The 127,683-nt window shown below is 39.2% G+C and overlaps 2 protein-coding genes, 1 long non-coding RNA gene and 1 pseudogene across 6 annotated transcripts; 3 read left to right on the forward strand and 1 right to left on the reverse strand.

The window, feature by feature from the left end:
• The first annotated feature begins 249 nt into the window (after positions 1-249).
• ADH1C (alcohol dehydrogenase 1C (class I), gamma polypeptide) lies at positions 250-23,921 on the forward strand. 2 transcript variants are annotated; one of them, XM_027544000.1, is made up of 9 exons: positions 250-354; positions 4,871-4,972; positions 5,747-5,885; positions 8,483-8,570; positions 8,667-8,886; positions 11,469-11,729; positions 17,420-17,555; positions 18,272-18,410; positions 23,337-23,921. In XM_027544000.1, exons 1-9 carry the CDS (start codon positions 337-339, stop codon positions 23,356-23,358), a joined length of 1,125 nt encoding a protein of 374 aa, XP_027399801.1. In that variant the 5' UTR covers positions 250-336; the 3' UTR covers positions 23,359-23,921. The 2 variants fall into 2 exon arrangements, with proteins under 2 accessions (XP_027399801.1, XP_027399800.1); XM_027543999.1 differs by lacking the exon at positions 23,337-23,921 and adding an exon at positions 20,640-20,912.
• Positions 23,922-35,303: 11,382 nt separating this feature from the next.
• Positions 35,304-40,596, forward strand: LOC113894798 (annotated as a pseudogene).
• Positions 40,597-43,774: 3,178 nt separating this feature from the next.
• LOC113894103 (alcohol dehydrogenase 1-like) lies at positions 43,775-60,754 on the forward strand. Of its 2 annotated transcripts, XM_027544001.1 has the most exons (9): positions 43,796-44,256; positions 48,648-48,749; positions 49,772-49,910; positions 55,448-55,535; positions 55,693-55,912; positions 56,105-56,365; positions 58,276-58,411; positions 59,218-59,356; positions 60,549-60,754. In XM_027544001.1, the coding sequence occupies exons 1-9, from the start codon at positions 44,239-44,241 to the stop codon at positions 60,571-60,573; spliced, it is 1,128 nt and encodes a 375-aa protein (XP_027399802.1). In that variant the 5' UTR covers positions 43,796-44,238; the 3' UTR covers positions 60,574-60,754. The 2 variants fall into 2 exon arrangements, with proteins under 2 accessions (XP_027399803.1, XP_027399802.1); XM_027544002.1 differs by lacking the exons at positions 59,218-59,356; positions 60,549-60,754 and adding an exon at positions 59,028-59,201 and having other exon boundaries at positions 43,775-44,256.
• A 23,604-nt stretch (positions 60,755-84,358) lies between these two features.
• LOC113894104 lies at positions 84,359-123,681 on the reverse strand. 2 transcript variants are annotated; one of them, XR_003511471.1, is made up of 3 exons: positions 123,355-123,681; positions 110,652-110,703; positions 84,359-84,735 (listed from the first exon to the last, which is right to left on the reverse strand). It is a non-coding gene; the product is annotated as an uncharacterized LOC113894104 (long non-coding RNA). The 2 variants fall into 2 exon arrangements; XR_003511470.1 differs by lacking the exon at positions 110,652-110,703 and having other exon boundaries at positions 123,355-123,676.
• Between the last annotated feature and the right edge of the window lie 4,002 nt (positions 123,682-127,683).

A 127,683-nucleotide genomic window follows, 5' to 3' on the forward strand; every position in this document is an offset into this window, starting at 1 on the left:
TGGGAATGAGAGAGGAGAAATATGTAATCCAGAAAAAAAAAAAAAGGTACATGTAAGAAAATATTTAACTAATGAAGTCAAGATGTTATTTGAAATTAGCATATTGCAAACAAAGTTAATATTTGAGTGCTGGTTCAGTGCCCTGTTACTGTTGGTTTTACTAGGTCTAAGAATAAGCTGATGGGCAGGGCTTAAAGATCCCAGATCACATGTGGGTAACAGGATGGTGTTCAAGCATATAAGAATCTGTGCAATCTATCTCTTGTATGTACTTGAACAGGGAAGAGCCTGTAAGTCTGTAATTCACATCTCCTGCCAGCAGAGAAAAGAAGAAACATGAGCACGGCAGGAAAAGTAAGGCAATTTTTTTTTTTAGAATTATTCTAATTAATGTAATACTCATGTTTGACTGCTCGAGAGACAAGCATTGGCTAGAAAGGAAAGTTTCCTTTATTCAGGAGGCCAGCTGCCGGGAGCCAGCATATTGCATTTTGAGTGCATATTGCATATTGAGTGCAGCACTTTCCACAGCATCATCTTTCAGGATCTGGAATAGCTCAACTGGAATTCTATCACTGCCTATAGCCAGTGTGAGGAACTCTGCCCATGACAAAGGTCATGAGGAAGGAGGCTCGGCATACGCAAAGGCGGGATCAAGCCTCAGGAGTCCCCCATCTACCCCCAAAACCAGAGTCTGCCTACTTTCTGCTTTGTGCTTTCACCTACACCTCTGACTTTATGGGGGGCTGTCCCCCACTACCTCTCTCTGAAAAAAAGAGTTAGCTTACAGCTCCAGTTAATAATTCCTGGGTGTGACAGTGTTTAACCTACAAACTCCTTTGAAAGTCCTCTAGCCTGCCTGAATAGGTTTTTCCGGCCACACGTGATTGTTCAGAGCCTCCCAACTGTGAGAGGCATGAGATGTTCTAAACTGTCTAAATACAGATTCCTTTGAGCAGTTAAAAGATGGATTAGAAATTGTATTGGTGAAGGGATTTTCACTTGTTGGGCCAATATTTGCTGCTAAGTTTCCATATCCCTTATCTGCTGTGTCCCTGGCAGTGTATTGATTAATATAATTGGTGTAAGTAGTAGCTTTAATGTTTGTAACCTGGGACCCTTGAGTTAATTCTTTTTCTTGTTATAGCCCACCACACCTTTGCTCTGTAGGAATGCAACTTTATCTAATGCTTTTTGGAGGCTGGCGCCTGACTTTAGAATAATCACCTTTAGAGAAACAGGCCTCTGGGCCAGAAGATGATGCAAATCACCTAAGCTTTTGCATATGATAAGTTTGCAGGAAGAAAGCCTGGCTTGCTGCATGACTCTACCCCTTCCCCCATTATCCTCTATGCATAACTTAAGGTATAAAAACTACTTTGGAAAATAAAGTGCGGGCCTTGTTCACCAAAACTTGGTCTCACCATGTCGTTCTTTCTCTTACCTTCTGGCTGAATTATTCAGCCTCTTTTCTCCACTGAATTTCCTCACTGAGCTATCCTTATTTCAGCCGCTTTTCTCCACTAAATTTCCTCACTGAGCTATCCTCATTCTATTACTCTTTATATCCTTAATTAACGTTTAATTAAGCAATTGTTTCCTGATCCTCGCCGACGCCGTCCCCGCTTCGAATTCCCTGGATCCACCGGGGCTGGACCCCAGCAGCCAGCAACCTGTGTGTTAGTCGGTCAGTCGTGTCTGACTCTTTTGCAACCCCATGGACTATAGCTTGCCAGGCTCCTCTGTCCATGGAAATTCCCAGGCAAGAATATTGGCGTGGTTTGCCATTTCCTTCTCCAGGGGATCTTCCCGACCCAGAAATTGAACCCATGTCTCCTGCATCTCCTGAATTGGTGGGCAGATCCTTTACCACTGAGCCACCTGGGAATCAACCATGCAATATATAGAGATACACTATTTAATGAATAACAGAATTCATATATAAATTAGAAATAATTTATAGTGAAATACAACTTAAGATATATGCTTCAATATACAAAGTATACTAAACTACAATTGAGAAGGGCAATACCTAAATATCTTTAAGAAGTATGTAGAGCATCTATATATATTAAAATCTATATTTCCTATATTAAGTAAATGTGAAATAGTTATAGCCAGTCATGAGTAATTTTCAAGTCTAATGTTAGAAATGAAATGTTTTTATCAAGAAGTTATGTCTATATTAAGATATCATAATATAAATGTGTTATTCTTTATAATATAACTTAATATTATTCTTTATAATATAAATGTTATTCTCTTTGATCATAATCATTCTTTTTATGAACATAGGAAAGTTAAATGTGACAAAACTTTTATTGACCTCAAAGCATTAGAATCATCAAGGCTAAGCAAACCGACTGAGATGCAGACGTTGAGAATGGACTTGTGGACACAGCAGGGGAGGGAGAGGGTGGGGTGACTTGAGAGAGGAGCACTGACGCATATACACTATCGTGTGTGAAACAGACAGCTGGTGCGACACCACACAGACAGCTGGTGCGACGCTGCCCTAAAGCGCAGGAAGCCGAGCTCAGTGCTCCGTGGTGACCTAAATGGGTGGGATGGGGGGGGAAATGCGTAGTAAGAGGGAGATTCAAGAGGGATAGGATATATGTATACGTGTAGCTGATTCACAGTTGTACAGCAGAAACTAATACAACACTGTAAAGCAATTATACTCCAATCAAAAAACAAAAAAAAATTTAAAGATAAAGCAAACCAGAATCAACATGCAAATTGTGATTTTAAAGTGTCCTATTATGGCACAATTTAGGGAATTCCCGTAGAAATGTTATCTTCATGCAAAAGCCAACGTGATTTTACAAAACAAAAAAAATAATAATAATACTGATACTGTTGGAACCACTATTTACACTGAGAACAGATATATTTGGTTCTAAGCCTTCCACAGACTCATGTTTATTTGTTCAATGTGCTTACAGGTACAGAGAAATACACGTGGTTGTTCAACACAATCAATTCATGTTGTTTAACTGCTTAATAGCAAAAGCCTGTGCAATTGTTTCTAGTAGGCTTGCTGTGTAAGGAGTGAATTGTGCAATATAATATCTTGCTATAATGGCAGGCCTGTATAGTGTGGCCTATATCAGGCCTATATATATATCAGGCCTATATCAATAAGACTGGTTGGAAACCATACAGATGATCAGTTGGCAGTTTACTTATTTTAACTTTATTTTCATGCGTTGCTGATTGGCATTTACAGTAGCATATTACATTTCAAATGAAGAATACTTAAGAAAAAGAAAATTTTAATTTTTCAAAACTCAGAGTTCAGAGATCAAAAGGGTAGGCCAAATGCATTAATTAAATTTATGAATTACAGGCAATCAATCCCCCCTCCTCAGGTACAATGTCAATAACTGCTAGCTATATGATAACACTTCACTTATGTTTAACCTTCTGGCATTATATTTTCTTCAAATGCTAAATGACAATAGTAATAATACCTACTTTTGTAAGGTGGTTGTGAGAATTTAATAAACTAATACTGGAAAGCATTTAAAATAGTGCCTGGTACATAGAAATAACTCACTAAATATTAATCACTGCTATTATTGTTATCTAACTTCTAATCTTTTGTTAATCTTTTACTATCATCAAGTAGTGAAAGATAAAATGGTATTCATTCTTCAGACACCCAGGTTTGTAACTTTGGGAAAAGTACTCTCAACTATTGAGTCAGTTGAGCCTCAAGCTTTTCATCTGAAAAATAAGACTAATGATTCAGTAATACTACCCTGTGAAGTTTAAAAGTCAAACTCGTATTTCACCCAACACAGCCACTTGTGCCTGCTACATCATTGGCACCCCAAAATTCAATACCTCTCTACCATTAGTGTATTATATCCAAGCACTCTTATATTTCTTGTGGCATTGGCCATGATGAACACTTTGCAAAGTGGAAGGATTTGGTGTATATATAGTAAAAATAAATTATCAGATAAATTTCAATTGAATTTTTATCATGTTTGTAGTATGTTGTTAATTCTCTTTAGAAAAAACTCTCAATTACACCAGCTTTGCAAAAGTGAGGACAACCCTTATGTTACATTCCCAAGCACTAAACATATATGCTTAACTGTTATTTGTAAGAACATCTGTAGGTAAGCTATGCTAGCTAGAAAGTCAAACACAGTTCTCCCATTTTTAAGTGTGTGTGTGTGTGTGTGTTTATGTGTGTGTGTAGTTTTAATCTCTACAATTTTAGGCTCAAATCCAATCTGAAAGAAATCTCTATTCATAAATTATATAACAAAACAGAGCTGCCAAATCTAACTTCCAAATGAGTGATGCAAACAAGGAGCCCATAGAAGAAATAGAGAGAGAAATCAAAAGAGCAGGCAAATAGAGAAAGAAATTCTAGGCTGGGAGGCTTAGGAATTCTAAAGTCAAATCATTTTGGCTTAAGTGGAGAATTGAGCAAGAGGGAAATGAATTTCATGTCAACAGACACTGAATCTGGTAGTAATATGATAGTGATTTAGAACTTCATGGACAAGACAACAGCTTTGGATAAACAACCAATTGCAGAACCACATTAGGAAATAGAACCTTCAGAGGGAAAAACAATGATGATCTTTCTTCATAGAAGAATATATTACATTTTTATCTCAATGTCTCCCTACAGTTAATTCTGTTTCTCTTTCCTTGTGTTACTGCCTTACACATTTTTATAAAAAGTCACTATTATTCTTTTTGCAAATCAGAGGTTGTTCATGTTCATGGAACAATATTAAGTTTCAGACATGGGGCTAGATGGTACATGTAAAAAGATTAAAGGCACATTCCCTGAATTCGAGGCTGGGGGGACAATGGTGTCATCTCTCTGCTCAATTTTCAGGTAATAAAATGCAAAGCAGCTGTGCTGTGGGAGCTCAATAAACCATTTTCCATTGAGGAGGTGGAGGTTGCACCCCCTAAGGCCCATGAAGTTCGTATTAAGGTAAAATTTTTTTCCATTTCTATTTAATCTTAGGTTTAAATTTTTCAGAATGTAACAATGAAAGTAACCAAAGCACTTGTAATACAGTCATCCAGATAGTGGAATTACATTTGTTGTCAAGGGAAGCTGTAAATCAAAATTGTTAAATTTTTTAAAAAGAGACCAAAGAGTATGTACAGTATAATCCTAGTGAAACGAAGAAGAATTTATGTGGTGGCTCAGCAGTAAAGAATCTGCCTGCCAACACAGGAAACGTGGGTTCGATCCTTGCATTGGGAATATCTCCTGCAGAAGAAAATGGCAACCCACTCCAGTATTCTTGCCTGGAAAATCCCACGGACACAGGAGCCTGGTGGACTACAGTCCGTGGAATCGCCAAGAGTCAGATACGACTTAGCAACTAAATAACAACAACAACAACAAAAAAAAGTGCAAACGAATATATATCATTTAAAATCAATTAGCATTATGTGGTGGCACTTAGGTAACTTTATTTTCTTATCTGCATTTTCTATTTCTATCAAAAAGGCTGCATATTATATGACTTCAATAGTTCAGAAACAATTATTTCACAGATTACTCTGCATAAAAGGAAAGTGGAGCATTATCAGGCTGAATAACTTCAGGTATAATTTGAAACTGTATTTGGAAGAGTAGGAATTATTAGCAAAACGCTTTAAAATTCTTCAATGCAATTTCAGAAAATGAGTATGTTAAGTCAATCTGAGGGTCATAGTCTTATCTGAATCTAATCAACCCCCCTTTACCCTATAGATGGTGGCCACAGGAATCTGTCGCTCAGATGACCATGTGGTTAATGGATCTCTGGTCACACGTCTTCCTGTGGTCTTAGGTCATGAGGGAGCCGGCATTGTGGAGAGCGTTGGAGAAGGGGTGACTACAGTAAGACCAGGTACAGAATTCACACTTAGGAAATGTGCCTTGGCTCAGGGCCCCAAGATGATGTAGCCTGGATAATGACACTGAAGCAATGAGAGATGACGTATTTAAGGCTGAGCTGGGACAGAGGTCTCTTTCTTTACCCGCTTCCTGCCTGACTCAGGCATATATGCATCCATGCACTACTGTATTCTCTACATCAGCAAGTATTTCTTGAGGACCTACTAGATGTCAGGCACCACGTTAGATCCTGGGAATACATGAGGATTGAAAGAGACCCAGTGTCTGCCAGGGTAGAGTTCATTATCAGTTAATTCCCATGTTAGTGTTGCCAAGCACTGTCTTCTACCAGGTCCAAAGAAAACTACTGATGAGACAGAAAAAACATGTCTAGACATAGTGGGGACAAACATAATCAGTGTTTTGAACCTGTTCAGGGCTGACTTCACACAGTGGGGATTGTGAGCTCTGGACTGAATCAACATAATCTCTTCTCAGGTGGGACGTGGAGCCCATTCACAGGTTTCCCCTTTGAATATATGGCCACTTTTCCTTCAGTTCAGTTAAGTCGCTCAGTCGTGTCCGACTCTGCGACCCCATGAATCACAGCACACCAGGCCTCCCTATTCATCACCAACTCCCGGAGTTCACTCAGACTCACATCCATCGAGTCAGTGATGCCATCCAGCCATCTCATCCTCTGGCATCCCCTTCTCCTCTTGCTCCCAATCCCCCCCAGCATCAGAGTCTTTTCCAATGAGTCAACTCTTCACAGGAGGTGGCCAAAGTACTGGAGTTTCAGCTTCAGCATCATTCCCTCCAAAGAAATCCCAGGGTTCAGAATGGACTGGTTGGATCTCCTTGCAGTCCAAGGGACTCTCAAGAGTCTTCTCCAACACCACAGTTCAAAAGCATCAATTCTTCAGCACTCAGCCTTCTTCACAGTCCAACTCTCACATCCATACATGACCACTGGAAAAACCAAAGCCTCTACTAGACAGACCTTTGTTGGCAAAGTAATGTCTCTGCTTCTGAATATGCTATCTAGGTTGGTCATAACTTTTCTTCCAAAGAGTAAGCGTCTTTTAATTTCACGGCCGCAGTCACCATCTGCAGTGATTTTGGAGCCCAAAAAATAGTCTGACATTGTTTCCACTGTTTCCCCACTTTTCCTTAAACGATGATTAAACGTGACTGGTTACCAATTTTCTTGAATATTTACTGTATCCTATTATTATATATTAATACAAATATTTTTAGAGGTAAACAGTGAATAAACAGAAAATTTCCATGCCATCATTGCATATAATCTCTTAAATGTTATTTTTCTGAGTCTTTTGGATAAGTAGCATAGATGATTAAAAATAAAAATTATGTTTAATTCTAAAAAATCACTTTAGCTAGTAGATTTGACCTCCCGACTTACAAAACATTTAATTGACCTGTAAACCAAAAACAATAAAATAAGTTGTCTGGTTTGAGTTTCAGCTCTTAATATTTCCTTTAGTTAGAAATCTATTAATAACAAATGACACCCCTACTTTTCACCCCTGCTCCCTCCACCAGTAAAAATAAATTATCTACAAATCATCAGCTACAAACATTTGAAAGTCAGTTCCTATCCTAAAAGAAAGTATCTAACTCATTATTGACGGTTGAGGTTTTCAGAAGACTGTCTTAAATTCTTACTTGTCCTTTTTTTGTTTGTTTTCCTTAAAAAAGAATTAATTTTTTAAAAGAAGGATTCATTTCATAATAGAGATAAGGATAATCACTTTGAAAAGCCAGGAAATGGATGTTGAGGTTCTTATTTTTACTGTATTATTACTATTACTATTACTGTACTATTACTATAAACTATTAACAGATTATCTAGTGGAACTATGGCAGACTGCTCACAACTGAAATATATATTTATACTTATATTAGTAGTAAGACTATTTAAGGTTTAATTACTAAATATTAAATGAGATCATATCTATAAAATCCCTAAGAGAAAGGGCACACAATAAAAGAGAACTATCAACACAGTGGAACTACTTTTAAAAATCATGTTTTCCACATTTGCAATTTCTTTGGGCGTCTTCAGCACATATAAACTCAAACCGATAACAATACTGACAGCCAATGACCAAGACATAATGCTGACAGGACCCTATTCTTGGAGACTTCTCAAAGTCAAGTGCCTCTAATACATATGTATAAGCTTTAAGTTAACCAGTCCATTCTGTAGGAGATCAGCCCTGGGATTTCTTTGGAAGGAATGATGCTAAAGTTGAAACTCCAGTACTTTGGCCACCTCATGCGAAGAGTTGACTCATTGGAAAAGACTCTGATGCTGGGAGGGATTGGGAGCAGGAGGAGAAGGGGACGACAGGATATGAGATGGCTGGATGGCATCACTGACTCGATGGACATGGACGTGAGTCTGAGTGAACTCCGGGAGTTGGTGATGGACAGGGAGGCCTGGCGTGCTGCGATTCATGGGGTCGCAAAGAGTTGGACACAACTGAGCAACTGAACTGACCGAACTGAAGCTTTAAGTTCTTACTTAATTTCTTAATTCCTGTGTAGAAATTTAAGAAGAATCTGTTTTATCCTCATCCCCAGGTGATAAAGTCATCCCACTCTTTATTCCCCAGTGTGGAAAGTGCAATGTTTGTAAACACCCAGAAGCCAACCTTTGCCTGAAATACCAGTGAGTATCTGTTACTCTCCTTGGCAGTGAAGGAAGCTGCACGCTAGTTTTGCTCCTGTCTTATACCCGCTTGTGTTTGTGTGTTGCACTGACCAGGCTGAAGGAGCCTCGGGGGACCCTTAATGATGGTACCTGCAGGTTCACCTGCAGGGGGAAGCCCATCTACCACTTCCTCGGCACCAGCACCTTCACCCAGTACACAGTGGTGGATGAGATGTCAGTGGCCAAGATCCATGCAGACTCACCACTGGAGAAAGTCTGTCTCATTGGCTGCGGATTTTCTACTGGTTATGGGTCTGCAGTCAAAATTGCCAAGGTAGGAATAACAATGAGTGATAAAACCAGCTACACTCAGACTGTCACGAGCTAAAAGCAAAGCAATTTCTCACAGGAATCTGAGATCATTCTTCACATTTATTGGAAGCTTTCCCCTCTTCTACCATAATAGCATTGCTATGCTCCACAGAATTGAGGATGTTGATTAAAAGTAGAAGATACCCTCAGAAGGAATTCAGGGCATGTCCTAGAAAATGTATCTGTTACCACAAATGAAAAGCTATTGATAATTAGTTAAGAACAAGTAAAGGTGTTTTCCATAATTATTCTTCTGTATGTGTTCTTTGTGGTATTACTAAGTTTTAGACCTAGGAGTTCATTTTATCATTCATTTAGTGCCTACATGAGCCATGAACAATAGGTTCTGCTAAGTTTTGAGGAAGCAAAAGTAAACAAAATGAAGGGGCTGACTATGAGTTTAGTTCATGGATCCTCTACTCCCAGAATTAGGATCAACAGGAGATTCCAGAGCCTGACCTGATATCCTGATATACCTCCAAACTGAGGGTCACCAACATGCCCACTCTCTGTATCTCTACGAGGAAAGCAATAAGGCTTCGATGATGCATGAAGCATTTATTCCACTGCTATACTTCCTCCCCAGCCATGAACACACACACACACCCAAACTTCAATGTGGCAGGTTTTAAGGAGAAATTCTTTAAAGTCTTCTCTTCCTAAAAGGTTGGAAATCTAGTAGTATCCTTTTGTTTTATGGACTGACACCCAGAGACATAAAGCCATTTGCCCTACATCTTACAGGTAGTTAACATGACAACTGCGACTAGCCTCCTCAAAACTCCTGCTGAATGACAAACCACAGTAGATATTTACCAACACTTTTAAATCACAATCACAAGCCTCATCTTTTTCTAAGGTAAAAAAGTGGTGTTGTACCCCCACAGAATGTTTTCTTGGTACAGGAGGAACATTTTATCCACATTGAAGTCTGACTATAACAGACTAGGTTTATTAAACAGTCCCTTAGGTAAGTTAAGCTATTGTGAGTGCGTGTTTTCCAAATTTCTGTGACCTTAGCACTAAGTCCCTTGTGCAATTGCATCATCTGAACAGATTGTCTAATTGAACCTGCGCACAGAGTGGAAGCCAAGGGTACTTGTGATAATGGATTTCATCCATTATTAAAATATAAACCAGCTTTTCATTGCATTATTTTTCATTTGTGTATTTTTTAAAGCAGAGATAAAGACCCATTAAGAACACATTGATCTCAAGCTGTATTATCTTAAAATTACCTGTTAAATTTCCCCTGTTGTTAAGTTTGCTTAAGCTGGGGATAACTCTTCTCTACTTCACAGCTTCTTTCTGCTCTCATTATACATCATGACTACTGAAAGTTTTTGAACCAAGGTGTTAATTATTGAGGGTTCAGTTGGATTATTTTCTCAGTCTCCTCTCTTCCATTTATTAATTTCCCTAGAATTGTGTTTGTGTATGTGTGATGGACTGAAGCTGGCATCAACAGATTTGAGGCACTAGATTTTCTTCAAGAGGGGAGTCACTAGCATCTAGAGCTCAATGGTCATCCAGTCCGCTGGCTCCCAGCCTGGGTTTCCCACTGGAGTCACTTGGAGACTTGGTCTTGCCTGCAGAGTTGTTGTCGTTGTTTAGTTGCTAAGTCGTGTCCTACCCTCTGTGATCCTATGGACTGAAGCTTACCAGGCTCCTCTGTCCATGGGAATTCCCAGGCAAGAATACTGGAGTGGGTTGCATATCTTTTTCCACTTACCGGCACAGAGTCTGATTTAATTGCTTATGGGCTGTGACCTGGGTATTGAGATTTTTTTTAAAGCTTCCTAGGTGAGTCTAACGGAGAAGGCAATGGCACCCCACTCCAGAACTCTCGCCTGGAAAATCCCATGGGCGGAGGAGCCTGGTAGGCTGAAGTGCATGAGGTCGCTAAGAGTCAGACACGACTGAGTGACTTCACTTTCACTTTTCACTTTCATGCATTGGAGAAGGAAATGGCAACCCACTCCAGTGTTCTTGCCTGGAGAATCCCAGGGATGGGGGAGCCTGATGGCCACCCGTCTATGGGGTTGCACAGGGTCGGACACTACTGAAGCGCCTTAGCAGCAGCAGCAGCAGCAGCAGCAGGTGAGTCTAATGTCCAGGAACATTAGAGAAACACTAATCTAATTCAAACCCATCATTTCAAGTGTGAGGCAGCTAAAGTCAAAAGAGGTTTTTACAAAAGGTTGGACATAATTTGAGTAACTTCTGAAAAAAACAAAGCATGGCGCTTTATACAATTTAGGCCCTTTCTAACAATTGTTGGTGGTGGTGGTGGTTGTTGAGTTGCTAAGTCATGTCCAATTCTTTGTTAGCCCATGGACTGTAGCCCACCAGGCTCCTCTGTCCATGGGATTTCCCAGGCAAGAATACTGGAGTGGGTTGCCATTTCCTTCTCCAGGAGATCTTCTGACCCAGGGATTGCACCCGCATCTCTTGCATTGGCAGGCAGATTCTTTACCACTGAGGCACCTGGAAAGCCCTTAACAATCATTACTTAATCCATTTTCACATTTTCTGAAAACACAGGTCACCCAGGGCTCCACCTGTGCCGTGTTTGGCCTTGGAGGAGTTGGCCTGTCTGTTATTATGGGCTGCAAAGCAGCTGGAGCAGCCAGGATCATTGCAGTGGACATCAACAAAGACAAATTTGCAAGGGCCAAACAGGTGGGTGCCACGGAGTGCATCAACCCTCAGGACTACGAGAAACCCATCGAGGAGGTGCTGAAAGAAGTGAGTGGTGGAGGTGTAGATTTTTCATTTGAAGTCATCGGTCGGCTTGACACCATGGTATGTATTTTGAAATGTGTCAAGACATAAGCTTCTGCATTCTAGAGTTTTCTTTAATGTGGCAGAATATAAGCATTATATAGAAAGAATATTTTTAAAACTATGATGATTTTCCATTTCCTATTTGTTACCTGGGTTGCTTAATTTATTATGATGAGGAATCTCATTCCATCAGTCAAAAACAAACAAACAAACAAAAAAAAAAAACCTGTCACGAGTACGAGTATCATGTCCTGTTTAGAGAGGGAGGGGGGGTTTACTGAGCCATCATAAATTTAATTTTTAGTTTTAAAAATTCAAACTCAAGTACATATAAAGAATATAAATTCTGTTCTCAAGTTGGCAAGTTTGATTTTTCAACACATTCTTAACAAAAAATGATTTAACAATATTTGTATGTTTTAATGAATTCTCTTTTTTCAAGACCATACTTGGACCAAAAAAAAAAAACCAATGAGAAACTTTAGGCTCCTTATCATTTTATTAACAGAAAATATGCCCCGTTTATCACAGCAGACAGCACAGTGCCTGGTACATAAAAAGCATCCAAATCTGTGTGCTGAACTGAATAATTAAAAAGGTCAACAGGTTTTCCCACCAAAAAATTTTAAGTGATATGTATCTTGTAGTGTTGTTTGCAGATTACATGAGATGACACATGTAATATATTTAGCAACTGCCACCTGTCAGGGGTAAGCTCTTAATAAATGTTATCTGGTGTTGTCAAAAGGAAGTACCATTTCCAACTGTGCAAAACTTACATCATCTTTAAAATATACATGATATTTCCCTCCTCCAGGGGATCTTCCCAACCCAAGGATTGAACCCAGGTCTCCTGCACTGCAGGCTTTCTTTACTGTGTGACCATCAGGGAAACCCCATACATGATACTACTTTCAAATAATTACAGATATCATCAATTGCAACAGAGAACACATCTCTAGCTACATTCGCCCTAAGCAGAATTCTCTAGAATCCTAGTGAATAAACCCCCAGAGACCAACACAATCACTCTCTTTAGGTTCTCCAGTAAGTCCCAGCAGTGCTGCTAACAGGAAGCAGCACCTTAAGAGTAAAGCTCTTTGCAGCCTTGACCAGGAACAGTTATTCCATAGACGACTGATGTTCTAAGGCTGTCGCTTTCCAAGGCTGTCACTTGCTCCTTATGCCATTTTTAATATGGTTTTTCCTCCATTTTCTCTTGTGGAATTGGATTATTTTAAGTATCTGATAGCCACATGTCCTGAGGTTCTCTGATCGTCCAAGTGTCATACTCCAAAATCAAAGGGTCAACTACTATATATTTCTGGGGTGGGGGGTGTTTTCCTAAACAACTTTCTTACTACACACATGTCTAAAAACCTGACTGGAGGGAAAAGGCTTTCTTTTTAAGTTACAGAGTAAAAATAAATAAAAGCTCACAGAAGGTCAAAGCACATTTAAAATATGCCCATTTTCACCAACAGCTATATGGCTTTTTTGGCCAACAGCTTGCTCCTTGGAAGAAAAGCTATGACCAACCTAGACAGCTTCTTAAAAAGCAGAGACATTACTTTGCCAACAAAGGTCCATCTAGTCAAAGCTATGGTTTTTCCAGTAGTCATGTATGGATGTGAGAGTGGGACTATAAAGAAAGCTGAGCGACGAAGAATAGATGCTTTTGAACTGTGACGTTGGAGAAGACTCTTGAGAGTCTCTTGTAGTACAAGGAGATCCAACCACTCCATCCTAAAGGAAATCAGTCCTGAATATTCATTGGAAGGACTGATGCTGAAGCTGATGTGAAGAACCGACTCATTAGAAAAGACCCTGATGCTGGGAAAGATTGAAGGCAGGAGGAGAAGGGGACGACAGAGGATGAGATGGTTGGATGGCATCACCGACTCAATAGACATGAGTTTGAGTAGGCTCCAGGAGTTGGTGATGGATTGGCATGCTGCAGTCCATGGGGTCACAAAGAGTCAGAAACAACTGAGCAACTGAACTGAATTAAACATCATTAATTAGAAGGCAAAGCAGATCAAAATCACAAAGGGATTATTACCTCATACCTCTTCGAATGAATATTATAAAAAAAAAAAAAAGCAATAGCAAGTGTTGAAGAGGGTGTGGAAAAAAGGGAATTTTGTGCACGATTGGTGGGAATATAAAACAGCCATTATGAAAAGCAGTGTAAATGCTCCTCAAAAGATTTAAGATAGATCTTTTATCATGTGATCCAGCAATCCCACTTCTGGAAATATATACAAAGAAAATAAACTCACTATCTTAGACATGTGCATCCCCATGCTTATTGCAGCATTATTCATAATAGCCAAGATATGGAAACAACCTAAATGTCCATATGGATGAATAGATAGAGAAATTGTGAGGGGTGTGTGTGTGTATAATATACATTTGTGAACGGTATATATGTATATATATGAATGAATATTATTCAGCCATAGAAAAGAAGTACTGACATTTGCAAAAACTTGGAAAAATCTGGAGGACATTATGCAAAGTGAAATAAGCCAGACACAGAAAGACAATTATTGTATGATCTTTCCTATATGTGAAGTCTAAAAAAATTCAAATTCTTAGAACCATTGAGTAGAACAGTGGTGGCCAGGGGCTGGAGGAAGTAGGGGAGGAATAATGGGTAGATGTCAGACAGTACAAACTCTCAGTTATGAGCAAGTTCTGGAGACATCCATGTACAGCATGGTTACTATAGTATTATTAACTATAGTTAATAATACTGTTAATAATACTGTTTTATATAACTCCAATTTGCTGAGAAGGAAGATCTTAAATGGTCTCACTGCAAAAAAAAACTAGTAACTGTGTGAGATTATAAATGTGTTCACTTAATTGTGGTAATTATTTCACATGGCATATGTATATTAAATCATCACACTATACATCCTAAAAACTCATGGCGTACAACCTAAAAATAAACGATTTTTGTCAATCATACTTCAAAAAAACGGGAGTTCAGTTCAGTGCTCAGTCATGTCCAACTCTTGGCAACCCCATGACTGCAGCACACCAGGCCTCCCTGTCCATCACCAACTCCTGGTGTTCACCCAAACTCATATCCACTGAGATAGTGATGCCATCCAGCCATCTCATCCTCTGCCATGCCCTTCTCCTCCTGCCTTCAATCTTTCCCAGATTCAGGGTCTTTTCAAATGAGTCAGCTCTTCGTATCGGGTGTCCCTAAAGTATTGGAGTTTCAGCTTCAACATCAGTCCTTCCAAGTGAACACCCAGGACTGATCTCCTTTAGGATGGACTGGTTGGATCTCCTTTCAGTCTAAGGGACTCTCAAGAGTCTTCTCCAACACCACAGTTCAAAAGCGTCAATTCTTCTGCACTCAGCTTTCTTCACAGTCCAACTCTCACATCCATACATGACTACTGGAAAAACCATAGCCTTGACGAGATGGACCTTTGTTGACAAAGTAATGTCTCTGCTTTTTAATATGCTGTCTACGTTGGTCATAACTTTCCTTTCAAGGAGTAAGCGTCTTTTAATTTCATGACTGCAATCACCATCTGCAGTGATTTTGGAGCCCAAAAAAATAAAGTCTGACACTGTTTTCACTGTTTCCTCATCTATTTGCCATGAAGTGACAGGACCAAATGCCATGATCTTAGTTTTCTGAATGTTGAGCTTTAAGCCAACTTTTTCACTCTCCTCTTTCACTTTCATCAAGGGGCTCTTTAGTTCCTCTTCACTTTCTGCCATAAGGGTGGTGTCATCTGCATATCTGAGGTTATTGATATTTCTCCTGGCAATCTTGATACCTTATGCTTCTTCCAGCCCAGCGTTTCTCTAATGTACTCTGCTGCTGCTGCTGCTGCTGCTAAGGCGCTTCAGTCATGTCCGACTCTGTGCAAACCCAGAGACGGCAGCCCACCAGGCTACGCCATCCCTGGGATTCTCCAGGCAAGAACACTGGAGTGGGTTGCCATTTCCTTCTCCAATGCATGAAAAGTGAATAGTGAAAGTGAAGTCACTCAGTTGTGTCCGACTCTATGCGACCCCATAGACAGCAGCCTACCAGGCTCCTCTGTCCATGGGATTTTCCAGGCAAGAGTACTGGAATGGGTTGCCATTGCCTTCTCCAATGTACTCTGCATATAAGTTAAATAAGCAGGGTGACAATATACAGCCTTGATGTACTCCCTTTCCTATCTGGAGCCAGTCTGTTGTTCCATGTCCAGTTGTAACTGTTGCTTCCTGACATGCATACAGGTTTCTCAAGAGTCAGGTCAGGTGGTCTGGTATTCCCATCTCTTTCAGAATTTTCCACAGTTTGTTGTGATCTACACAGTCAAAGGCTTTGCCATAGTCAATAAAGCAGAAACAGATGTTTTTCTGGAACTCTCTTGCTTTTTCCGTGATCCAGCAAATGCTAGCAATTTGATCTCTGGTTCCTCTGCCTTTTCTAAAAGCAGCTTGAACATCTGGAAGTTCACAGTTCACGTATTGCTGAAGCCTGGCTTGGAGAATTTTGAGCATTACTTTACTAGCGAGTGAGATGAGTGCAATTGTGCGGTAGTTTGAGCATTCTTTGGCATTGCCTTTCTTTGGGATTGGAATGAAAACGGACCTTTTCCAGTCCTGTGGCCACTGCTGAGTTTTCCAAATTTGCTGATATCTTGAGTGCAGCACTTTCACAGCATCATCTTTTAGGATTTGAAATAGCTCAACCAGATTCCATCACTTCCACTAGCTTTGTTCATAGGGATGCTTCTTAAGTCCCACTTGACTTCACATTCCAGGATGTCTGGCTCTAGGTGAGTGATTACACCACCGTGATTATCTGGGTCATGAAGATTTTTTTGTACAGTTCTTCTGTGTATTCTTGCCACCTCTTCTTAATATCTTCTACTTCTGTTAGGTCCATATCATTTCTGTTCTTTATTGAGCCCATCTTTGCATGAAATATTCCTTTGGTATCTCTAAAATTCTTGAAGAGAACTCTAGTCTTTCCCATTCTATTGTTTTCCTCTATGTCTTTGCATTGATCAGATGTTTATATCTTTCCTTTTCTCCTTTGCTTTTCATTTCTCTTCTTTACACAGCTATTTGTAAGGCCTCCTCAGACAGCCATTTTGCCTTTTTGCATTTCTTTTTCTTGGAGATGGTCTTTAGGGTAAATGTATATAAATTAGGAAAATGGTGCCCATTTAAATGGGCAGTAGAAATATGGATCCATTAAAAAGGAAGACCATCAAGAGGAGAAGAGAGAAATATTGATGATATAACTGACCATATATCTGGTTCACCATCAAAATACCTGGTTCAAAGTACTTAGTGCAAGATATCTACTTAATAATTAAATAAACTAACCATTTCAGATTGCTCTGGGGTCACATGATGATAAACGTTACCTTTATTTGAAGAATCAGATTATATATGTGTAATGGTATTTTCATCTTTATTATTTTCTAAAGAAGATTTATGTACATAAAACATACAATTTCATTCATCTACCGTTTCATTCAAAATATTTTCTGGGCATCTTCTAAAGCCACATGTAGTGGCTTTAGGAAATAATGGGAAGTGAAGAAAAAGCCAATCTCTTCCAGCCACACACTCACAATTTAACTAGATCCATAGCACATGATACTGTGTTTCACAAATGGGGACTACCAGAGAATCCACTTTAATGATGCTACATATTAATTTTATTCCAGATGTCTGCCTTGCTGTGCTGTCAAGAAGCATATGGTGTAAGCGTCATTGTAGGAGTACCTCCTCATGCCCAAAATATCTCTATGAACCCCATGTTGCTGTTGACTGGACGTACCTGGAAAGGAGCTATTTTTGGTGGTACGTGGCAACCTACTCCAGTATTCTTGCCTGGAGAATCCCAGGGACAGAGGAGCCTAGTGGGCTGCTGTCTATGGGGTCGCACAGAGTCCGACACGACTGAAGCGACTTAGCAGCAGCAGCAGTTAGGCTTGAGCGCTAAATTCTTACTAAGGTCAGGAATTCTTCCCTTTTGCAAGTGACAAGGCAAGGGTTTAAAATGCAATGTAGTTAAAAATACACTAAGATTCCTTTGTATCTAGAGGCTCCAAATCAACTAGATGTGGAACTAATGTACCCAAAAAGTCCCAAGGTAGACTTTAGTGGTGTCCCCATAAACTGACTAGGATCTTTCAGCATCATCTCTTTTGGTGACTGCATAATGCACTGAGATGCCTAGGAGGATCCAGGAAACCCATAGCAACAATTTATGTCTGCACTCACTGCCCAGATGTCGACAACTACTGAATCTCTTCTTGACTCTGAGAACAACCATCTACACTATAACTTCTCTATGAGGGAACTAATAACCAAAGGCTCTGGTTTGTTGGGCGGGGAGATTTTTTAAAAGTCAAATCACTTCAAAAAGATATTGAAACATACACTCTTATTAACCTCAGCAACAGTAGTCTGTGGACACTTTATAAACTTTCATTTAAATTTTATGTAGAAAGTCTTGTCTCTAAACCTCTGCTTATATCTGGATGAATCTAACATTGATGTCACTTTCTTTTCAGGCTTCAAAAGTAAAGAATCTGTCCCCAAACTTGTGACTGATTTCATGGCTAAGAAGTTTTCACTGGATCAGTTAATTACCCATGTTTTACCACTTGAAAAAATAAATGAAGGATTTGACCTGCTTCGCTCTGGAATGAGGTAGATTTTAAGTTTTGGTGGGGTTTGACTAACAGAGAAAAAGAGGTTGAAGGATGAGAGAAAGGCAAGGATGGATTGCCTTGGTTTTCCATTCCCAGTTCAGTCTCTGCATGTAGAACACATAAGATTATATTGCAAGAAACTAAAATGCTTTGTATTTCTTGTTCTGCTGAAGCTAAATTATGTTGGTCACAGCAAATCTGAATGATCAGACCCTCTGCCATCTTCACAAGAATATTCTCTGCTTTGCAAGGAAAAAGAATCAGAGACATATAGTCATATAACATGGAGTTATCCCAGTCCCTGCCTGGCCACTTAAAATGGTTGACTATTAATAGCTACAAATTTAAATTACATTCCAGACATCCAAAAAACTCATTATGGAAGTCAGTGGAGCTATACAGGCATCATTTTCTATGCATATATTACTTTTTTCAAAAAATGCTGACTATTATTTTTACTCTTATTTCTCCATCTACAATGGATTTTTCACAAATAAAAATTATTGCAAAGAGGAAGGGTACAAAATGCTATTTTAAATGTTTAAATCTACATTTTCTTCAAAACTTACAAAACAAAGTCAGTTTCATTTTCTACCTTTAATATTAATCTTTTACAAACACCTAAAAAGAAGAATTTCATCACTTGCATTTATAAATGAGACACAGTTAGTTATAGGTAGTTTTACCTAACTCCCACCTTCTTGTTCCACAGTCTCTGCTTTCTCTGTGACTTCACACTTCTGCTCATCAGGTTTTTTGGTTTTAAACACTATTTCTTAAGCAGCTATACACATAATATATACTAGACACTTAGTCTGATAAATATAATTGAAGAAGGAAAGAAACTAGCATCCAAACAGTACCAGATCACATACTTTCTAAAAAGCAGTTTGGTCATATGTATAAGAAACCTCAAAAAAAGAAACGTAGATCCTATGTCCCAACAGTTACATTTCTCAGAATCTATTCTACAGAAATTATGAGATATGCAAATGAACATATCTTTAAGCATGTTTATTATCTATAACAGCAAAAATTGGAAACATCCTAAAAGTTGAACATTAAAAGAATATTAAATAAATTCCAAACATTACTAGAAATTAATTAAGCCATTTAAAAGGAAATGATTTCATTAAATTGGGAAATTCTCCTGATGTAATTTTAGGTTATAGAGTAGAGAATACAGAACTTATATATATAATACTGTTCCAAGTTTTCAATCAGAGCAATAAAAACTTAACATATGTTTAGAAAAAAGATAATCAAAATTCAAGAAAATATTAACATTGATTATTTCTAAGTTGTGGGATTACAGGTTATTTTTACTTTCTTCTTTATATTGTTTTTTAGTTCCTAAATTATCTATATACATTTTTTCATATATATGTATATATATACACACACATATATACATATATACTAATAATTTTTTAAGATACATAGATCATCTTTTTCTAAACCATTTGTCCATCAGAAGATGGTTTTTAGAAAGGACATTAGTTCCAGTAAAATGTTACATTTCTGATCTTCCAAAGAATAAAGTCTCTCCAAACACAAATCAACTTTTTTTCTACTTTTAAGTTTTCTTAAGCATTTCTTTATCTAAGCTTTGTTAAAATTTTAACATGGTCTTAACTTTATTACATTATCAGCACTTTTAGGCACATTATCTATCATCTTATAATTTGTGCAACTTTCTATTTGGATTTAAATCCCAGGAGCCCACACGAGATGTATGTTTTAAAGTAAGGTACAAGTCTCTCTAAATCCTGCATCTATCATCTCTACAATGGAAATAATATTAGAACCTGCCACATAGTGTTGTTTAAATAGAGGTTTAAATGATTAAATACATGATGAGGCTCTACAGAGTGACAGATAGCATGAACTTATTACATGTAATTATCAATTGTTATTTTGTATTTGTTATTGTATAAGGAATGTAGACTCTCAAAAATGATATTTTGAAAATCTAATACACAATGAAGCCTAAATGATAGTCACACTCAGAACGTTATAATTGAGATTCAGGTTGGAGAAAGACAACAGAAAGAAAAGATGAGCTGACCTTTTACTTGACTTGAGTGCATTAGGAATGGGAATGGAATAGCAGGAAACAAACACAGCTTTTCAAAGAGACAAACTGAATGCTCTTTGTACTCTCCCATGGAAGAGTGTATATTATCTAAACACTAAAACAATTTCTATCTTTTATTTTCGGTTTCAGTGTCCGTACCATCCTGACATTTTGAGACCATACACACACCTTCACTTCTGGCAGTCTTCTGCCTCCTCTATCATCTGAAACATCAGCCAAACATCATCAATAATTCTGTCCTTCAGAGGTACTACCAATAAATTGCACATGGGAGCTTTCCAAAAGAAATATAAATCAATGTGAAATCATTTTTCAAGCAAATTTTAAAAATTTAAGTGAGAGCTAGATAAACCATCATATGTGTAATTGAGTCTAATAAAGTCTTCTTAATCATTCTGCTCATGTTGAATCATGTCACCTTTCAGACTAAGGAATGGTATTTCTTTTGACTTCTTGTACTTTTTGTGTCTTTGCCACCCTTAGTCTTTTAGCCGTAGTCATTGAGAAGGACCTTATTATACTTCCCCTCAACATACATGTGATGGTGTATTGTACTCAAAATTGTCTACCTGTATGTCCACTGTCTGTATTTTCCTCTTTAGGAAATGTAGCAAAACCCTACAGTAAAAACTATAGTTTGAAAAAGAATACACTCTGATTTATAAGTGGAGAAGGTCCAGAAATTCTAAATGAAGGAAATTTTTTAAGGTAAATATCACACATGTTTAAGGTGAAGGGAAGTGTTTTTATACTACATTTCACACTACATGTGATAAATGTGAAGTTTGAATACTAAATCTGAAAACTGAACTATTCTTAGAATCATATTCCAAAAAGCCTAATTTTTACTCAAGAAAGAAGTTTATTGGTTAAAAGATCTTAATTATTATCATTGCAACTGTAGTTAACTGAAAATGAGCCATAAGGTAGCTAAAAAGTAATATGGCAACTTGAAGTCTAGGGATGGGAATAAAGCAGCTGTGGACACAGCATGTAAAATGGGTAACTAAGAAATGGCACAAACATCCAAAGCAATGGATTTTCTATGCACATACACATATAGATGTATGTTTTTGCAAAAGTATTTTTGAACGAGAACTTTTCTATTAACTACCATGGCTTAAGTCTGCAACCCCGAAATATTTAATTGTTTTGAACTTGTGAAAGCCTATGGTACCCACTTGTTAATCCTTTCTCTAAGGAAGATTTACATTTTGAGCTTCATCTCTAAATGTGTAATGAAAGCTTATTCATGTAAAGAGTTTTAGCTTAGTTTAGTTTAGTTTACATGTGACTTGCTTCGATATTGTAGAAAGGACTCTAGACTCAGAGCAAGTAATCTACCACTTCTTTGTGACCTTCAGTAAATTACTCAACCTCTCTAAGCCCATTTTATCCTTTGTTTTAAGAAGTCATGAACTGATTACAGGTTCATAGAAAATTAGATGGAATGATGCCAGTGAAAAGGCTTTGTCAACTATGAACTGCCATGTAAATGTAGGTAACAGTGTCATGGTCTTCTCAAAGACACTGAAGCAGATATTTAGGGTTGGGGGAGCTTTCAGAATATCCCTAGGTTTTCAGAATGTCCTAACATCATGGAACACTACGTTCTCATTTTGATGGGTGCTCCAGCGCTTTTATCTTGGTGCTGATAATGTGAGATACTGAGGACAAAGAGATGGTTCTAAAGGCCCATGTCACATAGTGGGCATAAAATCCTACTGGATGCACAGAGGTCTGCATCCAGTTCCTTCCCCCCAGGCGTGGAGAGCAGGTGGAGAGCGGGGTTGGTGAGCATATTAGTGTTCTCACAGAGGGGCACAATGCTCCATGAGGTGTATGAGAGGGAGGTGGGGGTGCCTTCTGCACCCAAAACTTCCTCTCTATTCACATTGACATTGGCAGGGAAGGGGACGTTGAAATCAAAGTAGAAAAATGGAACCACAGAGTGGCTGGTATGCTGTAATGGTGCACACGGTCAGTGTGTCCTGCTGGCCTTCAGCGATAATTTTGACTCTAGAATCAAGAATTTCCAAATTTGCTGCTGCTGCTAAGTTGCTTCAGTCGTGTCCGACTCTGTGTGTCCCCATAGACGGCAGCCCACCAGGCTCCCACATCCCTGGGATTCTCCAGGCAAGAACACTGGAGTGGGTTCCATATTTGCTGGTTTCCTTTAAAAAGTGTTAACTATGAATATATATAGCTTGCACTCACTTTCAGCCAACCACAAAAAGCTTAGTCAAAATGAAGAAAATTTTCAAAATTTGTAGAGGAGTAATTGCATGTTGATGGTTTAATAGCATTGATACAGTGACTTAGCTCCTCCAAAAATAGTAAATAAAAAGAAGTAATATAATTAAATTATATTATATAATAATATAATTAAATTAATCCTTTGCTACTTTACAAATCATACAAGCTACTCTAGAATTAGAAAGTCATTTTGACAGAAGCATTCAAAAATTACTCAAAAGTTAGAGTAGAGTAAGAGCAAGTATGTATTTAATAATTATATTCTTAGACACCCTAATACTTAATTCCATTAGCAAATGATTATTGAACAAATAACCTCTACCAAGTAGTCCCCCAAAAATGTTAAATGGACAATTTTATTGAAATAAATTAAATTACATTTATCTGAAAAAATACGCAGCAATGTTCAGGAAACGGGACATTGCATAGGAAGAGAAACCAAACTCAGTGTGGCAAGAATAAAACTAGAATGAGAGCACTATACGCACTCAAGGCCAAGCACCATTTTGATGAAATTAATGATCATGCATGTGTCCTTGTTCTGCTCATTTCATCCACTTTGGATCCAAGGTCCAGAAGATCATCTGTATAATCTTATCTCAGTCATCAAAAGAACCTGGAGGTTGCTGAATAACTCACAAGGTAATAAATAACTCACAACAAAGAAATTACAGAGGTTTCCTTGTCCAGTCTTGCTCTTTGAAGTATTTGCCATGTCAGCAAATAATTTAGTAGGTTTATTATGAACAAGTCAGAAGTCATCAGACAATTCTTACCTAAAAATGATATTTAAAGACTACCATTCACCAACAAACCAATAATTTCCAGTGTTTGGGAGATGCCTAATCGCCTTAAAGGGTTATAACTACAACTTTGAAGTGAAGAGAAATTTAGTACTTTCTAAGTTTAAATAATGAGTGTTTCCTAGCTAATTCCAAATTTTAGAATGGGTGAGAGAGAGATTGAGAAATAACTTGAGGACTGAATATTTCTTTTGTTATTGGTTTTTTACTTGTGATGAGTACCTTTATGGCTTATTCTCCTAGCAACTTTCAAAAATGCATTACAATATTATCAGCTATATTCTCTATGCTATATACTACATCCTTGGGATATTTAGATGGTAACAATAACCTGGTGTACGAGACAGCAAAAGAGACACTGATGTATAGAACAGTCTTATGGACTCTGTGGGAGAGGGAGAGGGTGGGAAGATTTGGGAGAATGGCATTGAAACATGTAAAATATCATGTAAGAAACGAGTTGCCAGTCCAGGTTCGATGCACGATACTGGATGCTTGGGGCTAGTGCACTGGGACGACCCAGAGGGATGGTATGGGGAGGGAGGAGGGAGGAGGGTTCAGGATGGGGAACACATGTATACCTGTGGCAGATTCATTTTGATATTTGGCAAAACTAATACAATTATGTAAAGTTTAAAAATAAAATAAAATAAAAAAAAATCAAAAAAAAAAAAATAAACTGAAAGCTTGTACTTTTTACCCTTATAACTATTTCACTCACCCCCAACCTCCACCTATGGTAAACATTCTGTTCTTTATATCTTTGCGTTTAGTTTTTTGAATTTCCATATGCAAATGAGACTATTTCAGTCAATTCAGTTGCTCAGTTGTGTTCAACTCTCTATGACCTCATGGACTGCAGCACACCCAGGCTTCCCTGTCCTTCACTGTCTCCCGGAGCTTGCTCAAACTCATGTCCATCAAGTTGGTGATACCATCCAATCATCTCATCCTACATTGTCCCCTAATCCTCCTGCCTTCAATCTTTTCCAGCATCAGGATCTTTTCCAATGAGTCAACTTTTCTCATCAGGTGACCAAAGTACTGAGTTTCAGCTTTAGCATCAGTCCTTCCAATGAATATTTAGGACTGAATCCTTTAGGATTAACTGGTTTGATCTCCTTGCAGTCCAAGGGACTCTCCAGAGTTTTCTCCAATACCCACAGTTCAAAAACATCAACTTCTTCAGGGATCAGCTTTCTTTATTGCCCAACTATCACATGCATACATGACTACTGGAAAAACCATAGCTTTGACTAGATGGACCTTTAGAGGCAAAGTAATATCTCTGCTTTTTAATATGCTGTTGAGATTGGTCATAGCTTTTCTTCCAAGGAGCAAACATCTTTTAATTTCATGGCTGCAGTCACCATCTGCAGTGATTTTGGAGCCCCCCAAAACAAAGTCTGTCACTGTTTCCATTGTTTCCCCATCTATTTGCCATGAAGTGATATGACTGGATGCCATGATCTTCATTTTTTGAATGTTGAATTTTAAGTCAACTTTTTCACTCTCCTCTTTTACTTTCATCAGGAGGCTCTTGAGGTCCTCTTCACTTTCTGCCATAAGGGTGGTGTCATCTGCATATCTGAGGTTATTGATATTTCTCCCGGCAATCTTGATTCCAGCTTGTGTTTCCTCCAGCCCACCATTTTGTGTAATGTACTCTGCATATAAGTTAAACAAGCAGGATGACAATATACAGCCTTGACATACTCCTTTCCCAATTTGGCACCAGTCTGTTGTTACATGTCCAGTTCTAACTATTGCTTCTTGACTTGCATACAGATTTCTCAAGAGGCAGGTAAGGTGGTCTGGTATTCCCATCTCTTTCAGAATTTTCCAGTTTGTTGTGATCTACACAGACCAAGGCTTTAGTGTGATCAATAAAGCAGAAATAGATGTTTCTCTGGAAATCTCTTGCTTTTTCAATGATCCAGCAGATGTTAGCAATTTGATCTCTGGTCCTTCTGCCTTTTCTAAATCCAGCTTGAACATCTGGAAGTTTATGAGGTTCATCTGGAGGTTCACGAACTGTTGAAGCCTGACTCGGAGAATTTTGAGCATTACTTTGCTAACATGTGAGATGAGTGCAAATTGTGTGGTAGTTTGAACATTCTTTGGTGTTGCCCTTCTTTGGGATTGAAATGGAAACTGACCTTTTCCAGGTCTGTGGCCACTGCTGAGTTTTCCATTTGCTGGTATACTGAGTGCAGCACTTTCACAGCATCATCTCTTAGGATTTGAAATAGCTCAACTGGATTCCATAACCTCCACTAGCCTTGCTCTTAGTGATGCTTCCTAAGGTCCACTTGAGTTCACATTCCAGGATGTCTGGCTCTAGGTGAATTATCACACCATTGTGGTTATCTGGGTCATGAAGATATTTTTGTGTGCAGTTCTTCTGTGTGTTCTTGCCACCTCTTCTTAATATCTCCTGCTTCTGTTAGGTCCATACCATCTCTGTCCTTTATCGAGCCCGTCTTTGCATGAAATGTTCCCTTGGTATCTCTAATTTTCTTGAAGAGATCTCTAGTCTTTCCATTCTATTTTTTTCCCTCTATTTCTTTGCATTGGTCACTGAGGAAGGCTTTCTTATCTCTTCTTGCTCTTCTTTGGAACTCTGCGTCAAATGGGTATATCTTTCCTCTTCTCCTTTGCCTTAAGCTTCTCTTCTTTTCTCAGCTATTTGTAAGGCTTCCTCAGACAACCATTTTTCCTTTTTGCATTTCTTTTTCTTGTGGATGGTCTTGATCACTCCTATACAATGTCACGAACCTCCATCCATAGTTCTCAGGCACTTTGTCAGATCTAATCCCTTGAATCTATTTGTCACTTCCACTGTAGAATCATAAGGGATTTGATTTAGGTCATACCTGAATGCTCTAGTGGTTTCCCTACTTTCTTCAATTTAAGTCTAAACTTGCCAATTAGGAGACTTTTAGTATCTGCCTTTCTCTGTCTGACTTATTTCACCTAGGTTAACGTCCTTGTTGTCCATCCATGTTGTCACAAGTGGCAAGTATTCATTCTTCTTTATAGTTTCTTTATAGCTGAATAAAATTCCACAATATATACATAGTAGAGTATATATTATCGATTCATCTGGACACTTAGGTTTTTTCCTATGCTTGGCTATTATAAATAGTACTGCAATGAACATGTAGGTGGATGTATCTTTTCCAGTTAGTGCTTTTGTTTTCTTTGCCTAAATACCTAGAAGTAGAATCACTGGATCATGTGATAGCTCTATTTTAAATTTCTGAGGAACCTCCATACTATTTTCATAGTGGCTGCATCAATTTCTACATTCCCATCAACATTGTGCAAGCATTCCTTTTTCTCCATATCCTTGCCAATACTTGTTTTTGCTGTTGTTGTTCAGTCACTCAGTTTTGTCTGACTCTTTCCAATCCCAAGGACTGCAGCATGCAGACTTCCTTGTCCTTGACCATCTCCCTGAGCGTGCTTAAACTCATGTCCATTGAGTTGGTGATGCCATCCTCTGTTTTCCCCTTCTCCTCCTGCCCTCAGTCTTTCCCAGCATCAGGGTCTTTTCTGATGAGTTGGCTCTTTGCATCAGGTGTCCAAAGTATTAGAGCTTCGGCTTCAGCATCGGTCCTTCCAATGACTCTTCAGGGTTGATTTCCTTTAGGATTGACTGGTTTGATCTCCTTGCTGTCCAAGGGACTCTCTAGAATCTTCTCCAGTACCACAGTTCAAAAGCATCAATTCTTTGGTGCTCAGCCTTCTTTATGGTCCAACTCTCATATCTGTACATGACTACTGGAAAAACCATAGCTTGGACTATATGGAACTTTATCAGCAAAGTGATGTCACTGCTTTTTAATACACTGTCTAGCTTTGTCATAGCTTTTCTTCCAATGAGCAAGAGTCTTTTAATTTTATGACTGCAGTCACTGTCCACCATGATTTTGAAGCCCAGGAAAATAAAGCCTGTCACTGTTTCCATTTTTTTCCCCATCTATTTGCCATGAAGTGAAAGGACTAGATGTGATGATCTTAGTTTTTTGAAAGCTGGATCTTAAACCTGCTCTTTTATTTCTTGTCTTTTTGATAATAGTCATTCTAACAAGTGTGAGGTGATATCTTACTGTGGTTTTGATTTGCATTTACCTGATGATTAGTAATATCAAGCTCCTTTTCATGTGTCTGTTGGGCATTTGAATGTCTTCTTTGGAAAAATATTTCTTTAGGTTCTCTGAACATTTTTAATCCAGTTGTTTGGTTTTTTGCTATTGAATTGTATGTGTTCTTTATATATTAACTTGGATAGTAAAGCCTCATTAGATAGATTTGCAAATATTTCCTTCCATACAGCAAGTTGTTTTTTTTTTTCATTTTATTATTAGTCTCTTTGTTGTGGAGGGTTTATAGTTTGATGTAGTCCTACTTGTTTATTTTTAATTTTATTACTTTTTCTTTTGGTGTCAAACACACACATACAAATCATCACCAAGTTCAATGTCAAGGAGATTACTGCCTATGTTTTCTTCTATTTTTATGGTTTCAGGTAAAGGATACTGTTTTCTTTTTCTTTCTGTTAGTTCATTATAACTGTATGTAAATGTAACAGATTTAGGTATATTGATTTTATATCCTACAAATTTACTGTATTTATTCTAACAGTTTTATGATGGAGTCATTAGGGTTTTCTCCATAGACTATCATCTCATTTGCAAATAGTGACAGTTTTACTTCTCCCTTTATAATTTAGATGACTTTTCTTTTTCTTGCCTAATTGCTCTGGCTAGGTCTTCCAATACTATGTTGAATAAAAGTGGCAGGAGTGGGCATCCTTGTCCTGTTTCTCATCTCCAAGGAAATGTTTTCAGAGTTTCACTGCTGAGTATTGTGTCACTGGGTTTGTCATTTGTGGCCTTTATTGAGGTACATTCCCTCTATACCCACTCTGTTGAAAGTTTTTTTTTTTTTTATCATAATTAGATGTTGAATTTTATTAATGTTTTTTCTGCATCTGTTAAGATGTTTATATAATTTTTATCTTGCATTTTGTTAATGTAGTATGTCACATTGATTGATTTTTGAGTGTTGAACCATCCTTGCACCTCTGGAATAAATTTGATTTGATTGTGGTATATGATCCTTTTATATATTGTTGAATTCAGTTTATGAATATTTTGCTGAGGATTTTTGCATCTATGTTTACCAGGGATATTGGCCTGTAATTTCCTTTTCTTGTGGTATCCTTGCCTGATTTTGGTATCAGAGTAATGCTGGCCTCCTAGAATGAGCTTGGAAGTGTTCCCTGCTATTTTTAGGGGGAGTTTGAGAAGGATTGGTATTAATGCTTGAATGTTTGGTAGAATTCATCAATGTAGTTGTCTGGTCCTGGACTTTTCTCATAGGGAGATTTGTGATTATTTCTTTTTTCTCGGTATATGATTCCTTTAATGTACAGTTCAATTCGGTTTGCTAATATTCTGTTGAGAATTTTTGTATTCTTTTTCATCAGGTATATTGGCCTGTTTTCTTTCTTTTTTTTTTTTTTTTCCTTGTAGTGTCTTTATCTGGTTTTGGTATCAGGGTAATGTTGGTCTCAGAAAATGAGTTTGAAAGTGTTCCCTCCTCATCAGTTTTTTTAACTTTTCATTTTATATTGGAGTATAGCCAATCAACAGTGCTGTGATAGTTTCAGGTAGACAGCAAAGTGCTCAACATACATATACATGTATCCATTCTCCCCAGATTCCAGGAGGCTTGTGATTATTGATTCAACCTCTTTACTATAATCAGTCTGTTCAGATTTTCTATTTCTTCCTGATTTAGTCCTGGGAGATAGTATGTTTCCCAAAATTTACCCATTTCTTCTAGGTTGATAATTTGGTTGGTATATGAGTATTCTTAGTAGTCTCTCATTATCCTTTGTATTTCTATGTTATTGGTTCTAACTTCTCCTCTTTTATTTATTTGAGCCCTTTCTTGTTTTTTGTAAAGTCTAGCTAAAGGTTTGTCAATTTTGCTTATCTTCTCAAAGTACCAGCTCTTGCCAGATACAGATTCTTTTCAAGTGCATATGGAACATTCTCTAGTATTAACCACATACTAGGGCACAAAACAGGCCTTGACAAATTTAAGAGTATAGAAATTATTTCAAGCATCTTTTCTGACCACAATGGCATGAAATTACATGCCACAGAAAATCAAACACAGAAAAAGAAATGAGAAAAACAAGTACATGGAGACTAAAAAAAATCAATGGGTCAAACATGAACTCAAAGAAGAAATTAAAGAATACCTTGAAGCAAATGCCAGTGAAAACACAATCAAACAAAATCTACAGAATGCAACAAAACAGTTCTTATAAAGACATTCATATTGATTCAGTGTCTTTAAAACAAACAAGAAGAGTCTCAAATAAACAACCTAACCCAGTACATAAAGGAATTAGAAAAAAGAACAAACAAAACCTAAAGTCAACAGAAAGAAGGAGGTACAAAAGGTCAGAGAGGTAATAAGTAAATAAAATAGTGATTTTTTTTTTAATAGAAATAATCAATAAAACCAAGAACTGGTTCTTTGAAAGGGTAAAAAAATTGACAAACCTCTGGCCAGGTTCACCAAGATTAAGAAAGAGAAGATCCAATTGAACAAAATAAAAAACAAAGAGGAGAAATAATAATAGATACTGTAGAAATAACAAAAAATCATGAGAGAATTCTATGAACAGTTATAACAATTATATGCTAACAAATTTGGCAACCTCAAAGAAATGGACAACCTCCTAGAAACATATAGCCCACCAAAACTAAATAAAGAACAAATAGGTAATTTGAACAGCCTAATCAGTAGAAGTGAAAAAAGATTGTAATTTTAAAACTCCCTACAAACTAAATTCCAGGACCTGATAGCTTCACTGGGAAATTCTACCAAATGTCAAAGAGGAACTTATACCAATCCTTCTCAAACTCTTCCAAAAGATTGAAGAGGAAGGAATATTCCCAAAGACGTTCTACAAAGCCACCGTCACTCTGATACTAAAACTAGACAAAGACACTACCAAAAAGAAAACTGCAGGCCAATATCTTTGATAAATATAGGTGCAAAAATTCTCAACAAAATATTAGCAACCAAATCCAATGACGGATAAGTAAGGTCTTACACCATGACCAAGCTGAATTAATCCTAGGGTCTCAAAAATGGCTCAACATATGCAAATCCATCAATGTGATACACTACCTAAATTAAAAAAGGACAAAAACCACATGGTCATCTCAATAGATACAGAAAAAAGCATTTGACCAAACTAAACATCCATTCATGATAAAAACCATTATGAAAGTGGGTAGATGGAACATATCTCAACATAACAAAATTTATTTATGACAAACCCACAGCCAATACAATACTCAACAGTGAAAAGCTGAAAGCCTTCCTGCTAAAATCTGGAACAAGACAAGGATGCCTACTTTCACCACTTCTCTTCAACATAGTATTGGAAGTCCTAGCCACAGCAATCAGACAAGAAAAAGGTCTAAAAGGCATTCAAATTAGTAGAGAAGAGGTAAAATTTTATCATCAGCAGATGACATGATAATATATACAGAAAACCCTAAAGACTCCACACAAAAGCTACTAGAACTGATAAACTCAGAAAGGTAGCAGGATACACAATTAACATACAGAAATCAGTTGTATTTCTTTACGCTAATGATGAAATATCAGAAAGGAATATAAGCAGTCTTTTAAAATTGCACCCCCAAAAATAAAATATTTAGGAATAAACCTCACAAGGGAGATGAAAGAATTATATGCTGAGAACTACAAAACATCAATAAAGGAAATTAAAGATGGTTCAAAGAAATGGAAAACTATCCTATGCTCTTGGATTGGAAGAATTAATGTTTTTCAAATGGCCATACTTCCCAAAGCAATCTACAAATTAAATGTGATCTCTATTAAATTACCCAAGACATTTTTCACAGAAATAGAACAAATAATACTAAAATTTATTTAGACCCATAAAAAGAGCCAGATTTACCAAAGCAACCTTGAGGAAAAAGAGCAAAGCATGAGGTATAACCCTTCCAGACTTCAGACAATACCACAAGGCTACAGTAGTCAAAAGAGCATGGTATTGGTACAAAAATAGACATACAGATCAATGGAACAGAACAGAGAGCCCAGAAATAAACCCACACACCTATGGACAATTAATTTTTGACAAAGGAGGCAAGAATATACAATGGGGAAAGACAGTCTCTTCAGCAAGTGGTGTTGGCAAAGCTGGACAGCTGCATGCACATCTTCACACTATACACAAAAATAAACTCAAAATGGTTTAAAGGATATCTAAATATAAGACAAGATCCCACAAACTCCTAAAATAGAATGTAGGTGAAACAATCTCCGACACAAATCATACCAATGTTTTCTTTCTTCAGCCTCCCGAGACAAAAACCAAAAATAAACAAATGGGACCTAATCAAACTTACTGTCTTTTGGACAGCAAAGGAAACCATAACAAAACAAAAAGATAGCCCACTGACTGGGAGAAAATATGTGCAAATGATACAGCCAAGAAGGGCTTACTCTAAAATATACAAAGAGCTCATACAACTAAAAAAAAAAAAAAAAAAAATTACCCAATCCAAAAATGGGCAGAGAGTTTGATAGACAGAAAACTGGACTTCCCAGACAGAGGGTTCAGCATTAAAGAGCAGAATGTAAGCATTTTCAGTCATGTGAGCATTTAATAGTGTTGCTAACCTACAGACTTCACACTGGGAGATGTCTAAGGCCAGGTAGTAGTGACTTCCTTGGATATCGCATGGTTAGCACAAGCTTGCTCTAAGGTAACTAAGCACAAGAACCCAATAATTATTTATTAAACACCTATTGCATACATGCTACTAAATGTCATTGAGAACATAAATGAAATTTAAGAAGGCCCCAGACCAGAAATTTCCAGTAGAGTAAGTAATTGATCTCTATGTCAAATATAGAAAACAACAGGAAAAAAAAAAAAAAATAGGCCCCCTGTATAGCACAAGAGCTCTGCTCTTATGTGGCATCCTGGATAGGAGAAGGGTTTGGGGGAGAATGGATACATGCATATGCATGGCTGAGTCCCTTAGATGTTCACCTAAAATTATCACAACATTGTTAATTGGCTATGCATGCTAAGTCACTTCAATCTCTTTGACCGACTCTTTGTGACCTGTGGATTGTAGCCTGCCCAGCTCCACTGTCCATGGGATTCTCCAGGCAAGAATATAGGCATGAGTTGCTATTTCCTTCTCTAGGGGATCTTCCTGAACCAAGGATCAAACCTGTGTTAATCGGCTATACCCCAACACAAAATTAAAAGTTCAAAGCAAAAAATGTGTCCCATATGACACAAAAGTATTGCTGGTGCTGACAAGATGACTATGAAACAGAGCTAACAAATCTTCATAGAAGGCCCCTTTGACCTCAGTCTCAAGATCTGGGTAGGATTTGAATGGTTTCCATGGTGGCTCAGTTGGTAAAGAATCCGCCTGCAATGCAGGAGACCTGGATTCGATTCCTGAATTGGGAGATCCTCTAGAGGAGGGCATGGCAACCCATTCCAGTATCCCTGCCTGGAGAATCCCCATGGACAGAGAAGCCTGGGGGGCTATAGTCCATGTGGTTACAAAGAATTGGACACGACTGAGTGACTTTCACTTTGAATAGACTAAGAGGACAGAAAAGAGAATAAGGAAAATGATGGGTAATGGTTAAATGAGGGATGGGTTTCTGTTTGGGGTACAATAATAAAAGCTTTATAAAGAACATAGGTGCTGTATTGGAGAGTAGGAAGGGGTCAGGTGGATGAGAAGGTTAGCATCAGATTGTGAAGGACCTTGTACAGCGAACACAAGATCTGGACTTTCTTCTTTCCTTCAGACCCTTCCAAACTAGAAGCAACTTGAAATTGTATGACCACCCTTGCCTCTCTAGTGGATGAATGTTCCTCAGTCCTTTCTCAGCAACTACATAATTAAAGCTTATTTATATGGCAAAGAACTAGTCATGAAATAATTCCCTCAGTGATTCTAGGGAAATGTGTTCTTTTCATTGATTTATCCACATTGACAGAATGTGCTGTGCTGTGCTTAGTCGCTCAGTCATGTCCGAATCTTTGCGACCCCATGGACTGTAGCCCACCAGGCTCCTCTGTCCATGTGGATTCTCCAGGCAAGAATACTGGAGTGGGTTGCCATGCCCTCCTCTAGAGTCTTCCCAACCCAGGGATTGAACCCAGGTCTCCTGTATTGCAGGCGATTCTTTACTGTCTGAGCCAGCGTGGAAGTTTCCTCAACAATTCTAGGGAAATATGTCTTTTTTGTTGATTTATCCACATTGACAGACAACCTCGATTAAATAGCTGACTGTATGATGGATTGTATGAGGCCTCCAAACGTGGACAGAAGAAAAATCAAAGTCCTATTCTCTGGAAACCATACACATACTGCTTACACTGAACAAAGGGCAATAGAAATGACCCAGTGAGTATTCTCTGTTCTCCAAGATTATTTAAAGTCTACCTCAAACATTGGCTCCTCTACCAAGCTTCCTGAGCCCTCCACTCAGAATGCCATCTCCTTCTCTGCTTCCAAAGCACTAGTTTATACCCATGATACAGCACTTCCCAGACAGGCTGATACATACAAGACTTGTTGGTCTGCCTGTCTTCCTTCCCATAGATTATAAGCTTCTTTTTATGGATAATCACTGTAGTGAATGTTTATTGAGGGTTGTCCTATCTGTCAGCCTCCCTGAGAAGTGCTTTAAAAGGATTACCTCATTTGTTCAACCCTCTTTTTGTAGATTAAAAACGGACAAAGACAGTTAATACTTCCAAGTTCACATAGATAGTAAGGATAGGATCTTCCCAAATCTATATCCGTGTTATAACCACTGGCCCATACTGCCTCCTGGCATAGGTAGAGGCCAACTCTTACCCATCTTTGTCACTCTGCTGAACCCACCTGAGTGCCTGGAATGAGGAGGTGTTCAGTCAGTGCTGATTGGTATTGAGTGGAGGAGAAATGCCAGGGACGATGGGACCTCCCTGGTGGTTCAGTGGTTAAGAATACAACTTGCAATGCAGGGGACATGGGTTCAGTCCCTGGTCTAAGATCCCACATGCTCCAGAGCAACTATGAAGCCCAGGTACCACAACTAGAGAGAGCACGCTGCAACGAAAGATCTGGCATGACACAGTGAAGACCCCCGGTGCCACATCTGAGACCCGATGCAGCCTAATTAATTAATTAATATTTTTAAAAGTGAAAGAAATACTGGGGGAGGTGAGCATCTTTGCTGACTGATTGGTGTCTGACTGCTGTGCTATGAAGAGGAGGAGAGTGCTGGAACAAACGCCAGTCTCTCTACAGATATGTTTTGACAGATAGCAGCTCTACAAGGTGAAATAGAGATTGATATAAAAGAAAGATTGATAATGATTGAATTGAATAGAAATCAACTTAATACTGATGTTCAAGATTAAAAATATCTAAGCAAATTTAATCCCTAAAAATAACCATCATTAAACTGTCCTGGATAAAGATTCAAACCCAGTTCTCCTAAAAGAAGAGGAAGAGGAGGAAGAAAAAGAGAAGAAGAAGAAAAGTTTTACTCTACAGTTTTGACTTCTGAATTTCTTGACTCAAATCTAATCCAGAGAGTAGTCTCCACCCATAAAACAGACCACAAAAAAGAGAGTATGTGGTAAGTTCCAAATGAATTACACAAACAAAAACCCTTGTTAGTGAAAGGTTGTTGCTGAACCACAGAAGACTCCAGGATTCTTGACACCGGAGGAGGAGAATTCAATCTGGGGCCAGAGGTGAGGCTTGATCGCTCAGAGCTTTGTGTAATAAAGTTTTATTAAAGTATAAAAGAGATAAAGCTTCTGACATAGACATCAGAAGGGGGCAGAAAGAATACCCACCTGCTAGTTTTTAGCTGGATGCTCTATAGTTACTGCGCTGCTGCTGCTGCTAAGTCGCTTCAGGCGTGTCCAACTCTGTGTGACCCCATAGATGGCAGCCCACCAGGCTCCGCCGTCCCTGGGATTCTCCAGGCAAGAACACTGGAGTGGGTTGCCATTTCCTTCTCCAAGGCATGAAAGTGAAAAGTGAAAGTGAACTCGCTCAGTCGTGGCCCCATGGACTGCAGCCCACCAGGCTCCTCCATCCATGGGATTTTCCAGGCAAGAGTACTGGAGTGGGTTGCCATTGCCTTCTCCTATATAGTTACTAGCAGTCTGTTAATGAAAGAAAGGAATGTCTTAAAACTCAAAGAATGGCACGAGGCCCCTCACCCATAAGATGTATTTTGGGATAATCTTGGCACCAGACGAGTCATCCCTGGCCATAAAACAATTGACCTGAATCTTGTAGAAAGGCAGATTACCAAATAGTAATTACAGATTAAAAATAGTTTCATTTACATAGATTAGGGGAACAATGTCTGAGTATAACATACTAGTATCTCAAGTTGGTTCTGAGCCATTAGGCAGAACCGACTTGAAGACAGAGCCTGGGGTAAATGCATAGCACATTAACATAGCTTAAGATAAACATTTCTATAAGAAAAATGCATTGGTTAGCTCAAGGTTTGAGCTCAAGGTTTGAGACTAGTTAAGTTCAGGAGGAACCAGGTGTCACAGCAACACAGTATTTTAAGAGAAACCTCTTTTTAAATTTGTTAGATTATGATCCAGCAATCCCACTGCTGGGCATACACACTGAGGAAACAAGAATTGAAAGAGACACGTGTACCCCAATGTTCATCGCAGCACTGTTTATAATAGCCAGGACATGGAAGCAACCTAGATGTCCATCAGCAGATGAATGGATAAGAAAGCTGTGGTATATATACACAATGGAGTATTACTCAGCCATTAAAAAGAATACATTTGAATCAGTTCTAATGAGGTGGATGAAACTGGAGCCTATTATACAGAGTGAAGTAAGCCAGAAAGAAAAACACCAATACAGTATACTAGTGCATATATATGGAATTAAGAAAGATGGTAACAATAACCCTGTATACGAGACAGCAAAAGAGACACTGATGTATAGAACAGTCTTTTGGACTCTGTGGGAGAGGGAGAAGGTGGGATGATTTGGGAGAACGGCATTGAAATATGTATAATATCATATATGAAACGAGTCACCAGCCCAGGTTCGATACACAATACTGGATGCTTGGGGCTGGTGCACTGGGACGACCCAGAGGGATGGTATGGAGAGGGAGGAGGGAGGAAGGTTCAGGATGGGGAACACATGTATACCTGTGGCAGATTCATTTTGATATATGGCAAAACCAATACAATATTGTAAAGTTAAATAAAATAAAATTTAAAAAATAAATAAATAAATTTGTTAGAGACGGGGGGAAAATATATCACTAGTTTGTTTCCTCCTGCTGCTTAAGAGAGAGATAAAATATGTCTCACACTTGCAGCCTATTTTCTCCATTTGGAAACCCCTGGCCTTCCTGCCTGTTACCCTCTCATTAGTCATGTGGATAGAGAGAGAAACAAGGATGAAGTACAAATGGTGACTTCCCTAGTGGTCCAATAGTTAAGAATCCTCCTGCCAATGCATGGAACACGGGTTCAATTCCTGGTACTGGAAGATTCCACATGGTGAGGAGCAACTAAGTTTGTGCGCCACAAGTACTGAAGCCCACACACTCTAGAGTCCATGCTCTGAAATAAGAGAAGCCACCACAATGAGAAGCCTGAGCACTGCAACCAGAGAGTAGTTCCCGCTCACCACAACTAGAGAAATTGCAGAAGAAATGTAATTGTGGATGAAACACAATAAAGCCACTAAAAGTTAAGCTTTAGAAGAATACTTAAAAACATGGGAAGTAGTCATACCGTAATTTTAGATTTTTAAGATGCAGAACACAAATATATATATATATATATATATATATATATATATATATATATATATAAGCTTCCCTGATGATTCAGACAGTAAAAAGTCCACCTGCAATGCAGGAGACCTGGGTTTGATCACTGGGTCAGGAAAATCCCCTGGAGAAAGGAAAGGCAACCACTCCACTATTCTTGCCTGGAGAATTTCATGGACAGAGGAGCCTGGAGGGCTACAATATATGGGGCCACCCAGAGTTGGACACGACTGAGCGACTAACACTTTCACTTTCATGTATGTGTATATATATATATACATACACACACATACATATACATATGGAGAGAGAGTCAACTATAGGACTCCCCTGGTTGTACAAGATGTAAAGAACCTGCCTGCCAATGCAGGAGAGGTAGGAGACTCAGGTTCTATCCCTGGATTGGGAAGATCCCCTGGAGGAGGGCATGGCAACCCACTCCAATGTTCTTGCCTGGAGAATCTCATGGACAGAGGAGACTGGTGGGCTACAATCCGTGGGGTTGCAGAGTCAAACATGACTAAAGCAATGTACCACACAGTCAACTATATATATAAGACAGTCAACTTTGAAAAAATAAAATTTATATGTGTGTAGAAAAAGTTCTAAAACATTTATAGTGATTAATAATTGATGAGATTATAAGAATGTTATTTTTTCCTTTATGCTTTCTATACTTTATAAATATTCTAAAGTACATATATATCACTTATAATAAGAAAAAGTATTACTTTAATAAAGAAAAATAATAAACATCTTTTTTTTAAGTTATTTACATACACAAAAGACAATGGTTTAGAAAGAGAAAGTATGAAAGAACAATCCCAAGGGAAACATTTCATTTCTAATCTCCTTAAGTTGGAGGGCAGACCATAGCTGAGATTCAGGTCTAAGACTCAGGAACAGAGGTACTGGAGCTCCAGAGAAGGATGAATTCTCCACCTTAGCAAGGCTGCTCTGCCAAGTCAGAAAACTCGATGATAACACTTAATGGCTAAGAAGAGAAGGATGAAACATTAAAAAAAAAAAAAATCAGAAAAGAGACAGCCAAATACAATAGAAAAAAATTAGGAGAGTGTTGAGGCAAGAATTCAAAGGAAGAGTTCCAAGGAGTGATCAGTCATACTGAACTGTCAGGATGACTGCTGCAAATGTTCATTGGCTTTATTAAAATGGGCAGCACTATTAAGATTAAATAATGGCTCTTTCAGGGGAGTGTTAGGGGTATAAAACACAAAGGCATGTTTGAAGGACTGAGAGGAAGGTCAGGAAAAAGAGACAATGAATGCAGAGGGTCTTTTTCTTAAACTGTGTCTTTTCTTAGACAATGTGACCCTGGTAGATTGCTGGCTGTAAAATATCTGCCTGACACCACTATAGAAATGCTCCAAAGCTTCAAAGTCCAAACTCCAAAGTCAAGTTATACATGGACATCGACATCCTTTTATAAGTCAAATTCAAGTTATTCAAATTTAAAAGTCAATCCATTATTTAATCAGATTGAGAAGTTCCAATTACTTGACTACAATTGTTCTTTCTCATGGCCGGTCAACAGAAGCCGAGATTAGTAGTGCTTGGCATGGAATTCTTCACCCTCGCTTCAGACAGCCACATACACATCCATCTTGATTCCCAGTGGCAGCTGAGAAGATTCTGGGCAGTGAAGGTTTGTTTCTGCTTTCCTTTTCAGTGGTAGAGTGTGTTAAAAAGCTGACAAACCACATCAAGAGAAGACATCGATAACATCGCACTTCGTAAGTGGAGACAGGCAACGAGGAAGGAGAATAGGATGAGTGCAGATGCAGACACATGACTAGCAACTGGCCTAAAGGGGGGTCCCCTCTGGTAACATCCACTTTAATTCACTTAATCAATACTAATGTATCAGGCTATGGGGCAGCCCGGCGGCTTGGGCAGCGGGGTGGCTCCGCCTCCTGATGGTAAATGTCTTCATTTATTTGATCGTGGAAGTCTCCAAAAGCAGTAGCCAAGAAACAAATGGAAAGGGGGAAGTAATAATACCTAAAGAAAGGTTCTGAAAGATAGCTGACCTTCCTCGGGCATATTGGAACAAGGAACAAGAAAAGCTGAACTGGAGGTTCAATCCCATTTTGAACACATTAGCCAACCAGACAGGAGAAGCATATGGATTCTCCAATATAAGCTATCTAAATTACTGTGAACCTGACCTGAGGGTCATGTCAGCAGTTTCAGGTTTCGACAGTTTACCAGACAGATTTAAAGACTTTCTGCTATATTTGAGATGTCGAAATTATTCACTGCTTATAGACCAACCAGATAAGTGTGCAAAGAAGCCCTTCTTATTGCTGGCGATTAAGTCCCTAACTTCACATTTCGATAGAAGGCAAGCGATTCGGGAATCTTGGGGCAAGGAAACCAATGTGGGGAACCAAACGGTGGTGCGAGTCTTCTTAATGGGCCAGACCCCCGCAGAGGACAACCATCCTGACCTTTCAGATATGCTGAAATTTGACAGTGAGAGGCATTCTTTTGTGGAACTACAGAGATACATTCTTCAACTTGTCTCTGAAAGAAGTACTCTTTCTCAGGTGGGTGAACACCTCCTGCCCAAAAGCCGAGTTCGTGTTCAAGGGCGATGATGATGTTTTTGTGAACACCCATCATCTCCTGAATTACTTGAATGGCTTATCTGGGAACAAAGCCAAAGATTTGTTTATTGGTGACGTGATTCATAATGCTGGACCTCATCGGGATAAGAAACTCAAGTACTACATCCCGGAAGTTGTTTACACTGGCATCTTATTCAGGAGGAGGCGGATTCCTCTAGTCCGGCCACCTGGCCCTGAGACTGTACAATGGGACTGACTTGAGTCCTTCTCTACCCCATCGATGATGTTTATACTGAAATGTGCCTTCAGAAACTCGGCCTCGCTCCAGAGAGACACAAAGGCTTCAGGACATTTGATATAGAAGAGAAAAGCAGGAGTAACATTTGTTCCTATGTAGATTTGATGTTGGTACATAGTAGAAAACCTTAAGAGATGATTGATATTTAGTCTCGGTTGCAGAGTGCTTATTTAAAATGCTGAATTATGTGAAAACTACATTTTACATAGAAATGTATCTCAAATAGTTCCCATGTGTGTTCTCTTCCATTAGAGGTCATTTCTATGTAAAACCATCAAAATTGCCTTTATAGGTCATGTCCATTTGATGGCCTCTGACCCTTCAGTTCAGATGGTAAAGTGTCTGCCTGCAATATGGAGACCTGGGTTTGATCCCTGGGTCGGGAAGATCCCCTGGAAAAGGAAATAGCAACCCACTTCAGTATTCTTGCTGGAGAATCCCATGGATGGAGGAGCCTGGGGGGCTACAGTCCACGAGGTCACAAAGAGTTGGACACAACTGAGCAACTTCAACACTCACTCAATGAATCAGGCACCATTCCAGATACTTGGAGTAGAGAAAAATAGCAAGAGATTCAAAGCCTCTGTTCTTCTAGGAACTGTAGGGATATAGACATTAAACACTAACAAATTAGAGAAATACATCAGAGACAGAGCTGGCAGAGCTTTTAGTAGATTGGGTATAAAGAGGGACAGGTTTTTGCTGGAAGCAACTGGGTGACTTTTCAGGATATTGTAAACTTTCTCACGAGCGAAATGGGGATGGAGGAAAATGGGCAGGGATGGGGCGGTGACGGGCAGATGTTTGGTATGAGTATTGCAAGTGGGACAGTTATCTCAGGAAACTGGACAACAAGTTGGTTAGGGAAAAGCTGGATTGCCAAGCAATGCTGACATCTCATTTGTCTTGGTGATCATACTTCACAGTGGAACCAATCTGCCCTGTGATTTTCCCTGTTGATCCTCCCTGTTCACCCTCAGCTGCTCAGGAATGTCAGCAGGGCTGTGATCATAGCTACAGAATTCTTTTCCAACCTGCAACTCTGGCCAGTTTTCCTTGGTCTAGGAGTGAACACCCAACCCAAGCTAAGCAAAAAGAACCTTTCTTTCATTTTTGGACTTAAGAGAGAAATCTGAACTCTCTCATTGCAGTTGTTAGATTTCATAATCATGTGTGGCTTTTTTGTGGCGTATTCCCCAAAAGCAAGGCCGTGCTGAGAAAATGAAAAAATATCCTGGGAGACACTGTAATAATAATGGATAACACTTACAGAAAGGCAGTGCTATGTGCCCACCACAGTTCTAAACATTTGTCGCATGTCGACTCTCTCAATGTTTAAAGCAAACCTATGAAGTAGGAACTGCTATGATCATTTTCATTTTATTTATGGGGAAACTGAAGGACAGGGAAGTTGGATTTCTTACCGACATAAGGATGTAAGACATGGAACTAAGATTGGACTGCAAGTCTGTTAGTGTGAGTCCCCATGCTTTTAACCACTGCACTGTACTGCCTCACGGAACAGACAGGGAAATCCCACTGAAGTTGAATTGATCCGAGTTTCTGCTCCCAATTGCAGTCCTACCCTTGACCTTGTTTGGCTGTTTGCTTAGGGCTCAGAATATACACCCAATAAAGGTCTAGATTTAGGCAACAGGGTAGGAAACAAATGACTATTGTTTTGGTCTTTAGCAAGATTGCTATGGGAGAGACAAGCCCAAGCTGGACCTTCTGATCCATGCCAGACTTCATTTCAAGTCAGTCAGCCCAAGCACTGCTGAATAGGAATAATGTATACATTCTAAGAGTAGATGCATGGGTGCAGAAAGCTTAGAGATCAGGGTATTATTTAAAAAGAGAGAAATGAACAAGACTGAGTCCCTTCAATCCCATTCAGAGGCCTCCACTCTCATACCTTCTTGCCTATATGAGCGATAGCTCCCTAAATAAAGCATAGGCACTTGCAATGCCTCCTAAGAGCATTCTCCTGAGCTTGGAAGCCAGCCTTCTCTGCCCAGCCCAGTTTCTCACCCAAGTCTTGAGATTCAAGCTTCAATAATTACTAGGGAGAACAAGAGAGAAGCAGTATTAGGTCAAGGCCCTGAGAAAATTAGATAGCAGTTATGAAACCCTTACGAAAGAAAACAAAGAGTTATGAACACGTGATTAGGGGGTTAAGAGAGTTCTTTTGCTAGAAACGCTCCAAGCCTAGAGACATGTAATTATTGAATCTACTTTCAAACTATTCTCTCACACCTACTGACAGCTAAATTACTCACACCTCATGGCGTCTGCGAACTATAAAGGTTTTCATCAAAGAAGCTGTTTCACTGACTTCCTCGAGGGAAGCTTTGAAGGACAGTGAATAAATCATGTCTAAGTGATGTGAATCAAGGGCTGCCAGAGTGACCAGCAAAGAACTCACATTTCTTACTCTGCAAGTTAATAAACAGTGCCCTTGATGTTTCCTGATCTAATATTTGCCTTAGTATCTATCTCTGCTGCTGCTGCTGCTAAGTTGCTTCAGTCATGTCCGACTCTGTGCGACCCCAGAGATGGCAGCCCACCAGGCTCCCCCGTCCCTGGGATTCTCCAGGCAAGAACACTGGAGTGGGTTGCCATTTCCTTCTCCAATGCATGAAAGTGAAGAGTGAAAGTGAAGTCACGCAGTCGTGTCCGACTCTTCGGGACCCCATGGACTGTAGCCTACCAGGCTCCTCCATCCATGGGATTTTCCAGGCAAGAGTACTGGAGTGGGGTGCCATTGCCTTCTCTGATCTATCTCTTGCAGAAGCCAACTATCAAGCCAAATATCATCCTTATTAACAGGAGCAGCGGCTTTGCCATCATCAGCAGCATTACTCCAAGCCCACATTACACAGTTTCACTTTACCTTGATTGAGCTTAACCCCCTATTTGGAATATGTTACCTACTCTTTTATTTTACATAAATTCCTTCTCCAAAATGCAGCTAAAGTGAAAAAGTATTAGTGGCTCAGTCGAGTCCAACTCTGTGCAACCCCAGCAGGTTCCTCTGTCCATGGAATTCTCTAGACAAGAATACTGGAGTGGGGTACCATGCCCTTCTCCAGGGGATCTTCCCAACCCAGGTATCGAACCCAGGTCTCCTGCATTGCATGTGGACTGTTCACCATCTGAGCCACCAGGAAAGCTCCAAAGAGCCTGTTGCCTCCCCTCCAGGGAACCTCAGTCTCCCAGGTGACAGGCAGGATACTCACCACGATAGTAACAAGGACGGCCAGTCTCATCTGAATCTCATCTCTCATCATTCATAATGACCTCACATTGTCTTTGTCATCGTTTTTGTCATCTATTTGTCTTTGTCATGTCTTTGTCATCACTTATTTCTCAGCTTTTTAACAGTATTTTGTATTATTACTTGTGCTTTTCCATCTTTTCGACTCTTGGAGACCCAGTGTTATACTGGTATCACCTGCATCTGGCAATTCCTGGCATTACTTGATATTCCAGAAATTCTTATTAACTAATTATGAGCTGATCTTTCTCTTAGTTCATTCACCTTTTTTTATAATCACTTCATTGCCTTTTCACCTATTGCTTCTCTTCAAACTGCTTCTCCCCAGTAGAGCATCCTTGTTGACACACTCCTGAATCATTCTCTCATATTCCTTGCTATCCTTCACTTTCACATATTTGCCAACCGTTCACCTCTCAGGTTTCCTGATGTTGTCGTGTCATTATGTAATTATTTTTAATTACTCTCAGCACATAAATAGTCCAGTTTCCCCAGGAGCAGATTCAAAGAAGTGATATTCTTTGGGACATTATAAGACATAGAGAAAAACAAGAGACTCCTCATGGACACCTTGGGAAAGGTAAGTGTTACTTTTCAAATAGGTCTATATCATCTTTATTAGTTATCCAAAAAGTGCACTTTGAAACAAAACTAAGATACTTTCTCCAGACAGCTTATCAAAGATTTCTGTGGATAATACTCAATGTTTTCCTCCCTATGGAAATTCATGCACCACTGTTAGGAAAGTAAACTGATAGAAACTTACTGGTTGATAGTTTGACAGTGTTGTACTAAATGCCTTAAAAATGTGCCTATCATTTAACAAAGAAATTCATTCCAAGGAAATGATTGTGCTGTTTTTATTTATTTACTTATTCAGTTTCCTAGTACTAGACGTTATGTTCCTTCCAGAGTCATACTCTTAAAAACAATGCTTCATTTTGTCCACATCCTCAACAGCATTTATTGTTTGTAGATTTCTTAATGATGGCCATTCTGACCGGTGTGAGACGGGGTGGGAAATGTGAGGGAGGTTCAAGAGGGAAGGGACATATGTATACTTGTGGCTAATTCATGCTGATGTTTGACAGAAACCAGCACAATATTGTAAACCAATTATGCTCCAATAAAAATTTTTAAAAAATGTTTTAATTAATCTGTTTATAAAATCTTAAAAATGCTGATTGCTGGGTACTAGACTTGAAGTTTTCCCTCCTTTTCCCTTATCTGAGTTTTCCAAGTTTCTACCTTGAGTGTGTATCATTTCTGAAATAGAAGACGTTTTCCATAAAGTATATAATTTTATTTTTTTATTTGAACTTCTTTTGTGGCATTTTTCCCTTTTCTTTGTGTTATAAGACATGTATTATCTCCTTGATTGATTTCTAAGTTTTTTGAAGACATAGTTTACTCAGCTCATAATGTCTTACAGTTACTAATGCAGTAAACTTGCAAATGAAACACCAGTAAAGTTATGAAGGGCTCTAGTACCACCAGGTATTAAAAAATATCAAAAAGTTATTTACTGAGGTGTCAGTGCAAGAATAGACAGTAAGACAAATTTATGTTTCCAAAAAGAAACTTGTAAATTGAAGAACTTCTATAGTAAAGGTGCTAATTTAAGAATAAATGAAAGAAAAATTCATCAAGAGTTCATGCTGAGACAATTCATTTAGATTCTATAAATTTATATTACACAAAATAATTTGAGGTAGATTTAAGAGTTAAATATTTTAAAATCAAACTATAAAAATCTAGAAAGAGGGTTCAGTTCAGTTACTCAGTCATGTCCGCCTCTTCACGACCCCATGAATCGCAGCACGCCAGGCCTCCCTGTCCATCACCAACTCCCGGAGTTCACTCAGACTCACGTCCATCGAGTCAGTGATGCCATCCAGCCATCTCATCCTCTGTCATCCCCTTCTTCTCCTACCCCCAATCCCTCCCAGCATCAGAGTCTTCTCCAATGAGTCAACTCTTCGCATGAGGTGGCCAAAGTACTGGAGTTTCAGCTTTAGCATCATTCCTTCCAAAGAAATCCCAGGGCTCATCTCCTTCAGAACGGACTGGTTGGATCTCCTTGCAGTCCAAGGGACTCTCAAGAGTCTTCTCCAACACTACAGTTCAAAAGCATCAATTCTTCAGCACTCAGCCTTCTTCACAGTCCAACTCTCACATCCATACATGACCACAGGAGAAACCATAGCCTTGACTAGCAGGACCTTTGTTGGCAAAGTAATGTCTCTGCTTTTGAATATGCTATCTAGGTTGGACATAACTTTCCTTCCAAGGAGTAAGTGTCTTTTAGTTTCATGGCTGCAATCACCATCTGCAGTGATTTTGGAGCCCACAAAAATAAAGTCTGACACTGTTTCCCCATCGATTTCCCATGAAGTGATGGGACTAGATGCCATGATCTTCCTTTTCTGAATATTGAGCTTTAAGCCAACTTTTTCACTCTCCACTTTCACTTTCATCAAGAGGCTTTTGAGTTCCTCTTCACTTTCTGCCATAAGGGTGGTGTCATCTGCACATCTGAGGTTATTGATATTTCTCCTGGCAATCTTGATTGCAGCTTGTGTTTCTTCCAGTCCAACGTTTCTCATGATGTACTCTGCATATGTTACATAAGCAGGGTGATAATATACAGCCTTGACGAACTCTTTTTCCTATCTGGAACCAGTCTGTTGTTCCATGTCCAGTTCTAACTGTTGCTTCCTGCCTGCATATAATTTTCTCAAGAGGCAGGTCAGGTGGTCTGGTATTCTCATCTCTTTCAGAATTTTCCACAGTTTATTGTGATCCATACAGTCAAAGTTTTTGGCATAGTCAATAAAGCAGAAATAGATGTTTTTCTGGAACTCTCTTGCTTTTTCCATGATCCAGAGGATGTTGCCAATTTGATCTCTGGTTCCTCTGCCTTTTCTAAAACCAGCTTGAACATCTGGAAGTTCACGGTTCACATGTTGCTGAAGCCTGGCTTGGAGAATTTTGACCATTACTTTACTAGCTTGTGAGATGACTGCAATTGTGTGGTAGTTTGAGCGTTCTTTGGCATTGCCTTTCTTTGGGATTGGAATGAAAACTGACCTTTTCCAGTCCTGTGGCCACTGCTGAGTTTTCCAAATTTGCTGGCATATTGAGTGCAGCACTTTCATAGCATCATCTTTCAGGATTTGGAATAGCTCAACTGGAATTCCATCACCTCCACTATCTTTGTTCGTAGTGATGCTTTCTAAGGCCCACTTGACTTCACATTCCAGGATGTCTGGCTCTAGGTCAGTGATCACACCATCGTGATTATCTGGGTCATGAAGATCTTTTTTTACAGTTCTTCTGTGTATTCTTGCCATCTCTTCTTAATATCTTCTGCTTCTGTTAGGTCCATACCATTTCTGTCCTTTATCGAGCTCATCTTTGCATGAAATGTTCCTTTGGTATCTCTGATTTTCTTGAAGAGATCCCTAGTCTTTCCCATTCTGTTGTTTTCCTCTATTTCTTTGCATTGATCGCTGAAGAAGGCTTTCTTATCTCTTCTTGCTATTCTTTGGAACTCTGCATTCAGATGCTTATATCATTCCTTTTCTCCTTTGCTTTTCACGTCTCTTCTTTTCACAGCTATTTGTAAGGCCTCCCCAGACAGCCATTTTGCTTTTTTGCGTTTCTTTTCCATGGGGATGGTCTTGATGCCTGTCTCCTGTACAATGTCACGAACCTCATTCCATAGTTCATCAGGCACTCTATCTATCAGATCTCGGCCCTTAAATCTATTTCTCACTTCCACTGTATAATCATAAGGGATTTGATTTAGGTCAGAAAGAGGGTAACAAATATTTATTTGGTCTTTATATGGAGAGAAAGTGAAGGACAGGGAAGCCTGGTGCACTGCCATTCACATGGTCGCAAAGAGCCAGACACGACTGAGTGACTGAACAACATCAACAATGGAGAGAATTCTCAAACCATGGAAATGGACTAAATAATAAAGGAAAACATACATTTATGAATCAAAATGTTAATGTGTGTTCAGTTCAGTTCAGTTGCTCAGTCGTGTAGATGCACATATAGCTTCATAAAAAATTAAAGGTCGAAAATCAAGAAGGAAAAATCATGTATGACAAGATAGTGGACAACCAGTCACTCATTTAATGCACAAATAGGTCAAATGATAGTAAAAAAAATACCAAGATGCCAGTGGATACTTACATAAAATATAGGACCAAACATTCCACAAAAAGAAGAAAATATGTATAACTCACATAAACATAAAAAGTTTCAACATTCTTAAAATTAAAAAATACTAATAAAAAGAAATAGCTTTTTCTGACAGTCACTTTGTTTTTAATGAGTACAGTCAATGCTAATGAGTGGGAAAAATGATGACAGATACTGTTTTACAGTTCTAGGAGTTGTGCAAAATCATTCAAATTTTCTGTAGAATTACTTAGAAATCAGTTTCACTCTAACCATGTCTCTATCCTTCCCCTAGTAATTCTTGCTTAAGGGAACCAGGCAAGTCAAAATTATAAACAATATATATTATAATGGTCAAAACAATGGAAATGATTTAGTTGCTGATTAAGAATATTTGGATATATTCAAATGATGAAATATAAAACAGCTATTTAAAATTATAAAGCATTTTGAAATCACGAGAAAACATTTTAGAAGAAGCAAACAGTAAATGTTCAATATATGGTGGCTTTCACTGGCTAAAACAAAACAAACAAAAAACCCTAAAATGCAAAACTGCTTATATGACATGATCTCTACTGTATAAAAATATTTTAAGAGACTCAAAAGAAATATGCTAAAATTTTACCAGCTTATGTCTGAAATTGCAATGATCTCTTTTCTTTTTGTGTGTGATTTTCTTATTGTTACAAATTATAGCAAGTAAGTGTCATTTGTATGATCAGAAGTTAAATGTTATCGCTAAATGATGTCATCTTATTGTCCTTGTATCAACAGACAATCACATGCCTGGCAGCCATTGCCTGGAAAACAAACTCTTCTCTTTCACTTGAGGAAGTGCAGGTTGAGCCACCAAAGGCTGGGGAAGTTCGTATTAAGGTAAATTTAAATCTTTGAACTTGTGAAGGCAAGTGTAAGGAAATCTTATTTCATGTATCAAAGCTGTTCCCAGTGTTCCCGCACTCCCACTACTGATACTGAAACAACTAGTCAGTATCCCTGCCTGTATGCTTTCTGGATGAATTCCTGGCAGAGGAGTAATACAGAGGCTATGGTACAGGAAATGTTTCACTTCTATGATCAATATAAGTGGATTGAGTCTATCCACAGACAAGAAAACTTAGGCTATTAACTGAGAAGGTTTAAAACTTCTCAATGCCAATTAAATTTTGCAACAGTTAAACACATTTTATATTATTAACTTAATGTTTTCAATATGCTAGTTTAAAATCTATTTTCCCAGAGGACTGGGAAAACATTCCACAATACAGGGTTTAAAATTTTGGGTTTCTCAATGGTGGTGCTATGGATACGTGGTCAAAAATCCTTCATTGGATAGAACAGACTCTCGTATTGCAAAACTAGTTGATGACATAAGGTGTACAGAGTAGATTTCAAAAAGCCTAGTTTATTTCCAGATCTGAACATGCACCATGAGAGTGGGTGAGTCATTTTAAGTCTTTGAGTCTTCCTTTCCACATCTTTAAATTAGGGGTAATTAGAAGGCAATGGCAACCCACTCCAGTACTCTTGCCTGGCAAATCCAATGGACAGAGGAGCCTGGTGGGCTGCAGTCTATGGGGTCGCACAGAGTCAGACACAACTGGGCGACTTCACTTCCACTTTTCACTTTCATGCATTGGAGAAGGAAACGGCAACCCATTCCAGTGTTCTTGCCTGGAGAATCCCAGGGACGGGGGAACCTGGTGGGCTGCCGTCTCTGGGGTCGCACAGAGTCGGACACGACTGAAGCGACTTAGCAGCAGACCTGCCCTGTGTTTCTCTGAATATTATTATAGGGATCAAATGAGGTCATTCATGTAAAAAAATTATTCATAATAAGTCTCAGACAGAAGAAAAATTCCAAACTAATTTATCCTTGCCCCTTAATTCTTACCCAGATGATATCTACAGGGATCTGTGGTTCTGACGATCATGCTATAAAAGGAATAATCCCACTGAAGTATCCCTTCATCCCAGGCCATGAAGGAGCTGGACTTGTGGAGAGTATTGGCGAAGGAGTGAGCTCAGTGAAACCAGGTAGGAAATGGGCCACAAAAACCTCTGCACAAACAACCCACCACCAAAATGTATTGACATATTTACAGGAGAAATAAGTTGATTTGCCTCTAAATTGTTTTACCTAATCACATATTGTGGTAATAAATATATCCAGTGATTCCAAGAGTCACACAGTTTTTCTGCTGCCAGTGCTAGCAATCCAGAGTAGCAGTGGCTGAGCTAAGCCACAGCCATAGGACCAGTGTACTTTTAAGTAGATTAAAATCTCCTTAGGAGCAGGGGCTGCTTCTTTATTTTTCAAATAGACAATAAAACTATATTATAAACATTAAACTTTCTAAGTAACTAGATTTTAATTGTTACTGAAACTAAAAGAAATTATAATTACATGACACAATAGAAGTGTTAGCTAATATGAAAATGGCAATCATATTGCAATATAAATGTATCAAATCAATATAAACTTACAATTTTGTTTGTCAAATATATGTCAGCGAAAACTTTTTTCTAATGAATTATTTGTCAGCAGAAAGGGAAATTTTATAATCTGGCAAGTTAATTTATTCTGACATAACTGCAGAAGAATTCACCGTTTCCTTTTTTATTGAAATACAGTTGACACACACACACAATACTATGCTAAAGGAATTCCTTAGCAGTCCAGTGGTTAGGACTCCATGCTGTCCTGCCAACAGCCTGGGTTCAATGCCTGATTGGGGAATTAAGATCCTATCAGTTCAGTTCAGTCGCTCAGTCGTGTCTAATATTTTGGGACTCCATGGCCTACAGCACTCCAGGCTTCCCTGTCCATCTCCAACTCCCAGAGCTTGCTCAAATTCATGTCCATCGAATTCATGCCATCCAACCATTTCATCCTCTGCCATCCAACCATGTCATCTTCTGATGTCCCCTTCTCCTCTTTCCTTCAATCTTTCCCATCATCAGGGGCTTATCCAATGAGTCAGTTCTTTGCATTAGGTGGCCAAAGTATTGGCCACAGCTTCAGCATCAGTTTTCCAATGAATATTCGGGACTGATTTCCTTTAGGATTGATTGGTTTGATCTCCTTGCAGTCCAAGGAACTCTCAAGAGTCTTCTCCAACACCACAGTTCAAAAGCATCAATTCTTTGGCACTCAACTTTCCTTATAGCCCAACTATCACATCCATATGTGACTACTGGAAAAACCATAGCCTTGACTAGATGGACCTTTGTTGACAAAGTAATGTCTCTGCTTTTTAATATGCTGTCAAGATGGGTCGGAGCGTTTCTTCCAAGGAGCAAGCATCTTTTAATTTCATGGCTGCAGTCACCATCTGCAGTGATTTTGGAGCCCAAGAAAATAAAGTCTGTCACTATTTCCATTGTTTCTCCACCTATTTGTCAAGAAATGATGGGACCAGATGCCATGATCTGAGTTTTGGAATTCTGAGCTTTAAGTCCGCTTTTTTCATTTTTCTCTTTCTCTGTCATTAAGAGGCTCTTTAGTTCCTCTTCACTTTCTGCCATAAGGGTGGAATCATCTGTGTATCTGAGGTTATTTATATTTCTCCCGGCATCTTGATTCCAGCTTGTGCTTCATCCAACCTGGCATTTCACATGATGTACTCTGCATTTAAATTAAATAAGCAGGGTGACAATATACAGCCTTGATGTACTTCTTTCCTGATTTGGAACCAGTCCGTTATTCCATGTCCAGTTCTAACTGTTGCTTCCTGACCTGCATACAGATTTCTCAGGAGGCAGGTAAGGTAGTTTGGTATTCCCATCTCTCTAAGAATTTCACACAGTTTCTTGTGATCTATACAGTCAAAGGTTTTGGCATAGTCAATAAAGCAGAAGTAGATGTTTTTCTGGAATTCTCTTGCTTTTTCTATAATCCAACAAATGTTGGCATTTTGATCTCTGGTTCCTCAGCCTTTTCTAAATCCAGCTTGAACATCTGGAAGTTCATGGTTCATGCACTATTGAAGCGTGGCTTGGAGAATTTTGAATATTACTTTGCTAGTGTGTGAGATGAGTACAATTGTACGGTAGTTTGAACATTCTTTGTGTGTGTGTGTGTGTGTGTGTGTATGCATATAATGCTAGTTTCAGGTGTGTTGCAGAGTGGTTAGATATTTGCAGACATTATGAAATGATTGCCATGATAAGTCTAGTAATCATCTATCCCCAAAAAAGTTATTTCAGTATTACTGATCATATTGCTTATGCTGGTATATTACAGCCCCACAGCTTATTTATTTCATAACTTGAGATCTGTACTTCTTAATCCCCATCACCTCTTTTGTCCTCTCATTCCCTCCCCTCTGGCAACCTCTCTGCATCTATGAATCTGTTTTCATCTTGTTTTGTTTTGTGTTTTAGATTGCACATATATGTGAGATGACATGGTATTTGCTTTTCTCTGTCAGACTTCTTTCACTTAGCCTGCCTGTGTGTGCTCATTCGCTCAGTAGTATCTGACTCTTTGTGACCCTGTGGACTGTAGCCTGCCAGACTCCTCTGTCCATGGAGTTTTCCAGGCAAGAATACTGGAGCAGGTTGCCATTTCCTCCTCCAGAGAATCTTCCCCACCCAGGGATCAAACCTGTGTCTCTTGTACCTCTTAAATCAGTAGGCACATTCTTTACCGTTGCATCACCTGGGACAACAGCATTTAGCATAACACCCTCTAAATTTATCCATGTTATTACACAAGACAAGATTTCATTTTTTATAGCTGAATAATATTCCCCTGGGTGTATGTATATATATGTGTGTATATCTATATATATACACGCACACATATGCATAGTATATATACACTCCACATCTTTATCTATTTGTCAATCGGTGGGCACTTAAGTTGCTTCGATACCTTGGCTATTACAAATAATGCTACAATAAGTCTTGGTGTTCATGTATCTTTTTGAATTAATTGTTTTCTTTGAGTAAATACCCAAGAGTGAAATTGCTGGATCACATGGAAATTCTATTTTTAATTTTTTGAGGAACCTCCACATTGTTTTCCATAGTTTCTGCACCAATTTACATTCCTACTAACAGTGCATGAGGGCTCCCTTTTCTCCACATCCTCACCAACACTTATTTGTTGTCTTTTTGATAGTAGTCATTCTGACAGGTGTGAGGTGGTATCTCACTGTGGTTTTAATTTGCTTTTCCCTGACGAGTGGTAACGTTCAGCACTTTTTCGTGTGTCTGTTGGCCATCTGTATATGCCTTCTCTGGGAAAATGTCTCTTCAGGTTCTCTGTCCATTTTTTAAATCAGGTCACTTGTTTTCCTGATGTTAAGTTCATTGTTGTATAAGCTTATTGAATATATTGCATGTGTGTGTTATTACGTTGTCATGTCCAACTCTTTTCAACCCCTTGGACAATAGCCCTCCAGGCTCCTCTGTCCATGGAATTCTCCAGGCAAGAATACTGGAGTGGATAACCATTCTCTTCTTCAGGGGATCTTCCCAACCCAGGGATGGAACTTGGTTCTCCTGCATTGCAGGCAGATTCTTTTCCATCTGAGCCATCAGGGAAGCCCAAATATTGTATATAAGCCCCTTATCAGAGAGTGAAGTCACTCAGTTGTGTCTGACTCTTTGTGACCCTGTGGACTGTAGCCCACCAGGCTCCTCTGTCCATGGGATTTTCCAGGCAAGAGTACTGGAGTGAGTTGCCACTTCCTTCTCCAGAGGATCGGATATTCTCGACCCAGGGATCGAACCCAGGTCTCCCGCACTGTAGGCAGATGCTTTATCATCTTGGCCACCAGGAAAGTCCCTTATCAGATATATTGCTTGCAAATATCTTCTCCCATTCAGTAGGCGTGCCTTTTCATTTTGTTTATATAGTTTCCTTAGCTGTGCCTGAGTCTTTTAGTCCAATGTAGTCCCACTGGCTTGTTTTTTGAGGGCCAGCTCTCTCTCTCTCTCTCTCTCTCTCTTTCTCTCTCTCTCTCTCTCTCTATATATATATAGTGTCCCCCACATACTTAGTATAGTGCCTGTTCAGGTTTGGAATGCATTGAATGTTTGACGAATGAATGTTCTGATCAAGTAGAATGTATTAATAGAACTTTGTTGACAGGATGATAATGATATTTCAAAGAATCAAATAAGTAAACACTCTTCCCCAGGCATATCGCAAGGGACCTTGACACAGCCATTCTTGGCACATCTGAAATGGTCAGAGTAAATAAGAGGAATCACACATGTGAAGAGTCCACAGAACCTCACAGCTTGGAACCAGGCACACAATGAGATTTAAGAAAGGGCATGTGGTCAGGACATTGACAAAGCTATCGTCAGGGTATTCATTTTGCAAACAATGATGGAGTACCTGCCATGCATTGACACTAGGCCTAGGAGGAGGGACAGAAGTAAAAAGACGCAGTCTTCTCCACATCGCCAAGAAGATAATGCCAATAGTTAGTGAGCTAACTCCTCTTTAACTAAACAAATCCCAGTGAAAGTTTTGTGGAAAATGATGAATATTTGAGGGACAGGATAAGGCAGCAGAATTTGAGCTTCTCCTGATTTTGAGATCCAGTATCTTTGGAATTTTTTAGGGCCAGTGAAGTTAAGATGTTCCTTATCTAAACTTACAAGAGACTTTTTAAAATAATTATTTATCTGGCTGCACCGGCTCTTAGCTGTGGCATGGAGGATTTTTAGTTGTGGCGTGGGGGATCTAGTTCCCTGACCAGGGATCAAATCTGACCACGACTGTCTGCATTGAAAGTGTGGAGTCTTAGCCACTGGACCACCAGGGAAGTCTCATAAACTCAAAGAGATTTTTAAAAGATTACAAATACATGTAAGAACCATACACATGTTTAGGGACAAGGTTGTAGACCTTTGACAAGGCTTTGTACAGTTTTATAAGTCTGTGATGACTGTGTTCATTAATTCTCTTCACCTTCCCAGCCTGTAACCCTAGGTCCCAGGAGGGTTAAATTTTGGACCCACACATAATCAGTATGCACTCTAAAACTGTGCAACCTAAAAACCACCCTCTGTAGTAAGCGCTCCAGAAGCAGCCTCTCTCTGCAGAAAGAAACCTATTCGTTTTACTCTTAGAACTGAGAATATCCTGAACCACAGTCCCCTGAAGAAAACATGTCACAGACCTGCTGTGGGTCCCTGTGCCATCGTGGGGCAAGCAGGCTCCATAGAAAGGTTTCTGCTGCTATCCAGCTTCAGGCAGGTAACAACCGCTGCAGACTTAAATCTCTCAAAGGAAAACCAAAAGGTTAGAGTAGATGACATCTCTAAGGGTCATTCCCAGTTTTATTTATTTCCAGAGTAAAAGCAGACCTACAATTATCTATCCAGCAAGGAATATCCCCATATTTCCATCATTTGCCCAAAATAATAATGAAATTTCTGAAACCAGGTTATAGGATTTTTCCTCCAAAATAGCTATGGGGTATGTTATACTTGTCATAATCTGTCCACAGCAAGTTATCAAATCATTCAATAAAATTTTTATCACTGCACTATTGTGTTTCAATAATATTTTAAACTAATGTTTTTGGGTTTTTTTTTCCTATATATAGGAGATAAAGTCCTCACACTCATTGTTCCACAGTGTAGAGAATGCAGTGCCTGCTTGAATCCCAAGGGAAACTTCTGTGAGAAGCAAGAGTTAGTAGATTTGTCCATCTTTTGTTTATCTTTTCACTTTTTATTAAATCGCTTATATTGTGCAAGCACTGACCTGGAGCTAAAGGTGTTCATTTCTCTCTTTACAACTCTGTGTGTCTGGGTCGCTGCTGTGCCTGTCTGTGTCACTGCTGAACAGCATTCTACCCTCTTCTGGATTAATGCTGGATGGCACAAGCAGGTTCACCTGCAAAGGAGAAAAGATCTATCATTCTTTCCGCACAAGTACATTCTCCGAATATACTGTTGTGCCTGAGATTTCGGTGGTAAAAATTGATGCTGCTGCTCCCATGGATAAGATTTGTGTCATAAGCTGTGAGGTGCCTACAGGATATGGGGCTGCTGTTCACTCGGCCAAGGTGAGGAAAATAGCTGTATTAGTATGTTATAGTGATCTGCCAAGAAAACATAAAAACAAGACCAAAACAGTCCAAATGTTTCAACTGGGGTCAATAGTTCCAAAAGCCTCAATGGTGGTTTTTGTTTGTTTTCTTAATTATACAAGTGTCCAGATTTGATTCCTAACACACACATGACTTGTGAATTTGTAGGTCACTCCTGGTTCTACCTGTGTGGTCTTTGGACTTGGAGGAATCGGCTCAGCTATTGTCATGGGCTGTAAAGCTTCTGGTGCTTCTAGAATCATTGGAGTTGATATCAACGAGGAAAAATTTCCTCGGGCACGAGCATTAGGGGTCACAGATTGTCTCAACCCTTCAAATCTCAAGAAGCCCGTCCAGGAGGCAGTCAAGGAAATGACAGGCATCAGTGTTGACTTTGCCTTTGAGGCCATCGGACTCGCAGAAACCATGGTGTGTGGGTCTGGGTCACAGTGAGTAGAAGCAGACCAGCACAATTAAGTGAATATTGTAATAAAGTTAGTCAAGTAATTTTTTGGTTTTCCACCACATATACTATGCTGTAGTCTATTAGTATGCAATAGCATTTTGTCTAAGAAAAAACAATGTACATGCCTTAATTTTAAAATACTTAATTGCTAAAATATGCTAATCATCTGAGCCTTCAGTGAGAGTCATTGTCTTTTTGTTTTTTTATCTGTTTTATTTATTTATTGTTTTACTTTACAATATATCTTTTTGTAATAGTAAGAGAGATCACTGATTACATATCACAATAAGAAATATAATAATAGTGAAAATGTTTGAGATACTGTGAGAATTACCAAATGTGACACAGACAAAAAGGAAGCAAATGCTGTTGGAAAAAATGTGCTGATAGACTTACTCAACACAGGGTTGCCACAAACCTTCAATCTGTAAAAAACATAATATCTGAAAAATGCAAAGCACAGTAAAACGAATTGTGTCTATAGATGCTTGCTTAGCGAGTGGGGACACACTAAGTATAAAACTCCCCTGAACATATGTTTTGGACCTGTGGACCCGAGACCTAAAAATGGAATGTATAGTCACTGTAAAATATCCATCTTAAAAATAAAAGCAATATATACTTTAAAGATATGACACTATAATATATGAAGTTTAAACAAGCACTATTTCCTTTCCTGTAGTCCTAGCTCTTTGTCCACGAACATGTTTTTATATTTAAGTATCAACATTATGTAATTCACATATGATATTCATGTGTGTTCTGTATCAGAACCATTCATTATTTGAAAAATGAGCCTATGCACCAGTATGTTAAGTTCAGGGAGAATAAGGTAGACCCTAGACTCAGAACTGACAGGGTAGAGGAAAGAAGTAGGCATTCGATTCACTTCAGCGTGTATCTAATGTACATGGTTAAAGGGTGAAGGAAGTAGATGCAGTGATGTAACAGGAAAGAGACATAGGCAAAATGCAGGAAGGGGCGAGATAGAAGGTTAAGAACCAGAAAAGGAAGCAAAATAGATTGACATGAAGTATACTCCACACCCTTAAAAAACTGGGTTTTTTTAAATGAAGCTTCACACACACATATGTATATATATTTGTTTTTATTAAATATAAATGAACTGAACAGAGTTATACAAGTGAGAAGGTCAGGCAAAGAATAATAGTATGTGTGGTCTTTGAGGTGGCGGGTAATTTTATTAAATAAACACACAGTACTTTGTGCCAGATAACGTTCTAAATGTTTTAATCTTAAGCCTTGTAACTTAAAACTTAAGCCTTGTAACAAATCTATGACATAGTTGGTATTCTTCTTCTTTTTACAAATAAACAGACATAGGGAGGTTAAGTAACTTGCCTAAAGTCACACTGCGGCAGGGTCTGTGCTCTTTACCACTAAACTCTGCTGCTGCTGCTGCTGCTAAGTCGCTTCAGTTGTGTCTGACTCTGTGCGACCCCATAGACGGCAGCCCACCAGGCTCCCCCGTCCCTGGGATTCTCCAGGCAAGAACACTGGAGTGGGTTGCCATTTCCTTCTCCAATACATGAAAGTGAAAAGTGAAAGTGAACTCGCTCAGTCGTGTCTCACTCTGTGCGACCCCATAGACAGCAGCCTACCTGGCTCCTCCGTCCACGGGATTTTCCAGGCAAGAGTACTGGAGTGGGGTGCCATTGCCTTCTCCACCACTAAACTCTACTGGTTCTCTAATGAGATTCCCTCACTGGCAGCGTTGAAGCTGAGCTCAAAGTAAGTAGCATCTGCCTAGGAAGAGGTCTGAAATCTAGGAACTCCACAATTCCTTCCAACACTACAGATAGTTGTTCCTTATGTGTGGGCATCTACTCATGGTCATTATTTTCATTATCAGGTTGCTGCTTGGGACTCCTGCCACGTGAGCCATGGTGTCTGCATAATCACTGGAGTGTCCCCACCAAATTCAAAGTTTTCCCTTTCTGCTCAAACAGTTTCCACTGGTCGGACACTGAAGGGTGTGTGTTTAGGAGGTAAGTCAGTTGTTTTTGCTTTCACAAAATCTCTTTCAACTTTGTAGAAACGTAATTCAAAAATTTTCTCCTTTGGGAAACAGCCCTATAATGGTATAAGTTTTCAAAGACTTCTCCAATGAATTGGTATACTTTGCAGATTAGTTAATTTAATTAAATAGGTTTTTGTTTTTGTTTTTTTTTACATTTAAATAAAAAATTTTAAATAGTTTCTGGGTTTTCCTACAAAATAGTTTCTGGGTTTCCCCAGTGTTTGGAATAATCCAGCTAAGTTCAGTTCTGCACTGGTGGACTCAAAGTTTGTTGTGCTATTTTAACAGCGAGGCTTTCTGGATAATTACAGGCACCAACTTGGTATTTGGCACTGATATTTGTCTTTCCATAGGAGCCCTTATTTCTGAGCAGTACTGACCAATAGCTTTACTTAATTAATATTCCCATCTCCATCCATTGCTCTGATCAAAAGTTCCCATGCCATCTCAATGTGTGTGAATAGAGAGATGAGGAAATCATTGTATAATGTTAAACCCTGGAGGTGGGCTGGAGACTCTACTTTATTTTTAATTAGTTTTTAACCCAATAACATGTGAATATCAACCCAATTTTTTTTCCAAAGGTGTTCTAGGTAACAGAACTGTCTGGAGCAGCCACACTTAGCAACAAAAGCCAACAACTTCTGATGTACAAATGAATTCATCAATGGCAAATTTTCAGAATACTTTACCCATCTCCACAACTTACTTATTTTTCTTTTGGTTAGTTTGATATTTCTCAAATCTTATTACAATAGCCTTTTTATTTTGCAGATTATAAAACTAAAGACTGTTTTCCCCAACTAGTGACTGCTTACCTACAAAATAAAATTAATATAGATCCATTAATAACCCATCAGTTGCCTTTTGACCAGCTCCACAAAGCTTTCAAGTTGTATCATGCTGGAAAAACGTGAGTGTTTTCTTTGATGAACTTCTTTACCCTGAACTCACAGAAAAAATGACTTTTCAAACATTCCTAAGTGGTTTTGTGAAAAAAAGATGGCTACTTGAAGACCTTCTTTCATATACTGTATCCTATTTCCTGTTGTCACAAGGATAAGAAAAGGTTTTATCTGCAAGTTCCTCTTTGGGAAAGACCTGTATTAACCTATCTCAAAGAAATGTTTGAGAAGTCGGTATAACACTAAGCACCAGTCTACTCCACAGTGGTCAATTATGCAATAGTTTTCTGGTTAGAGAAATGATCTAGAATAAATGAGTTGACATTACTGGCATGATAAAATCTTACAAGGATCTTCGAGGCAAAGGTTCAGACTCTACCCAGGGCACAAAGCCTTTCTACATCATTTCTTGACAAATGTCAATCTGCTCCAGCTAGCATACCTTTAGGGATGAAGTGTTTATTCAGTGTGTTCATTTATATACTCAATGCATATTGAGTGATGGTACACTCTTTGCCAGGACTGTCCTGAGTGCTGGAGACAGTGGAGAGCAAGTAACAAGGAGTAAATGAGGAATTACTTCTGTGATGAATTCTTTGACTTTCTAATTCTGGTTCTTAAGAACATCTCTCTTTCCTAGTCTCCCCCCACTTCTCTACCTATACCGTTTGCTTGTTTTATGATTTCTTTTTATTTTAAGATAGGCATTTAAATTTTAGCCTGCTATATACCTTGTTGGTTTAGACCTAGCATGTCAGCCCATTTACATCAAGAATGAAGAGTCAAGAAAACTCATCTAAAATTATAGAAACAAATAATAGAGGAGGGGAATGGATCTAGCAGGTAGTAGACACACTACAAACAGAAAGGAACTAAGGAACCCATTTATTCTTCCCTAATTAGACATGGGATTAGATTCTAGGATTGATGGAAGCTGATCAGAAGCTGTAGCAGAGGGTTTGGATGTCTTTGTGATTATGTAGCCAGAAGGAATGGTGCTCAAAGCTGGGGTCTTCCTGTTATAGCTGAGTTCGAGTCCTGTTTTCACCCCATCCTATATTTCTTATAGGTAAACTAGATGAAGGTGGAGTGGGGTGGGGATAGGCAACTCAGTTTTTCAATACAGTATGTAATTGCTTTGCTGACATCACTGTTTCTCAAGGAATTTAATGGCTTTATTATTACACTTCTATGTTTCAGGATCCGCTGTGTTCTGCTGTTCTGAGATCCCAAATAATGAAAAGTGCAAGGATATCCTTGGGGAGTTTATTCCTTTCCTGTTTCACCTCCCTGATTGTTCCAGTGCAGTGAAAAGAGCCGCAAAAATATGGAAATGCAGTGTGATTGTAAAAATGAAACAAGTGCACCTTGAATTTAATTCTAATAAAATAGCCTCTTAGAGAACAGATGTTATATAATTCATTTTGTGACATTAAAAAAAGGGATGGTGGGATTTGATTGATAACATTTGTGATATGTCCATCAACCCAACTAATCTCTGTCATCAGTGCATGAAAGTTGTCCCTGAGTTATCTCTTATTCCTGTTCTCAATATACAGATTTCTCTGTATCTTTCACACCACTCCAGGGTTTACATGATGATTTTGCTGTTTCTACAACACATGGGATCTCATACATTCTTGAAAGGCTCTCTCAGGACACAGTGAGCCATTTTCCATCCTGGGGTCTTCATACCATCCTATGCCTACAACGCCCATGACACGCTGAGGCACAGTTCCCATCTGTGTTTTCAAACATAAAAGCATAGCTGGGAAATCTTGCCACCTGCACCCCGAGGAAGCATGTATAGGACTCTTTAAGAGAAACTCACCTACGACCTCATAACTTCCTTTTCAAGTCTTTTTCTCTTCACAAAACAAATATAATTATTTCCTCACTAAGGCTGGGAGATTGGGAGAAGGATAAAAACAGCTGCTTTTATCTAGTTTTGTCCTTATGCTTTTCATCTGTTCTTGAGTCATTTACATTCGCCTTAAACTTTTGCTGTTGAAACAAAGAAATCACAAGGAAATTTTCTTTTATAATCTTGTTTCATTTGTAATATCGCTTCCTGAGATTTGAGCTCAAAATGTCCAGCTGACTTCATGAGGGAAGGTCCAAGAATTTTAAAAAAACACATGAAAATTTTTCTTAAGTCAATACTTTAAATATAATCCTGCCAGTCTATCTCTGCCACCTTAACAAGCCCTTCCCTCTCTGAGTATCAACTGCCACACTGTCAAGTGGGAAAATAAGAGTAATGTTATAAGATGATTTTTAAGACTGGACATCACTTGTATAAATGAAATAAAATGAAAACGTATAAAAATTTAAATAATAGGAAAATTGAGATCTAAGGAAAGGGAAAAGATAAGGCCAAGAAATTAAGAAATTTTAAACTTAAGAACTTAAGAATAAAAATTATAGAATTCAAACATTCTAAAGAATAGAAAGACAAGGCTAGGAGAAACTGAGTTTCAAAAGAATAAAATAACTATTTTGTTACATAGATAAAAGCTATCAATGTGACCTAAAATCATGAAAAAAATTAGTAACAGAATGTATTCTTAACAAAACACAACTGGAAAAATAAAAGAGCTGATACCAGAGTTGTATCAGAAGCTTGGGGTTGGAAATACCCAGCTACCAAGAACTGTCCCCCAAGCTGGAACACTTCTACACTTGAACAGAAGCTTGGAAAGAAAGACAAAAAACAAAAAAACCATGAAACACACAGCAGGGCCAGGAGAAAGATGCACTTAGATGGAAAGCTTTTTCCTGAACCTCACTGTCCCCAGACACAATTCGGTTCAGTTCAATTCAGTCGCTCAGTTGTGTCCAACTCTTTGTGACCCCATGAATCGCAGCACACCAAGCCTCCCTGTCCATCACCAACTCCCAGAGTTCACTCAGACTCACATCCATCAAGTCCGTGATGCCATCCAGCCATCTCATCCTCTGTCGTCCCCTTCTCCTCCTGCCCCCAATCCCTCCCAGCATCAGAGTCTTTTCCAATGAGTCAACTCTTCACATGAGGTGGCCAAAGTACTGGAGTTTCAGCTTTAGCATCATTAGGGCATATCATATCTTTATCCCCTGTATCTAGTACAAAGTAAGTGTTCAATGAATTTTTTTGAGAGAATAAATCACAAAAACTCGATGAAAAGTTAAGAAATTTTGCTCAATGCTTAGGCTAAAACAATGATTATTTTCAGAAATAAGGAAGCAGGAAAAAGGAAAATAATTCTCTGAGAACCTCCAATTCAGAAAGCATAAGAATAATAAAGATGTAGGAAGAAGAGATGATAGAACAAAGCTAAAATGGATGAGAATTTGTGTCCACTGTTATGTTTAAAGGTAAAGATTAACAGCTGCCTGTCTGATGATTTCAATTTTTATCCACTATATATAATAGATGCTGGAAGTTTAAAGAGTTATATAAACTTCCTAAATAAGCCACCAGAGTATAATGGAGTACTTACTAAATACCAGCCACTGTGCTAAGTACTTCATAATCATCATATAATCCTCATCTTAGCCCTATGTGTTCAGGAATATTATCTCCACTTCACAGATGAAATAACTAAGATATAGAGAGACTGATTAATTCACTCACTATAAAATAGCTATGTGACAAAACAAAGACTGAAATCTAAGCAATATAAAGGCTGTGCTCTAAATCATTTTTCTTTATTACCATTTAGCAAGGAGTTCATAAACAATGCGGAGAAGGCAATGGCACCCCACTACAGTACTCTTGCCTGGAAAATCCCATGGATGGAGAAGCCTGGAAGGCTGCAGTCCATGGGGTCGCTGAGGGTCGGACACGACTGAGCGACTTCAATTTCACTTTTCACTTTCATGCATTGGAGGAGGAAATGGCAACCCACTCCAGTGTTCTTGTTTGGAGAATCCCATAAACAATAAGCATACTTAATATTTATTATTGTGAAAGTAAAAGTGTTTGTCACTCAGTCGTGTCCAACTCTTTGTGACCCCATGGACTGTAGCCCACCAGGTCCTCTGTCCATGGGATTTTTCAGGCAAGAATACTGGAGTGGGTTGCCATTCCCTTCTCCAGGAGATCTTCCTGACCCAAGGACTGAACCCGGGTGTTCTGCATTACAAACAGATTCTTTACCATCTGAGCCTCCAGGGAAGCTCAATCATTTATAATTATTATTCCTGTATTTGTGGTATAATAAATTGCTATGAGAAAAGCACAATGGATATGATCTTGTGACACAAAAGCTCCAAAAACTGGGTAGAGTGAAAAGACAGACTGAATCCATTTCAGATTGTGAAGGAAATGGGACAGTAGGGAATGGAAGGAACAGGCAGTCAGGGATTCTTTTCATGCCACGAGTTTAAGAAAAGGAAAGAACTGAGGCTTGATGTTTCAGCAGCTCTGCTTTTAAAATGCAACCTAAGTACATATGGATATGGACATAGGTACAGATATGTATATGGATATGGGACTCCTGACTGCCCAGGTGTTCTTCCCAAGCTCACAGGACAGAAAACCATAAGCTAGACCCAGCTAGCTAACTTTCATTGCTTACTTCTCACAATTGATATCATAGAGATTGAATAGAGGGGGAAAGAAAACAGCACATATGACTTTAATCAGATTTGCCTCCTCTCTCCTTGTCAATATATTCCATGACTGTAATAAACCTGTGAAGTACTATTAATTCTTGGTGTTTTCAGCTGCACCATAAACTGGCTGTCTAATATCTCTATGTGTGTGCTCAGTCATGTCTGACTCAGCCCACCAGGTTCCTCTGTCCATGGGATTTCCCAGGTAAGAATACTGGAGTGGGCTGCCATTTTCTTCTCCAGGGATCTTTCCAAAACAAGGATCAAACCCATGTCTTCTGAGTTTCCTGCACTGGCAGGCAGACTTTTAAACACTAGCACCTCTTGGGAAGCCCCCAGCTAGCTAATATCTAACAAAACTACTTTTCATTCCTCTAATCTTGGTTATAAGATGAAGATCTTTTACCTTTCACTTTACTTCTTATGTACTAACATGAAATTTTAGTATAAACATGCATAACTGAAATATACAGAAGTGATGTAAAAACAAACGCTGAGTACATGGATTTTCAAAATATATATGGCCTTGAATTCTAAATCCTAAAAGATGATGCTGTGAAAGTGCTGTACTGAACATGCCAGCAAATTTGGAAAACTCAACAGTGGCCACAGGACTGGAAAAGTCCATTTTCATTCCAATCCCAAAGAAAGGCAATGCTAAAGAATGGTCACACTACCTCACAATTGCACTCATCTCACATACTAGCAAAGTAAAGCTCAAAATTCTCCAAGCCAGGCTTCAACACTACATCAACCGTGAACTTACAGATGTTCAAGCTGGATTTAGAAAAGGCTGAGGAACAAACAATCAAATTGCCAACATCCATTGCATCATAGAAAAAGCAAGAGAGGTCCAGAAAAACATCTATTTCTGTTTTATTGACTATGCCAAAGTCTTTGACTGTGTGGATCACAGCAAACTGTGGGAAAGTCTTCAAGAGATGGGAATACCAGACCACCTGACCTGCCTCCTGAGAAATCTGTATGCAGGTCAGGAAGCAACGGTTAGAACTGGACATGGAACAACAGACTGGTTCCAAATTGGGAAAGGAGTATGTCAAAGCTGTATATTGTCACCCTGTTTATTTAACTTCTATGCAGAGTACATCATTCAAAATGCCGGGCTGAATGAAACACAAGCTGGAATTGAGATTGCCGGGAGAAATATCAATAACCTCAGATATGCAGATGACACCACCCTGATGGCAGAAAGTGAAGAGGAACTAAAGAGCCTCTTGATGACAGAAAAAGAGAAAAGTGAAAAAAGCTGACTTAAAGCTCAGCATTCCAAAACCCAGATCATGGCATCTGGTCCCATCATTTCATGAAAAATAGGTGGAGAAACAATGGAAATAGTGACAGACTTTATTTTCCTGGGCTCCAAAATCACTGCAGTTGGTGACTGCAGCCATGAAATTAAAAGATGCTTGCTCCTTGGAAGAAAGCTATGACCAACCTAGACAGCATTTTAAAAAGCAGAGACATTACTTTGCCAACAAAGGTCTGTCTAGTCAAGGCTATTGTTTTTCCAGTAGTCATGTACGGATATGAGATTTGGACTATAAAGAAAGCTGAGCACTGAAAGAATTGATGCTTTTGAACTGTGGTGTTGGCAAAGACTCTTGAGAGTCCCTTGGACTGCAAGGTGATCCAGCCAGTCCATTCTAAAGGAAATCGGTCCTGAATATTCATTGGAAGAACTGATGCTGAAGCTGAAACCTCAATACTTTGGCCACCTGGTGTGAAAGACTGACTCATTGGAAAAGACCCTGGTGCTGGGGAAGATTGAAGGCTGAAGGAGAAGGAGACAGCAGAGGATGAGATGGATGGATGGCATCAGTGACTCTATGGACATAAGTTTGAGTAAACTCCGGGAGTTGGTGATAGACCAGGAACTCTGGAATGCTGCAGTTCATGGGGTGGCAAAGAGTCATACACGACCAAGCACCTGAACTGAACTGGCCTTAAATCACAACTAAATAATATCTTTAGGGAATGAGACTCTGCTAAATATAACGTTGACTTTTGAAAGTTTCAGACAGGAAGCGGTCCTAAGATGGTGGAGGAATAGGACGGGGAGACCACTTTCTCCCCCACAAATTCATCAAAAGAACATTTAAATGCTGAGTAAAATCCACAAAACAACTTCTGAATGACGGCAGAGGACATCAGGCCCCCAGAAAAGCAGCCCATTATCTTCAAAAGGAGGTAGGAAAAATACAAAAGACAAAAAAAGAGACAAAAGTGGTAGGGACGGAGCTTCATCTCTGGAACGGAGTCTTAAAAAGAGAGAAGTTTCCAAACACCAGGAAACACTCTCACTGCTGAGTCTGTGCCGAGCCTTGGAAGCACAGAGGGAAACATAATAGGGGGAAAAATAAGTAAATAATTAAAACCCACAGATTACGAACCCAATGGTAACTCCCCCAGCGGAGAAGAAGCGCAGACTCCTATGCCCACCACTAGCAAGTGGGGGCTGGGCAGGGAGGCACGGGCTGCATTGATTAGAGTAAGGATCGGGCCTGAATGCCCCCGAAGGTAATCAGAGCGAACTAATTTGGGCTAGCAAACCAGACTGTGGGATAGCTACCACGCGAAAAGCCCTAAGACACCGCCAGCCCGCACACAGAACAAAGGGCGGAACAGAACTAGCCAGCTGCAGACCATCCCCCTCCGGTGACAGGCAGCCAGAGCCCTAAGTGGGCAATCACAGCCCCAGAGAGACATTATCTACCAAACTGCAAGCAGGCTTCTTTGCTAACTAAGACTTCTTGGGGTTCTGGACAGTCATCTGCCTGAGAAGGTGGGCTGGTTGTACACCCAGAAAACCGAGCGGCAGGGACAGGAGAGGCAATAAGTCACAGTGACCGCACTCGCCAAACACCTCATCACCTGAGCTGCTCGGAGCTGGGAAGGGTACAAAACGCAGGCCCAACAGAGTCTGCGCCTCTGAGTACTACCCGAGTGCCTGAACCTGAGTGGCTTAGACCTGGGAGGTGCATGCAGCCCAGGGCCGGCCTTGGACGGTTCCCGGTGGAGCAACCTAGAGCCTGAGCTGTGTGGGCAGGGAGGGTGCACGCGCCATGAGCGGGGGCAGGCCCAGTGTGGCTGAGACACTACGAGCACACGCCAGTGTTATTTGTTTGCAGTGTCCCTCCCTCCTCACAGTGCAACTGAACAAGTGAGCCTAAAAAAAAAAAAAGTGTCCACCACCGCCCCCTTGTGTCAGGGCAGAAATCAGACACTGAAGATACCAGCAAACAGAAGAAGCTAAAACAGAGGGAACCACCTTGGGAGTGACAGGTGCAATAGATTAAAACCCTGTAGTTAGTACCAAATACATAGGAAGGGGCCTATAGATCTTGAGAAATATAAGCCGGACCAAGAAACTATCTGAAAATGAACTGACCCCACACTACTCACAACACCACCAGAGAAAGTCCTAGATATATTTTCACTATTTTTATGATCATTCTTTTTTTTTCTTTTTCTTTTCTTTTTTTATGTAACTTTAAAAAAAATTTTAAGTCCTCTATTACTCCTTTAACTTTCATTTTTATAACCTACTATTACTTTTTTTAAAAAAACCTATTTTTAAAGCGAACTTCATACATATATGTATTTAAATAACTTTTGTGACTTTGTTTTTTTTTTCTTTTTCTTCTTTGCTTTAATATTGTATTTTTGAAAATCCAACCTCTACTCTAGAATTTTAATCTTTGCTTTTTGGTATTTGTTATCAATTTTATACCCTTAAGAACCCAGTCTTCAGTACCTATTTTTACTTGGCAGCGAGATTACTAGCTTGACTGCTCTCTCCCCCTTTGGACTCTCCTTTCTCTCCACTAGGTCGCCTCTGTCTCCTCCCTCCCCCTTCTCTTCTCTACCCAATTCTCTGAATCTCTGTGTATTCCAGACAGTGGAGGACACTTAGGGAACTGATTACTGGCTGGATCTGTCTCTCTCCTTTTCATTCCCCCCTTTTATCCTCCTGGCCAGGTCTGTCTCCTTCCTCCGTCTTCTCTTCTCTGTATAACTCCATGAACATCTCTGAGTGGTCCAGACTGTGGAGTGCACATAAGGAAGTGATTACTGGCTAGCTTGCTCTCTCCTCTTTTGATTCCACTTCATCTCATTCAGGTCACCTCTAACTCCCTCCTCCCTCTTCTCTTCTCCATGTAACTCTGTGAACCTCTCTGGGTGTCCCTCACTGTGGAGAAACATTTCATCTTTAACCTAGATGTTTTATCAATGGTGCTTTATAGAAGGAGAAGTCTTGAGACTACTGTAAAAATAACACTGAAAACCACAAGCAGGAGGCTTAAGTCCAAATCCTGAGAACATCATAGAACACCTGACTCCAGGGAACATTAAGCGACAGGAGCTCATCAAACGCCTCCATACCTACACTGAAACCAAGCACCACCCAAGGGCCAACAAGTTCCAGAGCAAGACATACCACGCAAATTCTCCAGCAACACAGGAACACAGCTCTGAGCTTCAATATACAGGCTGCCCAAAGTTACTCCAAAACCATTGACATCTCATAACTCGTTACTAGACACTTCATTGCACTCCAGAGAGAAGAAATCCAGCTACACCCACCAGAACACCGACACAAGCTTCCCTAACCAAAAAACCTTGACAAGCCACCGATACAACCCTACCCACAGCGATGAAACTCCATAATAAAGAGAACTCCACAAACTGCCAGAATACAGAAAGGCCACCCCAAACTTAGCAATTTAAACAAGATAAAGAGACAGAGGAATACCCAACAGGTAGAGGAACAGGATAAATGCCCACCAAACCAAACAAAAGAGGAAGAGATAGGGAATCTACCTGATAAAGAATTCCAAATAATGATAGTGAAAATGATCCAAAATCTTGAAATAAAACTGGAATCACAGATAAATAGCCTGGAGGCAAGGATTAAGAAAATGCAAGAAAGGTTTAACAAGGACCTAAAAGAAATAAAAAAGAGTCAATATATAGTGAATAATGCAATAAATGAGATCAAAAACATTCTGGAGGCAACAAATAGTAGAATAACGGAGGCAGAAGATAGGATTAATGAAATAGAAGATAGACTGGTAGAAATAAATCAATCAGAGAGGAAAAAAGAAAAACAAATTAAAAGAAAAAACAATTAAAAGAAATGAGGACAATCTCAGAGACCTCCAGGACAATATTAAATGCTACAACATTCGAATCATAGGAGTCCCAGAAGAAGAAGACAAAAAGAAAGACCATGAGAAAATATTTGAGGAGATAATAGTTGAAAACTTCCCTAAAATGGGGAAGGAAATAATCACCCAAGTCCAAGAAACCCAGAGAGTCCCAAACAGGATAAACCCAAGGCAAAACACCCCAAGACACATATTAATCAAATTAACAAAGAACAAATATTAAAAGCAGCAAGGAAAAAACAACAAGTAACACATAAGGGGATTCCCATAAGGATAACAGCCGATCTTTCAATAGAAACTCTTCAGGCCAGGAGGGAATGGCAAGACATATTTAAAGTGATGAAAGAAAATAACCTACAGCCCAGATTACTGTACCCAGCAAAGATCTCATTCAAATATGAAGGAGAAATCAAAAGCTTTACAGACAAGCAAAAGCTGAGAGAATTCAGCACCACCAAACCAGCTCTCCAACAAATGCTAAAGGATATTCTCTAGACAAGAGACACAAAAACGGTGTATAAACTCGAACCCAAAACAATAAAGCAAATGGCAATGGGATCATACTTATCAATAATTACCTTAAACCTAAATGGGTTGAATGCCTCAACCAAAAGACAAAGACTGGCTGAATGGATACAAAAACAAGACCGCTACATATGCTGTCTACAAGAAACCCACCTCAAAACAGGGGACACATACAGACTGAAATTGAAGGCCTGGAAAAAGATTTTCCATGCAAATAGAGATCAAAAGAAAGCAGGAGTAGCAATACTCATATCAGATAAAATAGACTTTAAAACAAAGGCTGTGAAAAGAGACAAAGATGGTCACTACATAATGATCAAAGGATAAATCCAAGAAGACAATATAACAATTATAAATATATATGCACCCAACATAGGAGCACCACAATATGTAAGACAAATGTTAACAAGTATGAAAGGGGAAATTAACAATAACACAATAATAGTGGGAGACTTTAATACCCCATTCACACCTATGGATAGATCAACTAAACAGAAAATTAACAAAGAAACACAAACTTTAAATGATACAATAGACCAGTTAGACCTAATTGATATCTAGAGGACATTTCATCCCAAAACAATGAATTTCACCTTTTTCTCAAGCGCACATGGAACCTTCTCCAGGATAGATCACATCCTGGGCCATAAATCGAGCCTTGGTAAATTCAAAAAAATTGAAATCATTCCAAGCATCTTTTCTGACCACAATGCAGTAAGATTAGATCTCAATTACAGGAGAAAAACTATTAAAAATTCCAACATGTGGAGGCTGAACAACACGCTGCTGAATAACCAACAAATCACAGAAGAAATCAAAAAAGAAATCAAAATTTGCATAGAAACGAATGAAAATGAAAGCACAACAACCCAAAACCTATGGGACACTGTAAAAGCAGTGCTAAGGGGAAAGTTCACAGCAATACAGGCATACCTCAAGAAACAAGAAAAAAGTCAAATAAATAACCTAACTCTACACCTAAAGCACCTAGAAAAGGAAGAAATGAAGAACCCCAGGGTTAGTAGAAGGAAAGAAATCTTAAAAATCAGGGCAGAAATAAATGCAAAAGAAACAAAAGAGACCATAGCAAAAATCAACAAAGCCAAAAGCTGGTTCTTTGAAAGGATAAATAAAATTGACAAACCATTAGCCAGACTCATCAAGAAACAAAGGGAGAAAAATCAAACCAATAAAATTAGAAATGAAAATGGAGAGATCACAAGAGACAACACAGAAATACAAAGGATCATAAGAGACTACTATCCATAATTATATGGCAATAAAATGGACAACGTGGAAGAAATGGACAAATTCTTAGAAAAGTACAACTTTCCAAAACTGAACCAGGAAGAAATAGATAATCTTAATAGACCCATCACAAGCCCGGAAATTGAAACTGTAATCAGAAATCTTCCAGCAAACAAAAGCCCAGGTCCAGATGGCTTCACAGCTGAATTCTACCAAAAGTTTAGAGAAGAGCTAACACCTATCCTACTCAAACTCTTCAAGAAAATTGCAGAGAAAGGTAAACTTCCAAACTCATTCTATGAGGCCACCATTACCCTAATACCAACACCTGACAAAGATGCCACAAAAAAAGAAAACTATAGGCCAATATCACTGATGAACATAGGTGCAAAAATCCTTAACAAAATTCTAGCAATCAGAATCCAACAACATATTAAAAAGATCATACACCATGACCAAGTGGACTTTATCCCAGGGATGCAAGGATTCTTCAATATCCGCAAATCAATCAATGTAATACACCACATTAACAAATTAAAAAATAAAAGCCATATGATTATCTCAATAGATGCAGAGAAAGCCTTTGAGAAAATTCAACATCCATTTATGATAAGAACTCTCCAGAAAGCAGGAATAGAAGGAACATACCTCAACATAATAAAAGCTATATATGACAAACCCACAGCAAACATTATCCTCAATGGTGAAAAATAGAAAGCATGTCCCCTAAAGTCAGGAACAAGACAAGGGTGCCCACTCTCACCACTACTATTCAACATAGTTTTGGAAGTTTTGGCCACAGCAATCAGAGCAGAAAAAGAAATAAAAGGAATCCAAATTGGAAAAGAAGTAAAACTCACTGTTTGCAGCTGACATGATCCTCTACATAGAAAACCTAAAGACTCCACAAGAAAATTACTAGAGCAAATCAATGAATATAGTAAAGTTGCAGGATACAAAATCAACACACAGAAATCCCTTGCATTCCTATACACTAATAATGAGAAAATAGAGAAATTAAGGATAGAATTCCATTCACCATTGCAACGAAAAGAATAAAATGCTTAGGAATATATCTACCTAAAGAAACTAAAGACCTATATATAGAAAACTATAAAACACTGATGAAAGAAATCAAAGAGGACACTAATAGATGGAGAAATACACCATGTTCATGGATCGGAAGAATCAATATAGTGAAAATGAGTATACTACCCATAGCAATCTATAGATTCAATGCAATCCCTATCAAGCTACCAACAGTATTTTTCACAGAGCTAGAACAAATAATTTCACAATTTGCATGGAAATACAAAAAACCTCGAATAACCAAAGCAATCTTGAGAAAGAAGAATGGAACTAGAGGTATCAACCTGCCTGACTTCAGGCTCTACTACAAAGCCACAGTCATCAAGACAGTATGGTACTGGCACAGACAGAAATATAGATCAATGGAACAAAATAGAAAGCCCAGAGGTAAACCCACGCACCTATGGACACCTTATCTTTGACAAAGGAGGCAAGGATATACAATGGAGAAAAAACAATCTCTTTAACAAGTGGTGCTGGGAAAACTGGTCAACCACTTGTAAAAGAATGAAACTAGAACACTTTCTAACACCATACACAAAAATAAACTCAAAATGGATTAAAGATCTAAACATAAGACCAGAAACTATACAACTCCTAGAGGAGAACATAGGCAAAACACTCTCCGACATACATCACAGCAGGATCCTCTATGACCCACCTCCCAGAATATTGGAAATAAAAGAAAAATAAACAAATGGGATCTAATTAAAATTAAAAGCTTCTGCACAACAAAGGAAACTATAAGCACGGTGAAAAGACAGCCTTCAGAATGGGAGAAAATAACAGCAAATGAAGCAACTGACAAACAACTAATCTCAAAAATATACACGCAACTCCTGCAGCTCAATTCCAGAAAAATAAATGACCCAATCAAAAAATGGGCCAAAGAACTAAACAGACATTTCTCCAAAGGAGACATACAGATGGCTAACAAACACATGAAAAGATGCTCAACATCACTCATTATCAGAGAAATGCAAATCAAAACCACAATGAGGTACCATTTCACGCCAGTCAGAATGGCTGCAATCCAAAAGTCTACAAGCAATAAATGCTGGAAAGGGTGTGGAGAAAAGGGAACCCTCTTACACTGTTAGTGGGAATGCAAACTAGTACAGCCACTATGGAGAACTGCTGGGGACCAGCCCCAACTGATCCAGGGTATTCGAAGGAGAGACGGCCTAGGCGACTATTTATATGCTAATTAGAGATATAGAGAACAATAGAATGAGGATAGCTCAGTAGGAAAATTCAGTGGAGTAAAGAAGCTGAGTAGCTTGGTTTACGCGGGAGACCAATAAAACTTCAAGACAAGAAGTTTGCACCACTTACGTAGGCCGCAGGCGCCCTCTCGAATAGCGGAAGGTGTCTCACCCTAGACTCCTTCTCGAGTGGGTCTTAGAAGCCCAGGCATGATTAGTAAGCGTGGTGGGTTCCGCGCTCCAGATGGAGACTCAGCTGGAAGTTAAAAGAAAGAATGACATGGGGAGACCAAGCGTTGGTGAGCAAGGCCCGTAGCTTTATTTTTAACAGGGGCTTTTATACCCTAAGTTACACATAGAGGATAATAGGGGATGCAAAGTCAGCAGTCTTTGGTTCTTATCAAAAACCAAGGTTTCTTTCCTGCAAATGTATCGTATATAAATGGTTTAGGTGATTTACATCATCTTCTGGCCAAAAGGCCTACTAACATTTTATGACTCTTGACAAGGACTTATCAACAAAGACTTACTTTCTCTAAGAGTAATTATTTCAAGGTTTGGCACCATCTTCCAAAGATAAAATTGCATTCCTATAGGGCGGATGTGTAATGGGTTTACAACAAAGAAAGAATTTATTACCTTAAGGGTCTAAAGTTACTAACACCAAGGCCACTACTTATTTTTTCTACATACCCACTATTAATTGATACATATTCAAGGATACAATTCAGGGGATGTGAAAACTTGGCAACAAGCATTGACTCATCAATGAAATCCTTTACTAGTTTATTCTGACAGTTTTTAACTCTCTGAGAGGCTCTAAGCTATTTGAATATCTTAAGCTTCCCATGCCTCTCCTGGGAGACTGTAAACAATCGTATGCATAGCTGCAGGAGTCCGGGTAAACTTGTCAGGCGAGTTAGAGAGCCATCAGAGGGGTTTGGATTTAAACACTCCTAATTGCCCAGGAACTTTATTAATTGGAGCTGTAAGTTAACTCTTTGACACACAGAGAGAGAGATGGTGGTAGGGGACAGCCCCCAGTAAAGTCAGAGGTGAGAGCACAAAGCAATAAAGTAGGCAGACTCTGGTTTTTTGGGGGAAAATGCTCGAGAATATCCGGGGGGACTCCTGAGGCTCGATCCCGCCTTTGCGTATGCCGAGCCTCCTTCCTCATGACCTTTGTCACGAGTGGAATGCCTCACCGGCTCCCCGCATCTCCCCCTTTTTTATTTCTTAAAACAGCCAGATGTAGCTCAGTCGCGAGCCTCTGAATGCTCTGCCGAAGAATCCTGACAATACAAGGAAGAATGATTATTAGAAATAAAATTAAAACAGCCAAGGTAGCATAGCCAAGGAAGGTAGACAGAATATTTTTTCCTGAAATGTAGTTAGAGAAAGTATGGAAGAAATCATTTGCTGTTCCAGCGGCAGTAAAATCTAATCGGGAGTGTTCCAGGGTTGCTATTTGATTGTGAAGTTTCCCTAAGTCTAAGCTAATGTCAGAGCTGTTCCAAATACCTGAAATATGGTTTTTAATCTTTTCCCATTCAAAATCTGTCTCATTTACTTTCAGGGGTGTTACACATATCCACCGGTAGTCAGCATGACAGGACAATGCCATTTTCACCTTTAAAGCCTGCAATTCTGTCCCAATATGTATTACTGCTTCCTCTAGGGCATCTACCCTCATTTCTAATTTTCTGTCTATAGCTTCCTGTGTTGCCAATGCTAAAGAAACATTTTTGGACATAGAATCAACATATTGAGCAGTATGTACTTGTTGAGTCAATGATATTGCTGCCACAGTAACAGAAGTAATTGCACTTATCAAAGCTGCTATTCCCAAGATAAGTAAGCCCACAAACCGTCGTGTTCGCATTAAATCCTGCGGTTGTTGTAATACAGCAAGAGCATAATTCAATAAGTGGTTACATCATAAGATAAGGTGGACGTTGTAACATTACAAAGGAGCAAACATTATATTGAGGATTTAAACAAGATGAGAGCATACATTTGTTCACAACAACACCACAAAGGAGCAAACATTATATTGAGGATTTAAACAAGATGAAACAAGGAGCAGCTGTAGGCATCGGCTCGGCGGAGCAGTGTCCGCAGCATCAGGAGGCAGAACGCGAACGGCAGGCTGTGGGCCGCGGCGTCTACGGCGGGCGGAGGGGCGGGGTTCGCGGACTCGGGCTAGCCGCCGCCGCTTGGGCTCCGGGCGTTTTCCTGTCGCCGGCGGGAGCGCGCTGGTCTGGACTGCATTCCGCGGGCGCGCTTTCCTCTCTGGCCCTCACTCGCGCACAGACTTCCTTGCTCTAGGTCGCGGGGTGCAGCAAGGAGGGTGCGGGGCGCCGATGGCGGCGCGGAGGAGAGAGCTGGCTGGGGGAGGGGGAGCGAGCGAGTGCGCGCGCCGCGAACCTGGTCTTTGGGGAATGTGACATGACGAATTTTTCTGAGATCCAAATCGGAGAATCTGCATTCTGTAGAAATATATAAGCATACCCTCTCCCACAAGTTAGCAACACATCTGGCCTTTTACACTCTCCAGTAAGGAGGTCTTTTTACTTGACCAGGGGCCGAGTCGTAGCCTGTAATTCAGGCATCTAGTGTCTCATCATTGTAGTCTGCTCCTGTGTGTTTACCTTTAAGTGATTAATTACAATTTGGACATAACTTTACTATTTGTCCAGCTGTTTTCCTAGGGACATGTTAATTTAGGTCTAATGTTTAGTTTAGGTCTCTGTATAAATTTAAGTAATAAATGTATAACCTCCTTATCTCATTTTGGTATACAGACATACCTAAATGTAAAATGTATTTATATATGTATTTATATATGGCAACAAGTATAAACTTATTGACATATAATATATATAAATCAATATATTTGAATTAATCTTTATAATTAATATATTAATTAATATATATTACAGCAATACAACACGTACACAGCTAATACCAACCAACACAAACCAGTGTACTGTAATAATACATGTCACACACATACAATTATACAGTATATAGAACATATATCATCACAGCACATCAATCCATACCAATTAATATCAGCCACACACATTATATTACTGCAATATACATTATACAGTATATATATATGTATATATAGTATACATACTAATTTATATACAAATTAAGTATAGATCTATAAGTAGAATTAGGTATACCTTTATTATATTTTATTTATACCCATACCTAATTAGGCAAATTGTAATTAGGCAAATATATTTATATTATGTATTTATAACAATATATAAAGTATTGTTAAATGTACCACCTGTATAGCATCCCCACCTCACATACCACTTTCTCTAATCCCACCAACTCATTTTCAGTAGTATGTGTTGGCCAGGAGCTGGGCCAGTCTTTCCCAGCAATGCTAAGAGACGTCTGTTCCTGTGTCCAATAGCCCTGGCATTTTATTCTCTGGAATTAAAAGATCTTTTAAAGGCCTTGGAGCTGTAATTTCCTGCACCCAAAAGGCTAGATCACTAGATCCAAATGTTTTGTGGCTCTTAACTTGAGAAGTCAAGTTTTTTCTTGTCTGATAATAAGGTAAAAGCAAAGGCTGTGTTACTCTTTGACCTTTATTAATTTGTACAGTTTTGGTAGGCGGTGATATCAAGACTTTAATTTCTCAATATAATCAGAATCTACTACACCATGCACCACCGAATTTTTTTTTTTTTTTTGAAAAGAAAGCGAACTATGCCCCAGGACAGATCTTACAATGTCCAAAGGTAGGGGGCCAGCCACTCCCGTTGGAATTGGAGTAAGCGGCACATCAGGGGTTAATATTGTTGCTAAATCCCCTTGCCCTTTCGCTTTTCTCCTAGCCTGGGTGAGACCCCCCGAGGGGGTTTTCTCTAAAAAGCATGCTCTGCATATTGTGCACGCAGTCTGTTTTAAAAGCTCCACTGTTCAAAAAACTTTTTATCTTCCTCAGGCTTAGGCAACGCTTTGAGAGGCTTTGGGGGCAAAGTGGGGAACTCCTGGGTCCTGGGAGGCACCAACAGAGGTGGTGGCGATCACCTTAAATCAGAAAGTGGTGGATAAGTTTTTTAAAGGTTTGCGCAGAGGGGGAGGGAGCTCGCCAGGGCGCTCGGCCGCAGCGTCCTGTAAGCCCTCTCCTTCCTCGGGAGGTAAAGCACTTTCTCCCTCCTTTTTTTTTTTTTTTTCCCAATAGCAGAAATTATGATCTATGCAGAAAGTGGAGACTCACCACTATCTACCGCTATAGCCTCCCTCAAAGGCTATTTAACAGCCTCATGACAGGGGTCCAGGACATTTTTAATCATATTTCACAGAGCCAATAAACATTTGTCTATTCTTAGATGCAGAGAAACCCATTTTTTAATTTTTTTTTTTTTTGAGAATATTTTTATTTATTTTGTACCTTCTTTACCCTATCTAAACTGCAGAGGGGACTAGAAAAGAAGCCTCAAGGTGAGGATCAAATTTATCCTTGGGACTAGAGCAAACCCTTCTCGGGGAAACTCCTAGTGGAGGCCCTTTACCCCCACACGGAGGAGGAGGCATGGGGGGAAGGGAGCGTCCCGTATTTCTCTTCTCCTGCTCCGGAGATCCTTTAACTGTTTGGTGACTAAATCTTACAAACTGTCTAATTGGGGATGTTTCCCTCAAGCTCCTAGGAGCGGATGGTCTGACAGGGGAAGTTTCTCTTAGGCCTTTTGGGGCATCTTTGTTTAAGAGATGCCAATCTCCATCAGAGTGATATTTAGCTGTTATCTCGCCTAAATTCTCTTTTTCTTTTGGGGAAGGCTGATTTTGTTTTTCATCCCTATCTTTAAGTTGTTCCTGAGTAGTCATGGCTGCTAACATTTTTCTTAGTTGCCAATAGTCAGGCGGGTCTTCGTTTTTCTCATTTTCCTCAGGTTTAACTACAGTTTCGACCTCATTTTCCTCTTTAAAAGTTACTCTTTTAGATTCAGGGGCAGGTTTAGCTACAGCATTTTCTTCACTATCACTTTTAAGATGTACTTTTTCTGAATCAGGGGCAGGGTCTAAGACATCTCTGATGATATTCCATAAGGAAAAGGCGTCATTAGGCACCTTTTCTGAGCCATGTTCGGCATGGTAAGTTTCTAGCTGTTTTCCTACTTTTTCCCAGACATCTAAGTTAACAGAGCCTTCGTCTGGAAACCAGGGACAGTGCTCTTGTACAAATGAAAGAAATGATTGAATGGCAGATTTTTTAACTTTGATTCCTCTTTTACCTAATAACTGTAAAATTACTCCTATAAAGAGCTGTCTTTCATTTGATTCAGTATTACCCATGTCAGAAAATTAAGTATAGTAAAAGATTTTGCTTTAAGCTATCAAAAGATCAGGCTTTTCTTTGGCCTTTTAACTTCAGAAACTGTTTTCTCTCTCTAAGTCTAACTCTTTAACACTTTCAACACTTCCCACTCCTCTCGCCCTGTCTATCCTACAGGGGGGTCCGCGGCACCCTTGAGTGGGGTCCTAGCCGTCCCGAACACTGGAAGAACAATAGGGCTGGTGACCCAGATTGTTCCGGGGGGAGGAACAGTAGGCTGATGGCTCAAACTGTTCCAAGGGAGGAGCAGTAGGGCTGGTCACCCAAACTGCTCCGTGGGGGAACAAGAGGGCTGATAACCCAGTTGTTCCGAGAACGGGGGGCAATAGGGCTGGTAACCCCAATTGCTGGGAGCTTACCTTCGAAATCCTGTATCAGGCGCCACCTGCCGGGGACCAGCCCCAGCTGATCCAGGGTATTCGAAGGAGAGACGGCCTAGGCGACTATTTATATGCTAATTAGAGATATAGAGAACAATAGAATAAGGATAGCTCAGTAGGAAAATTCAGTGGAGAAAAGAAGCTGAGTAGCTTGGTTTACGCGGGAGACCAATAAAACTTCAAGACAAGAAGTTTGCACCACTTACGTAGGCCGCAGGCGCCCTCTCGAATAGCGGAAGGTGTCTCACCCTAGACTCCTTCTCGAGTGGGTCTTAGAAGCCCAGGCATGATTAGTAAGCATGGTGGGTTCCGCGCTCCAGATGGAGACTCAGCTGGAAGTTAAAAGAAAGAATGACATGGGGAGACCAAGCGTTGGTGAGCAAGGCCCGTAGCTTTATTTTTAACAGGGGCTTTTATACCCTAAGTTACACATAGAGGATAATAGGGGATGCAAAGTCAGCAGTCTTTGGTTCTTATCAAAAACCAAGGTTTCTTTCCTGCAAATGTATCGTATACAAATGGTTTAGGTGATTTACATCATCTTCTGGCCAGAAGGCCTACTAACATTTTATGACTCTTGACAAGGACTTATCAACAAAGACTTACTTTCTCTAAGAGTAATTATTTCAAGGTTTGGCACCATCTTCCAAAGATAAAATTGCATTCCTATAGGGCGGATGTGTAATGGGTTTACAACAAAGAAAGAATTTATTACCTTAAGGGTCTAAAGTTACTAACACCAAGGCCACTACTTATTTTTTCTACATACCCACTATTAATTGATACATATTCAAGGATACAATTCAGGGGATGTGAAAACTTGGCAACAAGCATTGACTCATCAATGAAATCCTTTACTAGTTTATTCTGACAGTTTTTAACTCTCTGAGAGGCTCTAAGCTATTTGAATATCTTAAGCTTCCCATGCCTCTCCTGGGAGACTGTAAACAATCGTATGCATAGCTGCAGGAGTCCGGGTAAACTTGTCAGGCGAGTTAGAGAGCCATCAGAGGGGTTTGGATTTAAACACTCCTAATTGCCCAGGAACTTTATTAATTGGAGCTGTAAGTTAACTCTTTGACACACAGAGAGAGAGATGGTGGTAGGGGACAGCCCCCAGTAAAGTCAGAGGTGAGAGCACAAAGCAATAAAGTAGGCAGACTCTGGTTTTTTGGGGGAAAATGCTCGAGAATATCCGGGGGGACTCCTGAGGCTCGATCCCGCCTTTGCGTATGCCGAGCCTCCTTCCTCATGACCTTTGTCACGAGTGGAATGCCTCACCGGCTCCCCGCAGAGAACACTGTGGAGATTCCTTAAAAAACTGGAAATAGAACCGCCATATGACCCAGCAATCCCACTGCTGGGCATATACACACTGAGGAAACCAGAATTGAAAGAGACACGTGTACCCCAATGTTCATCGCAGCACTGTTTATAATAGCCAGGACATGGAAGCAACCTAGATGTCCATCAGCAGATGAATGGATAAGAAAGCAGTGGTACATATACACAATGGAGTATTACTCAGCCATTAAAAAGAATACATTTGAATCAGTTCTAATGAGGTGGATGAAACTGGAGCCTATTATACAGAGTGTAGTAAGCCAGAAAGAAAAATACCAATACAGTATACTAACACATGTATATGGAATTTAGAAAGATGGTAATGACAACCCTGTATGCAAGACAGCAAAAGAGACACAGATGTATAGAACAGTCTTTTGGACTCTGTGCGAGGGAGGGAGGATGATTTGGGAGCATGGCATTACAACATGTATAATATCATATAAGAAACGAATCACCAGTCCAGGTTCAATGTAGGATACAGGAAGCTTGGGGTTGGTGCACTGGGATGACCCAGAGGGATGGTATGGGGAGGGAGGTGGGAGGGGGGTTCAGGATGGGGAACACGTGTACACCCGTGGCAGATGCATGTTGATGTATGGCAAAACCAATACAATATTGTAAAGTAAAAAAAAAAATAATAATAAAAAAAGAGAAAAAAAATAAAACTAATTTTTATTTTAAAATAAAACTAATTTTTATTTAAAAATAAAAATAATGTAAGGCTTTAAGAAGAAAACTTTTCAAAAAAAAAAAAAAAAAAGGAAGACAAAAATACCTGCAGAAATTATAACAGGAAAAAAAGCTAGGAGGAGAAAAACATAATATCAGACATACAAGTACTTGAAATTTAAACAGAGAAGAAGCAAAAAGGAAATGATGAAAGAAATAGAAAATTTTCAAGATCTGAAAATATAGAATACTTCTCTTTGCACACTAAAAAAAAAACCCTCATCAAGTACCAAAAACAATTAATGAAAAAATACTCACAAATGAATTATTATGACATTTCAGAACATCAAAGCAGAAAGATTTTCTTAAAAAATCTTTCAGAAAAAAGCACTTCATGACAATAAATTAATAAGTAAATAAATAAAAATTTTAAATCAGAATGACTTCATACCTCTTATCAGCTTCATTAGTGATATGAAAATATTAACAATGACTTCAAATTATAATGGAAACTATTCTGAACCTATTTTCTAAATCCAGCTATATCAAGATTGGAGAGGGCATAGAAGTCTGGGAGAGGTCTAGAGCTCCAGGAAGTGGATTCTGTGCTAAAGAACCTATTGCTGAAGGTTCAGGCACTACAGATGTCCACAGCATGTACCTAATGTTTAACTTCTGGTTTTTTCTTTTGAAGTTAAATTTAGAAATTATCAGGGAAACCTGGCATGCTACAGTCTATGGAGTCACAAAGAGTCAGACATGAGTTACCAACTGAACATCAACACCACAGCAATTATCAAATTTTACTTCACTACTTGTCATATTAGCAGATATTAATTAGAGTACAAGTGTTGCAGATGTTTGAAGTTTGAGCCAACCTGGGATCTACTTGCCATTCAAATTGGCAAAAGCACCAGTTGGTCTTTATTTTTTAAATAATCTTTATTGGAGTAGTTTTTACAATGTTGTGCTAGCTTCTACTATACAGAAAAGTTAATCAGGTATACATACACATATATCCACTCTTTTAGATTGAATCAGATATACATATATGTATACCCACTGTTTTAGATTCTTTTCCCATATAAGTCATCACTGAGTATTGAGTAGTTCCCTCTGCTACACAGTAGGTTCTTGTAATCTATTTTATATATAGTGAAAGTGAAGTTGCTCAGTTGTGTCCAACTCTTTGCAACCCCATGGACTGTAGCCTACCAGGGTCCTCAGTCCATGGAATTTTCCAGGCAAGAGTACTGGAGTGGGTTGCCATTTCCTTCTCCAGGGGATCTTCCTGACCCAGGGATTGAACCTGAGTCTCCCGCATTGCAGGCAGATGCTTTACCATCTGAGCCATCGGGGAAGCCCCTATTTATAGTAGTGTGTCAATTTATGCCCTTATCCCTTTTCCTCCTTGGTAACCGTAAGTTTGTTTTCTACATGTTTCTACAAGTTTCTTTTTCTGTTTTATAAATAAACTCATTTGTACCATTTTTTTAGATTCTCCATATAAAGGATATCATACAATATTTGTCTTTGTCTGACTCACTTCACTCTGTATGATAATCTCTAAGTCCATCCATGTCACTGCAAATCCCATTATTTCATTCTTTTTTATGGCTGGGTAACAATCCATTGTCGGTATGAGCCACATCTTCTTTATCCATTCATCTGTCAGTGGACATCTGAACTAACATATTCCTCTCCATATGGTATGAATCAGATATACATATATGTATACCCACTGTTTTAGATTCTTTTCCACTCTTTTAGATCCTTTGTCATGCCAGTCTGATTTCTGGCATGAGCCAGGCTCCTGAGACTCTGTTGAAGGAGTTCCACTGGAGCTCTGAGACAGAGCTCCGCTATTTCTGCCAGGGTTGCTAAGTTGGTAGAACACTTCTGAGCAGCTCCAGGAAGGAAAAACAACTGAGCTAAGAATGAAATGAATGCACAGGAAAGGCAATACAAGAGATGCAGAGAGGTTGCATCCTCATCACATTGCTTTTACTTACCAGTCTACATACTGGGCCTAGCACATGCCTGGTACAGCAAGCTACAAGAAAGGTCTGACTGAATTACTGACAAATCTATTTACACTTACTATAATTACTGATACACCTGATTTTATTTCTTCCTCATTTTTATGCTTTCTTTCTATGTTGTGTTCTCTATGCTATTCCCTTTCTTCTTTTTGAGTACTTTACACCATTTCCTTTTGTCTAATAGTTTAGAAGTTATACTAAACATTTTAATATAAGTACTTATCAACTATCTTTACTATTCTCTGAACAAGAGAGGGAACTTATAACAGTAACTCAAATCATCCTTCTTCCCCATCTCCAATCCGTATGATTAGGAAGTCTTTTCTCTATGGAAAAATATAATAAATTTCTAAGTCCCTAGAAGCATGTACTATCTACAGAAGAGCTTCATTCAATATTTATAGTAGCTTCCATGTATTGGATGCTTTGAGGTTTCAGACAGTATGCTAAGTGCTTTATAGGCCCCTCCAGTTATCCTGACAAAAGACTTACGATGTAAGTTTTCTTTATTCTACATGTGAACAAACAGAAGCTCTGGAAAATTAAATACTGTTCAAGGTCAGCAATTAGTTAACAGCAGAAATGGGTTGCAAACGCAGGTCTTTCCATTTCCCAAGTCTGTGCTTCTAGCACTAAACTAGATTACCAATAGAAAACATCACTACAGCATACATTCATTTATTCAGCATATGAATTTAGCACCTTTTATGTGCTAAATACCCTCTCCAGTATTCTTGTCTGGAAAATCCCGTGGACAGAGAAGCCTGGTGTGCGAGAGTCCATAGGGTCACAAAGAGATGGACATGACTGAGAAACTGAGCGTGCATGCACATGTGCTCACATAGCTGTTTTTTATATGTGTGTGTGTGTATGTGTGTGTGGTGTGTGTACACACACTCAAATAGATATAGAGGATACAGCAAACAAAACATAATTGGTGCCTATCCGACGCCTTGGATATTGGTGTCACTCTTGGGTATAGTTTTCCATGATCTTCAAGAAGAAAATTTACATAAAGATCAAGTTTTTAATAATTACAAATTTTATTTCTACTGAAATCTATTTGCCAAGGTTAACTTTAAAATAGCAGAGATGGCTGTGTGATCATGGGCCACTATAATCTTAAAAGCTAATGGATAGATTCACTATATGGAATTGTGGTATTTAAATAATTTTATTAATCTTATGAATCAATTCAAACTTATAATCACCTTTCATTTCCTCTTCTTGCTCAGCTAACAATATTCTCATGTTTCCTCTTTGATGGTACAGAGAGTATACCTTCTTTTTAGGTATGTTACTGTATGCTTACATGTTATTGCAGAAAAATAAATTCCCTTTTGGTAAATGGATTGGATGGAAGTAGTTGATTTATTTTCAGAGGAAGATTCTTAACATTTTTGTGGCACAAGAATGTTCACAGTATGTATTACTTGACAGGAAAGTACAGGTATAAAAATGGTGAATTATCCACACACTGCAGACCTATTGTTGGGCATGCCTGAGTGTTTCAGAGACATTCTCTATACAATGAACTAACAATGCCAGATCAGTCAAAGTGGTGGTGGTTTTGCTGATGATACAGGTTGATCCAGCAAAACAATTTGAACAATGTAACTTCTGAGTGCTTGGGTCACATGTTCCACATGTACACCAGTGAACATGGGGGAATGTGCCCAGCCAACATCTTCAAGTTCAGAGCATTTGCTTCCACTGGGCTCATCAGCACCTGAAATGAAGGAGGAGAAAGTTTCCCAGGAGAAGGATTGGCCCGAGTCTCTGAACTTCAAAATGCTCACCCATCGGAGGTTGGTGGAAATGATTGGTTTGGGCACTGGTTTTGCATTTCAGGCAACCAAACTATTCAATGCTACTGATTATTGGTTTTAGAAACAGAGAAATGGTATCAATATCAAGTGTGACTATACATTGAATTAATCTTATGTAGCTGTATATTTTTAAATTATGAATGCTCTTTTGAGCACTACTTACAAGAACTTTATCAAGTGCTTCTTATAATGTCTCCTATGTAACCATCTAAACAGCAAAAATTGAGTTTTATACATTAAAAAATAGTATTTTTAAATCACTAACACATTTCCCATAACATCTCAGATATTACCTGTGTAAAAGTATCTTACTAGACACCAAGGCAAAATCTGAAGACCATTCTACCTAATTACATATTACCTGCAACATAAAACTGAAAATAAACCCTGGGATTACTGATGAAAAACTAATCCCAGAGAGTAAAAGCAGCAAGATGGCTGAATAGGAAGTCCTAGTCCTCCTTTCCCTGCAGAAACACCACTTTAGTAATGATATAACCCAGTAGCTGAGATGGTAACAAATCTGCCTGCAATGCAGGAGACCTGGGTTTAGTTCCTGGGTTGGGAAGATCCCTTGGAGAAGGGAATGGCAACTCACTCCAGTATTATTGCCTGGAGAATTCAATGGATAGAAGAGCCTGGTGGGCTGCAGTCCATGGGGTCAGACTCGACTAACACTTGCACTTTCACATAAACCCAAACATCTTTATGTGAATTCAAGATTTCACTGAAGAAGTTGCCATACCACAAGCAAACACAAAACCAAGAACAGCTACACTGAAAAGGGTAAGAAAAGCAGCATCACTTTGCCTGTATCAGCTCCACCCCCAAGCTAACATAGCTCAGTGTCAAGGGAGAAAGGCCCCAACCTGCAACCTTTTGGTAGAAAAGAGAGAGTGAACCCTTCTTTTCAGAGTCAACACCACATTTTCAGAGCCCTGATTTTTGTCTTACCCCACTTTTCACTGTTGGCAGAACCACCGTAGGCTGGAGGCTCAGAGGCAGCTGAGCACAATAGAAAACTGGAAGGCCTAGTTGGCACAGTTTTGCCTATCTGGGATAAACAGCTCACCCTGAGACTTCTCTGGGAGGGAGGGAAAGAAATGAGAGGAACATGCCACCTACATTTTTTATTTTCTGAGAGCTGCCTGAAGGACTAATTTCTGTCTCTCCTCACCCCTCAATAAGGGGGTGATGAATCAGCACAATGTGTCGATCTGGGGGTCTGCAGAGACACTGGAAAAGTGGCAGGCAGCTGAAAGTGCCAACACAACTTTGCTCAGGCTTCCCTGGTGGCTTAGATGGTAAAGAATCTGCCTTCAATGCAGGAGACCCAGGTTCAGGCCCTGGGTTGGGAAGATCCCCTGGAGAAGGGAATGGCAACCCACTCCAGTATTCTTGCCTGGAGAATTCAATGGACAGAAGAGGCTGGCAGGCTACAGTCCATGGGGTCACAAAGAGTCAGACACAATTGAGTGACAAACACTTTGACTTCACAACTTTGCTCAATGGGGAGAAGGTGCACAACCAGAAAAGTCTCCCTCAGGAGGAAGGGAAAGGAGTGGAGTGTGCACCATCATACCAACTTTCTGAGAGTAGCCTGCCAGATGGACCAATTTTTGTCTCATCTCACTCAGAGTGAGAGAGAAGGTGAGGAACAGAGTGTGCATCCAGGAGTAGGCATTTCAGAGGAGGGTCCAAGACTGCAATCCCTCTGGCCTGATTCAGGGCCCTGATAGGGGAGCTGCCTAGTGGACCAGGGAGAACAGAGTGGCTTGCTACTGCAGAATCAGAGAACCTGCACAGCTACATAGACTACAGAGGAAACAAGATACAACAAGCTCCTGAAAAAAGAAACTGGCAAATCCCTCTAATTAGCACTTTACATACACAAGTTCGAAGAAAAGACATCCACAGAAAAGGCTGGAAGGAAAATAAAAACTTTCTCAGATAAACAAAAAACTGATGGAATTTATTGCCAGGACACCTGCCTTGCAAGACATGCTAAAAGAAGTTCTTTTGAAATAAGGAAAATTATATAGGTCTAGCAATGGCACCCCACTCCAGTACTCTTGCCTGGAAAATCCCATGGATGGAGGAGCCTGGTGGGCTGCAGTCCATGGGATTGCTAAGAGTCAGACATGACTGAGCGACTTCACTTTCACTTTCACTTTCCTGCTTTGGAGAAGGAAATGGCAACCCACTCCAGTATTCATGCCTGGAGAATCCCAGGGATGGGGGAGCCTGGTGGGCTGCCATGTATGGGGTCGCACAGAGTCGGACACGACTGAAGCGACTTAGCAGCAGCAGCAGCAGCTCAGATCTGTGTAAAGAAAACAGCATCAGAGAATGAAGAAGTAAAGGAAAAGTAAAATCTTTCATTTTACTTTTTCTAAAATGAAATAGGAGACAATAGTTTGTTCAAAACAATAGTAGCAAAAATGTATTCAATTATGTGTGTTTGTATATATACATTATATGCTTGTGTATAAAAGAAATAAATGACAGCACTGATACAAGGGAAACAAGGGAAGAATTAGGATCATTTGGTTATTACAAGGTACTCACTACCCATGAATCAGTATACTGTTATTTTAACATGGACTTGTATTAGCTGTAAATGTATATTGCAAACCCTAGGACAACTACTAAAAAAATAAGTAGGACTGTTAAGCTCAGAAAAGAGATTTGTCTGGGAGTGACATCAATTAGATGGCAGAATGTTAATGCTAATGCTAAGTCGCTTCAGTCGTGTCCGACTCTATGCGACCCCATAGTCGGCAGCCCACCAGGCTTCCTGTCCCTGGGATTCTCCAGGCAAGAATACTGGAGTGGGTTGCCATTTCCTTCTCCAATGCATAAAGAGAAAAGTGAAAGTGAAGTCGCTTAGTCGTGTCCGACTCTTAACTACCCCATGGACTGCAGCCTACCAGGCTCCTCTGTCCATGGATTTTCCAGGCAAGAGTACTAGAGTGGGTTGCCATTGCCTAGAACATTTTAACCATCATCCTCCCACAGAACACTGATTTTGGTAGCCACGCAGGGTTGAGACTACCTTTGTGGGAGTCTGAGTCCAGCAAAGAAATTCCAGCACATTTTTAGATCAAAAAATCCTAAGAACAGACACACTGAAGAGGGGAAATAGAACATTTCCCTTTGTCTGCATTACTCTTCCCTTGAGGCAGCACGGTTTGGTGCTAGGAAAGACCCTGTGACAGACAATTTCTCCCAAAGGGAAAAGTGAGAGCTTGGGAGTGAGTGTCCAGTTTCCCCAACATGTGAGACAGTTCCCAAGAGGCCCAGTTCTTTCTCACCTAACCCAGATTACTGATGTAGTCTGCAGATGAAAGGACTGGGAGAGGCTGGAATATAGCAGCCAGGGCTGAGGTCATCAAAGAAACTCTACTAAACACTTCACTGTTCTTTCTACTAACCGTTTCATGGACTCCGTCAGGAATTCTACTGATGAGCCACTGGGGTGCCTCATCTATGAACCCCAGCTGACCGACTGTCATCCCCAACACTCCAAATTCCTCCCTGATGCCCTTTACCCTCTCTGTCCATCCGTGGCCAGAAAGAGCAAGCCTCTGCAGACAGCTAATGAGCAAGTGCAGAAAGCTGCCCTAACTCTGCAAGATGGACTGAAGGCTCACAAACATGAGCAGTTTGGGGCACTGTCCTTGGGAAACAAATGAGGGGCCCTCCACACCTGGTCTGCTTTTGCAGGACTGAGAGAAGGGATACAATCTTAAGAATGCCCCTCTCCCAGGAGGGAACAAAAACTGCGTAGCAGGTGCATCAATAGAGACGTCTGAGAAAGCCTCAGAATCCCTAGCTGGACTAACAGGTGAATCCAAAGCCTGCTGGTAAAGAGTGGGGGAAGTTACTGCTTTTTCGAAGGGGAAAACAACAATACAAGACTTTGAAGAACATGAAAAACCAAGAAAACATGACATTACCAAAGGAACACAATAATTTTTCAGTAGAGAACCTCAAAGAAAGGGAGATATGCAAATATCCTGACAAAAAAATTATTTGAAGGAAGCTCAGCAAGCTATAAGGGAATGCAGATAGAGATAATTCAATCCAACTCAAAGGAGTGAAGAAAGCTTATGTGAATTATGGGACAACATCAGGAAAAATAGTATTTCATTATGATATTATCATAAAGAGAACAGAGAAAAAGAGGAAGAAAGTATAATTAAAGAAATAATGGTTAAAAAATTCCCAAATCTGAAGAGAGATATGGACATCCATAGAGCTGAAGGTCCCCAAACAAATTCAATCAGAAGAGAATTTCATTTGGACTTCGCTGGAGGTCCAGTGGTTAAGACTCTGTGCTTCCAATGCAGGGAGCATGGTCAGGGAAAGATCCCACATGTTTTTCAGTGTGGCCAAAATATATCAACAAAAATTTTGTTTCTCCTTTATTACATTTTCCCCTCTACTATACAAGATCTGAAATTTTATTTAAGTGCAGAATTTTTCTTTTTATCATCAGTAATCAGTCATATGGGGCTTCCCTTGTGGCTCAGTGGTAAAGAATCTGCCTGCCAATACTGGAGATGCAGGTTTGATCTCTGGGTCAGGAAGATCTCCTGCATAAGGAAATGACAACCCACTCCAGTATTCTTGCCCATAGACAGAGGATCCAGGTAGGCTACAGTCCATGGGTTTGCAGAACAGCCAGATATGACTTAGCAGCTAAACAACAACAACAATCAGTCATATAAAATGTAAGGGAAAAAAAACATTAATCCCCTCCCCATTGTTACACTGGAATGTTTGAAATAAAGAAACCTGGTATATGCATTCAATGGTATACTAAGAAACCTTATAAAGGAAGGAAATCTTGCCATATGTGATAACTTGGATAAACCTGAAGGACATTATTCTAAGTTGAAATAAGTCAGTCACAGACAACTGCATGATTCCCCTTTTATGAGGTATCTAAGGTCACTAAGAGTTGGATAGGACTGAGTGACTTCACTTTCACTTTTCACTTTCATGCATTGGAGAAGGAAATGGCAACCCACTCCAGTGTTCTTGCCTGGAGAATCCCAGGGAAGGGGGAGCCTGGTGGGCTGCCCTCTATGGGGCCGCACAGAGTCGGACACGACTGAAGCGACTTAGCAGCAGCAGCAGCAGCAGCATGGTAGTCAAACTCATAGAAGAAGAAAATGGAATAGCAGTTGCCAGAGACTATGGGAAGGGGAAACAGGGAGTTGGTGTTCAATGTGTATAAAGTTTCAGTTACAAAAGATGAAAAGGGTCTAGAAGTCTGTACAATATTGTGCCTACAGTTAACAACAATGTGTGGTACACTTCAACAATTACTAAGAGGACAGATCTTAAGTCATTTTTTCCCCTATATTAAAAAAATAATCATTTGGAAAAAGTATGAATTAATCCCAGACTTTCACTCCAGTCAGGAATGAGTAACTGAGATGAGATTTACCCTCCCATCTGAAAAAAAAAAAACTGAAAAAAAAAAGTATGTATAATATTTGTATATAAAATATAAATTGTATAATATATACATATACATGTATTATATATATATAACATATATATCTTTCACATCTGTATATGACAATGGTTTTAAGACAGAACATTAGGCAATGAAAGAGTATTTGGAGTGAAAGGAAGAGGAATTGAGCCCTACAATTAATTGCCCTAGTTTATTATCTATGATTCATACATTTGTGATAAATTGATTTTTGACAAGGGTGCCAGGACATTCAGTTGGCAAAGAATTTGTTTTCAACAAATAATGCTGACATGATGATACTCACATGCAAAAAAATAAAGTTAGATCCCTATCTCCTCCCATATGATCCATTTTGAATCAAAATGGGTCAAGGAACTAAATGTAAGAGCTGTAACTATAAAAACTCTTTGCAGAAAATAATAATTCATTTCAATAATATTGGTATAGGGGCCTCAATGGGGATTCTCTAATGGCTCAGATGGTAAGGAACCTGCCTGCAGGGCAGAGGTCTGATCCCTGGGTCAGTATTCCAGTATCCCCATTCCAGTATTCTTGCCTGGAGAATTCCATGGAAAGAGGAGCCTGGCAGGCTACAGTCTACGGGGTCCCAAAGAGTTGGACAAGACTGAGTGACTAATACTTTCACTTTCAGGGTCCTTACCAGTATGCCCACAACATTAAAGCTGTGGTGGTCCATCATAAGGAGCCAATCATTCCTCTCAGATTTGAGAACAGGCCAAATTGGGCTGTTAAATGGAGAGAGAGTGGAGATAACCATCCCTTCTTTAATTAGGTCTTGAATAATGGGTTTCGATCCTTAAAATCCCTATTTTATGTTATGCTGTATCAACTATTTTAACTGGGGTGAGGGGTTATTTTTGAAAGCCAATTTTAAGTGCCAGCGATTTGTTTTATTACTTGTTGGGCCAGAATGTGCATAACCACTAGGAGATATTTTAGGACAAGGATGCTATATGACCATGGGAAATTTAAATAAGGCAATAGTTCTGATCATTAAGATAGGGAATACCTAATTTTCCTCTGTTTTATATTTGGTCACTCCCCTAAGAGTATAGAGAGCCTTTTACTTAAATTTAGTCAAATCTCTTGGTTTAAATGTAGAAGGATCCCCAATTATAACTATACCCTAATATTAAGTTCATGAAAATTTGTCAATTGTTGTATCTCAGCAGATATTAATTTAGAACCTATATTATAGAAACACAAAAACTTCTGTTGTTTGTTTTTCTATTTTATAAAGTTTTCAGTAGTTTTGTATTTACAGCTGGGTCAAATAGTTGTATTTTTAGGGTAGTTACCAGCCACACTTGGAGGAAATCCTCTCTATTTATATTTAGTTTCTTCCTCCAGAGAGTCTCATATCAGCATTGCCAGGGTTTAGGGCCTCCTCTACAGCAATGCTGGCTCTATAGTGCTAACCCCTGGCTTAATGTGCCATAGGTATTTTTCCCTAAACCTGAGAAACAGGATCTTTGTTGGTGACAGAGCCATAGGCAGCATCAGGAGCAAAGAATTTTGTAAAGTCCTAAAAGTCCTAGTGAGCAATCTGTTTTTAGGAATGTGGATCTCTCACTTAAAATCTGTTCAAATGTGCACTGATGATGTCACATATGTCACTGATCACGTCACATGTCACCGATGAGGCCAATAGGGTATGAAAAGGTTTATTGCTAACATCAGGAGGCTTTCTGGAAGGAGGAGCTAAGATGGCGGAGGAGTAAGACGGGGAGAACACTTTCTCCCCCACAAATTCATCAAAAGAACATTTAAACGCTGAGTACATTCCACAAAACAACTTCTGAATGCCGGCAGAGGACATCAGGCACCCAGAAAAGCAACCCAAGTCTTCAAAAGGAGGTAGGAAAAAATATAAAAGACAAAAAAAGAAACAAAAGAGGGAGGGAAGGAAGGGAGTCTTAAAAAGAGAGAAGTTTCCAAACACCAGGAAACCTTCTCACTGCCGAATCTGTGCTGAGCCTTGGAAGCCCAGAGGGCAACATAACAGGGAGGAAAAATAAATAAACAATTAAAACCTGCAGATTGAGAGCCCTACGTTAACTCCCCCAGCGGAGAAGCAGCGCAGATGCCTGCACACGCCACTAGCAAGTGGGGGCTGGGCAGGGAGGCACGGCGCAGGCTGCATAGCTTAGAGTAAGGATCTGGCCTGAATAACCTGAGTGCTATCTGAGCAAAATAATTTGGGCTAGCAAACCAGACTGTGGGATATCTACCACGCAAAAAGCCAGCCCTAGCCTAAGACACTGCCAGGCCCGCACACGGAACAAAGGACTGAACAGAGATAGCCGGCTGCAGACCTTCCCCGTCTGGTGACAGGCAGCCAGAACCGGAAGGGAGCAATCGCAGCCCCAGAGAGACATTATCTAAAAAACTGTAAGCAGGCTTTTTTTGCTAACTAAAACTTCTTGGGGGTCTGGACGGTCAACATCCGCCTGAGAAGGTGCGCCGGTTGTACACCTAGATAACTGAGTGGCAGGGAGGCGATAAGTCGCAGCAATCGCGCTCACCAAACACCTCATCACCTGAGCTGCTTGGACCTGGGAAGGGCACAAAACGCAGGCCCAACCGAGTCTGCGCCTCTGAGGACTACCCGAGTGCCTGAACCTGAGCAGCTTGGACCCGGGAGGTGCAAGCAGCCCAGGGCCGGCCACGGATGGTTCCCAGCGGAGCAACCTAGAGCCTGAGCAGTGTGGGCAGGGAGGCTACATGCGCCGTGAGCAGGGGCAGACCCAGTGTGGCTGAGGCACTGCGAGCACAAGCCAGTGTTATTTGTTTGCAGCGTCCCCCCCTCCCCACAGCGTGACTGAACAAGTGAGCCTAAAAAAAAAAGTGTCCACCACCGTCCCCTTTGTGTCAGGGTGGAAACCAGACACTGAAGAGACCAGCAAACAGAAGAAGCTATAACAGAGGGAACCGCCTTGGAAGCTACAGGCAATAGATTAAAACCCTGTGGTTAGTATCAACTACATAGGAAGGGGCCTATAGATCTTGAGAAATGTAAGTCAGACCAAAGAACTAGCTGAAAATGAACTGACCCCACAATACTCACAACAAAAGCAGAGAAAGTCCTAGATATATTTTTACTATTTTTACAATCATTCTTTCTTTCTTTTTTTCTTTTTAATTTTTAAAAAAATTTTAAATCCTCTATTATTCCTTTAATTTTCACTTTTATAACCTACTATTACTTTGCAAAAAAAAAAAAGGACCCTATTTTTTAAAGCAAACTTCATATATATATTTTTTATAATTTTTGTGACCTTGTTTTTTGTTTTTTGTTTTTTTCTTCTTTTCTTTAACATTGTAGTTTTGAAATTCCTATCTCTACTCTAGATTTTTAATTTTAGCTTTTTGGTATTTGTTATCAATTTTGTACCTTTTTTTTTTTTATAATTTTTGTGACTTTTTTTTTTCTCTCTTTCTTTCTCTTCTTCTTTTATATAACATTGTATATCTGAAATTCCAAACTCTACTCTGGATTTTTAATTTATGCTTTTTGGTATTTGTTATCAATTTTGTACCTATATTTTCTTTATAATTTTTGGAACTTTGTTTGTTTTTGTTTGTTTTTTTCTCTCTTTCTTTTTCTTCTTCTTTTCTTTAACATTGTATTTTTGAAATTCCAAACTCTATTCTAGAGGTTTAACTTTTGCTTTTTGGTATTTGTTATCAATTTTGTACCTATATTTTCTTTATAATTTTTGCAACTTTGTTTGTTTTTGTTTTTGTTTGCTCTCTTTCCTTTCCTTCTTCTTTTCTTTAACATTGTATTTTTAAAATTCCAAACTCTACTCTAGATTTTTAATTTTTGCTTTTATGTATTTGTTACCAATTTTGTACCTAAGACCCCAATCTTGAATACCCATTTTTCACTAGGGAGCGAGATTACTGGCTTGACTGCTCTCTCTCCCTTTGGACTCTCCTTTTTCTGCACCGGGTCGCCTGTGTCTCCTCCCTAACCCCTCTCTACTCTACCCAAATCTGAATTTCTGTGTGTTCCAGATGGTGGAGAACACTTAGGGAACTGATTACTGGCTGGATCTGTCTCCCTCCTTTCATTTCCCCCTTTTATCCTCCTGGCCACCTCTGTCTCCTTCCTCCTTCTTCTCTTCTCTGTATAACTCCGTGAACATCTCTGAGCGGTCCAGTTGTGGAGTGCACATAAGGAAGTGATTACTGGCTAACCCACTCTCTCCTCTATTGATTCCACCTCATCTCATTCAGGTCACCTCTAACTCCCCCCTCCCTCTTCTCTTCTCCATGTAATGCTATGAACCTCTCTGAGTGACTCACACGGTGGAGAAACTTTTCATCTTCAACGTAGATGTTTTATTAATGGTGCTATATAGAAGGAGAAGTTTTGAAACTACTGTAAAAATAAGACTGATAACTGGAAGCAGGAGGCTTAAGTCCAAACCCTGACTCCAGGGAACTCCTGACTCCAGGGATCATTAATTGACAGGAGCTCATCAAACGCCTCCATACATACACTGAAACCAAGCACCACACAAGAGTCAACAAGTTCCAGGGCAAGACATACCAAGCAAATTCTCCAGCAACACAGGAACACAGCCCTGAGCTCCAAGATACAGGCTGCCCAAAGTCACCCCAAAACCATAGACATCTCATAACTCATTACTGGACACTTCATTGCACTCCAGAGAGAAGAAATCCAGCTACACCCACCAGAGCACTGACACAAGCTTCCCTAACCAAGAAACCTTGACAAGCCACCTGTACAAACTCACACAGTGAGGAAACGCCACAATAAAGAGAACTCCACAAACTGCCAGAATACAGAAAGGACACCCCAAACTCAGCAATTTAAACAAGATGAAGAGACAGAGGAATACCCAGCAGATAAAGGAATAGGATAAATGCCCACCAAACTAAGCAAAAGAGGAAGAGATAGGTAATCTACCTGATAAAGAATTCCGAATAATGATAGTGAAATTGATCCAAAATCTTGAAATCAAAATGGAATCACAGATAAATAGCCTGGAGGCAAGGATTGAGAAGATGCAAGAAAGGTTTAACAAGGACCTAGAAGAAATAAAAAAGAGTCAATATATAATGAATAATGCAATAAATGAGATCAAAAACACTCTGGAGGCAAAAAATAGTAGAATAACAGAGGCAGAAGATAGGATTCATGAATTAGAAGATAGAATGGTAGAAATAAATGAATCAGAGAGGATAAAAGAAAAATGAATTAAAAGAAATGAGGACAATCTCAGAGACCTCCAGGACAATATTAAACGCTACAACATTTGAATTATAGGAGTCCCAGAAGAAGAAGACAAAAAGAAAGACCATGAGAAAATACTTGAGGAGATAATAGTTGAAAACTTCCCTAAAATGGGGAAGGAAATAATCACTCAAGTCCAAGAAATGCAGAGAGTCCCAAACAGGATAAACCCAAAGTGAAACACCCCAAGACACATATTAATCAAATTAACAAAGATCAAACACAAAGAACAAATATTAAAAGCAGCAAGGGAAAAACAACAAATAACACACAAGGGAATTCCCATAAGGATAACAGCTGATCTTTCAACAGAAACTCTTCAAGCCAGGAGGGAATGGCAAGACATACTTAAAGTGATGAAAGAAAATAAACTACAACCCAGATTATTGTACCCAGCAAGGATCTCATTCAAATATGAAGGAGAAATCAAAAGCTTCTCAGACAAGCAAAAGCTGAGAGAATTCAGCACCACCAAACCAGCTCTCCAACAAATACTAAAGGATATTCTCTAGACAGGAAATACAAAAACGGTGTATAAATTCAAACCCAAAACAATAAAGCAAATGGCAACGGGATCATACTTATCAATAGTTACCTTAAACGTAAATGGGTTGAATGCCCCAACCAAAAGACAAAGACTGGCTGAATGGATACAAAAACAAGACCCCTACATATGCTGTCTACAAGAGACCCACCTCAAAACAGGGGACACATACAGACTGAAAGTGAAGGGCTGGAAAAAGATTTTCCATGCAAATAGGGACCAAAAGAAAGCAGGAGTAGCAATACTCTTATCAGATAAAATAGACTTTAAAACAAAGGCTGTAAAAGAGACAAAGACAGTCACTACATAATGATCAAAGGATCAATCCAAGAAGAAGATATAACAATTATAAATATATATGCCCCAACACGGGAGCACCACAATATGTAAGGCAAATGCTAACAAGTATGAAAGGAGAAATTAACAATAACACAATAGTAGTGGGAGACTTTAATACCCCACTCACACCTATGGATAGATCAACTAAACAGAAAATTAACAAGGAAACACAAACTTTAAACTATACAATAGACCAATTAGACCTAATTGATATCTAGAGGACATTTCATCCCCAAACAATGAATTTCACCTTTTTCTCCAGCGCACATGGAATCTTCTCCAGGAGAGATCACATCCTGGGCCATAAATCTAGCCTTGGTAAATTCAAAAAAATTGAAATCATTCCAAGCATCTTTTCTGACCACAATGCAGTAAGATTAGATCTCAATTACAGGAGAAAAACTATTAAAAATTCCAACATGTGGAGGCTGAACAACACGCTGCTGAATAACCAACAAATCACAGAAGAAATCAAAAAAGAAATCAAAATTTGCATAGAAACGAATGAAAATGAAAACACAACAACCCAAAATCTATGGGACACTGTAAAAGGGGTTCTGAGGGGAAAGTTCATAGCAATACAGGCATACCTCAAGAAACAAGAAAAAAGTCAAATAAATAACCTAACTCTACACCTAAAGCAACTAGAAAAGGAAGAAATGAAGAACCCCAGGGTTAGTAGAAGGAAAGAAATCTTAAAAATTAGGGCAGAAATAAATGCAAAAGAAACAAAAGAGACCATAGCAAAAATCAACAAAGCCAAAAGCTGGTTCTTTGAAAGGATAAATAAAATTGACAAACCATTAGCCAGACTCATCAAGAAACAAAGGGAGAAAAATCAAATCAATAAAATTAGAAATGAAAATGGAGAGATCACAAGAGACAACACAGAAATACAAAGGATCATAAGAGACTACTATCAACAATTATATGCCAATAAAATGGACAACGTGGAAGAAATGGACAAATTCTTAGAAAAGTACAACTTTCTAAAACTGAACCAGGAAGAAATAGAAAATCTTAACAGACCCATCACAAGCACAGAAATTGAAACTGTAATCAAAAATCTTCCAGCAAACAAAAGCCCAGGTCCAGACGGCTTCACAGCTGAATTCTACCAAAAATTTAGAGAAGAGCTAACACCTATCCTACTCAAACTCTTCCAGAAAATTGCAGAGGAAGGTAAACTTCCAAACTCATTCTATGAGGCCCCCATCACCCTAATAGCAAAACCTGACAAAGATGCCACAAAAAAAGAAAACTACAGGCCAATATCACTGATAAACATAGATGCAAAAATCCTTAACAAAATTCTAGCAATCAGAATCCAACAACACATTAAAAAGATCATACACCATGACCAAGTGGGCTTTATCCCAGGGATGCAAGGATTTTCTAATATCCGCAAATCAATCAATGTAATACACCACATTAACAAATTGAAAAATAAAAGCCATATGATTATCTCAATAGATACAGAGAAAGCCTTTGAGAAAATTCAACATCTATTTATGATAAAAACTCTCCAGAAAGCAGGAATAGAAGGAACATACCTCAACATAATAAAAGCTATATATGACAAACCCATAGCAAACATTATCCTCAATGGTGAAAAATTGAAAGCATTTCTTCTAAAGTCAGGAACAAGACAAGGGTGCCCACTCTCACCACTACTATTCAACATAGTTTTGGAAGTTTTGGCCACAGCAATCAGAGCAGAAAAAGAAATAAAAGGAATCCAAATTGGAAAAGAAGAAGTAAAACTCTCACTGTTTGCAGCTGACATGATCCTCTACATAGAAAACCTAAAGACTCCACCAGAAAATTACTAGAACTAATCAATGATTATAGTGAAGTTTCAGGATATAAAATCAACACACAGAAATCCCTTGCATTCCTATACACTAATAATGAGAAAACAGAAAGAGAAATTAAGGAAACAATTCCATTCACCATTGCAACAGAAAGAATAAAATACTTAGGAATATATCTACCTAAAGAAACTAAAGACCTATATAGAGAAAACTATAAAACCCTGGTGAAAGAAATCAAAGAGAACACTAATAGATGGAGAAATATACCATGTTCATGGATTGGAAGAATCAATATAGTGAAAATGAGTATACTACCCAAAGCAATTTATAGATTCAGTACAATCCCTATCAAGCTACCAAGGGTATTCTTCACAGAGCTAGAACAAATAATTTCACAATTTGTATGGAAATACAAAAAACCTGTAATAGCCAAAGCTATCTTGAGAAAGAAGAATGGAACTAGAGGAATCAACCTACCTGACTTCAGGCACTACTACAAAGCCACAGCCATCAAGATAGTATGGTACTGGCACAAAGACAGAAATATAGATCAATGGAACAAAATAGAAAGCCCAGAGATAAATCCACGCACATATGGACACCTTATCTTTGACAAAGGAGGCAAGAATATACAATGGAATAAAGACAATCTCTTTAACAAGTGGTGCTGGGAAAACTGGTCAACCACTTGTAAAAGAATGAAACTAGAACACTTTCTAACACCATACACAAAAATAAACTCAAAATGGATTAAAGATCTAAACGTAAGACCAGAAACTATAAAACTCCTAAAGGAGAACATAGGCAAAACACTCTCCGACATACATCACAGCAGGATCCTCTGTGACCCACCGCCCAGAATATTGGAAATAAAAGCAAAAATAAACAAATGGGATCTAATTAAACTTAAAAGCTTCTGCACAACAAAGGAAACTATAAGCACGGTGAAAAGACAGCCTTCAGAATGGGAGAAAATAACAGCAAATGAAGCAACTGACAAACAACTAATCTCAAAAATATACAAGCAACTCCTACAGCTCAACTCCAGAAAAATAAATGGCCCAATCAAAAAATGGGCCAAAGAACTAAATAGACATTTCTCCAAAGGAGACATACATATGGCTAACAAACACATGAAAAGATGCTCAACATCACTCATTATCAGAGAAATGCAAATCAAAACCACTATGAGGTACCATTTCACACCAGTCAGAAGGGCTGCTATCCAAGAGTCTACAAGCAATAAATGCTGGAGAGGGTGTGGAGAAAAGGGAACCCTCTTACACTGTTGGTGGGAATGCAAACTAGTACAGCCACTATGGAGAACAGTGTGGAGATTCCTTAAAAAACTGGAAATAGAACTGCCATATGACCCAGCAATCCCACTGCTGGGCATACATACTGAGGAAACCAGAATTGAAAGAGACACGTGTACCCCAGTGTTCATCACAGCACTGTTTATAATAGCCAGGACATGGAAGCAACCTAGATGCCCATCAACAGATGAATGGATGAGAAAGCAGTGGTACATATACACAATGGAGTATCACTCAGCCATTAAAAAGAATACATTTGAATCAGTTCTAATGAGGTGGATGAAACTGGAGCCTATTATACAGAGTGAAATAAGTCAGAAAGAAAAACACCAATACAGTATACTAACGCATATATATGGAATTTAGAAAGATGGTAACAATAACCCAGTATATGAGACAGCAAAAGAGACAATCATGTATAGAACAGTCTTTTGGACTCTGTGGGAGAGGGAGAGGGTGGGATGATGTGGGAAAATGGCATGAAATACATATAATATCATATATGGAATGAGTCACCAGTCCAGGTTCGATGCACAATACTGGATGCTTGGGGCTGGTACACTGGGACGACCCAGAGGGATGGTATGGGGAGGGAGGAAGGAGGAGGGTTTAGGATGGGGAACACATGTATACCTGTGGCGGATTCATTTCGCTATTTGGCAAAACCAATACAATATTGTAAATTTTAAAAATAAAATAAAAATTTAAAAAAAAAAAAAAGGAGGCTTTCTGAAGAAAGCAGACATGCTTTCAAGCAGGTTCATAATGGCTTGAGGAATCATAGCATTCCTGAGCTATGGTTGCTGCATGTTACAACTGGACAATAGAATATTGGGAGATACTCAAGTGGATCACAGAAGTGCCATACATACTCCTCCCTACCTGCGTGGTATACAATTAGCCTACGTAATAACATAGAAGAAACTGGCAAGATCTAGGTTGAGATAAGGAAAGGGCACTCACACAAATTACCAGGCCAGAGCCTCAGGCCTAACTGTATGGAATATCCACAGAGAATCCATGTAAAGATTTCAAGCCAGTTTGCTCTTTCTAGATTGTTGAAAAGCAGTTTTCACCAGGGCCTATACCACCCTCAGTGACCTTGAGCAAAGCAAATTCAAGAAAAAGAGAGAAAACAAAAATACACACATACAGGATTAGGAGTAAGAAAGAAAACTAACCAAAGATAGACATTTTCTTTTCATTACAAGAAAATGCAATGTAAATTTTTTATGCAAACATGTTTGAAACACTTGCTGATTAATGATTTACTGAGAAAAAATAAATTAGAAGCATGCTTCAGAGATATTGCAGGTCTGGTTCCTGAGAATACTAATAAAGTAAATCACAGAAATTTTTTGGTTTCCCAGTACATATAAAAGTTATGTTTACATTATATTTTAGTCTATTAAATATATAATAGCCTATGGCTAAAAAATATACAATACCTTTTTTAAAAAATACTTTATTGCTAAAAAATGGAAATCATCATCTGAGCCTTCAGCAAGTCTTAATATTTTTGCAATAATAACATCAAAGATCATTGATCACAGATTATCATAACAATTGTAATAATGATGAAAAACTTTGACATATTGCAAGAATTACCAAAATGTGACAGAGATATAAAGTAAGCAAATGCTGGAAAAATGTCACTGATAATATAACTCAGCTACAAGATTGCCACAAACCTTCAATCTGTGAAAAATGCAATATCTGCAAAGCTCAATAAAGCAAAGTGCAATGAAACGAGATATGTTGTTCCTGTTGTTCAGTCATTAAGTTGTGTCTGACTTTTGCAACCCCATGGACTGCAGCACGCCACGCTTCCCTGTCCTTCACTGTCTGCCAGAGTTTGCTCAAACTCATGTCCATTTAGTCAGTGATGCTATCTAACCATCTCATCCTCTGCTGCCCTCTTCTTTTGCCTTCAATTTTTCCCAGCACCAGGGTCTTTTCCAATGAGTTGGCTCTTCACATCAGGTGGCCAAAATATAGGCGCTTCAGCTTCAGCATCAGAACTTCCAATGAATATTCAGGGTTGATTTCCTTTAGGATTGACTGGTTTGATCTCCTTGAAGCTGAAGGGACTCTCAGAGTCTTCTCCAGTACCACAATTTGAAAGCATCAATTCTTCAGCCCTCAGTCTTCTTTATGGTCCAACTACCCCATCCATACATGACTACTGGAAAGATCATAGCTTTGACTGTACGGACCTTTGTCGGCAAAGTGATGTCTCTGCTTTTTAAAACATTGTCTAAGTTTGTCATAACTTCAGTTCATTTCTTAATCCAACTAACAGATATATGATGGTTCAGTTCATTGCATTAGTCTTTATGGATACCCTTGGAGATATACTGGATATTGTATCTTTTTAAAGAGAAAGTGAAAAACAGACTGAATAAATAAATGCATTCAATGGGAATCACTTGAAAGACTTTTCCCCTTTTTATGTCAGAATGTTGTTGGAAGCAGGGCTTAGAAGGCTCATGGTAGAAGGATATAAGTGAATGCATGTCTTTAGAAAATTAAACTGGCAACAGAGAGAAAGATGATCGGAATGAGAAGTGGCCAATAACACAAGACACATTGTTAATCTATTATAGTAGTCTGAGGGAGAAATAATTAAATAGAGTACCTATACTGGAGTGGACACAAGAGGATGGAAGCAGAAATCATTGAAAAAATAGAAAAAGCAGCCTGGAAATAAATGAAATTACATGAAAAGCAGCAGAAAGGGAGGAGTTTGAAATGACACTAAGGTACTGAGCCTGCCTGACTAAAAATGAGAAAAAACAGAAAATAAAAGAAATAGAAAATGAATAGGTTAATAAGTGAAAGGCTATATGAAAGTATAAACAAAATGTCTGCTGTCTTACTGAGAAAAAATAAAATACATATCTAGAGTGGTTTTGTTCTGGTCCCATCTTCTTAATTCCCCAAATAGCTTCAATTTGTTAAAATGTGCTTTTTACTTCCAATGTTAGTTAATTTTCTAATTATCTCTCCTGAAGTTTCCAATGTTAAAATTAAAGCTGACAAGGAAAGCTATCTGGGAAAAAGTCTTCACTTCTCAGCTGTGGCAGTCAGTTGTAAGAGGACTATTCTATTAATGTGGCAAAGTCAATTTAGGGAATCAATTGGGAATTTTCATAAAATAAAATTTCACTATTAACTCCATGACTAAATAATTTCCCTTGCTGCTAATTAATACACTCTTGCTTTGATAGAAAGCAAGATCCTACTCTTCAAGGATCTAATATAAGTGAAAGCCGACTCAAGCAGCTTTAAACAGATTTAAAAATAAACCTAGAGTAAAAGGCATCACTATTAACAACCCTAGGGATAGAAACTCCCTGTTCAGGCCTAGAGGATTTTTCTTTAAAGTGTGGTATTTCTATTAAATGCCTGTGGTCAGTGAATAGAAATGGTAATTCTCTGCCCTGTGATCTCATTTTTCTCAGCACTTTTTGTAATATTATTAAAACATCTAGAGAATAAAACTTGGTCAGATTTGACTGTGGACTGCTGTGCTGCTGCTGCTGCTAAGTCACTTCAGTCGTGTGCGACTGTGTGACTCCAGAGATGGCAGCCCACGAGGCTCCCCTGTCCCTGGGATTCTCCAGGCAAGAACACTGGAGTGGGTTGCCATTTCCTTCTCCAATGCATGAAAGTGAAAAGTGAAAGTGAAATTGCTCAGTCATGTCCGACTCCTAGCCACCCCATGGACTGCAGCCCACCAGGCTCCTCCGTCCATGGGATTTTCCAGGCAAGAGTACTGGAGTGGGGTGCCATTGCCTTCTCCGTGGACTGCTAATGATATACAAATAATTTATAGTATTTTTTTACACCATTCCTTTCTGTGTCTAAGTCCCTGATCCTATGATTTCAGCTATCTTAATTATCTAAGACTGGCTCAGATGGTAAAGACTGCCTGCAGTGTAGGAGACCCAGGTTCAAAACCTGGGTCAAGAAGATCTCCTGGAGAAGTAAATGGCAATCCACACCAGTATCCTTACCTGGAAAATTCCATGGACAGAGGAGCCTGGCAGGCTACAGTCCATGGAATTGCAGAGTCAGACACAACTATGTGGCTTTTTCTTTCTTTCTTTTTCTTCCTTCCTTCCTTCTTTCTTCCTTTCTTTCCATGAAACATAATTCACAAGTTATATGTTGTGATCCACATAGTCAAAGGCTTTAGAGTAGTCAATGAAGCAGAAGTAGATATTTTTCTGGAGTTCCCTTGCTTTTTCTATGATCCAACAGATATTGGTAATCTGATCTTTGGTTCTTTTTCCTTTTCTAAATCTAGCTTGTACATCTGGAAGTTCTCAGTTCACATACTGTTGAAGCCTAGTTTGAAGGATTTTGAGCATTATCTTCCTAGCATGTGCAATGAGTGCAATTGTGCGGTAGTTTGAACATTCTTTGGCATTGCCTTTCTTTGGGATTGGAATGAAAACTGACCTTTTCCAGTCCTGTGGCCACTGCTGAGTTTTTCAAATTTGCTGGCATATTGAGTGCAGCACTTTCACAGCATCATCTTTTAGGATTTGGAATAGTTTAGCTTGAATTCCATCACCCCCACTAGCCTTGTTTGTAGTGATCCTTCCTAAGCCTCACTGGATTTCACACTCCAGGAAATGTGACTCTAGATGAGTGACCACACCATCGTGGTTATCCCGATCATTAAGACCTTTTTATATAGTTCTTGTATTCTTGCCACCTCTTCCTAATATCTTCTGCTTCTATTAGGTCCATACCATTTATGTCCTTTATTGTGCCCATCTTTGCATGAAATGTTCCCTTGGTATCTCTAATTTTCTTGAAGAGATCTCTAGTCTTTTCCATTATATTGCTTTCCTCTATTTCTTTGCATTGATCACTGAGGAAGTCTTTCTTAACTCTCCTTGCTACTCTTTGGAACTCTGCATTCAGAAGGGTATAACTTTCCTTTTCTCCTTTGCCTTTCACTTCTCTTCTCTTCTCTGCTATTTGTAAGGCCTCTTCAGACAACCATTTTGTCTTTATTTTTCTTGGGTATGGTTTTGGTAACCGCTTCCTGTACCGAGTTTTGAACCTCCTTCCATAGTTCTTCTGGCACTTTGTCTATCAGAACTAATCCCTTCAATCTATTTGTCACTTTTACTGTATAATCATAAGGGATTTGATTTAGGTCATACCTGAATGGTCTACGAGTTTTCCCTGCTTTTTTCAATTTAAGTCTGAATTTTGCAATAAGGGGTTCATCTGAGCCACAGTCAGCTTCCGGTCTTGTTTTTGCTGACTGTATAGAGCTTCTCCATCTTCAGCTGCAAAGAATATAATCAATCTGATTTCAGTATTGACCATCTGGGATGTCCATGTGTAGAGTTGTCTCTTGTATTGTTGGAAGAGACTGCTTGCTATGACCAGTGTTCTCCTGGCAAAACTCTGTTAGCCTTTGCCCTGCTTCATTTTGTACTCCAAGGCCAAACTTGCCTGTTACTCTAGGTATCTCTTGACTTCCTACTTTTTCATTCCAGTCCTCTATGATGAAAAGGACATCTTTTTTTTTTTTTTGTATTAGTTCTAGACGGTCTTGTAGGTCTTCATAGAACTGTTCAGCTTCTTCAGCATTAGTGGTGGGGCACAGACTTGGATTACTGTGACATTGAATGGTTTGCTTTGGAAATGAACCAAGATCGTTTTGTCATTTTTGAGATTGCGCTCAACTAGTGTGATAGAAGTAATAAATCTAAACTGTACTGTCCTTATTGGTAGGATTTCACACATCCATATCTGAAGACAGGATTGTGCTAAGTGCCCCGAGCAAGGAAACAAGCAGCAAGACAGAAACCACTCCTGACCCTTTTGGTCCCTTCTTCTTGTACCTGATCTACCTATTACTTCCCCAATCTTTTCTGTCATGTCTTTTCATTTTTCATTCCTATTATTGCTGTTTCTTGAAAAATATGACATCCTATCTTAGAATATGAATTTTAATATGAGAGAACTAAATACTAATTATCTTACTTCCACCATTTCAATTTAAAATTACAAATGTAACCAATAGAACTATGAATAATAATGTTTTAAGGAAGAAAAAGAAAGGTAGAGTTGGCTGTTACTTATGCAATGTATTAATATATTTTGTTTAAAATTGATAAATAAAGCATAGGCATATAACTTCATTCCATGGAGTAACTACCAAAAGATCTAAAAACAGGAAATTTTAAGTGTGTATACCTCTGTTTAATGAAGTTAGGAATGAAAAATTGCTTTATCATTATAGGTCCTTATATTTCATTTTTGTTATGCATTTACATTACTTAATCAAAAATGGAAAATAAGGTAAAAATGGGAAGTCAAACTATCTAAAACCCCAGACAGGGGGGTTCTATTCATTAGCTCATAGGCAGATCCCAGTAACTCTGGGTGGTTTGATGCTGGTGATCTTGCCAAACTACATTTTGAAAAACACTGATTTATGTAAAATCTCATTTGCGTAAGGCTATATAACCTTTTTTATAAATAATGTGTAGATAGATTCCACACACAGATAATGGAATGGAACAGAAAAGGATAGAAAAGAAAGTGTTCTGAAAGGATGTTTACTCAAAAGTTAATAGTGTCTATGCTGACATTGTGAAGTTTCAGCTAATTCTTACCTTCATTATTATACTATTATGTAATGTTTTTAAGCAATCAGTTCAGTTCAGTTCAGTCACTCAGTCATGTCCGATTCTTTGTGACCCCATGAATCGCAGCATGCCAGGCCTCCCTGTCCTTCACCAAATCCCGGAGTTTACCCAAACTCATGTCCATCGAGTCGATGATGCCATCCAGCCATCTCGTCCTCTGTCGTCCCCTTCTCCTCCTGCCCCCAATCCCTCCCAGCATCAGAGTCTTTTCCAATGAGTCAACACTTCGCATGAGGTGGCCAAAGTACTGGAGTTTCAGCTTTAGCATCATTCCTTCCAAAGAAATCCCAGGGCTAATCTCCTTCAGAATGGACTGGTTGGATCTCCTTGCAGTCCAAGGGACTCTCAAGAGTCTTCTCCAACACCACAGTTCAAAATCATCAATTCTTCAGCACTCAGCCTTCTTCATAGTCCAACTCTCACATCCATACATGACCACAGGAAAAACCATAGCCTTGACTAGACAGACCTTTGTTGGCAAAGTAATGTCTCTGCTTTTGAATATGCTATCTAGGTTGGTCATAACTTTCCTTCCAAGGAGTAAGCGTCTTTTAATTTCATGGCTGCAGTCACCATCTGAAGTGATTTTGGAGCCCAAAAGATAAAGTCTGACACTGTTGCCACTGTTTCCCCATCTATTTCCCATGAAGTGATGGGACCGGATGCCATGATCTTCGTTTTCTGAATGTTGAGCTTTAAGCCAACTTTTTCACTCTCCACTTTCACTTTCATCAAGAGGCTTTTGAGTTCCTCTTCACTTTCTGCCATAAGGGTGGTGTCATCTGCATATCTGAAGTTACTGATATTTCTCCTGGCAATCTTGATTCCAGTTTGTGTTTCTTCCAGTCCAGCGTTTCTCATGATGTACTCTGCATATAAGTTAAATAAGCAGGGTGACAATATACAGCCTTGACGTACTCCTTTTCCTATTTGGAACCAGTCTGTTGTTCCATGTCCAGTTCTAACTGTTGCTTCCTGACCTGCATACAGATTTCTCAAGAGGTAGGTCAGGTGGTCTGGTATTCCCATCTCTTGAAGAATTTCCCGCAGTTTATTGTGATCCACACAGTGAAAGGCTCTGCAGAAATAGATGTTTTTCTGGAACTCTCTTGCTTTTTCCATGATCCAGCAGATGCTGGCAATTTGATCTCTGGTTCCTCTGCCTTTTCTAAAACCAGCTTGAACATCAGGAAGTTCATGGTTCATGTATTGCTGAAGCCTGGCTTGGAGAATTTTCAGCATTACTTTACTAGTGTGTGAGATGAGTGCAATTGTGCAGTAGTTTGAGCATTCTTTGGCATTGCCTTTCTATGGGATTGGAATGAAAACTGACCTTTTCCAGTCCTGTGGCCACTGCTGATTTTCCAAATTTGCAGGCATATTGAGTGCAGCACTTATGCATAATTTTCCAAAAACTAATGACATAATATTTAATTGTTTAAAATTATTCCTTGAAAAAAGTAAGCTTAAACAAAAAGAACAGATTGAAAATTTTAAATGAAAGTATGGAAGCAGAAATATAAAATGGTAAATTTAAAAATGAGATAAGATAAATGAGTTCTAAAATACAGGCAGGTCTCCATCAGAAATGGAGAGACACTGTCTTATTTATAACATTTTTACTTATCATTGTTTCCATCAACACAGAAAGTACCTGAGGAACAGCAGGCAACCAGTAAATACCTATTACAGACTGACTGGAAAGGTTGAGAAAGCTTGCTCTAGATACTTCTGTTTCTAAAACCAGATGACATGTATTATTTAGCTACCTGAGCCACTGAATACCCATTTTGCAGTTTGACTTAGGTTTCTGTCCTAATACAATTCTTTTCTAAATTTTTGTTCCTTCTTTTATGTTCTTTCCAGCTACCTTCACCAATCTTTATTATTCTTGCTAAACTTTTCTCTTGTCTCAGCATTTCTTACATTATTATTCATTATGTGAACCAGATCATGGCATCTGGTCCCATCACTCCATGGCAAAGGGATGGAGAAACGATTAAAACAGTGACAGGCTTTATTTTCTTGAGCTCCAAAATCAATGCAAATGGTGACTATAGCCATGAAGTTAAAAGACGCTTGTTCCTTGGATGAAAAGCTATGATCAAACCATTCAGCATACTAAAAAGCAGAGACATTACTTTGCCAACAAAGGTCCATCTAATCAAAGCTATGGCTTTTCCAGTAGTCACATATGGATGTGAGAATTGGAGTATAAAGAAAGCTGAGCGCTGAAGAATTGATGCTTTTGAACTGTGGTGTAGGAGAAGACTATTGAGATTTCCTGGACTGCTAAGAGATCAAACGAGTCAATCCTAAAGGAAATCAGTCCTGAATATTCATTGGAAGACTGATGCTGAAGCCAAAACTAATACTTTGGCCACCTGATGCAAAAAAGTGACTCATTGGAAAAGACCCTGATGCTGGAAAGTTTGAAGGCAGGAGGAGAAAGGGATGACAGAGAATGTTATGGTTGGATGGCATCACCAACTCAATGGACGTGAGTTTGAGCAAGCTCCGGGAGCTGGTGATGGACAGGGAAGCCTGGCATGTTGCAGTCCATGGGGTCCCAAAGAGGTGGACACAACTGAGCAACTGAACTGAACTGATACACACACACACACACACACACACACATGTATTTTTATAGGCCACACTATGCAGCTTGTAAGATCTTAGTTCCCCAGTCAGGCTTTGAACCCAACCTGTTGGCAGGACAGCATGGAGTCCTAACCACTGGACTGCTAGGGAATTCTTGTAGCATAGTATTGTGTGTGTGTGTTAACTGTATTTCAATAAAAAAGGAAACTAAATTCTTCTGCAGCTATGTCAGAATAAATTAACTTGCCAGATTATAAAATTTCCCTTTCTGCTGACAAATAATTCATTAGAAAAAAAGTTTTTACTGACATATATTTGATAAACAAAATTGTGTGTAAATTTATATTGACTTGATACATTTATATTGCAATATGATTGTCATTTTCATATTAGCTAACACTTCTATTGTGTCATGTAATTATAATTGCTTTTAGTTTGAGTAACAATTAAAATCTCGTCACTCAGCAAGTTTAATGTTTGTAATAGAGTTGTATTGTCTGTTTGGAAAGAAAAGAAGCAGCCCCTGTTCCTAAGGAGATTTTAATCTATTTAGAAGTACACTGATCCTATCTCAACTAGTCACTTGGCTCAGCCACTGCCACTCTGGATTGCTAGCACTGACAGCAGTGAAACTGTGTGACCCTTGGAATCACTGGATATATTTACTACCATGATATATGATTAGGTAAAACAATTTAGAGGCAAACCAACTTATTTCTCCTGTAAATGTGCTAATGCATTTTGGTGGTGGGCTGTTTGTGCAAAGATTTTTGTGGTCCATTTCCACCTGGTTCCACTGAGCTCACTCTGTCGCCAATACTCTCCACAGTTCCAGCTCCTTCATGGCCTGGGGTGAAGGGATACTTCAGTGGCATTACTCCTTTTATAGCATGATCATCAGAACCCCAGATCCCTATAGATATCATCTGGGTAGGAATTAAGTGGCCAAGGATAAATTAGTTTGGAATTTTTCTTTTGTCTGAGACTTATTTGAGTAATTTTTTACATGAATGACCTCATTTGATCCCTATAATAATATTCAGAGAAACACAGGGCACGTCTAATTACCCTTAATTTAAAGATGTGGAAAGGGAGACTCAAAGACTTAAAATGACTCACCCACTCTCATGGTGCTTGTTCAACCCTGGAAATAAACTAGGGCTATTGAAATCTACTAGGTACACCCTAGGTCATCAACTAGTTTCTTGCTCAAACTCATGTCACTTGAGTCGGTGATGACATCCAACCATCTCATACTCTGCTGTCCCCTTCTCCTCCCACCTTGAATCTTTCCCAGCATCAGAGTCTTTTCATGAGACATTCAGTTCTTCACATCAGGTGGCCAAAGTATTGGAATTTCAGATTCAGCATCAGCACTTCCAGTGAATATTCAGGACTGATTTCCTTTAGGATTGACTGGTTGGATCTCCTTGCAGTCCAAGGGACTCTCAAGAGTGTTCCTCAACACCACAGTTCAAAAGCATCAGTTCTTCAGTGCTCAGCTTTCTTTATAGTCCAACTCTCACATCCACACATGACTACTGGAAAAACAATAGCTTTGACTAGACAGAACTTTGTTGGCAAAGTCATGTCTCTGCTGTTTAATATGCTGTCTAGATTGGTCATAACTTTTGTTCCAAGGAGCAACCATCTTTTAATTTCACGGCTGCAGTCACCGTCGGCAGTGATTTGGCACTTTTTAATAAAGATGATATAGACCTATTTCAAAAGTAGCACTTACCTTGCCCAAGGTGTCCATGATGAGTTTTGTTTTCCTCGGTGTCTTATAATGCCTAAAAGAATATCATTTATTTGACTCTGCTCCTGGGGAAACTAAATTATCTATGTGCTGAGAGTAATTAAAAATAATCACGTAATCACACATCAACATGGGGAAACTAGAGAGGTGAATGGTTGGCAAATATGTGAAAGTGAAGGACAGCAAGGAATATGAGAGAATGATTCAGGAGGGTACCAACAACAAGGATGCTGTATTAGGGGGGAGACAGTCTGAAGGGAAGCAATAGGTGAAAAGGCAATGGAGTGATTATAAAAAAAAGTGAATAAACTAAGAGAAAGATCAGCTCGTAATTAGTTAAGAATTTCCGGAGTATCAGTCAAAGCCAGGAATTGCTAGATGCAGGTGATACCAGTATAACACTGGGTCTCCAAGAGTCGAAGAGATGGAAAAGCACAAGTAATAATACAAAATACTGTTAAAAAGCTGAGAAATAAGTGATGACAAAGACATGACAAAGACAAATAAATGCCAAAAAATGACGACAAAGACAATGTGAGGTCATTATGAATGATGAGAGATGAGATTCAGATGAGACTTGCCATCCTTGTTACTATCGTGGTGAGTATCCTGCCTGTCACTTGGGAGACTGAGGTTCCCTGGAGGGGAGGCAACAGGCTCTTTGGGGCTTCCCTGGTGGCTCAGATGGTAAAGAGTCCACATGCAATGCAGGAGACCTGGGTTCGATACCTGGGTTGGGAAGATCCCCTGGGGAAGGACATGGTACCCCACTCCAGTATTCTTGTCTAGAGAATTACATGGACAGAGGAACCTGCTGGGGTCGCACAGAGTTGGATACAACTGAGCCACTAATACTTTTTCACTTTAGCTGCATTTTGAAGAAGGAATTTATGTAAAATAAAAGAGTAGGTAACATATTCCAAATAGGGGGTTAAGCTCAATCAAGGTAAAGTGAAACTGTGTAATGTGGGCTTGGAGTAATGCTGCTGATGATGGCGAAGCCACTGCTCCTGTTAATAAGGATGATATTTGGTTTGATAGTGAAAGGTTGTTGTTGAATCACGTGAATACACCGGGATTCTTGGCCCCCGGAGGAGAAGAATTCAATCCGGGGCCAGAGATGAGGCTTGATCGCTCAGAGCTTTTGTGTAATAAAGTTTTATTGAAGTATAAAGGAGATAGAGAAAGCTTCTGACATAGGCATCAGAAGGGGGCAGAAAGAGTACCCGCCTGCTAGTCTTCAGCTGGATGTTATATAGTCACTAGCAGTCTGTTAATGAAAGAAAGGAATGTCTTAAAATTCAGAATGGCACCAGGCCCCTCACCCATAAGATGCATTTTGGGATAGTCTTGGCGCCAAATGGTTTATCCTGGGCCATAAAATGATTAACTTGAATCTTGAAGAAGGGCAGATCACCATACAAATAGTTTCATTTACATAGATTAGGGGAACAATATCCATACTGGTTTGTCAAGTAGGTTCTGGGCCAAGAGGCTGAACCGACTTGGAGACAGAGTTTGGGGTAAAGGCATGGTACATTAGCATAGCTTAAGACAAACATTTCCATAAGAAAAAGGCATTGGTCATCTCTAGGCTCAAGAATAGCTAACTTCAGGCGAAACCAGGTGTCATTATGGCAACACAGTATTTTAAGGGAAACCTCCCTTTAAATTTGTATAGAGAAGGAAAAAAATATTGCTAGTTTGTTTCCTCCTGCCGCTTAAGAGAGATAAAAATGTCTGACACTTGCAGGCTATTTCCTCCATTTGGAGAACCCTGGCCTTCCTGCCTGTTACCCTCTCAATAGTTGGCTTCTGCTAGAGATAGATACTAAGGCAAATATTAGATCAGAAAACACCGAGGGCACTGTTTACTAACTTGCAGAGTAAGAATGTGAGTTCTTGGCTGGTCACTCTGGCAGCTGTTGATTCACATCCCTTCAGTTCAGTTCAGTTCAGTTCAGTCGCTCAGTCGTGTCCGACTCTTTGCGACCCCATGAATCGCAGCATCCCTTAGACATGATTTATTCACTGTCCTTCAAAGCTTCCCTCGAGGAAGTCAGTGAAACAGCTTCTTTGATGAAAACCTTTATAGTTCACAGACACCATGAGGTGTGAGTAATTTAGCTATGAGTAGGTGTGAGAGAATAGTTTGAAACTAGATTCAATAATTACATGTCTCTAGGCTTGGAGCGTTTCCAGCAAAAGAACTCTCTTAACCCCCTAATCACGTGTTCATAACTCTTTGTTTTCTTTCGTAAGGGTTTCATAACTGCTATCTAATTTTCTCAGGGTCTTGCCCTAATACTGCTTCTCTCTTGTTCTCCCTAGTAATTATTGAAGCTCGAATCTCAAGACTTGGGTGAGAAACTGGGCTGGGCAGAGAAGGCTGGCTTACAAGCTCAGGAGAATGCTCTTAGGAGGCATTGCAAGTGCCTATGCTTTATTTAGGGAGCTATCATTCATATAAGTAAGAAGGTATGAGAGTGGAGGTGTCTGAACAGGATTGAAGGGACACAGTCTTGTTCATTTCTCTCTTTTTAAATAATACCCTGATCTCTAAGCTTTCTGCACCCATGCATCTGCTCTTAGAATGTATACATTATTCCTATTCAGCAGTGCTTGGGCTGACTGACTTGAAATGAAGTCTGGCATGGATCAGCAGGTCCAGCTTGGCTTGTCTCTCCTAGAGGATCTTGCTAAAGACCAAAACAATAGTCATTTGTTTCCTACCCTGTTGCCTAAATCTAGACCTTTATTGGGTGTATATTCTGAGCCCTAAGCAAACAGCCAAACAAGGTCAAGGGTAGGACTGCAATTGGGAGCAGAAACTCGGATCAATTCAACTTCCGTAGGATTTCCCTCTCTGTTCCGTGAGGCAGTACAGCGCAGTGGTTAAAAGCATGGGGACTAACACTAACAGACTTGCAGTCCAATCTTAGTTCCATGTCTTACATCCTTATGTCGGTAAGAAATCCAACTTCCCTGTCCTTCAGTTTCCCCATAAATAAAATGAAAATGATCATAGCAGTTCCTACTTCATAGGTTTGCTTTAAACATTGAGAGAGTCAACATGCGACAAATGTTTAGAACTGTGGTGGGCACATAGCACTGCCTTCCTGTAAGTGTTATCCATTATTATTACAGTGTCTCCCAGGATATTTTTTCATTTTCTCAGCACGGCCTTGCTTTTGGGGAATATGCCACAAAAAAGCCACACATGATTATGAAATCTAACAACTGCAATGAGAGAGTTCAGGTTTCTCTCTTAAGTCCAAAAATGAAAGAAAGGTTCTTTTTGCTTAGCTTGGGTTGGGTGTTCACTCCTAGACCAAGGAAAACTGGCCAGAGTTGTAGGTTGGAAAAGAATTTGGTAGCTATGATCACAGCCATGCTGACATTCCTGAGCAGCTGAGGGTGAACAGGGAGGATCAACAGGGAAAATCACAGGGCAGATTGGTTCCACTGTGAAGTATGATCACCAAGACAAATGAGATGTCAGCATTGCTTGGCAATCCAGCTTTTCCCTAACCAACTTGTTGTCCAGTTTCCTGAGATAACTGTCCCACTTGCAATACTCGTACCAAACATCTGACCGTCACCCCCCATCCCTGCCCATTTTCCTCCATCCCCATTTCACTCGTGAGAAAGCTTACAATATCCTGAAAAGTCACCCAGTTGCTTCAGGCAAAAACCTTTCCCTCTTTATACCCAATCTACTAAAAGCTCTGCCAGCTCTGTCTCTTTTTGGGGGGCTCCAAAATCACTGCAGATGGTGATAGTAGCCATGAAATTAAAAGACGCTTACTCCTTGGAAGGAAAGTTATGACCAACCTAGATAGCATATTCAAAAACAGAGACATTACTTTGCCAACAAAGGTTCATCTAGTCAAGGCTATGGTTTTTCCTGTGGTCATGTATGGATGTGAGAGTTGGACTGTGAAGAAGGCTGAGCGCTGAAGAATTGATGTTTTTGAACTGTGGTGTTGGAGAAGACTCTTGAGAGTCCCTTGGACTGCAAGGAGATCCAACCAGTCCATTCTGAAGGAGGTCAGCCCTGGGATTTCTTTGGAAGGAATGATGCTAAAGCTGAAACTCCAGTACTTTGGCCACCTCATGCGAAGTGTTGACTCATTAGAAAAGACTCTGATGCTGGGAGGGATTGAGGGCAGAAGGGGATGACAGAGGATGAGATGGCTGGATGGCATCACTGACTCGATGGACGTGAGTCTGGGTGAACTCCAGGAGTTGGTGATGGACAGGGAGGCCTGGCGTGCTGCAATTCATGGGGTCGCAAAGAGTCGGACACGACTCAGCGACTGAACTGAACTGAATGTCTGTATCCCTACAGTTCCTAGAAGAACAGAAGCTTTGAATCTCTTGCTATTTTTCTCTACTCCAAGTATCTGGAATGGTGCCTGATACATTAGTATTGATAGTGAATTAAAGTGGATGTTACCAGAGGGGACCCCCCTTTAGGCCTGTTGCTCGTCATGTGTCTGCATCTGCACTCATCCTATTCTCCTTCCTCATTGCCTGTCTCCACTTACGAAGTGCAATGTTACCGATGTCTTCTCTTGATGTGGTTTGTCAGCTTTTTAACACACTCTACCACTGAAAAGGAAAGCAGAAACAAACCTTCATTGCCCAGAATCTCTTTCCAGCTGCCACTGGGAATCAAGATGGATGTGTATGTGGCTGTCTGAAGTGAGGGTGAAGAATTCCATACCAAGCACTACTAATCTCGGCTTCTGTTGACTGGCCATGAGAAAGTACAATTGTAGTCAAGTAATTGGAACTTCTCAATCTGACTAAATAGTGGGTTGACTTTTAAATTTGAATAACTTGAATTTTACTTATAAAAGGATGCCCATGTGTAACTTGACTTTGTAATTTGGACTTTGCAGCTTTGGGGAGTTTCTATAGTGGTGTCAGGCAGTTACTTTACAGCCAGCAATATACCGGGGTCATATTGTCTAAGAAAAGACACAATTTAAGAAAAAGACCCTTTGCATTCATTTTCTCTTTTTCCTCACCTTCCTCTCAGTCCTTCAAACATGCCTCTGTGTTTTATATCCCTAACACTCCCCTGAAAGAGCCATTATTTAATCTTATTAGTGCTGTCCGTTTTAATAAAGCCAATGAACATTTTCAGCAGTCATCTTGACAGTTCAATACAAGTGATCACTCCCTGAAACTCTTCCTTTCACTTCTTGCCTCAACACTCTCCTGATTTTTTTCTATCATATTTGACTGTCTCTTTTCTAACTATTTTTAATGTTTCATCCTTCTCTTCTTGGCCATTAAGTGTTCCCATCAGGGTTCCTGACTTGGCAGAGCAGCCTTGCTAAGCTTGAGAATTCACCCTTCTCTGGAGCTCCAGTACCTCTGTTCCTGAGTCTTAGACCTGAATCTCAGCTATGGTCTCCCTTCCAACTTAAGGAGATTAGAAATGAAATATTTCCCTTGGGATTGTTCTTTCTCTTTCTAAACCACTATCTTTTGTGTATGTAAATCACTTTTAAACAAGATGCTTATTATTTTTCTTTATTAAAGTAATACTTTTTCTATTATAAGTGATATATGTTCAATTTAGAATATTTGTAAAATATAGGAAGCATAAAGGAAAAAATAACATCCTTATAATCTCATCATTTATTAATCACTATAAATGTTTTGGAACTTTTTCTACACATATATAAATTTTACTTTTTCAAAGTTGACTATCTTATATATATAGTTGACTGTGTGGTACATTACTTCAGTCCTGTGTGACTCTTTGCTACCCCATGGATTGTAGCCTGCCAGTCTCCTCTGTCCATGAGATTCTCCAGGCAAGAACACTGCATTGGGTTGCCATGCCCTGCTCCAGGGGACCTTCCTGACCCAGGGGTCGAACCCAAGTCTCCTACCTCTCCTGCACTGGCAGGCAGGTTCTTTACCTCTGTACCACCTGGGGAGTACTATAGTTGACTCTTTTTCTCTCCATATGTATATGTGTGTGTGTGTGTGTATATATATATATATATATGTGTGTGTGTGTGTGTGTGTGTGTATGTGTGAAAGTGAAAGTGTTTGTCACTCAGTCGTGTCCAACTCCTTGTGACCCCATATATTGTAGCCCTCCAGGCTCTTCTGTCCATGAAATTCTCCAGGCAAGAATAGTGGAGTGGTTGCTATTCCCTTCTCCAGGGGATCTTCCTGACCCAGTGATCAAATCCAGGTCTCCTGCATTGCAGGTGAATTCTTTTCTGTCTGAATCATCAGGGAAGCCCATATATATATATATATATATATATATATATATATATATGTTTATATATTATGTTTTGCATCTTAAAAGTCTAAAATTACATTTTGACAATTTCCCATTTTTTAAGTATTCTTCTAAAGCTTAACTTTTAGTGGCTTTTTTGTGTTTCATCCACAATTACATTTCTTCTGCAATTTCTCTAGTTGTGGTGAGCGGGAACTACTCTCTGGTTGCAGTGCTCAGGCTTCTCATTGTGGTGGCTTCTCTTATTTCAGAGCATGGACTCTAGAGTGTGTGGGCTTCAGTACTTGTGGCGCACAAACTTAGTTGCTCCTCACCATGTGGAATCTTCCAGTACCAGGAATTGAACCCGTGTTCCATGCATTGGCAGGAGGATTCTTAACTATTGGACCACTAGGGAAGTCACCATTTGTACTTCATCCTTGTTTCTCTCTCTATCCACATGACTAAAAAGGATTTTCGTTTGTATAATTCATTTGGAACTTAGCACATACACTCTTTTTTGTGGTCTGTTTTATGGGTGGAGACTACTCTCTGGATTAGATTTGAGTCAAGAAATTCAGAAATCAAAAGTGTAGAGTAAAACTTTTCTTCTTCCCTTTTTCTTTCTCCTCTTCCTCTTGTGTATAGGAGAACTAGGTTTGAATCTCTATCAAGGGCAGTTTAATGATGCTTATTTTTAGGGATTAAATTTGCTTAGTTATTTTGAGTCTTGAACATCAGTATTGAATTAAGTTGATTTCTATTCAATTCAATCATTATCAATCTTTCTTTCATATCAATCTTTATTTCATTTTGTAGAGCTGCTATCTGTCAAAACATTTCTGTAGAGAGACTGGTGTTTGTTCCAGCACTCTCCTCCTCTTCACAGCACAGCAGTCAGACACCAATCAGTCAGCAAAGATGCTCACCTTCCCCAAAATATTAATTAATTAATAGGCTGCATCAGGTCTCAGATGTGGCACCGGGGGTCTTCACTGTGTCATGCGAGATCTTTCGTTGCAGCGTGCTCTCTCTAGTTGTGGTACCTGGGCTTCATAGTTGCTCTGGAGCATGTGGGATCTTAGACCAGGGGCTGAACCCACGTCCCCTGCATTGCAAGTTGTATTCTTAACCACTGAACCACCAGGGAGGTCCCACCATCCCTGGCATTTCTCCTCCACTCAGTACCAATCAGCACTGACTGAACACCTCCTCATTCCAGGCACTCGGGTGGGTTCAGCAGAGTGACAAAGGTGGGTAAGAGTTGGCCTCTACCTATGCCAGGAGGCAGTATGGGCCAGTGGTTATAACACGGATATAGATTTGGGAAGATCCTATCCTTACTATCTATGTGAACTTGGAAGTATTAACTGTCTTTGTCCGTTTTTAATCTACACAAAGAGGGTTGAACAAATGAGGTAATCCTTTTAAAGCACTTCTCAGGGAGGCTGACAGATAGGACAACCCTCAATAAACATTCACTCCAGTGATTATCCATAAAAAGAAGCTTATAATCTATGGGAGAGAGACAGGCAGGCCATCAAGTCTTGTATGTATCAGCCTGTCTGGGAAGTGCTGTATCATGGGTATAAACTAGTGCTTTGGAAGCAGAGAAGGAGATGGCATTCTGAGTGGAGGGCTCAGGAAGCTTGGTAGAGGAGCCGATGTTTGAGGTAGACTTTAAATAATCTTGGGGAACAGAGAAGAATGCTCACTGGGTCATTTCTATTGCCCTTTGTTCAGTGTAAGCAGATGTGTATGGTTTCCAGAGAATAGGACTTTGATTTTTCTTCTGTCCACGTTTGGAGGCCTCATACAATCCATCATACAGTCAGCTATTTAATTCGAGGTTGTCTGTCAATGTGGATAAATCAACAAAAGGACATATTTCCCTAGAATTGCTGAGGGAACTTCCATGGTGGCTCAGACAGTAAAGAATCGCCTGCAATGCAAGAGACCTGGGCTCAATCCCTGTGTTGGGAAGATCCCCGGGAGGGTATGGCAACTCACTTCAGTACTCTTGCCTGGAAAATCCCATGGACAGAGGAGCCTGGCGGTGCAGGCCATTGAGTACCAAAAGAGTCAGACATGACTGAGCATGACACAAGAGCCAAATCATGGAATTTTAAATCAGACATTTCATTTGAGCTAAAATTAGTCTTCATGAAATTCAGTCTCTTTATTAATAAAGAGATGATATGAACAATTAGTTTGGAGGTCGGGGTAAGAATAAAATGAAATTATATATATCAAATTTCTAAACCATGAAGCACTACATACATTGTAGAAGAGTTTATTTTTATTTATACCTCTTTTCCTTCTAAACCCCTCATTTACTTTCCTTCAATCTTTCCCAGCATCAGGGTTTTTCAAATGAGTCAGCTCTTCACATCAGGTGGCCAAAGTATTGGAGTTTCAGCTTCAACATCAGTTCCTCCAATGAATATTCAGGACTGATTTCCTTTTGGATGGACTGGCTGGATCTCCTTGCAGTCCAAGGGACCCTCAAGAGTCTTCTCCAACACACAGTTCAAAAGCATCAATTCTTCTGTGCTCAGCTTTCTTTATAGTCCAACTCTCACATCCATACATGACTAATGGAAAAACCATAGCTTTGACTAGATGGACCTCTGTTGGCAAAGTAATGTCTCTGCTTTTTAATAACCTGTCTAGGTTGGTCATAACCTTTCTTCGAAAGAGCAAATGTCTTTTAATTTCATGGCTGCAATCACCATCTGCAGTGATTTTGGAGCCCCCCAAAACTAAATCTGTCACTGTTTCCATTGTTTCCTCATCTATTTGCCATGAAATGATGGGACCAGATGCCATGATCTTAGTTTTCCAAATCTGGAGCTTTAAGCCAACTTTTTGACTCTCCTCTTTCACTTTCATCAAGAGGATCTCGAGTTCTTCTTCACTTTCTGCCATAAGGGTGGTGTCATCTGCGTATCTGAGGTTATTGATATTTTTTCCTGGCAGTCTTGATTCCAGCTTGTGCTTCATCCAGTCCAGCATTTCTCATGATGTACTCTGCATATAAGTTAATTAAGCAGGGTGACAATATACAGCTTTGACGTACTCCTTTCCCAGTTTGAAACCAGTCTTTGTTCCATGTCCAGTTCTAACTGTTGCTTCTTGACCTGCATACAGATTTCTCAGTAGTCAGGTCAGGTGATCTGGTATTACCATCTCTTTCAGAATTTTCCACAGTTTGTTGTGATCCATACAGTCAAAGGCTTTCACATAGTCAATAAAGCAGAAGTAGACACTTTTCTAGAACTCTCTGGTCTTTCGATGATCCAACGGATGTTGGCAATTTGATCTCTGGCTCCTCTGCCTTTTCTAAATCCAGTTAAACATCTGAAAGTTCATGGTTCATGTACTGTTGAAGCCTGGCTTGGAGAATTTTGAGCATTACTTTGCTAGCGTGTGAGTTGAGTACAATTGTGCAGTAGTTTGAGCATTCTTTGGCATTGCCTTTCTTTGGGATAAGAATGAAACGGACCTTTTCCAGTCCTGTGGCCACTGCCAAGTTTTCCAAATTTGCTGGCATATTGAGTGCAGCACTTTCACAGCAGCATCTTTTAGGATTTGAAATCGTTCAACTGGAATTCCATCACCTCCACTAGCTTTGTTCCTAGTGATGGTTCCTAAGGCACACCTGACTTCACATTCCAGGATGTCTGGCTCTACGTGAGTGATCACACCATCATGATTATCTGGGTCATGAAGATCTTTTTTGTATAGTCTTCTGTGTATTCTTGCCACCTCTTCTTAATATCTTCTGCTTCTGTTAGGTCCATACCATTTCTGTCCTTTATTGTGCCTATCTTTACATGAAATGTTTCCTTGGTATCTCTAATTTTCTTAAAGAGATCTCTGGTCTTTCCCATTCTATTGTTTTCCTCTATTTCTTTGTATTGATCACTGAGGAAGACTTTATTTTCCTTCCTTGCTATTCTTTGGAACTCTGCATTCTTTACATGATAAAGTATAATGTTCTCTATTCTAAATAAAGTCTTAATATTAGAACTTGTAATGCAGAAATTTAGACTGTGTAAACTGAACTTATGTGCCTTGCCCTATGCTGAGATATCTACATAATTTATCCCATTTAATCTTAATGTCATTTTATGAATTAAGTACTAATATCCTCATTTTAAAGACTGAAAAACTTAATTGTAATTAATTGCCTAATATCTTACAGGGATGTACCATATGCTCTAGTCTATATTAGGTCTTTCATATAGCTACCTAGAAAATATATTTTAGACTAAGTCAGAAGAGGTGTGATTTGGGGTCACTGAGATGCTAATCAGTCTGTCTCTGAAATTAGGTCATGGCTCTGTAGTCACATCCTCTGAGCTATGGAGTACATGTGATCTGTCAAATGTACAGCCTTCCTTTGACCCAAGGCTGATTATCTCTGGGAAACCATAAGACACGATGTCATAGGAGGTAGGTCTTTGACGCGACATTGTCTTTTCCAGAAATCTGGATACCTTGAATTCTTCTTTGCAAGAAATGGAGGTATGAAAAAGTTTCATAGAGGAAAGATATTCCTCTATGAAAGAAAATAGAAGATAATGTGTTAAAATCAAAGAGCACACCTTTACCTTCCCCATAGGTATCTCTTACCTGTCCTATAGGAACAAAAATAGATTAATATCCTGACATTATCAATGATATAGAATAGTCACACTTCAGTGTACTCATTGGCACCCAAACATTTCATAATTGGGAAGTCATCTTACATCTCTGGGCCACTCCCCAGCAAAGGATAACACCAGAAGAAAATCTCACTGTATTGACTGTAAATTCTCACCTTAACTGTCACTCTAACTTGCCATTTAAGAACAAAGCAGACAGTTCTAATGTGTTGTTATTTAAATCTCTCTTCTTCAGACATCTCCCATTCCCACTCTCACCAGCCCTCACACCCACACCCAGTATGATTCCAGACTAGCTGTGTCCAAGAAAATTTTCTTCAATGATGAAATTTTTCTTTGGTTTATTGTTCAGCTCGTTAGCCATCAGCCATATGTAGCCACTGAACATGTGAAGTATGCTACTGCAACCAGAAAACTTACTTTTAAATTATATTTAATTACAATTAATTTGAATTTAAATAGCCACATGTGGCCAGCGGCATAGTTGAGATTATTTTGTTCTCTGGCTTTTGCTAGAATGCTTGAGAAAACTATGGTGTAGAACTTAAACACATGAGCTTTGCTTTCAGATCACTTACTAGAAATTAGTGACTTTAGCAAGTAATTTAAAGTCCTTAATTTCCAGTCCCATTGTCTGAAAAATAGGGTGAACAATACATCCTTTATTACCCAGTGTAGTGAAAACTAAATGAGAAAACGCAGGTAAAGCCCTTGGCAAACAAGTGCTGACACATATTACTCATTAAAACACTAAAATTAATGTTTAATTGTAGCAGAAACAATGACAACGATAATAGTAGCTTAATGGCCCTAACAAAAGATGAGGAGGAAGGTACCTATAACTACACAAAAGATAAATGTTGCAAAAGATAACTGAAGGATTTTTTTGCCCTTTTAAGATATCTGGGAGCTCTTTTATTTCTTCATTGGTGTGGTTTTGCATAAGTTGATTAGATGTAAATAAGACTGTATTAGTATTTCAATGCAAAATACTAGAGAAAACTTTACCATTGACCAACCTCCCATTCTGAAAGTTTCTTTTTCCAGGGACTCTAGATGTCTGAATTTCCAATTTGAATAAAAACACAATTTAAAAATTAAACTGTTTCAAAGTGATTAGGCTGGTCCTTGGAATGACTAAGCATAATCGATACTGATATTTCCTCTCAATGTTAGTCCTTGGCTTCATTGAAGGAATTTACTCATATTTTCTAACACTTCTATATCTGCCACGTTTTCTTCCCCCCTCACTACATGCAGCAAGCACACTGAGGAAAATCACCCTTAACAAGATTCTTGTTCTGGATGGAAAAAAATCTATGATGGGCTTTTCCTATCACTCAATTCCATGCTGACAAGTTTCTAAGCCACTGAAAATCTTGCCTAACAATTACATAATATGCAAATGTTTTAGTGAAACTTGTCCTGTTAGGCAACAAAATATTTGAGGTCAAGGATTTGATAAAGAGTATTAGTCATCTTTTATAAAGAGAACACATCCTTTTTCCTAAAATAATGCCTGTAACCATACCCTAACTTTTCAAAAAAGCCTTAAATGCAATTTTACATGACACTTATAAAGAACCTAATGTTGTAGAAACAAAACCTTGCTAGGAATATAAAGACCTGGGTTCTAGGTTCAGCTCTGCAAATTTCTAGGTATGCATTAGTGTCTTAAAATATACCCAGGGTTTGACTTAGTCAGATATGGACGATGACAGACATACAGACAACTGCCTTAAAAGAAGTTATTACTCACAGTTTCCCCCAAAGGAGGAGCATGCCATGCTATGCAGGGTCAGCCAAGAAGACAGAAAGAGGTCGGGAAAAGCATGGGCCAGAGCCTTTATTGTGGATTTCAGGAAAAGGAGTAAGCAAGGTGGGATAGGCAAGGCCTATCCGTAAGTGAGCTTCAGTGGATTCTGAGCCATAGGGGTGGTCCTCAGTTATCTGGTAACTGGACTTGGAGTGATTTAGGGCAAGAGGATAACATCCCAGACAGTTGGCAACAATAAAAGGAGGTGGTTGGGGGATACGAACCTGAGATTGGTTGGCTTGCATATCAAAGAGATACCTAAGCAAGCTGTTCGCTATCTCTAGAAATTAAGTAATCCTGGGAGAGGCAGTCTCTCCCTGTGTCTGCCAGGTCTCAAGATATCAAAGCGTAAAGTATTAAAAAATGAAAAGCATAATAAATACAATCAGTAAAAAATACTTAACTTCTTGAAACCTCAGTCCTCTCAAAGTTATAAAAATGGGGAAAACCATGCCTGTTTTTGCCCTACTCACAGTGATCACATAGTCAATGGGGTCTAGGCAGGGTGCCACTAGCATATTCTGCAACTACTTGACTACATTTCTCTCAAAATATAACTGAAGTGCAGAAATTTATTTCTGAGGTTGAGACATTAGGTTTGTGAAGCAGACATATCTAGAGCCTCAGAGGGAGGGAGTAGGTATGTGGTAGCTCAAATCATACTCGCTGGAGGGTAAGCTGCTACAGGAAATTACAGGTGCCCTAGGCACAAAGGAGAACTGCAGGCCGATGGTCTGTGATCATGGCTGTACTGAATCCACTCCAACAGTCGCCTGTGGTCCATGTAGGGCTCATCTACCATCCTGGTAATCCAGGTACTATGAATGCAACTGCATTCCACGATGAATTAAATTACCTTGCTTTTTGTCAGGAAGCATTTAACAGGAGGCTTCCTGTGTCTGTTTTGGATCTGTTAGGAATCCTCTGTTCCTTATTAATTCCTGAATATTCAGGAATTAAGAGGAGAGGCAAGCCTCTCCAGGGGCTGAGGGATCCACGCATTTCCTTCATTAGTTTTTCAATATGGTGATAAGTACCCTCTTCCTTCTTGTGAACCATACAGTAAAAGTGATTGTTTACAGCTCTCCCTCTCTCTTTAATATGGATCGCCTTTGTTTTTAAGTCTGGAATTTTAATCTTTATTTTTGTTGAGAATAACTACAGTATATATGCCCACACCATATTGATTAAAACACCTTTGCTCCATCAGAGCTTGGGTCCCCATGTCTTTCTTTCTTTCTCTCTCTATTTCTGGCTGATTTCCTGGAACGCAAAAGCCGGCTTCCTAACCCAGGAAATATTAGCCTCTCTCCTTTCACTTTCTCATCGTCGACTCCAGACCACCAGGTTCTGGTCCATTAAAGGACCTCAACAAGTGGCGCCCAGAACAGGAGCTTGGTACACGTGGCAGATTCAGACGGAGTGACCCCAGGGCCTATTGAAGCGGGTAAGTACTAAAACACGGGTCAATCGGCTGGAAAGCCCCCTCACTTTTCTACTTAAAGTTCAGGGACTTTGGATTTTGCGCCAAAGAGTAGAGGCTTACCTTCAAACAATAGTTAAACATAATCCCTGGTGCCTTGATAAAGACAGTTTTAATTTAGAAATTTGGCACCGGGTCAAAGAGAATGTTGAATGAGCCGCCAGACAGGGAAAAAATATTCCGATAGATTTCTGGCAAAATTTTCCTACAAGCCGTGCCCTGGCTGCTCCAAATGCTCCTCCTCTGCCCACAGGTGTGAATCTAAAAGTCTCTCCTCTACTAGGACCTAATGAAATTACTGACTCGATGGATGTGAGTTTGAGTCAACTCCGGGAGTTGGTGATGGACAGGGAGGTCTGGCGTGCTGCGATTCATGGAGTCGCAAAGAGTCCGACATGACTGAGCGACTGAACTGAATGAAATTTATGCTGATGTTTTAGCTAGATTAGAAACTGCTATTTCCTGTACTGTAATCGGAGAAAAAGATAAAAGGCAACTAGAGAAATTACTTGCTTATGAAAATGCAAATCAGAAATGTCAAAAGGCTATAGCTCCAATTCGTGAGACAGGGACTCATTGAATATTTGAATGCTTGTTGCAATCTAAGATCAGAAACTCAAAAGATGAAAATGCTAGCTGAAACAATGATTGCTGCCTTAAGAAAGGGAAATGAAGGATGCTTTACACGTGGAAATAAGAACCATTTAAAAGAGGACTGCCCTAAGAAAGCTAATTAAAAAAAAAAAAAAAAAACCTCCAAAAATCTGCCCTTGCTGCCTCTGCTGTAGAAGAATTCATTGGGCCAAAGATTGTAAATCTAAATTTGACATTGAAAGAAAACCTATTCTGGAAAACTCCAACCAGGGACCCCCTAGATCCCCTTCAACAAAAACCAGGGACAAATTCCATCTTTTCCCTGAAACCCTCAACATCTAGCAGTGCTGCCATAGATATAGCAGCTTTGTTTTTAGATAATATGAAGTTAATGAGCTCTATTTAAATTCAAATTCACGTGAACTAAAAAATATTCAATATTAAATATAATGTTTATTTAAATATAAATATAATTTAAATATAATTGTTTGCTAATCTAATTAAGACCTGTCTTAAGTCATCAACATTATATAATACTTTTATTATGCCTAGGTTTAAGGTAAACTAAATTTGTCAACAAAAAGATAACTCTTTATATATATATATATATATGCTGCTGCTACTGCTAAGTCGCTTCAGTCGTGTCTGACTCTGTGCGACCCCATAGACGGAAGCCCACCAGACTCCCCCGTCCCTGGAATTCTCCAGGCAAGAACACTGGAGTGGGTTGCCATTTCCTTCTCCAGTGCATGAAAGTGAAAAGTGAAAGGGAAGTCGTTCAGTTGTGTCCAACTCTTAGCGACCCAGTGGACTGCAGCCTACCAGGCTCCTCCGCCCATGGGATTTTCCAGGCAAGAGTACTGGAGTGGGGTACGGCAGAAACCAAAAGGAAGAAAGGATTCAATTGTGAAGCCTGGGAAAAGGAGACCTCAAACACAATAAGTTTAGATATATATATATAAATGAAAACTTTTAAATAAACTCTATTAAAAATAATCATATTTTTAATAGAATAATCTATTATTATAATCTAAAATAATCTCTTAGGATTGGGATAACTAGAGTTATACTAAACTAAATAATAAAAGTGTATTAAATAACTAGGTCATTTCCAAATAAAATAAGATTTTAAAACATTAACTACTGAACATTAACTTCCTCTTACAAAAAGTTTTTCTTACAGAAAAACTAAAGAGATTTTAAACTATTAATAAATATATTATATAATGTATGATATATTTATATGTATAAATATAAATATATATAATAAATATATATTATAATGATATAATAAATATATCTACCAATCTATAAAATGATAATATACAAGACACTTCATAGTTGCTAAAAAAAGTAAGATATATGCTTTTAGTAAAAAAAATTTAAGATATGGCAAATAAAATGATGAATACAAAAATATAAAAAAAGATTTATGACAAATAAAAAAGAAATTACAGGTGACTAAGGAACTTATAGATACACAACTAGAATTAAAGCATATTGAGGAATCTTGTTCTCCTTGGAACTCTCCTATTTTTGTTATAAAAAAGAAATCTAGCAAATGGCATCTCCTAACAGACCTTAGAAAAGCTAATACATCTATAAAACCTACGGGTGCATTACAACCAGTCATCTCCAATGACCCTGGGAAGAAGGTCCCATGGTTGGACTTGCTTCCAGATTACCTCAATTTTGTGTTACTCTTGATTCATTTTAATCATAGTGCCTACAACTGGAAACAAATCAAATTTCATTTTACAAATATAATAAAATAGGGGGAATTGTCAGGAAGCATTTAACAGGAGGTTTCCTGTGTGCTGTTTTGGATCTGTCAAGGAATCCTCTGTTCCTTATTAATTCCTGAATATTCAGGAATTAAGAGGAGAGGCAAGCCTCTCCAGGGGCTGAGGGATCCAGGCATTTCCTTCATTAGTTTTTCAATATGGTGATAAGTACCCTCTTCCTTCTTGTGAACCATACAGTAAAAGTGATTGTTTACAGCTCTCTCTCTCTTTAATATGGCTCGCCTTTGTTTTTAAGTCTGGAATTTTAATCTTTATTTTTGTTAAGAATAACTACAGTATATATGCCCACACCATATTGATTAAAACACCTTTGCTCCATCAGAGCTTGGGTCCCCATGTCTTTCTTTCTTTCTCTCTCTATCTATCTATCTATTTCTGGCTGATTTCCTG

This window comes from Bos indicus x Bos taurus, chromosome 6, assembly GCF_003369695.1.
Source record: "Bos indicus x Bos taurus breed Angus x Brahman F1 hybrid chromosome 6, Bos_hybrid_MaternalHap_v2.0, whole genome shotgun sequence".
Taxonomy (NCBI): Eukaryota; Metazoa; Chordata; class Mammalia; order Artiodactyla; family Bovidae; genus Bos; species Bos indicus x Bos taurus.

Excerpts from the sequence above, each read along its gene's own strand:
- ADH1C (XM_027543999.1), top strand. Across the intron at positions 4,973-5,746 it reads CCCATGAAGTTCGTATTAAG|ATGGTGGCCACAGGAATCTG; the intron begins GTAAAATTTTTT and ends TTTACCCTATAG. Across the intron at positions 8,887-11,468 it reads CTGCAGTCAAAATTGCCAAG|GTCACCCAGGGCTCCACCTG; the intron begins GTAGGAATAACA and ends CTGAAAACACAG.
- LOC113894103 (XM_027544001.1), top strand. Across the intron at positions 49,911-55,447 it reads AGTGAGCTCAGTGAAACCAG|GAGATAAAGTCCTCACACTC; the intron begins GTAGGAAATGGG and ends TCCTATATATAG. Across the intron at positions 59,357-60,548 it reads TTGTATCATGCTGGAAAAAC|GATCCGCTGTGTTCTGCTGT; the intron begins GTGAGTGTTTTC and ends TCTATGTTTCAG.